General features: G+C 42.9%; 3 protein-coding genes and 2 long non-coding RNA genes across 6 annotated transcripts in view; 1 reads left to right on the forward strand and 4 right to left on the reverse strand.

Annotated features, from left to right (window-relative positions):
- Nucleotides 1-1,160, forward strand: part of LOC115160201 (claudin-23-like) — a 1,217-nt gene extending 57 nt beyond the window's left edge. Inside the window, exon 1 of the mRNA XM_029710598.1 lies at nt 1-1,160. This exon is cut by the window's left edge and continues 57 nt beyond it. Coding sequence (XP_029566458.1) covers nt 58-858 — 801 coding nt within the window. The 5' untranslated portion in view covers nt 1-57 and the 3' untranslated portion in view covers nt 859-1,160.
- A 4,109-nt stretch (nt 1,161-5,269) lies between these two features.
- On the reverse strand, nt 5,270-12,775 carry LOC115160202 (uncharacterized). Of its 2 annotated transcripts, none has more exons than XR_003869029.1 (6): nt 12,565-12,775; nt 9,799-9,902; nt 8,319-8,639; nt 8,163-8,223; nt 7,887-7,941; nt 5,270-5,521 (listed from the first exon to the last, which is right to left on the reverse strand). It is a non-coding gene; the product is annotated as an uncharacterized LOC115160202 (long non-coding RNA). The 2 variants fall into 2 exon arrangements; XR_003869028.1 differs by having other exon boundaries at nt 9,799-9,905.
- Nucleotides 12,776-23,028: 10,253 nt separating this feature from the next.
- On the reverse strand, nt 23,029-98,696 carry si:dkey-88l16.3 (low-density lipoprotein receptor-related protein 2). The gene is made up of 33 exons (XM_029709892.1): nt 98,616-98,696; nt 91,477-91,683; nt 91,113-91,379; nt 90,774-90,989; nt 90,509-90,685; nt 90,162-90,413; nt 83,018-83,224; nt 82,654-82,920; nt 82,315-82,530; nt 82,050-82,226; nt 81,703-81,954; nt 74,558-74,764; nt 74,194-74,460; nt 73,855-74,070; nt 73,590-73,766; nt 71,862-72,128; nt 71,485-71,700; nt 71,088-71,317; nt 70,723-70,852; nt 70,429-70,622; nt 64,906-65,092; nt 52,886-53,095; nt 52,592-52,775; nt 41,350-41,551; nt 41,046-41,210; nt 32,759-32,992; nt 32,063-32,612; nt 31,738-31,860; nt 29,539-29,646; nt 29,118-29,360; nt 26,093-26,432; nt 23,277-23,394; nt 23,029-23,119 (listed from the first exon to the last, which is right to left on the reverse strand). The coding sequence occupies exons 2-33, from the start codon at nt 91,586-91,588 to the stop codon at nt 23,078-23,080; spliced, it is 6,753 nt and encodes a 2,250-aa protein (XP_029565752.1). The 5' UTR covers nt 91,589-91,683; nt 98,616-98,696; the 3' UTR covers nt 23,029-23,077.
- A 68-nt stretch (nt 98,697-98,764) lies between these two features.
- Nucleotides 98,765-101,815, reverse strand: LOC115160203 (uncharacterized). The gene is made up of 3 exons (XR_003869030.1): nt 101,693-101,815; nt 98,961-99,110; nt 98,765-98,867 (listed from the first exon to the last, which is right to left on the reverse strand). It is a non-coding gene; the product is annotated as an uncharacterized LOC115160203 (long non-coding RNA).
- A 3,776-nt stretch (nt 101,816-105,591) lies between these two features.
- On the reverse strand, nt 105,592-121,452 carry LOC115159840 (low-density lipoprotein receptor-related protein 4-like). The gene is made up of 11 exons (XM_029709893.1): nt 121,386-121,452; nt 121,149-121,268; nt 120,738-120,968; nt 119,879-119,992; nt 118,793-118,912; nt 118,468-118,593; nt 118,186-118,389; nt 111,009-111,177; nt 110,754-110,922; nt 110,433-110,655; nt 105,592-105,605 (listed from the first exon to the last, which is right to left on the reverse strand). The coding sequence occupies exons 1-11, from the start codon at nt 121,441-121,443 to the stop codon at nt 105,592-105,594; spliced, it is 1,548 nt and encodes a 515-aa protein (XP_029565753.1). The 5' UTR covers nt 121,444-121,452.
- Nucleotides 121,453-125,405: the final 3,953 nt, after the last annotated feature.

Raw genomic sequence — 125,405 nt, forward strand, 5'->3', positions numbered from 1 at the left:
ACACTGACTAGTGCTGCTGTATCACCTTAACAAGTTAGTAACAGCAGTCCAGAAGCCATGCCGAGCCAAGCGGAGCAGTGGATCCGCACTTCGATGCGCACCCCTGGCATTTTTATCTTCGGAATGGTCCTTGCCCCTTGCGGCTGGATCCTAAACCTCACAGCGACAGTGGCTCCCAACTGGAGAACCATCAACACTATCGCCTCAATGCCGGTTGATACGTTCCTACAACAAGGCATCTGGGACATATGCAAGGTGTCCGACTCATCCCGAGTAAACCTATGTAACCAAAAGGACGACGCCTACTTCAACAACCAGATTATAGATGTCGCCCAGGGCTTGATGGTAGCGTCTCTGATATTGACTCTGATCGGGCTGGCCACGGCAACACCGGGGGTAAGGTGCTGGAAAGACCGCCCGAACTGGACAGTAGCCGGGCTGGGGGGAATGCTCATCTTTCTGTCTGGAGTCTTGACGATCATTCCTATTGCATGGTACACTTACATCCTCAAGGACATGGCCGCATCCAGCACCGACATTCGCGTCGGATACTGTATTATTTTGGGATACATCGGGGGCATCTTCGAGCTACTGGGCGGCTTGGTCATGTTCATTGGGATATGTCGTTGCTGTGGCGGTAAGAACCGCGGAGAGACGCGAGTCTCGGAGACCACAGCACGCTTCAGAAACACCAACCCCCCACCGCGCCGCATCGAGGTGCCGAGCATAGCCCGAACCCGGAGTAGCGCTAGCAGCGTCCCCTACTCTAAAGACTCCATGGAAGACGACGCGGACTTTCCCCGGGCAAAGAGCACCTCATACGGAGGAAGACGACCTGCTTATGACGTTGATCTGTGAGGACATTATGGTGAAGAGGGTCAGTTGCCATTGATACGTGTGACATGTATTCTATAGCACAACACAGCAACGTTACATATCTACCAATGAAGGACATTTACCTCTACATGTAGGCATATCGTTTTAACCATAAAACTAGACCTAATCTTGTTGTTTGGGTGAATATGATCATTTATATTTCACACTTTCGGGAATATGCTTATGATGTGGCCTATGGCATGTTTGTATTTGAAGATGTAACAGTATTTACAAATGACAATGCCAGCTCCATAGAACATGGAATACAGTGCCTTTGGACAGTATTCAGACCCCTTGACTTTTTCTACATTTTGTTTGGTAACAACCTTATTATAAAATTGATTAAATAGTTTTTTTCATCAATCTACACACACTACCCCGTAATGACAATGCAAAAACAGGCTTTTAGAAATGTTTGGTAATTTATAAAAAATAAATATCACATTTACATAAGTATTCAGACCCTTGACTCAGTTCTTTGTTGAAGCACCTTTGGCAACAATTACAGCATCGAGTCTTGGGTATCAAATCAAATGTATTTATATAGCCCTTCTTACATCAGCTGATATCTCAAAGTGCTGTACAGAAACCCAGCCTAAAACCCCAAACAGCAAGCAATGCAGGTGTAGAAGCACGGTGGCTAGGAAAAACTCCCTAGAAAGGCCAAAACCTAGGAAGAAACCTAGAGAGGAACCAGGCTATGAGGGGTGGCCAGTCCTCTTCTGGCTGTGCGGGGTGGAGATTATAACAGCACATGGCCAAGATGTTCAAATGTTCACAAATGACCAGCATGGTCAAATAATAATAATCATAGTAGTTGTCGAGGTACAACACTACAAGCTTGGTACACCTATATTTGGGGAGTTTATCCCATTTTTCTCTTCAGATCATCTCAAGTTCTGTCAGGTTGGATGGGGAGCGTTGCTGCACAGCTATCTTCAGGTCTCTCCAGAGATGTTCCATCGGGTTCAAGTCCGAGCTCTGGCTGGGCCACTCAAGGACATTCAGAGACTTGTCCCGAAGCCACTCCTGCGTTGTCTTGGCTGTGTGTTTAGCGTCGTTGTCCTGTTGGAAGGTGAACCTTCGCCCCAGGTGGAGCAGGTTTTCAACAAGGATCTCTGTACTTTGCTCCGTTCATTTTTCCCTCAATCCTGACTAGTCTCCCAGTCCCTGCTGCTGAAAAACATCCCCACAGCATGATGCTACCACCACCATGCTTCACCGTAGGGATGGATGGTGCCAGGTTTCCTCCCAACGTGACGCTTGGCATTCAGGCCAAAGATTTGAATCTTGGTTTCATCAGACCAGAGAATTTTGTTTCTCATGGTCTGAGAGTCCTTTAGGTGCCTTTTGGCAAACTCCAAGTGGGCTGTCATGTGCCTTTTACTAAGGAGTGGCTTCCATCCGGCCCCTCAACCATAAAGGCCTGATTTGTGGAGTGCTGCAGAGATGGTTGTCCTTCTGGAAGGTTCTCCTGTCTCCAGAGGAACTCCAGAGCTCTGTCAGAGTGACCATCAGGTTCTGGTCATCTCCCTGACCAAGGCCCTTCTCCCCCAATTGCTCAGTATGGCTGGGCAGCCAGCTCTAGGAAGAGTGTTGGTGGTTCCAAACTTATTTTTTATATCTTTATTTAACTAGGCAAGTCAGATAAGAACAAATTCTTATTTACAATGACAGCCTAGGAACAGTGGGTTAACTGCCTTGTTCAGGGGCAGAACAACAGATTTGTACCCTGTCAGCTCAGGGATTCAAACTTGCAACCTTATGGTTACTAGCCCAACGCTCTAACCACTAGGCTACCCTACTAGAAAAATTCTAAGAACCTGTTTTTGCTTTGTCATTATGGTGTATTGTGTGGGGATTTCTGAGGAATTGCCTTTATTTAATCAATTTAATAATAAGACTAATGTAACAGAATGTGTTAAGTCAAGGGGTCTGAATACCATATACACACCCTTAAATATTGGATGGGTCAGGATCTGTGTGCTCAAATCATTGTCGACTTGTCTAAATGCACTTTACACTCTATTCCACGAGGATAGGCTGCTCAGACTACATGTTACTTCCTACTGGAAATAATTTCATTAAGGGCTGTTTGGCCTACAAGTTATCCTACTGCTAGGCCTAGATGTTATGATCCTACTGCAAGTGATTTTATTTAGGGCTGTTAGGCCTACATGTTATCTTACTGTAGGATACAACGGGTTTTATTAAATGAACTTTTTATAGTGTTTTTGTTTAATATGTTCTATTTATTCCTACTGAGGGTTGACATGTTGAATTAACAGTTTAACGACAGTAGTTTGACTCTACAGACTGAGGTGAAGCTACAAGACAGAATAGTGAAACAGAAGTCACAGGTGTCCCATTGAATTAGAGTTGCCAGACATCCGCTAGGGTGAACACATCTAAGAGGCTGATTTTGCAGGACAGTGTACCCACACATTCATATTTTGGGGTGCTTATCACCACCAGCACCACATCCTTATCTTGTTATAAGTGCAACGTGACAGGTTGGAATGTCTCAAATTATATTAGGGCTAATATGTGACAAATGTACCTTTTTTTGTAAATTAGTGATGTTTTAATTTGTTAATAAAATGTGGGAAATTATTGTTTGGTTGCGGGACAAAGGGACAAAATGTGGGACATGATTGATTTGTCACCCTAACATCTGCTACCGCTGTTCTTGATTAAATGTTGACAGATGACATGTTTAGTGCTTTTGTAAATAGAACATTTGATACTTTCTACCAGGGGTTGTAACCGGTTCAGGGAACAGAACCGAAAACCGTAAAATACTTTTTCAAGAAACGGAACCGGGAAAGAAAGTGATCCATACTGTTCTGGAACAGAACCGTTATTTTATAAGCAAGAGAACCAGTTAACGTTATTTTACATTCCAGGCATTTGTTTCTAATCCCACAAAAAGAAAAACAAAGCTCCTATGCAAAGCCCTCACTCTGTCACTCAAACGTATTCCAGTGTCTGCCTGAAAATCTTTGTGTGAGCATGTTTAGGCTACCTGCCCCTAACCCTTCTGAAGCAGAGGCTACTGTACTGACAGTACATGCTTTTTAAAATTTATTTCACCTTTATTTAACCAGGTAGGCCAGTTGAGAACAAGTTCTCATTTACAACTGTGACCTGGCCAAGATAAAGCAAAGCAGTACGACACAAACGACAGAGTTACACATGGGATTAACAAATGTAGTCAATAACACAATAGAAAAATCGATATACAGTGTGTGCAAATGTAGTAAGACTAGGGAGGTAAGGCAATAAATAGGCCATAGTGGCAAAATAATTACAATTTAGCAATTAAACACTGGAGTGAGAGATGTGCAGAAGATTAATGTGCAAGTAGAGATACTGGGGTGCAAAAGAGCAAGAGGGTAAGTAATAATATGGGGATGAGGTAGTTGGGTGTGCTATTTAGCAGAAAGGCGGCAAAAGGAGGAGTTGGCTTTGGGGATGACCAGTGAAATATACCTGCTGGAGCACGTGCTACAGGTGGGTGTTGCTATGGTGACCAGTGAGATATACCTGCTCGGGTGGGTGTTATCATGACCAGTGAGCTGAGATAAGGCGGCGCTTTACCTAGCCTAGACTTCTAGATGACCTGGAGCCAGTGGGTCTGGCGACGAATATGTAGCGAGGGCCAGCCGACTAGAGCATACAGGTCGCAGTGGTGGGTGGTATAAGGCACTTTGGTAACAAAACGGGTGGCACTGATATAAAATATACCTGCTGGAGCACGTGCTATGGGTGGGTGCTGCTATGGTGACCAGTGAGCTGAGATAAGGCGGGGCTTTACCTTTTACAGTACAAGCTTGATTCAGAAGATATGGAGATACATATTTATTCAGCTAGAAGAGAATGGACTCACTAAGTGCTAGTTAAGGATACTATAGGCCTAGTTATCACATTTCATGTTGGATTTATTAACTACAAAAAGGTAATACTTGTTTTAATGCTGGTGCCCTTCTGGTACACTTGTCTGTCCATCACACATATAAACTAGCTTAACTGCTCTATCCGCACTGATTGAACTTATTAAATGACTAAACCAATGTTAAAAAAAAGTTGATTTGACAGGTTATAAAAAGGAACAATATACACTGATACATTTTTTGTTGTTGCTTCAAACCAATTCAGAACTTTATTTTGCTGGTCAGAAGAGTGGGACGAAACGATTGTAAAATAATTTTGGTTCCAAACCCTGCTTTCTACTCTAGTAATGCCAACAAGTTTCTTTGTTGGCCCAGTGCATGGATGTCATAAACAGGTCAAAACTAGGCCTAGTGATCTACAGGTTAGTTCTACAAAGTGTGATGGGTTCAGCAAATGTGATAAACAATCCGTTTAAAAGGATACCACTAGGAGACATTGATCACACAGAGAAGTAAACAGTGTTTTAATGTGAATTTGCCCAGGTTTAAGCATATCCAAAATTCAGATACAAGAACAAAGCTTAAAAAATACAATGGATAAAATATTTTGTTTGCAATGCGTCTACAATATTTATTCAAGAAAATAAAAGCATTTTATGGAATTAACAAGGCGGTTGTGTGATCCGAAGATCCATGACTGGACAGGCTTCCATTATGTTCTCACCAACCTCCTGAGGGAGAGACTGGAACAGCTTGAAATTAAGACATAAAAACTCACTTTAGAGTTTACAGTTACAAGAGACAATTATATCAGCGAGGGGATCAGACTTGTATACAGTGTATACTTTCAAACCTTTGAGGCCAATGAAAAGCTCCATTGGAATTCTTGTTATGTTTTGGAGAAACTGAATGTTGCCATTGCTTAGGTGTGCCTATTAGTCACTCATGAGTCAGAGATAACACTAAGTCAGGCAACACAAAATCAGTCAAACAAACCACAAGCAACACAACCACAACAAACCAATCAGGCAACACAACCCAGTCAGGCAACGGAATGCATCACCACACTAATCAGTTATAACAGCATGTATCACCATATAAACCAGACAGGCCAGGATCAGTGTGAGAAAAGCTGCTGCTCGTCGAGGCTTTGGTTTCCAAGAATAAAAAGTATAAAGTTAGTCAGTATAAAGACGTAACCAAAAAAAACAATCCTTTATACGTGTAGTCCCACCATATATGGATTTATATTAGTACCACAGCATAGTTGTTTATATAAGTAGTCCTATTGAATAGTAGTTAACACTAGTAGTACTAGCGCATGTAGTTTATATGAATAGTACTACAGTATATAGTTGGTAATATATATAGTACTACAGTATATAGTTGGTAATATATAGTACTACAGTATATAGTTGGTAATATATATATATAGTACTACAGTATATAGTTGGTAATATAAATAGCACTAAAGTATTTAGTTGCTCGTATTAATAGTACTACAGTATATAGTTGTTTATATGAATAGTACTTCAGAATACAGTAGTCGTGTATATAAGGTAATCATACATTTAGTTGTTTATATGAATAGTACTACAATATATAGTTTACATGAAGAGTACTTAAGTATATAGTTGTTTACATGAGTACTACAGTATGTAGTTGTTTATATGAAGAGTACTACAGTATATAGTTATTTATACATGTACCAGGGATGGAGCCAATGAAAAGGCCAAGCTCTGATGTTGGACAGTAAACTTCACTTTGATCTAAGGCACTCAGCAGCACAATAGGGATAGTCATGCAATCATAAATCATAAATATGCAAGACGAAACCTGTTTTGAAGAACACTACAGCCTGTATAGAACAGTGTTTATTGTCAAACCTCAATCCCCAGCGGATGCTTTCTGTTGCCAATGAAAAACACTGTTGGACTGACTGGTTTACCAGCGTTGAAATTCCTGTCATGTTTTGGAGAAAATGTGTTAAATGTCTCCACTCCTTAAGTGTGCCTTTCAATCACTTGTCCTGAGTCAGATAACACTACCAGTCAGGCCAGGCTCTAAAGGAGGTAAGCCAGTCAGGCCAGGCTCTAAAGGAGGTAAGCCAGTCAGGCCAGGCTCTAAAGGAAAAAAGCCAGTCAGGCCAGGCTCTAAAGGAGGTAAGCCAGTCAGGCCAGGCTCAAACGGAAGGAAAGGATCCTACAAAAAATTACATGTTGAGAAATGTAATTTTGATGTAACCTTTAATTTTTGGGTTTAACTAGGCAAGTCAGTTGAGAACAAATTATTATTTACAATGACGGCCTACCCCGGCCAAACTCTAACCCGGACAACGCTGGGCCAATTGTGCGCCGCCCTATGGTACTCCTAATCACAGTCGGTTGTGATACAGCCTGGAATCGAACCAGGGTCTGTAGTGACACCTTTAGCACTGAGATGCAGTGCCTTAGACCGCTGCGCCACTCTGGAGTAACGACTTTTCAAATAAGTCACGTTACACGTTATGTTCGCTGGCAGTTTGTTAGCAATGCTAGCCTTACGAACTGCATAGCATATTATTACAGCAGTTGCTTGTAGGTTACCGTATGTTAGCAAGCTACTAATACATCAAACTTAAATATTAACTATATGCTATCTAACTATCCAACATTTATTGACTTGATTATTCTTTGCTTAGCTAAGTGGTATAGTCTTTGTGGGTTCTCAATGAAGTCGTAAAATGTCTAGCTAGTAATTTGTTAGCTATGCTAACAAGAAGTTGCATAGCAACAGCATCAACTACCGAAAGACAGGCGAAGCGCTAGTACAATCAACTGAAAGGATACCGGTCATTTACAGATATACTAAAATCAACAAACAGTATATAGTATGTAATATACACTTAAGTATGTAGTATACAGTTTGTTAGTATTCGAACACAGCTATAGCCAAAAAACAGTCCTTACTTTATACGAGTAGTACTACCATATATGGTTTTCTATTAGTACCACAGCATAGTTGTTTATATTAGAAGTCATATGGTATAGTAAACACTAGCTTATGTAGTTCATATGAAGAGTACTACAGTATATAGTTGTTAATATAAATAGTACTACAGTATATAATTGTTTATACCGGGGATAAAGCCTGATGAAGGGGATGTGCTCTGATGTTGGACCGTCAACCAAACCTACAAGAAGAGTGTGACAACGTCATTAAAATCACAGAACAGATTTTCAATTCACTAGGCATGTCAAACACTTAATAAACTTAAACATTTATACAAATTGTTTTAACTAGTGTAAATAACATCGAACCAGTTTTTTTCTTAACATGAAATTCATGTTTGTGGCATGAGTTATGGTTCAGTTATTGCTAATTATTGTGTGAGAATGTGGTTGAATGTCCTACCTTGAGTATGTGCTACAGAACATCTCTCTCTAAACCACTAGAATCCTTGGCTGCAGCTTTCCTATAACGACACAAACATTAGCACAAGTGTTCCAAGTATGTTCAGTTGGCTGTATTTATATTTAATTATGATGACAATAATTCTATAGTTACCACCTTTTGACCTTGACCCTCTGCCTGACGAAAGCAATGAGGAAGGAGAGGATGAGGATGCCAACGATAAAGGCCAATACCCCCAGGGTGAGCGGAACACTGATTGCCTCATTGACACTCTCATGGCAGAACTCTCCTCTGTACCCCAGGATACACTCACAGGTGGTGGCCTGTCCCTGTGCCACACAGTGACCATGTCCTTTACACAGCTGGGCAGCACAGGACTGGAGGTCCAGACCACGCACCACACCATCGTCCAGGTGGAGGGTTACGGTGGGAGAGATAGCCATGACGTCGGCTGAGCCTCAGGTCACAACAGGGTAGCTGAGGATGGAGCAAAGATCTAAAGCCTTAACATACCTCTAATATGTGTTCTAATGTAATACATACAGTACCATCTATTTATTTTTTATTTTAGCTTTATTTAACTAGGAAAGTCAGTTAAGAACAAATTCTTATTTTCGATGACGGCCTTGGAACAGCGGGTTAACTGTCATAGTTCAGGGGCAGAACGACAGATTTGTACCTTGTCAGCTCGGGGATTTGAACTAGTCCAACGCTCTAACCACTAGGCTACGCTGCCGCCCCTATACCATGTGTTCTAATGTAATAGATACAGTATGTATAGTAACATCTATACCATCTATACCATGTGTTCTAATGTAATACATACAGTATGTATAGTAACATCTATACCATGTGTTCTGTAATACATACAGTATGTATAGTAACATCTATATCATGTGTCCTAATGTAATACATACAGTATGTATAGTAACATCTATACCATGTGTTCTAATGTAATACATACAGTATGTATAGTATCATCTATAGCATGTGTTCTAATGTAATACATACAGTATGTATACTAACATCTATAGCATCTATACCATGTGTTCTGTAATACATACAGTATGTATAGTAACATCTATACCATGTGTTCTAATGTAATACATACAGTATGTATAGTAACATCTAAACCATGTGTTATAAAATGTCTAAAAACCCGTTTTCGCTTTGTCATTTGAGTATTGTGTGTAGATAGATTTATTTTTTAAATTCAATTTTAGAATAAGGCTGTAACTTAAAATGTGGAAAAAGGGTCTGAATACTTTTCGAACACACTGTATCCTCATTATTGCTGAGCAGACAGCTAGACTAGAAGACGTTAATGTAGTTACGGCTGAGCAGACAGCTAGACTAGAACACATGTGTGCTTATGGCTGAGCAGAAAGCTAGATATGAATACAGATATATGTAGCAGGGCAGACAGCAAGACTATAAGACAGATGTAGCTATGGCTGATCAGACATCTAGATTCAAAGACCGATGTAGCCTAGTTATGCTTGAGCAGCATCCAGTCAATCAGGTTCAACAGGATCACAGACCTTAAACAATGCCTCCAGGTGAGAAACTGAAAACACCCAAGGCAGGAATGGTGGAGAACATTACATACCAACACATCTCTAAAAGGTGTACTTACTAGTATCAGAGTGTAGAGAAGACTAACCAATCAGGGCGTAGAGAATGCTTCTTTAAAAGAGGATTCCTTGGTTTAATCTGGGATATGCATCTGAATGTAAACTGCTGCTATAGAGGTGTTCAGAGAGACAGAAAAACTTTCTTTAACAAAATAAATCAGGAACAGGAAGGAGACGAGCCCTAACCCAAGCTCTGTGAATACCTGAAAACAGGAACTATCCGCTCAGCTAGAGCTAACTACCCCTCCCTGCTGGGAGCCAGTCACACAGTCACAGAAACACTCACTGAACTGCTGCAGAGAAAACAGGCTGCCTGTGTAAAGACAGTCTAATTCTGATCTTTATTTCACTAATTGGTCTTTTGACCAATCAGATAAGCTCTGAAAAAGATCTGATGTGATTGGTCAAAAGAACAATTAGTGGAGAAAAAAAGAATCAGACTGCCTGTGTAAAGGCAGCCACAGGAACAAACTCATACAAATTTATGCTGAAAAAAAATTGAAATTAGGTGCAAATGTGCAGTTGAGAGCTAGAACATTCAATCGTCAATCAGTTTCTGGGCAGTTCCTTCTACTGGTACTCGATACTGCTCTGGTTCGGCCACTGTGTAGAGTGAGACTTGCGCGTGTTTCATGACCTAATATTGCTGTCTAAGGGTCTTATGTTGTCTGATTAATCAGGCTGTAATACACAATTCAGCAGTGGTGTAAAGGCACCCCGTTGTCATACTGGAGTAAAGATACCTTCTTAATAGTAAATGACTCAAGTAAAAGTCACCCAGAAAAATACTACTTGAGTAAAAGTCTAAAAGTATTTGGTTTTAAATATACTGAAGTATCAAAAGTAAATGTAATTGCAAAAATATACTTAAGTATCAAAAGTATAAATTATTTCAAATTCCTTATAACAAGCAAACAGCACCATCTTTCATATATATATATATATATATAGCCATAAGTACACTCTGAAAATGTAACGAGTACTTTTGGGCGACAGCGAAAATGTATGGAGTAAAAAGTACATTATTTTCTTTAGGAATGTAGTTTAGTAAAAGTTGTCAAAAATAGAAATAGTAAAGTACAGACACCCAAAAAAACTACTTAGGTAGTAGTTTAAAGTACTTTACACCAGTGCAATTCATTGGTTTCATACATCCTGAACCATCGGAGTGCAAAATCCTGTAAATGTTCCTTTCAAGCCAGAATGTTGAATACATTTCATTTAAAACGTACTCCACCGGTTGTTTGTGTGGTTGTTTGTGTGGTTGGTCCTTCAGCTGCTTGAAATTAGAATAGTATTGTTAACCAGACTTTTAGAGAGATGGTATGTTTGGCATTGCCAGCTGAATGTGAGGAAACCGCTAATTCAAAATATTCAGTATGTGGTTCGGTTACTTTCGGCTATTGTTTACATATTACGCAAGTGTTTTTGTCATGTGCGTCAGAATGAAAACACACACCGGAAATATATGCTGACCAAAACATATACTTAAAGGCTCTAAAAAAAAATTGGGTGAACAATACTTTCTTGTGAATCCTCAAATTTCGAGCAGCTGAAGGACAAACCGCACAGACAACAGGTAGAGTAAATTGATATGAAATTGTATTCAACATTCACACAATTTTGCACTTCAAGGTTTCAGACTGTGTACAGTATACCAATTCATTGTGCATTACAGCCTGATTAGTCATTTTGCACTCCAATGGTCTCATGAAGTTATCAGGAACGCGGTACTAGGCCTTAACTGGTCTGTAACCTGATTTAAAATGTGCATCTTTCGCTAGGTTTCCATCCAAAAAGGTGACAGATTTGTATTAAAATATTATAAAACCCACAAAGAAATATGCACATTTTCTTAACAGTGGTGGTTCCAAACTGACTTGATAAAAATCTGTGCATTATGTAGTGCACACAAAGTAATTTTTCATTTAAGTTTATCTACCGAATAAAAAAAATAAATGGAATGTGTTTGCATCACATTTTCAACTCTACCGATAGATTTGTCCCAACTGTTGCGTTAAATAACCAATGTGCCTACACTGGTCTTGACAACTGAGCTACTTCCCTGTAGCTCAGTTGGTAGAGCATGGTGTTTGCAACGCCAGGGTTGTGGGTTCGATTCCCACGGGGGGCCAGTACAGAAAAAAAACATGTATGAAATGAAAAGAAATGTATGCATTCACTACTGTAAGTCGCTCTGGATAAGAGCGTCTGCTAAATGACTAAAATGTAAAAATGTAAAATGCAGTTTAGCCAACAGGTAGCTGATACAGTATGGGTAGGCGGTGCGGGTTGGCTAGTCTACATGTTATGGAGAAGAGCGAGAATATTTGTATTTGTCAAACGGCAGTCACACATCGATCATCATGTCAGCAGAAGACCCTCGATATTCATTGTAAAGGAGCATCAAGATGCACTTTCACCACCCTGTTAAATTCATAACAATTGATTCCATCTGTTGCCTAATAAACTGCATGGTTTCCTGAGTTGTAGTGGGAGGACCACACACCATATCAGGTTACTCCAAGTTTACTTCGATATGAAAGCATTTCCACCGCCATTTCTCGCATAATTCATTTTACCAACACAAAAAGATCACAATGTCGAACAAGAAAATTCTGTCGGCATTTTATAAATTGTACCGAAACTTCCTGTTTCCATCACAGCGTTTTTTTAATACTGTATGACTACTCGTATAACAACTGTGGTTGACGTGAGAAATCAGGACCGTGTATTATATACATGTGCTCAGGAGATCGCAAACTTACCGAGTTCAGGGCCAGCTCTTGACCACTTGGTCGTTGACAAAATAAATATGCACAATAAAAAAATATTTTTAAAAAGCTACTAGATCAGAAGACAGCCATAACTAGGCTAAATCTAACCCTAATTAAAGACGTTAACGAATACAAACAAACAAGCAATGGCTAGTTGAAAGGCGTCTGGCCACTTCTCTCTTCCAGACTGCCAACCAATCCTGAGTGCTCACACCTGAGTAATTATCAAGACTTCCTGGAAGAGCACATCACCTAAACTGGTTTCTGCTGCCCCCTGGGGATTTTTATTTACTTGACTTAACCTTTATTTAATGAGGCATGGTAGTGTAGGGTGTTGTCTGTACAAGTTAGAGACAAACTAATGTTAGGTTTAATTGATATACTTATTTCATCTCTGCTATAGGCTCATTTTACTATGTGACTATGCTTATACATGAGTCATTCAATATGGCAGCCTTAGCCTCTAGGTTAGAAAAACAGGCCAGCAACTGGAGGTTTGCCTGTTCTGAATCCCAGTGCTGACAGAGGAAAAAAATATGTCAGGAAGTGAGCCTGCAACCGTAGGGTTGTTGGCATCAATATCTCAGGTGCCACCTAATGCCCATGTTCCATTTAGCAAGGAACTTAAAAAACTGCTAATTGTGTGCTGCAATGTGGCTGCCCTCTGCTCCAGCAATTAATGCAAACACCTTTATGGTAAATATGATGTTCGTATATACGGGGTCGCTGTGTCACCACGCAGGGCAGACAGAGAACTGAGTTTCACATCCTTTGCTTTTCATTAAATACTCTGACAGAGATAGTTCCCACTCAATGCTGGCCTGTCAGAGGGAGGATGAGTGTGGTTTAAACTTACTCATCCTATCGTTGGTGTGCAGGTTGGTCCCAACCTCGAGACGCCTCCTGTTGCCGGGCGTAGTTATCTTTGGCAGTCGATTTATCTTGTGACTGCACAATGCACAGTTCTCTAAAACCCTGACACCCCTCCGCATATACATTTCACCCATATCCTGCCCTTATCTTTTAACAAGCTCTTCCATATCCCTGATTTACAGCATCTGCATTCTTTCCATATGACTCAACATCCCATGAGCCCCTTCCTCTCACACAGCAGTATACTCTTATCATATAGAGTATAAACTTAATATTATAGCATAGCTTCTTTGTTATATTATATAGGTTATGCAAACAAATAGTTGGTCAAACCCTAACAGATGGCAGGCCTAAGTCATCATGTCTAGCCCTCTACCAATATCCCTGCTTGTTTAAATCTTAGAATGCTACCACTAACTATTAGCCTTACTTGCCACTCACTATGGCGTTTATACTATATAGCAATCCAAAGCCCTTTGCATGCTAGGATTCATTATATATACCCTGTATACCTGTGTAGCTCAGTTGGTAGAGCATGGCACTTGCAATGCCAGAGTTGTGGGTTTGATTCCCAAGGGGAACCAGTATGAAAATGTATGGACTTCACATTAACCTCTTTCTCCCCAATTGGTAGTTAGTCTTGTCCCATCGCTGCAACTCCCCTACGGAATCTGGGGAGGGGAAGGTCGAGAGCCATGTGTCCTCTGAAACACGACCCTGCCAAGACGCACTGCTCGCTTAACCCAGAAGCCAGCCGCACCAATGTGTTGGAGGAAACACCGTCCAACTAGCGACCGAAGTCAGTTTGTAGGCGACTGGCCCGCTAGAGTGCGATGAAACAAGGAAATCCTGGCCAGCCAAACCCTCACCTAACCCGGACAACGCTGGGCCAACTGTGCGCTGCCTCATGTGTCTCCCGGTCACGGCCGGCTGCAAGACAGCCTGGGATCGAACCCGGGTCTGTAGTGACACATCAAGCACTGCGATAGTGCTTTAGACCACTGCGCCACTCCGGAGGCCTTGGCTATCCCTTCTAATGTATTGACTTGTCTGGAAGTACGATGGCGCCGGAGGGGAGGGCTGCCGTCTTATCGGCTCTTAACCAACCATGCTATTTTGTTAGTTTTTTCGCGTTGTTCGTAACTTCTTTTGTACATAATGTTGCTGCTACCGTCTCTTATGACCGAAAAGAGCTTCTGGACATCAGAACTGCAATTGCTCACCTAAAACTGGACGAAGAGTTCTTCTTCAATAAGGCGGACGGGAGGGATATACTACTAGACACCCATCCAGGCCCAGATCCATGTAATTCGCTGGAGAAGGAAACAGATTTTGTGGAAAAAGATCAGGATGCCTTGCGAGGATCAGGCAACGAGTGGCTAATCTGGCCTTGCCTTCCGTCCTGCTAGCTAATGTTAAATCGCTGGAAAATAAATGGGACGAGCTGAAAGCACGTATAACCTACCAACAGGACATTAAAAGCTGTAATATCTTATGTTTCACCGAGCCGTGGCTGAACGACGACATTAATAACATACAGCTGGTGGGTTATACACTATCGGCAGGATAGAACAGCAGCCTCTGGTAAGACACGGGGCAGGTGCCTATGCATATATGTCAACTAAAGCTGGTGCACGATATCTAAGGAAGTCTCGAGGTTTTGCTCGATTGGTAGAGTATCTCATGATAAGCTGTAGACCACACTATCTGTATTTTTCGTAGCTGTCTACATACCACCACAGACCGATGCTGGCACTAACACCGAGTTCAAAGAGCTATATACCGCAATAAGCAAACAGGAAAATGCTCATCAAGGCGGCGCTCCTAGTGGCCGGGGACTTTAATGCAGGGAAACTTAAATCAGTTTTACCTCATTTCTATCAGCATGTTAAATGTGCAACCAGAGGAAAAATAATTCTAGACCACCTTTACTCCACACACAGAGACACGTACAAAGCTCTCCCTCGCCCTCCATTTGGCAAGTCTGGCCAGAATTCTATCCTCCCGAACCCTGCTTACAAGCAAAAATTAAAGCAGGAAGCACCAGTGACTCGGTCTATAAAAGAAGTGGTCAGATAAAGCAGATGCTAAACTAGAGGACTGTTTTTCTAGCACAGACTGGAATATGTTCAGGGATTTTTCCGTTGGCATTGAGGAGTACACCACATCAGTCACTGGCTTCATCAATAAGTGCATTGAGGACATCGTCCCCACAGTGACTGTACGTACTGTACATATCCCAACCAGAAGCCATGGATTACAGGCAACATTCTCACTGAGCTAAAGGGTAGAGCTGCCGCTTTCAAGGAGCGGGACTCTAACCCAGAAGCTTATAAAAAATCCTGCTATGCCCAACGACAAACCATCAAAACAGGCAAAGCGTCAATACAGGGCTATGATTGGATCGTACTACACCGGCTCAGACGCACGTCTGATGTGACAGGGCTGGCAAACTATTACAGACTACAAAGGGAAGCACAGCTGCGAGCTGCCCAGTGACACAAGCCTACCAGACAAGCTAAATCACTTCTATGCTCGCTTTGAGGCAAGTAACAGTGAAACATGCATAAGAGCATCATCTGTTCCGGATGACTGATCACGCTCTCCGCAGCCGATGTATAACAGGTCAACATTCACAAGGCCGCAGGGCCAGACGGATTACCAGGTCGTGTACTCCGAGCGTGCGCTGAGCAACTGTCTTCACTGACATTCAACCTCTCCCTGTCTGAGTCTGTAATAGCACCATGTTTCAAGCAGACCACCATAGTCCCTGTGCCCAAGAACACTAAGGTAACCTGCCTAAATGACTACCGACCCATACCACTCACGTCTTTAGCCATGAAGTGCTTTGAAAGGCTGGTCATGGCTCACATCAACACCATTATCCCAGAAACCCTAGACCCACTCCAATTTCCATAATGCCCCAACAGATCCACAGATGATGCAAACTCTATTGCACTCCACACTGCCCTTTTCCACCTGGACAAAAGGAACACCTACGTAAGAATGCTATTCATTGACTACAACTCAGCATTCAAAGCTCATCACTAAGCTAAGGACCCTGGGACTAAACACCTTCCTCTGCAACTGGATCCTGGACTTCCTGATGGGCCGTCCCCAGGTGGTAAGTGTAGGTAACAACGTCTGCCACACTGATAAGCCATAAGACTCCTGAAGAGCTAATCAAATGGCTAACCAGACTATTGGCATGGTCTCCCCCATCCCCTCGTCTCATCCCTTCTTTTACACTACTGCTACTCTGTTTATTTACCTATTTTTACTCAACTTATTTTTTTTAAACTGCATTGTTGGTTAAGTAAGCATTTCACTAAGGTCTACACCGGTTGTATTCGGCGCATGTGACAAATACAATTTGATTACCAGACACACCACCTCTTCTATTACCAGACATTATCGTTTTGTATTTCGATTTTTTATTTGACTTATTGATAATTGAACTGAAATATTGAGGGAGCTAACAGAGTGTGTGACAGATACAATTATCTTTTAACACAGTGTTTAAACAGTCAGAACACAACGTTTAAATAACAATGTCATGACGTTGGACTGATGGGGGAGGTTTTTGACCCCCATAAATACCTTTCCCCTTTTTCCTCTCTCTACTCTACCGATGTGACTCTAGTAAAGCCTTTGTTAACATTGAGAGTCTGGTGACATCGAAAGATGGGGAAACAACCATATTTCGGTAATCCAAGCAGTTGAAAATATGCGTTGGGACTTAATGAATATGATGTCAGTTCAGTTGGCGTCTGAGACATGATTACTGATGATAGGACGACAAACTATCTTGGAAAGTCTACACATTCTAGTTATCAGATTCACATGGAATTGTTGTGAAATTTAAATGTTGAAATGTGAAACTATTTGTGAGACGATTACATGTAATTTTAGCTCCTAAATGAGAGAATTGGTTTTCATGAGTGAACTATGCTCAACTCAGAGGCCCCGCCCATGAGAACAGACACTGGTTGTAAAATATTAAACACGGCCCTCTCTCCCAATCCTATATAAGCCCCTTAACGAAAATGTAACTTTCTGTTCCAAGGATGTGAGTGCTTACCATCCCCGCGTTGAAAGGACAAAGACCACCTACAGAACTAAGCCAACCTCAGCAAGAACCTAGCGAAATTAGCATCGAATTTCAATGGGAAGGCGACAACCTACACGCCGGAAGGATGAATTTCAACTATACCAGCCAGAATATAGCATGAGCTTAAAGTATGGCAACTTGGTATGAACTTTGAACTCTTATTCACAAAAAAAGTGATACCTCCTAGCCGTTGCGTTAGCGCAGCAACTGTAGATGTGGGCTAAGAGAGGACGGACAGAGTATTTGTCCTACCACACGACGACGGTAATACCAAGTATCCATTCTACCACCGGACATTCTTCAAAGAACAACCCGGCCTCCCATCTACGACCAACCGATCGAAGCGCAGCTCAGAGTAAATATTTATTGCATTTTCCTTTTCCAAATGGGACGTTATTTAGAATGCATAAGATTCTGTATTTACCATAGAGTAGCTGCCTACATAGCTTCTCCCTTTGTTCCTCAGTCTTCCCGCTCTTGCATTCAAAACCCAACCCCCCTTTCTTTGTGTACCCAGCCGTCATATCTGTTCCGTCCACTAAGGACGTTTTCCTTTATGACATAATTTGTAATCAATGTATGATACATTCTGTGTATATGTAATTCTGTGCGATTTAGGTATTTATTAAATAAATAATTAAACCAAATGTATTGCTGATTCAACTTGTTAGCCAGGGTTCGTGAAGATAACCAAGAATTTACAACTTTCAGATGAGACTAAATAAGTTGACGATTAAATATTGACTGCTATTGATGTAAAAGATTACCAGGTCTTTAAGAGTTTATTCGGAAGATAACAGCTCTATAAACATTCTTTACTGGTAACTTTTGGAACTCCTATGTCTGCATTCTGAATGGATGGATTACTGAACTCAATGACGCCTACTAAATGGACTATTTGGGATATAGAGATGGACTTTATCGAACAAAACGACCATTTATTGTGTTCCTGGGACTCTTGTGATTGCGATCAAAGGAAGATCTTCAAAGGTAAGCGACTTATTTTGTCGCTATTTGGCATTTTGTGACGCCTGTGCTTGTTTGGAAAATATGTTGTGGGGCGCTGACCTCAGATAATCGAATGCTGTGCTTTCACCGTAAAGCCTTTTTGAAATCCAACGATGCAGTTAGATTGCCAAGATTCTAAGCAAAATAATCATGAATGACACTTGAATTATCATGAAGGTTAAATATTATGTTTTCTGTATTTTGAATTTGGCGCTCTGCTTTTTCACCGGATGTTGTCGAGGTGGGTCACTAGCGGGCCCCCTGCGCCATTAAGGAATATTGGAATATTATTGCAATTTTACGTTAAAAATACCATAAAGATTGATTTTAAACAGCGTTTGACATGCTTCTAAGTACGGTAATGGAACATTGACTTCTCATCTAGTTCCGCACTCGCGTGTTATGCCTTTGTATAAGTGATCTGTATGCACGGACAAAACGGAGGTATTTGGACATAAATATGGATTTTTTGCAACAAAAACAAAATTTCTTGTGGAAGTAGCAGTCCTGGGAGTGCATTCTGATGAAGATCAGCAAAGGTAAGAGAATATTTCTAATACTAATTCTGAGTTTAGGTTGCCCCGAACTTGGCGGGTGTCTGTATAGCTCACCGTGATGGCTGAGCTATGTACTCAGAATATTGAAAAATATGCTTTCTCCGTAAAGCTATTTTAAAATCTGACAGCGGTTGCATCCAGGGGTAGTCTATCTATAATTCTTTAAATAATTGTTAGATATTTTGTCAACGTTTATGATGAGAATTTTTGTAAATTGATGTGCACATTCACCGGTCTGTTTTGATGGGAATACATTTTCTGAACGTCACGCTCCAATGTAAAATGCCGTTTTTGGATATAAATATTAACTTTATCGAACAAAACATACATGTATTGTGTAACAATGTCCTAAGAGTGTCATCTGATGAAGATCGTCAAAGGTTATTGCTTCATTTAGCTGTGTTTTGGGTTTTATTGACACATGTCCTTGCTTGGAAAATGGCTGTGTGATTATTTTTGTCTATGTACTCTCCTAACAATCTAATGTTTTGCTTTCGCTGTAAAGCCTTTTTGCCCCGACCACCTAGTTAATTACAGTTACACGATTAATCAGTTTAATCGCGTAATAATAATTAGAGAGTTATTTGATGAACATGTCTTCCGTTTTAATGATGCCAAAGACACGACAACGCACAGAATGAGCTGTATGGCATTCTCATGCTGGAGGGTCACGTCAGGATTAGCCTGCAGGAAGGGTATCACGAGGGAGGAGGATGTCTTCCCTGTAACGCACAGCGTTGAGATTGCCTGCAATGACAACAAGCTCAGTCCGATGATGCTGTGACACACCGCCCCAGACCATGACTGACCCTCCACCTCCAAATCGATCCCGCTCCAGAGTAGAGGCCTCGGTGTAACGCTCATTCCACTATGTACGAATCCGACCATCACCCCTGGTAAGACAAAACCGCAACTCGTCAGTGAAGAGCACTTTTTGCCAGTCCTGTCTTGTCCAGCGACGGTGGGTTTGTGCCCATAGGCGACGTTGTTGCTGGTGATGTCTGGTGAGGACCTGCCTTACAACAGGTCTACAAGCCCTCAGTCCAGCCTCTCTCAGCCTATTGCGGACAGTCTGAGCACTGATGGAGGGATCCTGGTGTAATTTGGTCAATTGTTGCCATCCTGTACCTGTCCCGAAGGTGTGATGTTCGGATGTACCGATCCTGTGCAGGTGTTACACGTGGTCTGCCACTGCGAGGATGATCAGCTGTCCGTCCTGTCTCCCTGTAGCGCCGTCTTAAGCGTCTCACAGTACGGACATGCCAATTTATTGCCCTGGCCACATCTGCAGTCCTCATGCCTCCTTGCAGCATGCCTAAGGCATGTTCATGCAGATGAGCAGGGACCCTGGGCATCTTTCTTTTGGTGTTTTCAGAGTCAGTAGAAAGGCCTCTTTAGTGTCCTAAATTTTCATAACTGTGACCTTAAAAGCTGTTAGTGTCTTAACGACCGTTCCACAGGTGCATGTTCATTAGACCCACTCCAATTTGCTTACCACCCCAATAGGTTCACAGACAACGCAATCACACTGCCCTAACCCATCTGGACAAGAGGAATACCTATGTAAGAATGCTGTTCGACTACAGCTCAGCATTTAACACCATAGAACCCTCCAAACTCATCATTAAGCTTGAGACCCTGGGTCTCGACCCCGCCCTGTGCAACTGGGTCCTGGACTTCCTGACGGCCACCCCCAGGTGGTGAGGGTATGTAACATCCCCACCTCGCTGATCCTCAACACTGGGGCCCCACATGGGTGCGTTCTCAGCCCTCTCCTGTACTCCTTGTTCACCCATGACTGTGTGGCCATGCACGCCTCCAACTCAATCATCAAGTTCGCAGACGACACTACAGTGGTAGGCTTGATTACCAACAACGATGAGATGGTCTACTTGGAGGAGGTGAGGGCCCTCGGAGTGTGGTTTCAGGAAAATAACCTCACACTCATCAACAAAACAAAGAGGATGATCATGGACTTTAGGAAACAGCAGACGGAGGAGCCCCCTATCCACGGGACAGTAGTGGAGAAGGTGGGAAGTTAAGTTCCTCGGCGTACACAACACGGACAAACTGAAATGGTCCACCCACACAGACAGCGTGGTGAAGGTGCAGCAGCGCCTCTTCAACATTAGGAGGCTGAAGAAATTCGGCTTGTCACCACAAACACACTTTTACAGATGCACAATCGAGAGCATCCCCGCCTGGTACGGCAACTGCTCCGCCCATAACCGGAAGACTCTCCAGAGGGTAGTGAGCTCTGCACAACGCATCACTGGGGCAAAATACCTGCCCTCCAGGACACCTACACCACCCGATGTCACAGGAAGGCCAAAAAGATCATCAAGGACCCGAGCCACTTCTTGTTCACCCACCTATCATCCAGAGGGCGAGGTCAGTACAGGTGCATCAAAGCAGGGACTGAGAGACAGCTTCTATCTCAAGGCCATCAGACTGTTAAACAGCCATCACTAACATTGAGTGGCTGCTGCCAACATACTGACTCATCTCTAGCCACTTTAATAATGAAAAATTGTTGTAATAATTGTATCACTAGCCACATTAAACAATGGCACTTTATATGTTTACATACCCTACATTTCTCATATGTATATACTGTACTCTATACCATCTACTGCATCTTGCCTGTGCCGTTCGGCCATCGCTCATTCATATATTTTTAACATTCTTATTCATGCCTTACATTTACGTCATTTAGCAGACGCTCATATCCAGAGCGACTTACAAATTGGTGCATTCACCATTCCTTTACACTTGTGTGTGTATATAAGGTAGTTGTGAAATTGTTAGGTTAGATTACTTGTTAGATATTACTGCATGGTCGGAACTAGAAGCACAAGCATTTCGCTACACTCGCATTAACATCTGCTAACCATGTGTTCGTGACAAATAACATTTGATTTTAAAACGGACAACCCACAGCTACGCCATCTTGGAATTCAATTCCCAAAGATTACTTGATTTCCATTGGGCTGTCGATTATTGTTTTTATGTCCGTTGGTGGGTGTGAGTACCTATGCTGTTTGTTTTGGCTTTCGTACCATTGTGGATTGCACAAGTTGAGGCAGCTTGGGGTAAAGTTGAGGCAGCTTGCACTGGAAAGGAAGTAGAGGGGGCATCGATGGGATAGCCAATGAGGACAAAGAATTCAACCGGCTCTTCAACAGCCCACCACACCTGCTTCTCTAAATGGTCAGTCACTCCATTGGCGCAGCTTCTTTAAATGGTCAGTCACTCCATTGGAGCCGCTTCTCTAAATGGTCAGTCACTCCATTGGAGCCGCTTCTCTAAATGGTCAGTCACTCCATTGGAGCCGCTTCTCTAAATGGTCAGTCACTCCATTGGAGCCAGCTCTGGCACTGGTCCTCCTTTGTCATGCTGCTATAAAGCTTACAAAAACCCACCACATCTTGGCAGTGGTTAGGAGAATTCCCTGAACAGTCCATGATGTTCCTCTGGACACAGCATGGTCCTTGGTGTAATACTTCAGTCATTATCATGACTAAGCTTAGCTACATGCTGTATTGCTATTAGCCTTCACTGAGAACAGAAACGGGAATATTACAGACATTACTTCCTGTTTCAATGCCGTGTGTGTGTGCCTGTCTGTGGTAATGAACTTGAACGGTGCATCTGTCTCCTGCTGGTCATTCAACGTCCACTAAATCGGGGTGCCCGGACAGTAGTACCTATATTTAAACCGTCCCCGCTTTCGAGACCACCACCAGTTGGTGGCGCTGTTTCATTGTCCATCCATGTGCCTCACACTTAACCCCCATAACAGGTTTATGACCACAAATTTTCATAATGCGGCCAGGAAACGGGTCTACAGGGCTGTGATGTTCAGCTACATGTGATGTCTGAGAAAATAAAACACCATGAGGTTTAACATCAGACTACTATTCTTTATTTCAGAGCACAAGAGGAAAGGCAACATTTACAGATGTTGAGATGTCCCATCAGCAGACGAGATCAATTCCTGAAAAAAAAGAAATACGTTTTAATTGAAAATATTCTATCATATTCATGGTGGGGAACAAAGCATGGCAATGCTGTGGCAGACCAAAACGCTCTGGTTTTAAAGCTCTTAGCTAAACCCTAACCTATAAAATACCTTTACACTAACTCTAAAGTACCTGGTCAGGATCATACAGATCGTTGTTGAAAGACACAGCGTAGACTGTCTGTTCATCCATATTGGTCATCAGAGTCTCCTTCTCTGTGGACTGCCCCCGAGCTGCAGCTCTTGCTCTGCTAAACACAGTAGGGTATATAGGTTTATGGTAGTATGATATACAGGGAAATAATAGGGTATACAATGTAGGTATAGAGCAGCAGGGTATACAGTAGTAGGGTATATAGCCATAGAGTATATAGTAGTAGGGTTAGGAGCAGGGTACAGTAGGGTTAGTGTCAGTAGTAGGGAATGTAGTAGAGTTAGGGTTACCAGTAGGGTACAGTACTAAGGTTAGGGTCAGTAGAAGGATATACATAAATAATTTATACAGCAGTCATGTTTATAGTAGTAATAAAGTAGTAGGGTTTAGAGCAGTAGGTTATATAGTAGTAGGGCTATACAGCAGTAGGGTATATAAGGAATACAGTAGGGTATATCGTATACAGCAGTAGGGTATACAGGTATATAGTAGTGGGGTATATAGATACAGTAATATGGTATATAGCAGTAGGGAATACAGTAGAGTGTATAGTATACAGCAGTAGGATAAATAGTATGGTATACAGTAGTTAGGTAAGGGATAGTCATTGGGTTAGGGACAGCAGAAAGGTATATAGTGGTAAGGAATACTAATAGGGTATACAGCAGTACGGTATAGAGTGGGAGGGTATATAGGTACAGTACCAGTCAAAAGTTTGGACATTTACTCATTCTAGGTATCTATATTTTTCCTATTTTCTACATTTTAGAATAATAGTGAAGACATCAACGTTATGAAATAAGACATAGAATCATGTAGTAACCAAGTGTTAAATCAACATATTTTATATTTGAGATTCTTCAAAGTAGCCACCCTTTGCCTTGACAGCTTTGCACACTCCTGGCATTCTCTCAACCAGCTTCATGAGGTAGTCACCTGGAATGCATTTCAATTAACAGGTGTGCCTTCTTAAAAATGTATTTGTGGAATTTCTTCTTCTTAAATAGTGTTTGAGCCAATCAGTTGTGTTGTGACAAGGTAGGAGCTCTCATGAGTACCGCCACAGGAATGGAAGACCCAGAGTTACCTCTGCTGCAGAGGATAAGTTCATTAGAGTTGCCAGCCTCAGAAATTGCAGCCCAAATAAATGCTGAACAGAGTTCAATAGCACCCCCTCACCATAACACCACCTCCATGCTTTATGGTGGGAAAACACATGGAGATCATCCGTTCACCCACACCGCGTCTCACAATACACAGCGGTTGGAACCAAAAACCTCCAATTTTGACTCCATACCAAAGGACAAATTCCCACCAGTCTAATATCCATTGCTCGTGTTTTTTGGCCCAAGCAAGTCTCTTCTTATTGGTGTCCTTTAGTAGTGGTTTCTTTACAGCAATTCAACCATGAAGGCCTGATTCACAGTCTCCTCTGAACAGTGGATGTTGAGATTGTTACTTGAACTGAAGCATTTATTTAGGCTGCAATTTCTGAGGCTGGAAACTCTAATGAACGTATCCTCTGCAGCAGAGGTAACTCTGGGTCTTCCACTCCTGTGGTGGTCCTCATGAGAGCCAGTTTCATCATAGCACTTGATGGTTTTTGCGACTGCACTTGAGGAAACTTTCAAAGTTCGACAGTTTCCATATTGACTGACCATGTCTTAAAGTAAATGGACTGTGGTTTCTTTACTTATTTGAGCTGTTGGGTTCTGAGAATGAAATGTTATTTATTCATGTCACTGAAGGAGTGCTAATGTTGAGGGTCTACAACAGAAGTTAAGGGTTATAGGAGGAAGGTATCTAGTGGGTGCAACTAAGCTTGGAATGTGTTGAGTGCAGGGAAGCAATTACATGTGGCAGGCATTGATAAGGGGAGACGGTTGGAGATCTTAGAAACTAACAACTTCACTGAGGGAGAGAGGGTGATGTATAATGTTTACATTATGTCAGGATATGTTATTGTTAGCCATCAGGGATCCTCTGGGAGAAGAGAGTCTGGTATCAATAACCATGACAGCCTTGAGTTGGGGAGGAGTGAGCACTTTGGGGTTAGAGGTCAGGTCAGATGAAGTGAGGAAGAACAGATATCACTAAGGTTCTGCCTAGCAACAGGGATGCATTGGCTATTCGGTTGTGGAGGAGGAGACTCAGCCTTGGAGAAAAGGGTTATATCAGTGCTTGTGTGAAATGTTGTTTTTTTTGTCTGAATTACAGCTGTAACGACCCTTTGGGAAGAATTAAACTTGGTTAAGCTTCTCTAGTGTCCGTGAGTTATTTACTCTGAGAAATACAACCCTAACAGAGCCGTTCTTGCCATAATATGGACTTGGTCCTTTACCAAAAAGGGCTATCTTGATCACGGAAATACTTGGGAACAGATTTCTTGAATTAGAATCACTTGGAGATGATTTCTTTGTTTTTACAGTATAACGAAATACAAAAAGCGAATCTAATTATCTATATATTATTTTTTCTAGAAGACTTGGGGGGCCAAATAAAACCACCCGCAGGCCAAATCCGGCCGTGGGTCGCCAGTTGGGGAACCCTGTTCTACAGGTTATATGAATGGTATGCAGTTGGCCTACAGGTTTAAGAGGTGGACTGTAGAAGACTTTAGGTTTGCTCATTCAAGTCCTAGGTAGAGGTTAACCAGAAGACTGCTAATACGTCTACTGACATTGGGGCCTTGAGAAAGACACTTCATGCCACTAGTGTGTGTGTGTGTGTGTGTGTGTGTGTGTGTCTCTCAGGGGTTGGAAAATACTGAACACATTGATTTTATTTGAAACTACCTCTTCCTGATGATGACAGCAGCGATGAGGACTCCACCAATGAGGCTGAGGATGCCCAAAGTGAGGGGGGCATTACTGACCCCTGGACCCTCACCCTCCTCACAGAACACACCCTGGTATCCCAGAACACACTGGCAGGTGGTTCCTCCACCCCTTGTCACACATTTCCCATGTCCATTACACTGCTGGACATCACATGACTCAGAGTCCAGCTTCTGCACCTCTACCCCCCCGGGGGTGGTCCTCCCAGACCAGTCCTGGCCAGGAGGGACGGTGTTCCCAGCATGCCCCAGGGAAGGTTTACTATGGCTGACATCGTGGGGCTTCACTCCAGACCCACCTGGAGGTTACAGAGAAATCCTTGGTTATAATAAGAGAACGGGGTGTTAGAGAACCAGTGTTACACTTACTGTTTTCACATTGGATTTACGGTAATTTCCTAGTAATTTCCTATTTCCTCATTCCTTGGGAAATGATTATACAACTCTTACAAACTAGTTAAGTCAGTCTTGTTTCACTAGGTAAGGGTTAGGGTTTTTCATTTACAATGACAGCCTAGGAACAGTGGGTTAACTGCCTTGTTCAGGAGCAGATGGACTGATTTTTACCTAGTCAGCTTGGGGATTCGATCTCGCAAACTTTCGGTTACTGGCCCAACGCTCTAACCACTAGGCAAGACTAACTACCAATTGGAAACCACGAAACTGGGTGGGGGGGTATAAGTAAAACAAAATTAGCTGGTTTTAGGTCACTGTAATAAAAACTGATTATGTGTGCTTGTGTTGGCCACAGGCTACAGAAACATTAATGTCCACGTTATTCTCACATTTTAGAACGCAATAATTAAAAAATCAAGGTTAAAAAAAGTGCATTATTCTTAGTGGTAGCCTAATTTTTCATACACTTTTTAAATACTTTGGGTGGATGGGGGTTCTATATTAGGATCTATATGTACAACTACTGTATATAAATACTATTTTATAACATTGAGGTCCTTAAACTGCATTTGAGTGCCTGAATGTCCTTGAATTTGACATGCCAATGTCTGTATGAAGTTCAGTTATGGGCTAATTTGCATACATTTCACTTTTATTCCTCCACGTACACATGTGGAACTGCATACATCTTTATTTTTGTTACAATGTCACATTAGACCCATTTACAGAGCCTTCAGAAAGTTCACACCCCTTGACATTTCAATTTGTTCTGTTTTCAGCCTGAATAAAAGTATTCAACCCATTTGTTACGGCAAGCCTAAATAAGTAAAAAATGTTCCTAAACAAGTCACACAACTTGCATTGATTCACTGTGTGCAGTAAGTGTATTCAGAATGAAATACATTTAATGGTGCTAAGCACAGGTAAAATCCTAGAGGAAAACCTGGTCTGTTTTCCACCAAACAGACGAATTCAGCTTTAGTAGGACAATAACCTAAAACACAACACTAGTGGCTTACCAAGAAAACACTGAATGTTCCTGAGTGGCCAAGTTAGTTTTGACTTCACTCTACTTGAAAATCTATGACAATACCTGAAAATGTTTGTCTGGCAACAACTAACAACCTATTTTACAGAGCTTGAAGAAATGTGAAAATGATAAAATGGGCAAATATTGTACAATCCAGGTGTGCAATGCTCTTTGAGACTTAGCCAGAAAGACTGTTTTAATCATAATAATAATAATAATAATAATAATAATAATAATAATAATAATAATAATAATAATAATAATAATAATAATAACAACAACTGCCAAGGTGTGTCTACAAAGTTGAGACTCAGGGGTGTAAATAGTTATGCAAATTACATTTGTGTTTCATTTCCAATACATTTGCAGACATTTCTAAAAACATGTTTACACTATCATTATGGAGTATTGTGAAAGACTTGAGAATTTCTTTGATCAATTTTGAATTCAGGCTGTAACAAAATGTGGAATAGGTCAAGGGGTATGACTACTTTCTGAAGGCACTGTACATGCAGAAAAAAAGCTTAAATTGATTTTGAAAGTAAGAAAAAGTGTTGAATTGTGCATGTAATTACAAAGCAGCAAACCAGAGCTGTAATTCTAACCAAACAAGTTGTCATGTAGTGGTGTAGTGTCTCATTCCTGTTGTTACTGAACCTGCTGATACTGAACAACGGAGCTCTCTCACTGTTAACCTGCTGATACTGAACAATAGAGCTCTCACACTGTTAACCTGCTGATACTGAACACAACAGAGCTCTCACACTGTTAACCTGCTGATACTGAACAACAGAGCTCTCACACTGTTAACCTGCTGATACTGAACACACCGGAGCTCACACACTGTTAACCTGCTAATACTGAACACACCGGAGCTCTCACACTGTTAACCTGCTGATACTGAACACAACAGAGCTCTCACACTGTTAACCTGCTAATACTCAACACACCGGAGCTCACACGATATGGGTGATTAATAGAACAGCTCCATTGTTATGAAGGCATAATGAGATCTCTTAAATACATCGTTACGATTGTTAGTTAGCCATCTATCATTTTTTTTCTCCATATTAGCATAGATCGGACATCAGTGAAAACACCAGAAAATAAGATGCAATGAGCAGCTTCTTGTCATTGGTACTAGCTATCTGAACCCATAACGCACACCTTCCGGCCACATCGAATTGAGAATCATTTTTGTGACTTTGTCAGCCAACCTGTCCAGTCTATTCACTGTATTTCTATGGGTGAGTCAGGGGTATAATCTGTTCACTTTATTTCTATGAGTGAGTCAGGGGTATAGTCTATTCACTGTATTTCTATGGGTGAGTCAGGGGTATAGTCTATTCACTGTATTTCTATGGGTGAGTCAGGGGTATAGTCTATTCACTATTTCTATGGGTGAGTCAGGGGTAGTCTATTCACAGTATTTCTTTGGGTGAGTCAGGGGTATAGTCTATTCACTGTATTTCTATGGGTGAGTCAGGGGTATAGTCTGTTGACTATTTCTATGGGTGAGTCAGGGGTATAGTGAGGCAGGGCAGATGGGGTTACTCACATTTGATCTCGTCTGAATGGTCGAGGCAGTCTGTTTGGTGGTTACAGAACTTTGTGAGGGGGAGGCACCTGCTGCCGTCGCTACAGGCCCTGCTGCCCTCTGGACACTGGAGGGAGGGGAAGGGTCTACACATTTTGGTGTCGATAGGCTGGTAACCACGTCCACATCGGCAGCTACGCCCCCCTGGGTAGGCCAGGCACAGCTGACTGCAGCCTCCGTTCCGCTCTGAGCAGCTGTTAGTTCCTGGGACAGAGAGGACAGAGTAGAGTTGGTTAGACCATTGGCAGAGCTAGATGTGACACTTTACTTACCTCCGAAAACACTACACGCAGAGAAAGTTTGCTGGTTTAGTGTCTCTGCACAGTGACACCGTCACCTAACTGCACAGTGACACATTCACTGGGCCGTGGTGGACACTCACCTTTCTGACTGGTCTTGCTGTAAACCCTCAGTGCCACTACATTGGTATTGACCTCAAACCACAGCTGCTTGGGCTGAAATCCATCACTGAACCAGAGTCTAGTCACATCTACAACAGAGAGGCAGAGCCAGAGGGTGTTAATGGAAGCCTCTAATATAATCCAGATAGAATCAGGCATTCCCCAGTGTAACTGTCTAGGCCCTTTACTTTTTTCAATCTTTACTATTGACATGCAGCCAGTGTACCATGTATGCAGATGACTCAATAGTTTACACTTCAGCTACTACAGCGACTGAAATGACTGCAACATTTAACAAAGAGCTTCAGTTAGTTTCAGAATGGGTGGCAAGCATTAAATTAGTCCTAAATATTTAACCTGTTTGGGATAGGGGGCAGTATTTTCACATCCAGATGAAAAGCGTGCCCAAAGTTAACTGCCTGCTACTCAGGCCCAGAAGCTAGGATATGCATATAATTGGTAGATTTGGATAGAAAACACTAAAGCTTCTAAAACTGTTAAAACAATGTCTGAGTATAACAGAACTTATTTGGCAGGCGAAACCCCGAGGATAAACCATCCAGGATTTTTTTTTTTTTTTAGTTCACCGAATTTCCAATTGTTTTTTAACCTGTCTGGGCTAGGGGGCAGTATTTTCACGGCCGGATTAAAAAACGTACCCGATTTAAACTGGTTACTACTCTTGCCCAGAAGCGAGAATACACATATTATGATGTCTGAGTCTAACAGAACTCATATGGCAGGCAAAAACCTGAGAAAAATATAACCAGGGAGTGGGAATTCTGGTGCTTGTAGTCCTTTCAAGTCATTGCCTATCGAACTCTGACTTCAGGTTCATTTTGCACTTCCTAAGGCTTCCACTAGATGTCAACAGTCTTTAGAAAGTTGTTTGAGGTGTCTGATGAACAGAGCTAACAAAGGAAGTTGGAAGTTGTTGACTCAGGAAAGTACTGGCGTTCATTGGCGCACATTCACTTGAGGGTTAGCTGTGTTCCAAAACGTTTTTCAAGACATTGCAATCGTCCGGTTGGAATATTATTGAAGTACTAAGTGAAAAAGGCCCAAAAGATTGATGCGATACAACGTTTGACATGTTTGAACTAACGTAAATAACTTTTTTAAACTTTTCGTCGAGACATTTTCCACGCGCTTCCTACATTTGGAGTAGCTTACTGAACACGGAAACAACAAGGAGGTATTTGGACCTAAATTATGGACTTTATCAAACAAAACATTTGTGGACCTGGGATTCCTGGAAGTGCCTTCTGATGAAGATCAAAGGTAAGTGAATATTTCTAATGCTATTTAGGGCGGGTATCTGTATTGCCTAGTGTATTTTTCTGAGCCAGTACTCAGATTATTGCAAAGTGTGCTTTCCCGTGAAGCTTTTTTTAAATCTGTCACAGCGTTTGCATAAAGGAGATGTTCATCTATAATTCTTTGAATAAGTTTAATATTTTATCAACGTTTATGATGAGTATTTTTGTAAATTGTTGTGCTGATTCACCGGCCGTATTGGAGGCAAAATATTTTCTGAACATAACGCGGCAATATAAAATGGGGTTTATGGATATAAATATGAACTTTATCGAACAAAAAATGCATGTATTGTGTAACATGATGTCCTAGGAGTGTCATCTGATGAAGATCGTCAAAGGTTAGTGCATAATTTTAGCTGGTTTTCGTGACGCCTGTCCTTGCTAGGAAAATGGCTGTGTGCTTTTTCTTGTGTTGGAACTGTCCTAACATAATCTAACTTTATGCTTTTGCCATAAAGCCATGAAGCCTTTTTGAAATCGGACAAATGTGGTTACATTAAGAAGAAGTGTACTTTTAAAATGGTGCAAAATAGTCGTACGTTTGAGAACTTTGAATTATGACATTTTGTGTTTTTTGAATTTGGCGCTCTGATTTTTCACTGGCTGTTGAATCGTGTCCCCGGATAACCTCTCTCGGGCAGGTGGGACGCTAAGGGTGTCCGGTGTGGATTAGTGGTGTGTACAGTCCCGTGTGGCTCGCTTGGTAGAGCATGGCACTTGCAATGCCAGGGTTGTGGGTCCGATTCCCATGGGGGACCAGTATGAAAAAATGTATGCACTCACTACTTACTGTAAGTCGCTCTGGATAAGAGCGTCTACTAAATGACTAAAATGTAAAACAATGTGTGAGGTGTACCATACCTTTGTCCAGGCTGCTCCACAGGAGGATGTTCTCAACCAGTGTGAAGGACATGAGGCCGGGATCTGCTTTAAACTGTTTATATCCAGAACCATCCAGAAGAATGGAGCCGATCACTCCAGCACCTGCAACAAGGGACATGTTTCACTGAGGACAGCAGGCCTGGGGAAAGCAATTCATCCCAATGAGGTATTCCACATTGCTGGTAAAGTGCCACAATAATCTAGGTTGGCCCGGTCAGTACAGGTTATAACCTTTCACCTAGGTCAGCCCATTACAGGTTATAATCTTAGACATAAATCAGCCCAGTACAGGTTACAGTCTCACCTATGTCAGCCCAATACAGCTGAGTGCCCTTGTTGGAGAACAGAAGGGAGGTTGGCATCACAGCTTTCTTCCAGAGCAGCTTCTGACTACGTCCATCCATGAAGGCACAGTCCACCTGCGGCAGGCTCCTCACATTCACCTGGCCCAAGGCCGTGAAGCACAGGCATCCTGAGGGGGGGTGCAGGGCGATGGAGGTGGTTCCCTGAAGGCCTAGTTGGAGTAGAGGTGCAGTGTGCTGCCCCCTGGTGGTGGTGACATGTAGGTCAGGCTGCTTCCTGCTGCTCCAGTACATGTTGAGTGTGACCCAGTCCACAGCCAGAGCCGTCACTGTATCACCCTGGAGATTCAGGACTCTGCTGCCTGGTGTCAGGCCTGAGTTACTCAGTTTCAGGAGATCCACTGAGCCCTGGGCAGCATCAGCCACGTATAATTTCCTCTCCTGTACAGCCAAATCCAGCCCTGAGGCCTGGTGCACCCCCGGCAGAGACCATATATGGTGCTCAGGCAACTGCTTCAACCCCACACCATTATGGATGGTGCTAAGGTATATCTGAACAGAAAGACAAGAGTAGAAACATTAATCTAGAGTCATCTATAGGTGGAGGCTGTCTGACCAACAGTCATCTATAGGTTTAGTTAAAATCACTGATCACTACTGTCCTACATGACTGACTGCAGTTGGAGAAAGTCACATACCTGTGTAACTGCAGTAGGAGAGAGAAGCAAGAGGAAGGTGGTGTCTACAAGGGTGGAGCAGGTGAAGCCGTCCCCAGCCAGGAGTAGCCCTGCTGCGCATCTACACACAGCTTTGGGTCCAATAGACCCAGCCCTGGGGCCTGTAGAAAGCCCTGGAGCCAAGAGACAGATGTGTGAACACTGGAGCTTCTCACAGGGACTGGACACGTTGGTCTGCTGGAGGGGGTGCATCATCTACACAGAGACCGCACAAGAGAGAGACACTTTTTACTGACCATTATAAACACGGGAACATAAGCAACTTCATTATTATTTGTACACCTTTATTTAACCATGTAGGCCAGTTGAGAACAAGTTCTCATTTACAACTGCGACCTGGCCAAGATAAGCAAAGCAGTGCGACAAAATCAAAGTTACAAACATACAGTCAATAACACAATAGAAAAATGTTCAGTGTGCACAAATGTAGAAGAGTAGGGAGGTAGGCAATAATTAGGCCATCGAGGCGAAATAAATACAATTTAGCATTAACACTGGAGTGATGGATGTGCAGATGATGTGCAAGTGGAGATACTGGGGTGCAAACACACAAGAGGGTAAGATAGTTGGGTTTGCCATTTACAGATGGGCTATGACAGGTACAGTGATCGGTAAACCGCTCTGACAGCTGATGCTTAAAGTTAGAGGGAGATATGACTCCAGCTTCAGTGATTTTTGCAATTCATTCCAGTCATTGGCAGCAGAGAACTGGAAAGAAAAGAAAGTGTTGGCTTTGGGGATGACCAGTGAAATATACCTGCTGGAGCATGTGCTATGGGTGGGTGTTGCTATGGTGACCAGTGAGCTGAGATAAGGCGGGGCTTTACCTAGCAAAGACTTAGATGACCTGGAGCCAGTGGGTTTGTAGTGAGGGCCAGCCAACGAAAGCGTACAGGCCGCAGTGGTGGGTAGTATATGGGGCTTTGTTGACAAAACAGATGGCACTGTGATAGACTACATTCAGTTTGCTGAGAAGAGTGCTGGAGGCTATTTTGTAAATGACATTGAAGTCAAGGATCGGTAGGATAGTCAGTTTTACAAGGGTATGTTTGGCAGCACGAGTGAAGGAGGCTTTGCAAAATAGAAAGCAGATTCTAGATTTAATTTTGGATTGGAGATGCTTAATGTGAGTCTGGAGGAGAGTTTAGTCTTACCAGACACCTAGGTTTTTGTAGTTGTCCACATATTCTAGGTCAGAACCGTCCAGAGTAGTGATGCTAGTCAGGCGGGAGGGTGAAGGCAGCAATCAGTTGAAGAGCATGCACTGAGTTTTACTTGCATTTCAAAGCAGTTGGAGGCCTCGGAAGGACTGCTGTATGGCATTGAAGCGCGTTTGGAGGTTTGTTAGCAGTGTCCAAAGGGCCAGATGTATACAGAATGGTGTCATCTGCGTAGAGGTGGATTAGAGAATAACCAGCAGCAAGAGCGACATTGATATTTACAGAGAAAAAAGTCGGCCCGAGAATTGAACCCTGTGGCACCCCCATAGAGACTGCCAGAGGTCCAGACAACAGGCCCTCCGATTTGACACACTGAACTATCTGAGAAGTAGTTGGTGGCGAGGCAGTCATTTGAGAAACCAAGACTGTTGAGTGCGGTGATTGACAGTCTCGAAAGCCTTGGCCAGGTCAATGAAGACGGCTGCACAGTACTGTCTTTTATCCATGGCGGTTATGACATCGTTTAGGACCTTGAGCGTGGCTGAGGTGCACGCATGACCAGCTCGGAAACCAGATTGCATAGCAGAGAAGGTAGTGGGATTTGAAATGGTCGGTGATCTGTTAACATGACTTTTGAAGATTTTAGAAAGGCAGGGCAGGATTAATATAGGTCTATAACAGTTTGTCTAGAGTGTCTCCTGCTTTGAAGAGGGGGATGACTGCAGCAGCTTTCCAATCGTCGGGAATCTCAGACGATACGAAAGAGATTGAACAGGCTAGTAATAGGGGTTGCAACAATTTTGGCTGATCATTTTAGAAAGAGAGGGTCCAGATTGTCTAGCCCAGCTGATTTGTACAGGTCATGGTTTTGCAGCTCTTTCAGAACATCTGCGATCTGGATTTGGGTGAAGGAGAAGCTGGGGAGGCTTGGGCAAGTAGCTGCAGGGGGTGCGGAGCTCTTGGCCGGGGTAGCCGGGAGGAAAGCATGGCCTGCCAGAGAGAAATGCTTATTGAAATTCTCGATTATTGTGGGTTTATCGGTGGTGACAGTGTTACCTAGCCTCAGTGCAGTGGGCAGCTGGGAGGTACTCTTGTTCTCCATGGACTTGTGTCCCAAAACCTTTTGGAGTTAGCGCTACAGGATGCAAATTTCTGCTTGAAAAGCTAGCCTTTGCTTTCCTGACTGATTGCATGTATTGGTTTCTGACTTCCCTGAACAGTTGCATATCGCGGGGACTATTTGATGCTATTGCAGTCTGCCACAGGATGCGCTGGTCGAATGTGCTGGTCGAGGGCAGTCAGGTCTGGAGTGAACCAAGGGCTATAACTATTTTCAGTTAGGTGTATTTGGAGGGCAAGTTGGTCAGGATAATATCTTTGAGGGTGCCCATGTTTACAGATTTAGGGTTGTAACTGGTGGGTTCCTTGATAAATTGTGTGAGATTGAGGGCATCTAGTTTAGATTGTAGGATTGCCGGGGTGATGAGCATATCCCAGTTTAGGTCACCTAACAGAACGAACTCTGAAGATAGATGAGGGGGCAATCAATTCACATATGGTGTCCAGGGCACAGCTGGGAGCTGAGGAGGGTCTATAGCAGGAGGCAACAGTGAGAGACTTATTTCTAGAGATATTCATTTTTAAAATTAGAAGCGCGAACTGTTTGGGCATAGACCTGGAAAGTATGACAGAACTTTGCAAGCCATCTCTGCAGTAGATTGCAACTCCCCCCCCTTTGGCAGTTCTATCTTGAAGGAAAATGTAGTTGGGTATGGAAATCTCAGAATTTTGGGTGGCCTTCCTAAGCCAGGATTCAGGCATGGCAAGGACATCAGGGTTGGCAGAGTGTGCTAAAGCAGTGAGTAAAACAAACTTAGGAGGCTTCTGAATTTGACATGCATGAAACCAAGGCTTTTTCGATTACAGAAGACAACAAATGAGTGCCTGGGGACATGCAGGACCTTGGTTAGCCTCCACATCACCCGAGGAACAGAGGAGTAGGATGAGGGTATGGCTGAAGGCTAGCAAAACTGGTCGTCTAGTGCGTTGGGGACAGAGAATAAAAGGAACAGATTGCTGGGCGTGGTAGAATAGATTCAGGGCATAATGTGCAGACAAGGGTATGGTGGGGTGCGGGTATATTGGAGGAAAATCCAGGCATTTTGTGATAAGAGGGGTTGCATCTCTGGACGTACTAGTTATGCTGGGTGAGGTCACCGCATGTGTGGGAGATGGGACAAAGGAGGTATCTGAGGCATGTTGAGTGGGACTAGGGGCTCCGCAGTAAACTAAAACAATTATAACTATCCTAAATAACAATATACAAGGCCTATTGACATTTGAGAGAGAAAGCAAGGCATAAAGCAATCACAGGTGTTAATTGGGAGAGCTAGCTAAGACAACAGCTAATCAGCTAAGACAACAGGTAAAATGGCGATGAATGGGCAGAGAGGGTCAGTTAACTACACACAGGGCCTGATCCGGGGCTGGGGCCGACAGAAACCAAAAAAAAAAAAATGGAGTACCGTGATTAATGAACAGTCCAGCAGGCATCAGCTATATAGCCAAGTGATCATAGGTTCCGGTGAACAGCAATAGATGAAACCTTAGAAGCCGCTGGGTAGTTGTTACTACCTAGCAAGCGGGAGACATGTGTTTAAAGTTAGCAGGCCAGGGCTTGTAGAAGCACCTGCTCCGACATCTTGCAAAGGCCGGTTGGGGGCACAGCGGATGGAGTTACGTCAGCAGACCAGTTGTGGTGGAATGGCAGCGCTTCGTGTCGACAAAAGGGTTCAGGCCAGTTGGTGAAAGAGGCATTGCTGTTGTAGTAATTTTGTTTGCTAGCCTAGAGATGCGCCTGGCACACAGCTAACTGGTGCTAGCTTTGGGACAGGGGCACTAGCCACTAGGTATCAGCTAGCTAGCAGCAATAATCCAATGCCAAGGTCCAGAGCTTACAGCAAGGACCCGGTGGAGCAGTGGAATTCTAGCCATGTTGGGGAAGAGTCCGGGAGGCATCGTCTGTGTAGCCGATGTGATCACTGAGCGGGCCGGAAGGTGGGCCTGGCTCATAGCTAGCGTCGGGGCCGGGCCACTCGGTGGCAGCTAGCTAGCTGTCATGATCAGGAGTAATGGTCCAGTGCTTACGGCAGGAATCCGGCGTTGTAGTGGAGAAAACAGTCCGATACTGGCAGGCTGGCAAGTGTTATCCAGGCTAAGAGCGGCTGGTGTCTGAGGAAGTTGAAGGCCGCTAGTAGTGACTGACAATGACTAAATAGCTAGTAGCTGGTTAGCTTCTGATGGAGGTTCTGGCTAAAAGGTCTAAAAATAGCAGATCCATATCAAATTGGGTGAGACGGGTAACTGGAAATCATTTTTTTTTAAATGGAAAAGATTGAAAATAAATTGAAATATATACAAAAGACAAAATGTACAGGAGAGAACAACATACGTCTGCACTGCTACGCCATCTTGGATCTTTATGAGACACAGCCTTAACCATCTCATCCTATAATATCCAAGGCCTGAGGTCATCCGCCTTTGGCCTAAAGAGCAGGAACCTGGACTTTACCAAAATAATCCGAAATAGACATTGCCATCCTACAAGAAACATGGTATAGAGGAGATGGACCCACTGGTTGCCCTCTAGGTTAGAGAGCTCGTAGTCCCATCCACCAAACTTCCAGCTGTGAAACAGGGAAGGGACTCAGGGGGTATGCTAATTTGGTAGAGCGCAGACCTAACTCAATCTATTAAATTAATCAAAACAGGAACATTTTACATTTGGCTAGAAGTAAAAGAAAATGATTTCAACAGAGGAAAATGTCCTCTGTGTGCTACCTACATCCCCCCACTAGAATCCCCATAATTTAATGAAGACAGCTTCTCCATCCTGGAGGAGGAAATCAATAATTTACAGGCCCAGGGACATGTACTAGTCTGTGGCGACCTAAATGCCAGAACTGGACAAGAACCTGACAGCCTCAGCAAACAGAGGGACAAACACCTACCTGGTGACAGCAATCCCTCCCCCATATGCCCCCGTAGGCACAACTACGAAAACATAAATGGGTCACAACTCCTGCAGCTCTTTATGTACAAAGTCAATGGTAGGCTTCGAGTGGACTCCTATGTTAGGTACACCTATAGCTCCTCTTGGCAGTAGTACTGTAGACTACATTATAACTGACCTCAACCCAGAGTCTCAGAGCATTCAGTCAGTCCACTGACACCCATATCAGATCACAGCAAAATTGCACTACTTTGCTCAATCATGAGGCATCAAAGTCAAAGTAGCTGAATAATATTAAGAAATGCTATAGATGGGAGTGTACTATGGAAATCTACCCAAAAACAATTAGGCAACAAATTCAATCCCTTCCAGACAATTTCCTGGACATAAAGTCTCACTAATAATGAAGGTGTAAACTAACAGTAGAAAAATTCAACAAATTAGGATCTAGATCTAAATTTAACAATCTAGGATTTAAAAATACTTGAATCAGTTGTAGAACCCATTGCCTTTTATAGGTTGAGATCTGGGGGTCCGCTCACCAACCAAGAAATCACAAAAATGGGACAAACAACAAATTGAGAAACTGCATGCAGAATTCTGCAAAAATATCCTCCATGTACAGCAGAAAACACCAAATAATGCAGGCAGAGCAGAATTAGGCAGATAAAGCTAATTATCAAAATCCAGAAAAGAACCTTTAAATTCCACAACCACCAAAAAGGAAGCAATTCCCAAACCTTCCATAAAGTCATCACCTACAGAGAGATGAACCTGGAGAAGAGTCACCTAAGAAAGCTGGTCCTGGAGCTCAGTTCACAAACACAGACAGACCCCACAGAGCCCTAAGACAAAACATTAGACCCAACCAAATGATGAAACAAGAATAATTCTTGACATACTGGAAAGAAATTTTAAAAAACAGAGCAAACTAGAATGCTATTTGGCCTTAAAACAGAGAGTACACAGTGGCAGACTACCTGACCACTGTGACTGACCCAAAATTAAGGAAATCTTGTACAGACTTAGTGAGCATAGCTTTACGATTGAGAAAGGCCACCGAAGGCAGACCTGGCTCTCAAGAGAAGACGGGCTATGTGCACACCCTAACCCAAAATGAGGTGTAAACAGAGCTGCACTTCCTAACCTGCTGCCAAATGTATGACCAGGTTAGTGTCACATATTTCCCTCAGACTACACAGATCCGCAAAGAATTCGAAAACGAATCCAATTTTGATAAACTCCCATCTCTCAATCTCTATATGTGAAATACCGGTGTCCAATCACAGCAGCCACAAGGGCAACCAGTGAAGAACAAAGACCATTGTAAATACAACTTATATTTCTGTTTGTTTATTTTTCCCTTTGTACTTTAACTATTTGCACATGACACTTAAAAGGTCACGTTTCTTGGAGCTTTTGTGAGTAATGTTTACTGTAAATTAGTATTGTTTGTTTCAATATTGTTTATTATCTACATACGTTTCATATGCCAATAAAGCCCTTAACTTCTTTGGGATAGGGGGCAGTATTTTCACGGCCGGATAAAAAAAAAAACGTACCCGATTTAATCTGGTTACTACTCCTGCCCAGAAACTTGAATATGCATATAATTAGTAGATTTGGATAGAAAACAATCTGAAGTTTCTAAAACTGTTTGAATGGTGTCTGAGTATAACAGAACTCATATGGCAGGCCCAAACCTGAGAAGATTCCATACAGAAAGTGCCCTGTGACAATTTGTTGTCCTTCTGTTGCATCTCTATCGAAAATAGAGCATCTGTGCTGTAACGTGACATTTTCTAAGGCTTCCATTGGCGCTCTAAAGCTGCCAGAAAGTGGAACGGGGTGTCTGCTGTCTCTGGGCAAAGAACAGCAGCAGAATTTGTAAGTGGTCAGCCTGGGGACAGTGAGCAGGGAGATGCGTGTGCACGAGACTACTCCATTTTTTTCTTTCAGCCTTTGAATGAATACAACGTTGCCCGGTTGGAATATTATCGCTATTTTACGAGAAAAATAGCATAGAAATTGATTTTAAGCATGTCAAACGCTGTTTCTAAGTACGGTAATGGAATATTTTGACATTTTTTGTCACGAAATGCACTCGCGCGTTACCCTTCGGATAGTGACCTGAACGCACGAACAGAACGGAGGTATTTGGATATAACTATGGATTATTTGGAACCAAAACATTTGTTGAAGTAGAAGTCCTGGGAGTGCATTCTGACAAAGAACAGCAAAGGTAATCCAATTTTTCTAATAGTAATTCTGAGTTTAGTGAGCCCCAAACTTGGTGGGTGTCAAATTAGCTAGCCTGTGATGGCCGAGCTATGTACTCAGAATATTGCAAAATGTGCTTTCGCCGAAAAGCTTTTTTTAAATCTGACATAGCGTTTGCATAAAGGAGTTCTGTATCTATAATTCTTAAAATAATGTATTTTGTGAACGTTTATCATGAGTAATTTAGTAAATTCACTGGAAGTTTGCGATGGGTATGCTAGTTCTGAACATCACATGCTAATGTAAAAAGCTGGTTTTTGATATAAATATGAACTTGATTGAACAAAACATGCATGTATTGTATAACATAATGTCCTAGGAGTGTCATCTGATGAAGATCAAAGGTTAGTGCTGCATTTAGCTGTGGTTTGGGTTTATGTGACATATGCTTGTTTGGAAAATGCCTGTGTGATTATTTGTGTCTATGTACTCTAACATAATCTAATGTTTTGCTTTCGCTGTAAAGCCTTTTTGAAATCGGACAATGTGGTTAGATTAACGAGTCTTATCTTTAAAATGGTGTAAAATAGTTGATTGTTTGCGAAAATTGAATTGTGGTATTTTAGTTGGTTTTGTATTTCACGCCGTGCAATGCCATTGGCTGTTGGCTAGGGGTTCCGCAGGCGGAACGTCTGCCCTCAACAGGTTAAATTGAATTGAGAGCGAGAGAGACCGCGAGACACACGTCAAGACAGAGGGAGAGCAGGGCAGTGACAAGGTCAACATCATGACCACTACCACTGATTATAAGGGTTGAAACCATGCCCTTAACCCCAAACCTCTTCTAAAGCCTTACCCTGATGCCAAAAGGCTGTCCAGGTCTTTTGAGTAAAACTTTGCGGTTCTTGCCAGTGTTCTTGTGGGATACTTGAATAGTTCTCCTCTTGGTGTCAGACCAGTAGACCATGTCATTGAAGACCATTACAGAGAAGGGACTGGGCATTTCAGTCAGCTGCAGAAGCTTTGGTGAAGACAGACAAGAGCAAAAAGAAATGTCTTACTTAACCACTCAGATTCAAAGTTTACAGTAAATTCATATCTAGACATTCCATGTTTACTGTAAAGAGTAAAACCATAATTCATGTTAGTTGCAGTGTTACCCTGACATCGTTTCCTTCCAGGGATACAGAGCCGATGCACTGCAGTTTTTCATCTGCCCAGTAGATTCGGTCAGTGAGAGTGTCCACAGAAAGACTGACTGGCCAGCTGAGACCACGAGTCAACACCACCTTCCTCTCAGAGCCATCCATCCCTGACCGCTCTATCTGGGGATCGCTACCAACCTCTGACCAGTACATCAACCTGGGAGAGAAAGAAAAACGATTAGTCTACATCAGGGGTAGGCAACTCTGGTCCTGGAGTGCCCAAGGAACTTCAAGTTTTTCATTTAACCAACCTGGAAGACCAGGTGTGGAATTTATGCAATCATTAAACTGATCAATTAGCTCAGTTGGGACAATATGCTGCAGTACCTGTGGCACTCCAGGAACAGGGTTGCCCACCGCTATCAGTCTACCAACATCTGTCCTACAGTCCACAACTTCAGACGATTTTATGCTTTATTATATTCTACTGAAGCTTTATGCCAACACCTCACCCACCCTTTGTGTGGCAGCAGCCCTTTTACATGTGATATGTTTTATGACTGCTGCAAAATGAATTGCCTCTGAGGACATTTAAGTTCGGAATACTGGCTAGAACAATTAAACATGTAAGGGGGAGGAGTGTTTTTACAACATACTCAAGTTAATAACCTGTCTTCCTTCAGGCTCAACCAAGCAGAGTGAGGTTCTAGAAGGACAGACTTTCATACTAACTTCTAAACAGGTGGACTACAGGGAGCGTCTATCATAAGACTGAATTAGACCATTTTGATTATGAAACATTGTCCCCACCATTTACAAACCAACCACATTGGGAACCTAAGTTGGAGTCAGTGTCAAACTATACAGACTCTAGGGCCTCCCGAGTGACGCAGGGGTCTAAGGCATTGCATCGCATTGATAGCTGTGCCGCTAGAGATCCGGATTCAAGTCCAGGCTCTGTCGCAGCCCGGCTACGACCGGGAGACGCACGCAACAGTGCACAATTGGCCCAGCGTCGTCTGAGTTAGGGGAGGGTTTGGCCGGCAGGGATGTCTTGTCCCATTGCGCTCTAGCGACTCCTATGGCAGGCCGGGCGCATGCACGCTGACACGGTCGCCAAGAGAACAGTGTTTCTTCCGACGCATTGGTGTGGCTTGCTTCCGTGTTAAGCGGGCATTGTGTCAAGAAGCAGTGCGGTTTGGTTTCGGAGGACGCACGGCTCTCGACCTTCGCCGCTCCCGAGTCCGTACAGGAGTTTCGGTGATGAGATAAGACTAACTAACAATTGGATACCATGAAATTGGGGAGATAAATGGTTAAAAAAAGAACTATACAGACTCTTATACATAGGGATGTGGTTTCATTTTCACAATTTGGACCCATTGTACTTGTCATGGTTTATGGGCTGAATCATTGTATGATTACTTGTGGATTTTATAGAAATTCCATATTTTAGTTTTAATTGGATTGAATTATAGTTGTCTATAAGCATTTTTTGAAGCTCAGTTATATTCAAATCATCCTACCATCATATCTAAGCCAATGACCCCATTAGATGAAAATTCGCAAATCAACTTGGGAGGTACACAACACTCCCCGCCTCATGAGTCGTCCGTTATCGAGAACCACATACCCGATTTTTTAACAGGGTTGTTAGGAATTTAGTTGAGTATTTATTGCGGCTTCCTAGCTCAAATTCTAGATGGATTAAAACGTGACTACAGCATCCATAAAGTGATTTAGTAAATGCCAGCATTACTAAATTTGTAGCTGCAACAGTGATTAAATGTATAATTAAATTGCTCTCACATGCCAATTTCTGTCCAATAACAAAGAAGCTAGCGAACTTCCTTGCCTGCTATAGCCAGTAACTTGTCCCAAGCCACATTTTAACTGAATGGGAACTTGCCTGCCAGCCCATTTGATAGAAGCCAAACACATTTGATTGACATCTAAGAGATCTGCTAACTGTGGACAGCCGTTCAAGCTCACCCACTCCAATGACATCCTCCCAGCAGCTAGCTAACGTCAGGCTCCGTGTTTTTAGCACCTTTTATTTTGACAAAGACATTGGAGACTTAAGTCTCTTTTCCAAATGCACCCTGTATAATAGTGTAAAAACATGCATTATACACTACACAAAAATACAAAAAACAGTCATGGGAAGCACAAATAAAAGTTAAATTCCACCACAAATAAGTCCAATGAATACTTTAAATTGCCTGTACAGCACCAGAACATCAAGATTACATGTATTTAGAATTTTGTTCCAGCAATACGGTGCATTAAAACTAAAAGCACATTACCCAGCTCAGTGGAGACCCTAGGAACCTCAAGAGTTAACCAATCCTGAGAACAGGTTAGGCAACTCAGGGGTCTATACTTCAACAGCAAAGTTAGATAAGACAGACATTTATGAAGTGGCATTGTAATCAAAAAGGAGTAATGGAGACCTACCGGTCTTTTGAAGTCCAGACAACTTATTTTTCAGAAGTGAGTATCAACATTTTTGCCTGTAACTAAACAAAGGGCACTATGGAAGACGGCAAATGTTTAAGAGCAGTAGCACATTGACGAACAGATAAGGATGACAATATCTGCTTCCTTCTGCTTAGAGAAAGGCACAATTTGTTTCTATAGAAAAATAACTCAATCTTAGCTTTTTAACTAGATCTATATGTTTAAATGTGAAATCCATATCAAGCCAAATGCCTAAGTATGAGGGGAAACTTTCAATTGGAGAACATCTGAGCAAACATGTAATCTGAAACATTCTAAATAGTATAACATGAATTTAATTTTGTAAGTTTTAAAGCAACAAGGGATTCCTGCATAGCTATAAAATCTGACTGAAGTTTTGATACAGCCATAGCAACCGTCGGGTCAATAACTTACCTCATTTACACTCACTGTATATAGACTTTTCTTTTGTTCTACTGGATTATTAATTATGTTTTGTTTATTCCATGTGTATCTGTTGTGTCGAATTGCTATGCTTTATCTTGGCCAAGTCACAGCTGCAAATGAGAACTTGTTCTCAACTAGCCTACCTGGTTATAAAGGTGACAAAAATAATTTAAAAAAAAAACTAATGAGTGGAGGCTCCTCAGGAGGAAGGGGATGACCATCAGTTAATTTCATAAAAACACAATTTAAAACATTTAAGTTATATTTTTGGGATACAACTACACTAAATATATTCACTTCACAATATCATGTAATAAACAGTTTCGCCTCATGGTGTAGCCAGAGGACAGCTAGTTTCAGTCCTCTGGCTACATTGACTTCCAATACAAAACCTAGGAGGCTCATGGTTCACCCCCTTCCATAGATGTACACAGTAATGACAACTTCCCGAGGACGCCCTCCAACTTAAAGCTCTTGCAGCATGAACTGAAGTTGCCCGCCCAATCAAAGGATCAGAGAATAAATCTAGTACTGAAAGCATAAGCTACAGCTAGCTAGCACTGCCTGTATTCCCTGTGTTCCTGGCCTTGGCCCAAGCATCATCTCTTTTATGAATGACTTTTGATAATTGCGGAGTGTACCCAGGCATTCAAGCTACCTTTAACCCTTATTTTTTTGAAGGGAGCATGATTTTCCACAATAGTATTGAAGACATCTGCAAAAAGGCTCAATACAAAATCAGATTCCAGATAGGTGAAATACAATCAAGGTCACTAAAATAAATAGAAGGTAAAAAAAAAAGACATGAATTTCTTAAAATTCCTTTGTGATGACTTGAGACTTAGATGTCTATTCTCACAACACAAACAACTGGGTAATGTCACCGTCTTGGGCGAAGACCCCAGTAGAAAAGAATTCTGGTGTATTCATTAAAATGAGATCAATCATTTGACTTAAGGTCCTTTAGGGATGGGCCATGTATGCTTAGTCACCAGCTGGGTTAGGTTTAGACCATTACAATATCTCTATTAGATTGTCTGAAGCCTGCATTTCCCAATCAATTTAGGTCACCCATGATATTCACTTATGATTTACTAAGTGACAAAAGTTAACTTTGAGTGCACAAAGGTAAGCAGAGGAAGGACTGTATACCCCTATAACAGTTATGGATAAATGTTTTCCCAGACAAAGACTTAAGAGTAGCTCAAATGTTTTGGAAAGGGAAATATATTTCAGTAGAGAGCTGATTTTTAAAAATATAAAAGTGGCCACTCCACCACCATGTCTGTCAGCTCTGAACACATATCCCTCAATATCAGATGTCCCAAGAGATCAGTGTTTCAGTCAATACCAGAATGACTAGATTTGTTTGTATAGCCCAGATCGTGATGTAATCCAGTTCAGGAAGTGAGCTCCTAATGTTCAGATGCATCAACCAAAGTCCTTTATGATGTTTAAAGTCACATGCAGTCTCCAACTCAAGCAAGCTGCATTCAATAGGCGGTTGCAGTCCTTGTCTGATGGTTGATATTTTTGATAAGGCTATAAGATTATATAGAACTGTACCATTTGGTCTATCTCTGTTCATAGAGGAAGGAGACAATTTGAATTACTTTTCCAAGGTTAGCACCACAGGCCCCTGAAGCCACAGCCAATGAGGGACTCCGAGAAACCGATGGAACGTTATAAACTGACTTACACGGGCAACAGCCCAAACACTCTACATGATTTGAAAATCAAGGGGGTATTTAAGTTCATGGGATTCACATTTTAACTAAAAGCACTGGGGAAGCAGACCACAGTGGGCTCTTTCGAGCCAACCATCGCAGATCTAACAGTGGAGTTCAAACGAATGGGTACAAGATTGCAACTGACAACACCCCTGGCAGTACAACGACCACACTTAGAAAGGGTGGGAGGTATTACTTGAGTGGGGCTTGGTCTGTCACTGAGTCAATAGCTTAACACGGCCTTAAAATGTGAAGAGGGGGTCCAGGCTCCTAGATCGTTTTGGTGGAGACCATCATCCCTGCAGAGAATGTGTTCCCAAAAAGTGTAGAAATTGTCAAAGTTGTGGCAGTAGTTTTTAAGCCAGATATGAAGTGCTAAGAGCCTGCTGAACCTTTTCATAGCCGCGACCCAGCAACGGTATGGGACCAGAGATAATCTAGCTACATAAATAGATATGCTAACCCAGGGGTGTCAATTTCAAATCAGTGCACTGGCCATATTGAAAAATCAACAAATTTGAAGGCCGGACATAGCGTATTTGTTTTGCCAAAACTGCAACCCAAACTGGCCATATTTTTATTACAAAAAATATGGCCCTTTATAATGTCAAGTTATGTACATAGGATTTTAACATTAAAACAAAATAGATATTTGTCCAGCCTTTGTTGCTATGCTTGTAATTGTGCATAATATGCTGTGACCCTAATCAAAAGTATTTAATAACAAAATAATGTTATAAACCTATAGTGAAGTTAACTTAACACATGTTTCTCTTTTTTGCACTGCATGGATCACAGGTACAGTTGAATGCAGCATTGCCGTTTGGTGCATTCAAAATGTATTTAAGCTGAGTAACCAACCTAAGCTACTGCTCAAATGTCACAGCAATAGGCCTACGTGGGGTTGCCACAATAGGCCTACGTAGTTCTCCTTTGCATGGTGATTTGTTGTTTTGTTATTCATTGTCAAGCTTTAAAACCGAAGCCAGACTGCAACATTTTCGTAGCCTAAATAGGACTGTGGCATGAATCTGTACGCCCTCCCTCTGCTGCGTGCTGTAAAAGGACACACAAAAGCAGTGCAATTGAAGTTGAATTCACCGATGCAAGTGCATCAGGCTGTAATTTCATAAAGTAAATTACTTAACTGTTGACTCACTCTGGCCCCCTCCCAGTTAGGGGGAGTGATGAGCACTACAGCAGCCTCAACTCAATCGCTGGTTAAAAACTTTTCTGCCCCTCCCAAAAGATAGAATTTGTAGATAATTGGCCCTCTTCCTGAGACTCACCCACAAACAGGACCAAGCCTGGCCTATTGAGGAGTGACAGACTCCATCCTTGCTGGATGGGTGCTCTCATCTTATCTATGAACATAGACAGGGCTCTAACTCCCCTAGCTCCACAATGAGATAGGGTGCAGGCCAGGCAGCAGGCTGTTCGCCAGCCTGCCAGCTTAGTGGAGTCTGCCACTAGCACAGTCAGTGTAGTCAGCTCAGCTATCCCCATTGAGACCGTGTCTGTGCCTCAACCTAGGTTGGGCAAAACTAAACATGGCAGTGTTCGCCTTAGCAATCTCACTGGAATAAAGACCTCCTCCATTCCTGTCATTATTGAAAGAGATCGTGATACCTCACATCTCAAAATAGGGCAACTTAATGTTAGATCCCTCACTTCCAAGGCAGTTATAGTCAATGAACTAATAACTGATCATAATCTTGATGTGATTGGCCTGACTGAAACATGGCTTAAGCCTGATGAATTTACTGTGTTAAATGAGGCCTCACCTCCTGGTTACACTAGTGACCATATCCCCCACGCATCCCGCAAAGGCAGAGGTGTAGCTAACATTTATGAAAGCAAATTTCAATTTAAATAAAGGAAAAAGAAACATTTTTTGTCTTTTGAGCTTCTAGTCATGAAATCTATGCAGCCTACTCAATCACTTTTTATAGCTACTGTTTACAGGCCTACTGGGCCATATACAGTGTTCCTCACCGAGTTCCTAATTGGACCATGTAGTCATGGCAGATAATATTAATTTTGGTGACTAATATTCACATTCCCCAGACCCACTCCAAAAGGCTTTCGGAGCCATCGTCGATTCAGTGAGTTTAGTCCAACATGTGTCCGGACCTACTCACTGCCACAGTCATACTCTGGACCTAGTTTTGTCCCATGGAATAAATGTTGTGGATCTTAATATTTTTCCTCCATCCTGGACTAATCGTACCACCATTTTATTACGTTTGCGTCGCAACAGATAATCTGCTCAGACCCCAACCAACGATGATCAAAAGTCATTCTATAAATTCTCAGACAACCTAAAGATTCTTTGATGCCCTTCCAGACTCCCTCCGCCTACCCAAGGACATCAGAGTACAAAATCAGTTAACCACCTGAGGAACTCAATTTAACCTTGCGCAATACCCTAGATGCAGTCGCACCCCTAAAAACCAAAAGCATTTGTCATAAGAAACTAGCTCCCTGGTATACAGAAAATACCCAAGCTCTGAAGCAAGCTTCCAGAAAATTGGAACGGAAATGGTGCCACACCAAACAAAGTAATCCGACTAGCTTGGAAAGACAGTACCATGCAGTATCGAAGAGCCCTCACTGCTGCTCGATCGTCCTATTTTTCCAATTTAATTGAGGAAAATAAGAACAATCCAAAATTAATTTTCGATACTGTCGCAAAGCTAAATAAAAAGCAAGCAAGCATTTCTAAATCGACCTGGCCCGGGTATCCTGGAAGGATATTGACCTCATCCCGTCAGTAGAGGATGCCTGGTTATTTTTAGAAAATGCCTTCCTCGCCACCTTAAATAACATGCCCCATTTAAGAAATTTAGAACCAGGAACAGATATAGCCCTTGGTTCGCTCCAGACCTGACTGCCCTTAACCAACACAAAACATCCTGTGGCGTTCTGCATTACCATCAAACAGCCCCCATGATATGCAACTTTTCAGGGAAGTTAAAAACCAATATACACAGGCAGTTAGAAAAGCCAAGGCTAGCTTTTTCAAGCAGAAATGTGCTTCCTGCAACAAACTCAAAAAAGTTCTGGGACACTAAAGTCCATGGAGAATAAGAATACCTCCTCCCAGCTGCCCACTGCACTGAGGATAGGAAACTGTCACCACCGATAAACCCACTATAATTGAGAATTTCAATAAGCATTTTTCTACAGCTGGCCATGCTTTCCACCTGGCTACCTCTACCGCAGTCAGCAGCACTGCACCCCCCACAGCTACTCGCCCAAGCCTTCCCCATTTCTCCTTCTCCCAAATCCATTCAGCTGATGCTCTGAAAGAGCTGCAAAATCTGGACCCCTACAAATCAGCTGGGCTAGACAATCTGGACCCTTTCTAAAATTATCTGCCGAAATTGTTGTAACCCATATTACTAGCCTGTTCAACCTCTCGTGTCATCTGAGATTCCCAAAGATTGGAAAGCAGCTGTGGTCATCCCCCTCTTCAAGGGAGGGGACACTCTTGACCCAAACTGCTATAGACCTATATCTATCCTACCTTTCTAAAGTAATCGAAAGCCAAGTCAACAAACAGATTACCGACCATTTCGAATCCCACCGCACCTTCTCCGCTATGCAATCTGGTTTCAGAGCTGGTCATGGGTGCACCTCAGCCACGCTCAAGGTCCTAAACGATATCGTAACCGCCATCGATAAGAAACAATACTGTGCTGCCGTATTCATTGACCTGGCCAAAGCTTTCGACTGTCAATCACCACATCCTCATCGGCAGACTCAATAGCCTTGGTTTCTCAAATGATTGCCTCGCCTGGTTCACCAACTACTTCTCTGATAGAGTTCAGTGTGTCAAATCGGAGGGCCTGTTGTCCGGGCCTCTGGTAGTCTATGGGGGTGCCACAGGGTTCAAATCTTGGGCCAACTCTTTTCTTTGTATACATCAATGATGGCGCTCTTGCGTCTGATCCACCTCTACGCAGATGACACCATTCTGTATACTTCTGGCCCTTCTTTGGACATTGTGTTAACAACCCTCCAGATGAGCCTCAATGTCATACAACTCTCCTTCCGTGGCCTCCAACTGCTCTTAAATCCAAGTAAAATTAAATGCATGCTCTTCAACCGATCGCTGCCTGCACCTGCCCGCCTGTCCAGCATCACTACTCTGGATGGCTGACTTAGAATATGTGGACAACTACAAATACCTAGGTGTCTGGTTAGACTGTAAACTCTCCTTCCAGACTCACATCAAACATCTCCAATCCAAAGTTAAATCTAGAATTGGCTTCCTATTTCGATGAAACACATTGATGAAACATGGTGAAGCCAAAAAAATTGCCCTCGCTGGAAGCCTGTGTTTCAGACATAAGGAAGAGGATAGATGCAAACTTTCTACTTTTAAACTCACAAAACAGAGATGCTTGTTCTAGGTCCCAAGAAACAAAGAGATCTTCTGTTGAATCTGACAATTAATCTTGATGGTTGTACAGTCGTCTCAAATAAAACTGACGGAACTCGGCGTTACTCTGGACCCTGATCTCTTTTGAAGAACATATCAAGACTGTTTCAAGGACAGCTTTTTTCCATCAATGTAACATTGCAAAATCTGAAACTTTGTCCAAAAATGCATCCATTCTTTTGTCACTTCCAGGTTAGACTACTGCATTGCTCTACTTTCCAGCTACCCGGATAAAGCACTAAATACATTTCAGTTAGTGCTAAACACAGCTGCTAGAATCTTACTAGAACCAAAACATTTGATCATATTACTCCAGTTCTAACCTCCCTACACTGGATTCCTGTCAAGGCAAGGGCTGATTAAGGTTTTACTGCTAACCTACAAAGCATTACATGGGCTTGCTCCTACCCATCTTTACGATTTGGTCCTGCCGTACATACCTACACGTACGCTACGGTCACAAGACGCAGGCCTCCTAACTGTCCCTAGAATTCCTAAGCAAATTGCCAGAGGCAGGGCTTACTCCTATAGAGCTCAATTTTTTTGGAATGGTCCATCTATCCATGTGAGAGACGCAGACTTGGTCCAAATTTTAAGTCTATTGAAGACTCATCTCTTCAGTAGGTCCTATGATTGAGTAGTCTGGCCCAAGAGAGTGAAGGTGAACGGAAAGGCACTGGAGCGCCTTGCTGTCCCCAGTCCACCTGGCCGTGCTGCTGCTCCAGTTTCAACTGTTCTGCCTGTAGCTATGGAATCCTGACCTGTTCACCGGACGTGCTACCTGTCCCAGACCTGCTGTTTTCAACTCTCTAGAGAGAACAGGAGCAGTAGAGATGCTCTGAATGATCAGCTATGAAAAGCCAACTGGCATTTACTCCTGAGGTGCTGACCTGTTGCACGCTCGACAACCACTGTGATTATTATTACTATTATGATTATTATTACTGACCCTGCTGGTCATCTATGAACATCTTGGATATGTTCTGTTACAATCTCCACCCAGCACAGCCAGAAAAGGACTGGCCACCCCTCATAGCCTGGTTCCTCTAGTTTTCTTCCTAGGTTCTGGCCTTTCTATGGAGTTTTTCCTAGCCACTGTGCTTCTCCACCTGCATTGCTTGCTGGTTTTAGGCTGGGTTTCTGTACAGCACTTTGAGATATCAGCTGATGTTAGGGCTTTATAAATACATTTGATTTCAATTTGATTTCAGATTTGTAAATGTCTATACTGTTTAAGGAGTTTTGTACTTGTCTAATGACCATTTTAGCTTTTTCTCAGCAACTAATGACAAACTGCTGTGTTTGTATCAGGAGTTATCAAAACTGCTGTTAAAGATCCTATTGCAGGCTTTTGTGTTGAGCCCATTTGGGTTCATAGAAACCATGAATAGTAGAATCAGCTGTGGTAGAACTGGGCTTGAACAAAAGAAAGACACCATGAACCTGTATTGTGGCCATTGAATTGCATTTACCAAAGTTGACTATCTGATGAACGTACATTTGGTTCTAAATGTTATATTTGGTGATAACTCGCTTTTGTTTACAGGTAATGCAGTACTAGGCCTTCCTTCAGTAAACTATAAGGTACGTTTACATATAAATATTTAATGGGTACATGATTGTGTATTTTCCAGAAGCTTGCTCGATCGTCTTGAGAGCGCAGGGAAAACAAATTGTTCAGTTCACTCCATATTGGCTTAAATGGGTTTCTGGTTATTCACCTCCCTCTAGAAAATCAGCTGTTAATATTCAATAAATTCGAACTACATCATTTGTTACCATTTGTCATTGATTACTTTTACCTAACTTGTATTGCTGTATAATATGTTGAATAATCACTTTCCGGTGTAAACAGCATGGAAATTGAAAACAAAAAACTAAGTAAGAAGGCATGGTCCTGAAGTCCCCCCCCCCCCCCCCAAAAAAAAGGAAATTCACATGAGCACCACAATGCCTATTCCACCCATGCTCTATCAAGGTTTTCCAGCACACAGCTATGATGGTCTATTGTACTTCAAACAATTTGTACACAGGTTGCTTAGGTCTCAAACAGCCTAATTCATACTCTTCAGAGGGATAATGGACTTCTCAGGGTTGTGCTATACAAATTGAGAGCGATAGGTATATTAATTTGTAAACTCTTTGGGCGGCAGCAGCCCTCACCCTAACCCACCCTTTGTGTGGCAGCAGCAGTAGCGAGCGAGGCTGCTCCAGATCCTCATCCAGAACCACTATGTAGTTCTGAGACTTTACTGTAGATGTGCCCAGCCTCACAGCCAGAATCTGACTGGCCAGCCCATCCAGCCAGTACAGGTTCCTGCCAACCCAGTCCACAGCTATAGACTCAGACTTCACACCTACAGAAAGAAAGCATTCTGTTAAACATCTAGTAGACAGTAGGGCTGAGACTGTACTTGGTACCAACCCTGTCCTTGGTACTAACCCTGTCCTTGGTTAGGGTACTAACCTTTGACCAGAGTGCCTGTGTCCTTGGTGTTGATGGAAGTCCACTTGATGCTCTCCTCCTCCAGACTGACCCAGTATACCCTCTGGTCTCGCCAGTCATAATCCACACAGAACACAGGTGTCTGACTAGTTGAGAGCACTGAAAGGCTGGAGCTATGCAGCCCCAATACCAGCAGCTCAAACTGAACAGATGCCAGCAGGTGAGCCTCATCTACACAGACAAAATACACCATCAATATACCATGACAAAACACACCATTCTGAATACAATGACAAAACTATATTAAACAAATCTACATGTGTCTATTAGGTTGAGCCAGCAATGCATGTTAGAGTTTGTTTCCCCCCTTCATTTCTCCATCAACACTCCATGTTAAATAATTAAATTTGGCACACTGGTTTGGAACTCAATTTCCTAAATGCTCAGATGGCACTACAATCCGCTGGCTCGTTTTCTTGCTGGAAGGATGTATAATAAACTAGCACTCTCCCATAGGGATTCTCTAGATGCTATTTGTGACTCAATCTTTTTTCAGTCTTATGTTCCAAATTTTAAGGTGTTTTTACATTGGTTAAAAGTACACAGAGCTTCAAAATGGCATATCATACACCATAGTTGGAGGAAACAGGAAGTAATGCTGCTTTAAAAAGTTGATATACTTAGAATCCCATTTATGAGAAAAAAAGCATTCAAACATTTGAGACCGACTGGCTCGATTCGGTCTTATGAAGCAACATTGTTTTTTTTTACATTGGATGAGTAGACGCAGAGCTAGAATATGGTATATCATACAACACAGTTGAAGAACAATGGGAAAGTAATTCTGCTTTGAAAGTTGATAAAGTTGTAACCTCACATTTGAGAAAATGGCCCTTGAATGTTTGGTACCTACTGAGAGCTCGTCTACACACATTCAGCATCGTTCACACCCTTTAAGCTTAAGCCACACCCATCTCTAAGGATTCACATGTGAGGCCATGTACTAAACAACCAAAGATGAAGACTAAAAGCTGGTTTATACTATGAGTGTGCTTGTGAATGTAATCTGGAGTGCCAGAGTGTGCTCTTGGCGTTGGTAAACTCAGAGCGATGTCAGATTGTCCGTTAGTAAATTGAGCGTTTCGCTCTCGGAGCGTTGAGAGCACACATTGAACGCTCTGGCCGAGGAGTAAGGTTGAGCCGAGCGTTCTGACCTAACAGCAGTCAAACACCCAAGCCAAATGGCCAACGTTGACTAGCTACTTTCAGACTCAAATGAGAGTACAGCTCACTGACCAGTTCACTCGCCCTAGCAGAGCTGGTTCGGCTGGCAAAAATGTTTTATTGCCAACGTTTACTGACGCCGGCCATGTTCAATGGGTGTTGAGTGATGGTAAATTCATCAGTTATGTGCTCTCACACATTATCAAAGGCCATCATGGCTAGTGGGAAGGTTGCTGCTTTTTCCATAGCTAAACCAACTAGGCTCTTAACCTCTCTGGGCCAGTTGAATCCCGTGGCGCGTTATTCAAATACCTTAGAAATGCTATTACTTCAATTTCTCAAACATATGACTATTTTACACCATTTTAAAGACAAGACTCTCGTTAATCTAACCACACTGTCCGATTTCAAAAAGGCTTTACAACGAAAGCAAAACAGATTATGTCAGCAGAGTACCCAGCCAGAAATAATCAGACCCCCATTTTTCAAGCTAGCATATAATGTCACATAAACCCAAACCACAGCTAAATGCAGCACTAACCTTTGATGATCTTCATCAGATGACAATCTTAGGACATTATGTTATACAATACATGCATGTCTGTTCAATCAAGTTCATATTTATATCAAAAACCAGCTTTTTACATTAGCAGGTGACTAGCATGTGACTAGCATTCCCATCGAACACTTCCGGTGAATTTACTAAATTACTCACGATAAACGTTGACAAAAAAAACAAATTATTTTAAGAATTATAGATACAGAACTCCTCTATGCACTCGATATGTCCGATTTTAAAATAGCTTTTCGGTGAAAGCACATTTTGCAATATTCTCAGTCGATAGCCCGGCGTCACAGGGCTAGCTATTTAGCCACCCAGCAAGTTTAGCCTTCACCAAACTCCGATTTACTATTAGAAAAGTTTGATTACCTTTGGTGTTCTTCGTCAGAATGCACTCCCAGGACTTCTACTTCAATAACAAATGTTGGTTTGGTCCCAAATAATCCATTGTTATATCCAAACAGCGGCGTTTTGTTCGTGCGTTCAAGACACTATCCGAATGGTAAAGAAGGGTTACGAGCACGACGCATTTCGTGACAAAAAAATTCTAAATATTCCATTACCGTACTTCGAAGCATGTCAACCGCTGTTTAAATTAAATGTTTATGCTAATTTTCTCGTAAAAAAACGATAATATTCCGACCGGGAGTCGTTGTATCCGTTCAAAGACGATAGAATAAAAACATGGTCGTCTCGTGCACGAGCATGAGTCCCATTGTCCGCTGATAGACCACTTAGCAAATGTGCTAAAGCTTTTCAGCCAGGGCTTGGAATTACGTCATTCAGCTTTTTGCCGCCTTCTGAGAGCCCATGGGAGCCGTAGGAAGTGTCACGTAACAGCAGAGATCCCCTGTATTGGATAGAGATATTCAAGGAGGGCAAAAAATGGTCAGAGGGCGCTTCCTGTTTGGAATCTTCACAGGTTTTGGCCTGCCAAATGAGTTCTGTTATACACAGACACCATTCAGTTTTAGAAACTTTGGAGTGTTTTCTATCCAAAGCTAATAATTATATGCATATTCTAGTTTCTGGGCAGGAGTAATAATCAGATTAAATCGGGTACGTTTTTTTATCCGGCCGTGAAAATACTGCCCCCTATCCATAACAGGATATGCATATTCTAGTTTCTGGGCAGGAGTAGTAACCAGATTAAATCGGGTACGTTTTTTATCCGGCCGTGAAAATACTGCCCCCTATCCATAACAGGATATGCATATTCTAGTTTCTGGGCAGGAGTAGTAACCAGATTAAATCGGGTACGTTTTTTATCCAGCCGTGCAAATACTGCCCCCTATCCCCAACAGGTTAATTTAACAATTGTATTCGTATTTACAGATAACATACAAAGTTTGGAATTACAGCATATGAAAGTTCACAAGTTAAAATGAAAGTTAATTATGGCAAGGCGACCGGCAACATAACCGAATACAAACAGTAACTATTCCCTCCGCAAGGCAATCAAACAAGCTAAGTGTCAGTATAGAGACAAAGTAGTCGTAATTCAACGGCTCAGACACGAAGTATGTGGCAGGGTCTACAGTCAATCACGGACATACAAAAAGAAAACCAGCCCCGTCACAGACACCGATGTCTTGTTCCCAGATCAACTAAACAACTCCTTTGCTCGCTTTTAGGACAACAGTGCCACTGACACGGCCCACTACCAAAACCAGCGGGCTCTCCTTCACCGCAGCCAGCGTGAGTAAAACATTTAAACTTGTTAACCCTCGCAAGGCTGCCGGCCCAGACGGTATCCCTAGCCACGTCCTCAGACCAGCTGGCTGGTGTTTACGGACATATTCAATCAATCCCTATCTGCTGTTCCCACATGCTTCAAGAGGGCCACCATTGTTCCTGTTCCCAAGAACGCTAAGGTAACTGAGCTAAACAACTATCGCACTAACTTCCATCATCATGAAGTGCTTTGAGAGACAAGTCAAGGACCATATCACCTCCACCCTACCTGACACCCTAGACCCACTCCAATTCGCTTACCGCCCCAATAGGTCCACAGACGAAGCAATCGCAATCACACTGCCCTAACCCATCTGGACAAGAGGAATACTTTTGTAAGAATGCTGTTCATCAATTACAGCTCAGCATTCAACACCATAGTACCCTCCAAACTCGTCATTAAGCTAGAGAACCTGGGTCTGGATCCCACCCTGTGCAACTGGGTCCTGGACTGATGGGCCAGGTGGTGAGGGTAGGAAACATCTACAACCCGCTGATCCTCAACACTGGGGCCCCACAAGGGTGCGATCTCAGCCCTCTCCTGTACTCCCTGTTCACCCATGACTGCGTGGCCATGCACGCCTCCAACTCATTCATCAAGTCTACAGACGACACTCCAGTGGTAAGCTTGATTACCAACAACGATGAGACGGCCTACAGGGAGGAGGTGAGGGCCCTCGGAGTGTGGCATCAGGAAAATAACCTCACACTCAACGTCAACAAAAAAGGAGATGATTGGGGACTTCAGGAAACAGCAGAGGGAGCAACAGTACCTCTTCCACCTCAGGAGTAACTGATTTTGTTGCACTGCTTTGCTTCATCTTGGCCAGGTCACAGTTGTAAATGAGAACTTGTTCTAAACTGGCATTCCTGGTTAAATAAAAGTGAAATTTAAAAAAAAGACTGAAGAAATTTGGCTTGTCACCAAAAACAAACTTAGATGCACAATCGAGAGCATTGTGTCGGGCTGTATCACCGTCTGGTACAGCAGCTGCTCCACCCACAACCGTAAGGCTCTCCAGAGGGTAGTGAGGTCTGCACAATGCATAACCGGGGGCAAACTACCTGCCCTCCAGGACACCTACACCACCTGATGTCACAAGAAGGCCAAAAAGATCATCAAGGACAACCACGAGCCACTTCCTTTTCACCCAGCTATCATCCAGAGGGTGAGGTCAGTACAGGTGCATCAAAGTGGGGACAGAGACTGAAAAACAGCTTCCATCTCAAGGCCATCAGACTGTTAAACAGCCATCACTAACATTGAGTGGCTGCTGCCAACATACTGACTCACTAACCACTTTAATGAAAAATTGGATGTAATAAATGTGTCAGTCACTAAACAGTGCCACTTTATATGTTTACAAACCCTACATTACTCATCTCATATGTATTTACTGTACTCTATACCATCTACTGCATCTTGTCTATGCCGCACGGCCATCACTCATCCATATAGTTATGTACATATTCTTATTCATTCCTTTACACTCGTGTGTATAAGGTAGTTGTGAAATTGTTAGATATTACTGCACGGTCGGAACTAGAATCACAAGCATTTCACTATACTTGCATCAACATCTGCTAACCATGTGTATGTGACCAATAAAATGTGATTTGTCATGCAGTAAGACAATGGTAGAAAACAGTCAAATCTATATGAAAATGGCTAAAAAGCTACAAATTAGAAATTTTGGAATTTGCCTAGCCAAAGTCCAGACCTAATCCCAATTGTGACCCGTTTCAGAAAACTAGGCATATGTCGCAAGTCACGACTTCACAGGACCATTTTAATGTGTTATAGACCAGTGAAATACTTACAATACCTTAACCAACAATACAAATATTATTTGCTTCTCAGAGCCATTTGCTTGACTAGTTATAGCTTAATGTTAGCTAGCTAATATTGAACCTGGCTGGTTAGCTACCTGCAGATTCAAGCAGGGTAGTAAGGTCATGAGTTGGGATTATGGTTCATTGTTTACCTAGCTAGCTATCTACAGTTGAAGTCGGAAGTCTACATACACTTAGGTTGGAGTCATTAAAACTCATTTTTCAACCACTCCACAAATTTCTTGTTAACAAACTATAGTTTTGGCAAGTCGGTTAGGACATCTACTACTAAGTAATATTCCAGCAATTTTTTAGACAGATTATTTCACTTATAATTCACTGTATCACAATTCCAGTGGGTCAGAAGTTCACGTTGACTGTGCCTTTAAACAGCTTGGAAAATTCCAGCAAATGTCATGGCTTTAGAAGCTTCTGATTGGCTAATTGACATCATTTGAATCAATTGGAGGTGTACCTGTGGATGTATTTCAAGGCCTACCTTCAAACTCAGTGCCTCTTTGCTTGACATGGGGAAATCAAAAGAAATCAGCCAAGACCTCAGAAAAACAATTGTGGACCTCCACAAGTCTGGTTGAACCCTGAAAGCAATTTCCAAATGCCTGAAGGTACCATGTTCATCTGTACAAACAATAGTACGCAAGTATAAACACCATGGGACCACGCAGCCATCATAACGCTCAGGAAGGAGATGCATCTGTCTCCTAGAGATAAACGTACTTTGGTGCGAAGTGTAAATCAATCCCAGAACAAAAGCAAAGGACCTTGTGAAGATGCTGGAGGAAACAGGTACAAAATTATCTATATCCACAGTAAAACAAGTCCTATATCAACATAACCTGAAAGGCCGCTCATCAAGGAAGAAGCCACTGCTCCAAATCCTCCATAAAAAAAGCCAGACTGTTTGCAATTGCACCTGGGGATGAAGATCACCTGGAGAAATGTCCTCTGGTCTGATGAAACAAAAATAGAACTGTTGGCCATAATGACCATCGTTATGTTTGGAGGAAAAAGGGGGAGGCTTGCAAGCCGAAGAACACCATCCCAACCGTGAAGCACGGGGGTGGCAGCATCATGTTGTGGGGGTGCTTTGCTGCAGGAGGGACTGGTGCACTTCACAAAATAGACAGAATCATGAAGATGGAAAATTATGTGGATATATTGAAGCAACATCTCAAGACATCAGTCAGGAAGTTAAAGCTTGGTCTCAAATGGGTCTTCCAAATGGACATTGGATGTATGTTTGGGGGACAAAGTTGTGGCAAAATGGCTTAGGGACAACAAAGTCAAGGTATTAGAGTTGCCATCACAAAGACCTGACCTCAATCCTGTAGAATATTTGTGGGCAGAACTGAAAGTGTGCGAGCAAGGAGGCCTACAAACCTGACTCAGTCACACCAGCTCTGTCAGGAGGAATGGGCCAAAATTCACCCAACTTATTGTGTGAAGGTTGTGGAAGGCTTCCTGAAACATTTGACCCAAGTTAAACAATATAAAGGCAATGCTACCAAATACTAATTTAGTGTATGTAGATTTGATTATGTTAACTTCTGACCCACTAGGAATGTGATGAAAGAAATAGAAGCTGAAATAATCACTTATTCTGAAATTTCACATTCTTAAAACAAAGTGGGGATCCTAACTGACCTAAGACAGGGAATTTTTACTAGGTTTAAATGTCAGGAATTGTGAAAAACTGAGTTTAATTCATTTGGCTAAGGTGTATGTAAACTTCCGACTTCAACTGTACATGTCTTAAAGACTCGTCCGAGTGTGCCAGAGTGCAGAATAACTGAATTTACGAATGCTCAAAACGCTTTCAATATGGCCGGTGTCAGTAAACCTTCGCAAAAAAAAGCATAATTCTGTTGCAAGCAGCAAGCTCTGGATAACATGAAAACAGCCTAACCAGCTCTGCTAGGGTGAATAAAATGATCAGTGGGATGTTCTCATTTGTCTGGAAGTGGATAGCAAGCTAGCCAATGTTAGACAGGGTGCTTGACTGCCATTGTTCGGATTTTTCGTTATTTAGCCCTCCGAAAAGACTCACCAGGAAGCACAATGTCATGACTCATGTTTTGTCCTTCATTTTATTTTAAATCAAATGACCACAGGTCATAAACCTGAAATACAACAAACAAATGACTATATTATTCAAGTAATCTAATCATAATGTAAATAATGAAAATCAAATAAGCCTGCAACACCATCAAAGGTGAGGCGAATCTGGCTTAAAACAGCACCGACTACATCACCCAGAATGCCCAGCGCCAGAGGAGCATGCGCACAGTGACTGCCGTCACAGGTTGTTATGGACGCTGTCACAGGACACAGAACCCATGCCACGTCCAAAGGATTTACACAAACGCAACATAATGCGGCACTCCACCATGGGGATCACCGAACCAAACCACCGCTATCACCACCGCCACCAGAACCCAGCAGAGTGCTCCGAACAATCAGCACAATGCAAATGGCTGATAATAATAGCCTAATGCTATATAGCATCTGGGTCGCTGAGCTACAAGTTACTCCCGGCCAACTAACATCGACAGTGAGGTAAACGTTCAGTGCACAAACATAAGTGACTTAAAACATTAATGCTAGACTGAGTAGTTTGCAGTTACATACCAACGGGCTGTGTGCTCCTGATGATTGTCTGCGGTAAGTTTTTTTTTCTTTCTACTGCATCATTGATTGTATGTTGTTTTACCCCATGTGTAACTCTGTTTTTGTATGTTGTCGAACCGCTTTGCTTTATCTTGGCCAGGTCGCAATTGTAAATGAGAACTTGTTCTCAACCATCCTACCTGGTTAAATAAAGGTGAAATAAAAAATAAATAAAATAGTGACTACCAGGTGCTGTAATTTAAGTCTAGTGAAGCTGCGCATGCGCACATAACGTAACATATCTGAGCGTCTAAGAAACTTAAAATCACTCGTTCCCCATTTAATTGAAAACAGACCCATTTGCTTCTTTTATCTATTATCATATATATATTTTTTCCCCCTGAGTGAGCTAGAAGTCTCAACAGCCATTGTGAAGTCAGAGCTTTCGGATCAACCCTACTCCTCGGCCAGAGCGTCCAGTGTTTGCTCTGAACACTCCGAGAGCGAAACGCTCTGAATTTACCAACAGATAATCTGACAGCACAGTTGCAGTCACCAACATGCTGGGAAACAGCCTAACCAGCTCTGCTAGGGAGAGTAATGTTCAGGGAGCTGTTCTCTCATTTGTGTCTGGAAGTAGCTAGCAAGTTAGCTTGGGCGCTTCCCTGGATTATTATTATCATCATCAAAACATATACTAAAACAGGAATATATATAAACAAGAGTACATAAACCTAACAGACAGGGGTATTACATAGATAAAATTTCAATTTGCATTGCTTCGTTTTTACACTTACTGATCATTTCAAAATAATATTTAAATTTTCTTAAAACAATGTGAAGAGGGGTTTGTTCTCCACACACTATTTATGGATAAAGAATTTGCCATGAAAAATATGCAAATTAAAGTTAAAAATCAGGTTCCATATAATTTGGATGAAATTAATTATCAGCGTCTTCCAAATTGATGTTAGTTTATTTTAAAATAAAATCGAATTCACTGCAAAATCTGACATGAGAACAGTCAAAATAAAATGGCCAAGTGTCTGGGTCACAACCACAAAATACACATGTTATCCATAGCCATTTTGAATCCATGTATAAAGGTCTTTACGAGGGTGCTTGACTGCAGTTAGTACAGAACACTCAAATCAACCCTTAAAGAGCTGGGTGGGTTTAAAGCTTAAGAGGGTGTGAACGATGCTGAATGGGTGAAGACAAAGGGCTCTCCAGCAATATTACCAAAACATTCAAACGCCATTTTCTCTATAGTGAGTTTACAACTGTCAAAGCAGAAATACTTTCCCCATTGTTCCTCAACTGCTGTATATGATATAGCATTTTGTAACTCAGTCTACTTTCATTCAACGTAAAAAATACTATTTAAAATTCTGCAACATAAGACTGATGAGCCGGTCGGTCACATTTCTCCTTTGCCAAGATAATCCATCCACCTGACAGGTGTGGCATATGAAGCTGATTTAAAAACCTTGATTATTACACAGGGGAACCTTGTGCTGGGGACAATAAAAGGCCACTAAAATGCTTAGTTGTCACATTAAGTTGAGGCTTACAATTGGTATGCTGAATGCAGAAATGTCCACCAGAACTGTTGCCAGAGAATTGAACGTTACTCTACCATAAGCCACCTACATTGTTTTAGAGACCTGCATACTCAGATATTTCACCCATTGAGCATGTTTGGGATGCTCTGGATCGACATGTACGAAAGCGTGTTCCAGGTCCTGCCAATATCAAGCAACTTCGCACAGCCATTGAAGAGTGAGAACATTCCACAGGCCACAATCAATTGCCTGATCAACCATATGCAAAGGAGATGTGTAGCGCTGCATGAGGCAAATGGCATTCACACGAGATACTGACTGGTTTTCTGATCCACGCCCCTACCTTAAGGTATCTGTGACCAGATGCATATTTGTATTCCAGGTCATGTGAAATCCATAGACTAGGGCCTAATGAATTTCCTCATGAACTGTAACCCAGTAAAATCTTTACAATTGTTTCATTTATAATTTTTGTTCAGTGTACAAAAGTTAGCCTTCAATAGTGAACATACAAGCAATATTCTGGCTACTGTCGGTAGGCTGATATCTTTTGGCATGACATACTATAGAAACATAAAATGTATGCTATTAATGCAGTGCAATTCTTAGAGTAATGACTTTTGTTAAATTCTATTAAACAGCTTCATAATAACTAAAGGTGGCAGCGATGAGAGCATTGGGTCAGTAACCTGAAAGGTTACTTGTTTGAATCCACGAGCCGAAACATTTGTTGACGTGCCCTTGAGCAACACACTAACCCTAATTGCTCCAGGTTTGCCGTTAACGACAGACCCTGGCTGTGACCGAGGGTGTCTCATGAAGAGTTGGGATATGCGAAAAACACATTTTCAATTCACACATGCATGTTAATACACACGTACGCAATAGGACAAATATAAACACCCAACTAATTATTAATGTATTTTAAAAAGAACCTATGAAATGAATAGCAACAGAGAAAGCATGCCAACCTATAGGCCCTGCATGACCAACAGTCTTAATATCTGAATTTATTTTATTTTTACTTTTATTTAACCAGGTAGGCTAGTTGAGAACAAGTTCTCATTTACAACTGTGACCTGGCCAAGATGAAGCAAAGCAGTGCGACAGAAACAACAGAGTTACACATGGAATAAACAAGTTTACAGTCAGTAACACAATAGGAAAAAAAGAGTATATACACTGTGTGCAAATGGCATGAGGTGGTAAGGCAATAAATAGGCCATAGTAGCAAAGTAATTACAATTTAGCAGATTAACACTGGAGTGATAGATGAGCAGATGATGATGGTGTGTGTGTGAGTAGTGATACTGGTTTGCAAAAGAGCAGCAAAGTAAATAAAAACAATGGGGATGAGGTAGGTAGATTGGGTGGGCTATTTACAGATGGACTATGTACAGCTGCAGCGAATATAGAGAGGAAGCATGGTGACCCATAGGCCCTGTAGAGAGGAAGCATGGTGACCCATAGGCCCTGTAGAGAGGAAGCATGGTGACCCATAGGCCCTGTAGAGATGGTGACCCATAGGCCCTGTAGAGAGGAAGCATGGTGACCCATAGGCCCTGCATGACCAAAGATTTTAAAAACTACACCATGTCCAGATAATTCTGTTTGGGTCACTCGATTTTTTGCCAACTGACCCGGTCATGTCAGTGAGAAACAAAGTTAGCGTTGGACTCTGTCTCAGCCTACGAATAGGACCCAGAGTTTTACCCAACCAGGTCATGTGATCAGGAAAAACTCCAGGCCCCAGAAAAGACAGGTATGAATTTTGCCACACCACATTTAGGCTCTGTGGTGCCACCTCCGCTTTAAATACTATAATTTATAAATGTCTAAAGAGCATTACGTAACAGTCTTAAGACAAAATATAAGACGCCATTACTCCATAGTTTATAACTTGTTTTACTTACCTAATTAAATAAAAATAACAGGAATATTAACCAAAATATGTTAAAACGCTGTCAACTACCTTGTCCATTTCCCATCTGAGTTGGTTTATGTATTAGGCTAGGTTAAATGTAGGGTTAGGGAGTGGTTTCGCAGACAGATTTCACCTAGTCCCAGACTAGAAATTATTTTGGCTGGATATTTTCCATTGATCTTGCTTTTTAGTCCAAGACTAGGCTTAATCTGTGTCTGGGAAAACCTCCATAATGTTTGAGTGGAATGATGTCTTACATGAAAAAATATGTTTACATTACCAGGTACATTAACAGGGTAAACCTAATCTAAGAGTATGTATTAGGCTGTTTGAAGGTTTGAATCCTAATCAACCCATCCAATGTGAGGACATCTGTTGTGGAGGTACAGTAAATTACTGAAGCTTCAGTACTCTAGCAGTAGTTACGCCACTTATGCTGAAAAGCCTAGTTTCTGCATAGGTCGAAATAGCTTTTGCATTTCCTGTCTTTTCTGGTTTCAGACAAAAGCAAATATTTCACTGAAACTATTTTTGTATTAATTAGGTTCAAGCAAAGACACGTTTAGAGTACCTTGGGTCTTGCAGCTGCGACCATTTGGTTCCAGCAGATATCCATGGTGACAGCGACACAGGAAGGAGCTGTGGGTGTTAAGGCAGGTGTGGCTGCAGACGGGTGGTAGGACCTCGTTACACTCGTCAACATCCACACAGGACAGACCATTAGCCTGGAGCTGGAAGCCTGCAGCACAGATGCACCTCTGTAGGAGACAGAAGGACCACATGTCACAGCCACACTTCTGTAGGCCAACACGTTGGGGTTTGTTTTAACTCACCGGTCCATGGGGGCTTAGGGCATTGTCTAGGGCATGTGGCATTGTCTAGGGCATGTAGCTAGGGTTAAGGTGTGTTTTGTTGCATGGCCTAGGGCATGTAGCTAGGGCGTGGCGGGGGTCATCGTTGGGCTGCGGGTGTGAAAGATTCAGCAGGCTACAGGCATTACACACCTGGCTAAAATATTCCTGTAGCTCTGTTGGAATAACTTTAATAGATCACTGACACCTTCTGGAAACTGAAGATGCTCTACATTGACTTAAGCCCAACTCATAAATAGCCCACATTAACATATGTAGCCTAAGAAACAAGGTTCATGAAATTGCTAACTTGCTAGTAACAGATGATTCATATTCTGACCATCTGAAATGCACTTAGATAATACCGTTGATGATACAGTAGCAATACATGGTTATAACATCTACTGAAAAGAAATGCCAACGGGGGTGGTGTTGCTGTCTATATTCAGAACCACATTCCTATCAAGTTGAGGATCTCATGTTAAACTGTTGAAGTAATAAGGCTACTGGTTTACCTGCAGCACCTAAAGACCATTCTGGTGGGAAGCTGCTATAGATTAAGTGTTATCAGCCAGTATCTGGATAACATGTGAAATGCTTGATATGTTATCACAGGTGTGATTTTGGATTGGAGATGTTTGATATGAGTCTGGAAGGGGAGTTTACAGTCTAACCAGACATTTAGGTATTTGTAGTTGTCCATGTATTCTAGGTCAGAACTGTCCAGAGTAGTGATGCTAGTCGGGCGGGAGGGTGCGGGCAGCGAACGGTTGAAAAGCATGCATTTGGTTTTGCAAGCGTTTAAGAGCAGTTGGAGGCCACAGGAGAGTTGTATGGCATTGAAGCTCGTTTGGAGGTTAGTTAAGTGTCCAAAGAAGGTCCAGATGTATTTAGAATGGTGTCATCTGCATAGAGGTGGATCAGGGAATCACCCGCAGCAAGAGCGACATTGTTGATATATACAGAGAAGAGTCGGCCCGAGAATTGAACCCTGTGGTACCCCCAGAGACTGGCAGATGTCTAGACAGGCCCTCCGATTTTACACACTGAACTCTGCAAAGTAGTTGGTGAACCAGGCGAGGCAGTCATTTGAGAAACCAAGGCAATTGAGTATGCCGATAAGAATAGTGATTGACAGAGTCGAAAGCCTTGGCCAGGTCGATGAAGACGGCTGCACAGTGCTGTCTTATCGATGGCGGTTATGATATCGTTTAGGACCTTGAGCATGGCTGAGGTGCACCCGTGACCAACCAGCTCGGAAACCGGATTGCACAACGGAGAAGGTACGGAGGGATTCGAAATGGTCAGTGATCTGTTTATTAACTTGGCTTTCAAAGACTTCAGAAAGGCAGGGCAGGATGGATATAGGTCTGTGACAATTTGGGTCTAGTGTCAACCCCTTTGAAGAGGGGGATGACCGCGGCAGCTTTCCAATCTTTAGGGATCTCGGACAAAACTAAAGAGTGGTTGAACAGACTGGTAATAGGGGTTGCAACAATGGCGGTGGATAATTTTAGAAAGAGAGGGTCCAGATTGTCTAGCCCATCTGATCTGTTGGCCGGGGTTGGGGTAGCCAGGAGGAAAGCATTGCCAGCCGTAGAGAAATGCTTATTGACATTTTTGATTATCATGGATTTATCGGTGGTGACCGTGTCGCATAGCCTCAGTGCAGCGGGCAGATGGAAGGAGATGCTCTTATTCTCCATGGACTTTAGTGTCAAAACATTGGAGTTGAGCTATAGGATGCACATTTGTTTGAAAATCTAGCCTTTGCTCTCCTGACTGACTATTGGTTCCTGACTTCCCTGAACAGTTGCATATTGCGGGGACTATTCGATGCTATTGCAGTCCGCCACAGGATGTTTTTGTGCTGGTCAAGGGCAGTCAGGTCTGGAGTGAACCAGGGACAATATCTGTTCTTAGTTCTACATTTTTTGAAAGGGACATGCTTATTTAAGATGGTGAGGAAATTACTTTTAAAGAACGACCAGGCATCCTCGACTGACGGGATGAGGTCAATATCCTTCCAGGATACCTGGGCCAGGTTGATTAGAAAGGCCTGCAGAAGTGTTTTAGGGAGCGTTTGACAGTGATGAGGGGTGGTCATTTGACCGCGGACCCATAGCGGATGCAGGCAATGAGGCAGTGATCGCTGAGATCCTGATTGAAAACAGCAGAGGTGTATTTGGAGGACAAGTTGGTCAGGATAATATCTATGAGGATGCCCATGTTTACGGATTAGGGTTGTACCTGGTGGTTTCCTTGATAATTTGTGTGAGATTGAGGGCATCTAGCTTAGATTGTAGGACTCCTGGAGTGTTAAGCATATCCCAGTTAAGGTCACCTAACAGAACGAACTCTGAAGATAGATGAGGGGGCAATCAATTCACAAATGGTGTCCATGGCACAGCTGGGAGCTGAGGAGGGTCTATAACAGGCAGCAACAGTGAGAGACTTATTTCTAAAATTAGAAGCTCGAACTGTTTGGTCATAGACCTGAAAAGTATGACAGAACTTTGCAAGCCATCTCTGCAGTAGATTGCAACTCCTCCCCCTTTGGCAGTTCTATCTTGAAGGAAAATGTTGTAGTTGGGTATGGAAATCTCAGAATTTTGGGTGACCTTCCTAAGCCAGGATTCAGGCATGGCAAGGATATCAGGGTTGGCAGAGTGTGCTAAAGCAGTGAGTAAAACAAACTTCTGAATTTGACATGCATGAAACCAAGGCTTTTTCGATTACAGAAGTCAACAAATGAGTGCCTGGGGACATGCAGGACCTTGGTTAGCCTCCACATCACCCGAGGAACAGAGGAGTAAAATGAAGGTACGCCTGAAGGCTAGCAAAACTGGTTGTCTAGTGCGTTGGGGACAGAATAAAAGGAGCCGATTTCTGGGCGTGGTAGAATAGATTCAGGGCATAATGTGCAGACAGGGGTATGGTGGGGTGCGGGTACAGTGGAGTTAAGCCCAGGTACTGAGTGATGAGAGGTTGCATCTCTGGACATGCTGGGTGAGGTCACCGCATGTGGGAGGTGGGACAAAGGAGGTATCTAAGGCATGTACAGTGGGACTAGGGGCGCCGCAGTAAACTACAACAAATGATAATTATCCTAAACAGTATACAAGGCATATTGACATTTTAGAGAGACAAAGCGAGGCATAAAGCAATCACAGGTGTTGATTGGGAGAGCTAGCTAAGTCAACAGCGGGTAAGACAACAGGTAAAATGGTGATGACTGGGCATCACCAGGGTTGGTTAACTAAACACAGGGCCTGAGTTCGGGGCTAGGGCCGACAGATAACCAAAAGGAAACAAAGTGGAGTACCGTGATAAATGAGCAGTCCAGCAGGCATCAGCTATAGAACCAAGTGATCATAGGGTCCAGTGTACAGCAATAGATGGAACAGGGAAGCCGCTAGGTAGTCGTTACTACGCTAGCACTCGGGAGACATGGCGTTTAAAGTTAGCAGTCAGGGGGAAGTAGAAGCATCTGCTCCGTTGTCCGGCGAAGGCCGGTTGAAGGCACAGCTGATGGAATTACGTCTGCGGACCAGTCGTGGTGGTATGGCGGGGCACCGTGTCGACGAAGGGACCGGGCCCGATGGCGAAAGAGGTATTGTAGTTGTGGTAATTTCGTTTGCTAGCCGGGAGAAGCGCCTGGCTCAGGGCTAGCGTCGGGGCTGGGTCACTCAGTGGCAGCTAGCTAACTGATGATCAATGGTCCAGGGTTTACGGCAGGAATCTGGCGTTGTAGTGGAGAAAGAAAGTCGAGGCTGGCAGGTATTATCCAGGCAAAAAAAACGACTGGTGCCTGAGCAGAGGGTAAAGGCTGCTTGCAGTGGCTAACAATGACTAAATATCCAGTAACTTAGCTGGCTACCTTCTGATAAGTTTTTGCTATAGGGTCTAAAAAAACAGCAGATCCGTGTCACATTGAGTGAGGCAGGTTACCGGAAGGTATATTTAATTTAAAAATGGAAAAGAGATTGAAAAATAAAATTAGAATATATACAAAAAAGAAATAAAAAAGTAAACGAGACGACAACAAACCACGTCTGCACTGCTACGCCATCTTGGATTGCCTCCTGGATGGTAGCGGGGTGAACAGACAGTGGCTCAGGTGGTTTGTTGTCCTTGATATTTTTGTGCAGAGGGTGGTGCAGACCGCACCACCCTCTGGAGAGCCTTGCTGTTGTGGGCGGTGCAGTTACCGTATCAGGTGGTGATACAGCCCGACAGGATGCTCTCAATTGTGCATCTGTAAAAGTTTGTGAGGGTTTTAGGTGGCATGCCACATTTCTTCAGCCTTTGCGTAAAGCCTGTGTGTATGCGGAGGACTCCACACCATACACGTCAGCTACTACAGTGAGTGAAATCTCTGCAACACTTAAAGAGCTGCAGTTAGTTTCAGAATGGGTGGCAAGAAATAAGTTAGTCCTAAATATTTAACTAAAAGCAAGTTAAGGAGACTAAACTACTTGGAGTAAAACTATTGTAAACTGCCATGGTCAAAACATATTGATACAACAGTAGCTAAGATGGGGAGAAGTCTGTCCATATAAAGCACTGCTCTGGCTTAACTATCAACAAGTCAGGTACTACAGGCCCTAGTTTTGTCTCACCTGGACTACTGCCCAGTCGTGTGGTAAGCTGTCAAAAATGACAATCGGCTCAGAACATGGCAGTACGGCTGGCCCCTTAAATGTACACAGAGCTAATAATAATAGCCAGTGTCAATTGCTCATGGCTCAAAGTAGAGAGCTTGACTTCATCACTACTTGTTTTTGTAAGAAGTGTTGACATGCTAAATGCACCGAGGTGTCTGTTTAAAATACTAGCACACAGCTCAGACAGCCATGCATACTCCACAAGGCATGCCACCAGAGGTCTATTCACAATCCCCAAGTCCAGAACAGACTATGGGAGGCGCACAGTACTACATAGAGCCATGACTACTTGGAACACTATTCCACATCAGTTAACTGATGCAAGCAGTAGAATCAGATTTAAAAAACAGATACAAATAAACCTTATGGAACAGCAGGGACTTTGAAGGGTCACAAGCACACGCATACTAACACGTACTCTACCCACACGTAACATGGATTTTGTTTTGTAGATGTGGTAGTAGAGTAGTGTCCTTAGGGTACACAATGTGTTGTGAAAAGTGTTATTAAATGTAATGTTATGCAGGACCGGGTTTTGAAAACCCTGGGTTGGGGTATGTGGATTGGGGTACTAACCGGTCCGTAAGGGGTGCTAACACAGTGCTGGTCACATTGGGGGGTCCCAGGGCTGGAGCAGTTATTGGTGGAACAGCCGTGACCCTCGTCAGATCCATCAGGACAGTTGTTGATGTGGTCACAAAGTAGAGAATGGTCCACACACTCTCCACTACCACACTGGTAAAGCTGGTTGGAGCACTTCACCTGGCCACCTACAGTAAAACAACAGACTGGTCCACACTCTACACAGCTGGTTGGAGCACTTCACCTGGCCAACTACAAATGTAACCATAACCCTTTGTGTAAGCTCACATCCAGCCTCGTCACTGTGGTCCTCACAATCCTTCTGTCCATCACACCTCCAGGTCGCAGGGATACACTGGCTCCTAGAGACACAGCTCCACTGGAACTCCCCACACGTCACTGGAGACACCTTACAGTTCTGAAGTTTACCCAGAATTTAGAGATAGAGTTGAGGTAAAAAGGATTGTGCAAGATTATGGCAATTAACCTAGCATGCTAGTTTGTATTGGTTTGCAAAACTACCTTTGACTTCCTTAATACTGGTCATGGAGCCATAAAAGTGGTATCCATGAGTTCATCTGGCTGTGGGTAAGTATATAAATGTTTTACACAATCCTTTTAAAGGGAAGGTTAATATTAGACGGGTTCCTCACCCTCTCGTCTGAACCGTCCTGGCAGTCCTGCTCCCCATCACACAGCCATTCCTCCACAAGACATTCATGGCTGTTTGGGCAGCGGCGCTCCGGGGGACAGTGGGGGGGTTTGGCACAGCCCACCTCGTCAGAATGGTCTCCGCAGTCAGCATGGCCGTCACAACGGAAAGCCTCAGACACACACTGACCATTACTACACTGATACAGCTGCCGGCCACACGGCTTTGCCACTGGGAGAGAGATGGCAGAAGCAGAGGAGAGCAATAATTGCAAAAAACTAAGTAAAAACGGGTTCTGAACAAGGGGGTTATGAAACAACGTGGAACCACGTCACAGTGGAAATGGGTTCTAAAGACCCATTACAATGGAAATGGGTTTTTAGAGATGAGGCTCATACCACAGTCTTCCTCATCAGAGCCATCCACACAGTCCCTCTCTCCATCACAGATGAAGGTTTCTGGGATACAGCGGCTATTGTTGTCACAGCGATGACTGCAGCTCTTGGTGGCCTTAAAGCAGTCGATTTCATCAGAGCGATCCTGGCACTGTGCCTTCCCATCACACACCTGCTGCTGGTCGATACACTTCTTCCCATGAGCACACTGGAACTGACCTGAGGTAGGAACCAATGAGCACACTGGAACTGAGCTGAGCAAATAAACCAATGAGCACACTAAATTACCTAAGGACATTGATATGAATGGATAAATATGTACTGAAACTGGCCACTTGTGATTAAACACATTACACCAGATCAAGAGGTGAGCTTCTGACCTGCTTTGCAGAGGAGCTCACAGTCCTGTTCATCTGATCCATCCTTACAGTCCACCTCTCCATCACAAACATGGCTGTGCAGGACACACTCTTTCCCATCCTTGCACAGTCTAGAACCCATACGACACTTCAGGGGCAATGTCTGGGATGTTGGAGCAGCTATCGTCTGACAGCCAACCTCATCTGAGCCGTCTTGGCAATGAGAGCGTCCATCACAAACCAGACTCCTCTCAATACATTTCCTCCTGTCCTTACACCGGAACTCACCTGGGAGACACACAAGAGGGACCATGAAGATATCTTAAGAGGGTTTACGGGGTTTCTGGGTGGCAAAGCAGTATCAAATATCAAGGTAGGGGGCAGTATTTTCACGGCCGGATGAAAAACGTCCCCAAATTAAACGGTCTACTTCTCGGACCCAGGAACTAGAATATGCATATTAGTAGATTTGGATAGAAAACACAAGTTTCTAAAACTGTTTGAATGGTGTCTGAGTGTAACAGAACTCATATGGCAGGCAAAACCCTGAGAAAAATCTAACCAGGAAGTGGGAAGTCTGGTGCTTGTAGTCCTTTCAAGTCATTGCCTATCGAACTGACTTCAGGTTCATTTTGCACTTCCTAAGGCTTCCACTAGATGGTAACAGTCATTAGAAAGTTGTTTGAGGCATCTATGATGAACAGAGAGCGAACAGAGGAAGTTGTTGACTCAGGAAAGCAAATTAATTCATTGGCGCATTCACATGAGTTAGCTGTGTTCCAAAACGTTTTTCAAGACACTGGAATCGTCTGGTAGAAATATTATTGAAGTTCTAAGTTAAAAAGGCCCTAAAAATTGATGCTATACAACGTTTGAAAAAACATAAATGTAACTTTTTCTAACTTTGTCGAGACATTTTCGGATCGCTTCCTACACTTGGAGTAGCTTACTGAATGCAGAAACAAGGAGTTATTTGGACATAAATTATGGACTTTATCAAACAAAACATTTACTGTGGACCTGGGAACCGTGGAAGTGCCTTCTGATGAAGATCAAAGGTAAGTGAATATTTCTATTGCCATTTATGATTTTAGATGACTCCAAAATGGCGGGTATCTGTATTGCCTAGTGTACTTTTGAGCGCAGTACTCAGATTATTGCAAAGTGTGCTTTCCCCGTGATGCTTTTTTGAAATCTGTCACAGTGGTTGCATAAAGATGTTCATCTATAATTCTTTGAATAACAGTTTAATATTTTATCATTGTTTATGATGAGTATTTTTGTAAATTGTTGTGCTGATTCACAGGCAGTTTTGGAGGCAAAATATTTTCTGAACATAACGCGTTAATGTAAAAGGCTGTTTTTGGATATAAATATAAACTTGATCGAACAAAAAATGCATGTATTGTGTAACATGTCCTAGAAGTGTCATCTGATGAAGATCGTCAAAGGTTAGTGCATAATTTAAGCTGAATTTGTTATGTGACACCTGTCCTTGCTAGGAAAATGGCTGTGTGTTTTTTCTTGTGTTGGAACTGTCCTAACATATCTAACTTTATGCTTTCGCCGTAAAGCCTTTTTGAAATTGGACAACGTGGTTACATTAAGGAGACATGCATCTTTAAAATAGTCATAGGTTTGAGAACTTTGAATTATGACATTTTGAATTTGGCACTCTGATTTTTCACTGGCTGTTGAATAGTGTGAACCGTGGGTGGGACGCTGCCCAAGAGAAGTTAATATATCTACCTCCGTTTGGACATTTAGTAATGCAGGACTCCTCATCAAAACCATCAGGGCAGTCTCTCAATTTGTCACACAGCTGAGTTTGGGAGATGCACAAATTTGAGCCCCGACACATCACTGATGGACTGGTACAGGTCTGAACCAGAGTTGGCAGGACAGGAGGAAGGGCCTTGTTAGAATCTAGGGAGAGAGGTTACATTAGATTCATTTAAAGAGATTCTCCTCATCCTTCTGTACCAACTGTCCAAGTGAGTCAGCAGGGTCTCACCACAGCCTTCCTCATCAGAGCCGTCCGCACAGTCTCTCTCTCCATCACAGAGGAAGGTTTCTGGGATACAGCGGCTATTGTTGTCACAGCGATGTCTGCAGCTCTTGGTGGGCTTGAAGCAGTCCATTTCATCAGAGCGATCCTGACACTGTGCCTTCCCATCACACACCTGCTGCTGGTCGATACACTTCTTCCCATGAGCACACTGGAACTGACCTGAGAGGTAGGAACCAATGAGCACACGAACTGACCTAAGGACATTGATATGAATGGATTTGTACTGAAACTGGCCACTTGTGATTAAACACATTACACCAGATCAAGAGGTGAGCTTCTGACCTGCTTTGCAGAGGAGCTCACAGTCCTGTTCATCTGATCCATCCTTACAGTCCACCTCTCCATCACAAACATGGCTGTGAAGGACACACTCTTTCCCATCCTTGCACAGTCTAGAACCCATACGACACTTCAGGGGCAATGTCTGGGATGTTGGAGCAGCTATCGTCTGACAGCCAACCTCATCTGAGCCGTCTTGGCAATGAGAGCGTCCATCACAAACCAGACTCCTCTCAATACATTTCCTCCTGTCCTTACACCGGAACTCACCTGGGCGACACACATAAGAGGGACCGTGAAGATGGCTTAAGAGGGTTTACGGGGTGGCAAAGAGGCATCAAATATCAGAAAGAGTTAATATATCTACCTCTGTTTGGACATTTAGTAATACAGGACTCCTCATCAAAACCATCAGGGCAGTCTCGCAATGTGTCACACAGCTGAGTTTGGGAGATGCACAAAGTTGAGCCCCGACACATCACTGATGGACTGGTACAGACTGGCTGAGCAGGAAGAATATCTGGAATGGTTGCAGTTGGAGCCAAATAAGCGGTAGTAAGTGGAATTGGAGATCCTGTAGGTAGAGAGTATTACCAAGATAATGGACAAGCCTTTTACACTCTACCCAGAACAAGTCTAATGAACCGTTAGTTTCCACAAAACAATTCAGCACAAAGGGTTAGACTGTAGGTAACATGTCTCACCTGCTAATATAGATTTTCCGAAAGGAGGGCAGGGGAGGACTTTGTATGCGTCGTGGAAGTTAGAATAACAATGATCCAGGGTTTTGCCAGCCCGCGCATTCGATATGTCAATGTACAGTTAAAAATATAAAACGCAACAATCGCAAAGATTTTACTGGGCTCCTCGACACTCCATCCCCCCGACAACCTCACTGCTCAGCTAAGAAAAGCCAACTGACATTTACTCCTGAGGTACTGACATGTTGCACCCTCTGCAACCACTGATTATTATTTTGACCCTACTAGTCATCTATCAACTTTTGAACAATCTGGCCTTGTACCCTTATATTCTCCACACGGCACAGCCAGAAGAGGACTGGCCACCCCTCAGAGCCTGGTTCCTCTAGGTTTCTTCCTAGGTTCCTGCCGTTCTAGGGAGTTCATTGCCACCGTGCTTCTACGTCTGCATTGCTTGCTGTTTGGGGTTTTAGGCTCGTTTTCTGTATAGCACTGACATCTGCTGATGTAAAAAAAAAAAAAAAGCCTTTATAAATCGATTTGATAAGGAAATCAGTCAATTTAAATACAATCATTAGGCCTTAACCTATGGATTTCACAACTGGGAATACAGATTTGCATCAGCTGGTCACAGGTACCTTAAAGGTAGAGGTGTGGATCAGAAAACCAGTCAGTATCTGGTGTGACCGCCATTTGCCATCTTCATGTAGAGTTGATCAGGCTGTTGATGGCAGCCTGTGGAATATTGTCCCACTTTTCTTCAATGGCTGTGAGAAGTTACTGGAAATTGTCAGGAACTGGAAAATGCTGTCGTACACAGAGTATTCCAAACATGCTCAACAGGTCACATGTCTGGTGAGTACGCAGGCCATGGAAGAACTGGAATATTTTCAGCTTCCAGGAATTGTGTACAGATCCTTGTGACATGGCGCCATGCATTATCATGCTGAAACATGAGGTGATGGCAGCAGATAAATGGGACTGCAATGGGCCTCAGGATCTCATGGCATCTCAGTGCATTCAAATTGCCATCGATAAAATGCAATTGTGTTCATTGGCCGTAGCTTATGCTTGCCCATACCATAAGCCCACCATGGGGCACTCTTCACAACATTGACATCAAACCTCTCGTCCACACGATGCCTTATGCTGTCTAACATCTGCTCGGTACAGTTGAAACCAGGATTAATCCATGAAGCACACTTCTCCAGAGTGCCAGTGGCCATCGAAGGTGAGCATTTGCCCACTGAAGTCGGTTACGATGTCGAACTACAGTCAGGTCAAGACCATAGTGAGGATGACAAGTGCGCAGAAGAGCTTCCCTGAGACAGTTTGAGCAGACTTTCTTCAGTTTTGTAAACCCATAGTTTCATCAGCTGTCCGAGAAGCTGGTCTCAGATGATCCCACAGGTGAAACTGGATGTTGAGGTCCTGGGCTGGAGTGGTTATATGTGGTCTAGAAATATGTGATTATTGAAACAAATGAGTTTATATCATTTACTATCATCCTAAATTAAAATGTTTTATCCATTTCTAATAAATGTATATTATGCTACTTTCCAATAAGTTCGCAGTATGCGTTACTACATTACACAAGGGAACGTTTTAACCACATCGAATTGGGGGGAATTACATACGTTTGACCTCAGTTTGGTGATGTTAGTATAAAAGTTGTCAACATGACGACAAGACCAATTGCTTAAAACAGAGCAATATATTTGATTTTGTCATAGGAGTGGGGGGTGGTCACAGAACTTAGAATGCAGTTTGAATTTTCCTCAAATGATGCAGATAATTCTGGGCGGTCTCCAAGTCACTGGCCACACATCAATACAATGATTTGAAAGTCAAATTATCAACGATTTGAAAGTTTAAAAAAAGCCTCCTTCACTCCCGCCGCCAAACTTACCCTGGTAAAACTGTCTGTCCTACCAATCCTCAACGATGTCATCTACAAAATAGCTTCCAATACTCTACTCAGCAAATTGGTTGTAGTCTATCACAGTGCCATCCGTTTTGTTACCAAAGCGCCTTATACCACCCACCACTGTGACCTGTATGCTCTAGTCGGCTGGCCCTCGCTACATATTCGTCGCCAGACCCACTGGCTCCAGGTCATCTATAAGTCTAGGCTAGGTAAAGCGCCGCCTTATCTCAGCTCACTGGTTACGATAACACCCACCCGAGCAGGTATATCTCACTGGTCATCCCCAAAGCCAAACACCTCGTTTGGCCGCCTTTCCTTCCAGTTCTCTGCTGCCAGTGATTGGAACGAATTGCAATTTTTTTTAATTAAAATTAAAATCGCTGAAGCTGGAGACTTATATTTCCCTCACAAACTTTAAACATTAGCTATCTGAGCAGCTAACCGATCGCTGCAGCTGTACATAATCCATCTGTAAATAGCCCACCCAATCTACCTACCTCATCCCCATATTGTTTTGATTTACTTTGCTGCTCTTTTGCACACCAGTATCACTACTCACACACACACCATCATCATCATCTGCTCATCTATCACTCCAGTGTTAATCTGCTAAATTGTAATTACTTTTCTACTATGGCCTATTTATTGCCTTACCACCTCATGCCATTTGCACACTGTATATAGACTCTTTTTTTCCTATTGTGTTATTGACTGTACGGTTGTTTATTCCATGTGTAACTCTGTTTGTCGCACTGCTTTGCTTCATCTTGGCCAGGTCGCAGTTGTAAACGAGAACTTGTTCTCAACTAGCTTACCTGGTTAAATAAAGGTGAAATAAATACAATTATCACTCACTGCGGATATTCTACGGCAGGTCGTGATTCATTGACCTTGGTGGTTTATTCCTTTTTCCTTGATGCAGTCCACCAAAATCAAAATCTGCCATTCCAAAATATAAATAGAAGCCTTCTATAAATGCTCATCTAACTAACCATGTATAGGTTCATCCAAGTTTCCATGTGGCTTAAAAAAAAATATATTTTTTTTTAAAGTGTTCCTCTTCCTGTTTTTGTGATCTCCTATCAAAACGCAACATCACAAAATAGTGGACATTTCCAAAGGTTGTCCTCTAATAAGTGATGTATATATAAACCCTACCGGTCAAAAGTGTTAGAACACCTACTCAAGCAAACGGTTCTTTATTTTTCCTATTTTGTATGTTGTAGAATAATAGTGAAGACATCAAAACTATGAAACGTATGGAATCATGTAGTAACCAAAAAAGTGTTCAAATCTAAATATATGTTATATATTTCAAATAGCCACCCTTTGCCTTGACAGCTTTGCACACTCTTGGCATTCGCTCAACCAGCTTCACCTGGAATGCTTTTCCAAGTCTTGAAGGAGTTCCCACATATGCTGAGCACTTGTTGGCTGCTTTTCCTTCACTCTGCAGTCCAACTCATCCCAAACCATCTCAATTTGGTTGAGGTCGGGGGATTGTGGAAGCCAGGTCATCTGATGCAGCACTCAATCCCTCTCCGTATTGGTAAAATAGCCCTTACAGCCTGGAGTTGTTTGGTCATTGTCCTGTTGAAAAACTAAATGACAGTCCCACTAAGCCCAAACCAGATGGGATGGCGTATCGCTGCAGAACGCTGTGGTAGCCATGCTGGTTAAGTGTGCCTTGAATTCTAAATGAATCAGACAGTGTCACCAGCCCCACACAATAACACCTCATTGCTTTATGGTGGGAAAACGCATGCGGAGATCATCCGTTCTCGCAAAGACAAAGGTTGGAAGCAAAAATCTCCAATTTGGACTCAGACCAAAAGGACAAACTTCCACCGGTCTAATGTCAATTGCTCATGTTTCTTGGTCCAAGCAAGTCTTTCTTATTGGTGTCCTTCAGTAGTGGTTTCTTTGCAGCAATTCAACCATGAAGGCCAGATTCACTGTCTCCTCTGACCAGTTGATGTTGAGATGCGTCTTACTTGAACTATGTGAAGCATTTATTTGGGCTGCAATTTCTGAGGCTGGCAAATCTAATGCTCATATCCTTTGCAGCAGGGGTAACTCTGGGTCTTCCATTCCTGTGGCGGTCCTCATTAGAGCTAGTTACATTATGGCACTTGGTTTTTGCGACTGCACTTGAACTTTAAAAGTTATTGAAATTTTCCAAATTGACTGACCTTCATGTCTTAAAGTAATGGACTGTCATTTCTCATTGCTATTTGAGCTGTTCTTGACATCTGGACTTGGTCAATTACCAAATAGGGCTCTATTCTGTATACCCCTCCTTACATTGTCACAAAAGATTGGCTCAAACGCATTAAGGAAAGACATTTCAAATACTTTAAGGCAGCACACCTGTTAATTGAAACACATTCCAGGTGACTACCTCATGACGCTGGTTGAGAGAATGCCAAGAGTGTGCAAAGCTGTCAAGGCAAAGGGTGGCTATTTGAAGAATCTCAAATTTAAAATATACTGCTCAAAAAAATAAAGGGAACACTTAAACACATCCTAGATCTGAATGAAATAAATAATCTTATTAAATACTTTTTTCTTTACACAGTTGAATGTGCTGACAACAATCACAAAAATAATCAATGGAAATCCAATTTATCAACCCATGGAGGTCTGGATTTGGAGTCACACTCAAAATTAAAGTGGAAAACCACACTACAGGCTGATCCAACTTTGATGTAATGTCCTTAAAACAAGTCAAAATGAGGCTCAGTAGTGTGTGTGGCCTCCACGTGCCTGTATGACCTCCCTACAATGCCTGGGCATGCTCCTGATGAGGTGGCGGATGGTTTCCTGAGGGATCTCCTCCCAGACCTGGACTAAAGCATCCGCCAACTCCTGGACAGTCTGTGGTGCAACGTGGCATTGGTGGATGGAGCGAGACATGATGTCCCAGATGTGCTCAATTGGATTCAGGTCTGGGGAACGGGCGGGCCAGTCCATAGCATCAATGCCTTCCTCTTGCAGGAACTGCTGACACACTCCAGCCCCATGAGGTCTAGCATTGTCTTGCATTAGGAGGAACCCAGGGCCAACCGCACCAGCATATGGTCTCACAAGGGGTCTGAGGATCTCATCTCGGTACCTAATGGCAGTCAGGCTACCTCTGGCGAGCACATGGAGGGCTGTGCGGCCCCCCAAAGAAATGCCACCCCACACCATGACTGACCCACCGCCAAACCGGTCATGCTGGAGTTGCAGGCAGCAGAACGTTCTCCACAGCGTCTCCAGACTCTGTCACGTCTGTCATGTGCTCAGTGTGAACCTGCTTTCATCTGTGAAGAGCACAGGGCGCCAGTGGCGAATTTGCCAATCTTAGTGTTCTCTGGCAAATGCCAAACGTCCTGCACGGTGTTGGGCTGTACGCACAACCCCCACCTGTGGACGTCGGGCCCTCATACCACCCTCATGGAGTCTGTTTCTGACCGTTTGAGCAGACACATGCACATTTGTGGCCTGCTGGAGGTCATTTTGCAGGGCTCTGGCAGTGCTTCTCCTGCTCCTCCTTGCACAAAGGCGGAGGTAGCGGTCCTGCTGCTGGGTTGTTGCCCTCCTACGGCCTCCTCCACGTCTCCTGATGTACTGGCATGTCTCCTGGTAGCGCCTCCATGCTCTGGACACTACGCTGACAGACACAGCAAACCTTCTTGCCACAGCTCGCATTGATGTGCCATCCTGGATGAGCTGCACTACCTGAGCCACTTGTGTGGGTTGTAGACTCCGTCTCATGCTACCACTAGAGTGAAAGCACCGCCAGCATTCAAAAGTGCCCAAAACATCAGCCACGAAGCATAGGAACTGAGAAGTGGTCTGTGGTCCCCACCTGCAGAACCACTCCTTTATTGGGGGTGTCTTGCTAATTGCCTATAATTTCCACCTGTTGTCTATTCCATTTGCACAACAGCATGTGAAATGTGTCAATCAGTGTTGCTTCCTAAGTGGACAGTTTGATTTCACAGAAGTGTGATTGACTTGGAGTTACATTGTGTTGTTTAAGTGTTCCCTTTATTTTTTTGAGCAGTGTATATTTTGATTAACACTTTTTTGGTTACTAGATGATTCCATATGTGCCATTTCATAGTTTTGATGTCTTCACTATTATTGGTGCGTGTGCAGTTTATAAGGTACTCATTTAAAAATATATATGATTACTATTGTTGCAGATGTACAGTTTGTGTAGATTGTAACATGTACTACTAAGAACCTTTTCTGCATATTAGTTGTCGATTTTGACAGGATATTTATCTATATGTCTAGTCAACAGGAAGCAGCGACAGCATCATTTTTACTTACGTTTTACGAATATAATTTCAACATTCATTTTGAATGGTATTCTTAAATCAGGTAAAAACTGCTGAATGAGTCCAAAAGCGTGCTGTGCCTTAATTATTTTGATATACCCCCCTGCCTATTCAGTGAGCCGTCATTTAAGATTTTCATACAAAAAACAATACAAGAATATTGATGTCTTGACTTTGTCTAAGGTAACGGTTAGCAAAATTAGGTAAATTGACAAAGCACACTTTAACTGCAATGTTAATATGCATTACATGGCATTGTAAATTTGAGATGTCCTTTGACCTAATGTTCAACGCTTTCAGACAATGCACGTAATCGCGATAAAAAAAATGCCCACTAAAATTTCATAAAGATTAACTGATTAACTCTGACAGCCCTACAAAAACAACATTGGAAAACCTGTCACATTGTTGACCGTGTACTGTAAGTGGCAGTTCTGTCCGACTCCCCATTTTTAGTACGTCATGCCATTTTATGAACACCGTCAGACACTTAGTCGATTTAGAAAACATCCCGACTGACCAAAGTGGAACCACAGTCAGAAATCAGACTCACCACCACAGTCCTGTTCATCTGATCCATCCTTACAGTCCACCTCTCCATCACAAACATGGCTTTGCAGGACACACTCTCTCCCATCCTTGCACAGTCTAGAACCCATACGACACTTCAGGGGCAATGTCTGGGATGTTGGAGCAGCTATCGTTGGACAGCCAACCTCATCTGAGCCGTCTTGGCAATGAGAGCGTCCATCACAAACCAGACTCCTCTCAATACATTTCCTCCTGTCCTTACACCGGAACTCACCTGGGAGACACACATAAGAGGGACCGTGAAGATGGCTTAAGAGGGTTTACGGGGTGGCAAAGAGGCATCAAATATCAGAAAGAGTTAATATCTACCTCTGTTTGGACATTTAGTAATGCAGGACTCCTCATCAAAACCATCAGGGCAGTCTCTCAATTTGTCACACAGCTGAGTTTGGGAGATGCACAAATTTGAGCCCCGACACATCACTGATGGACTGGTACAGGTCTGAACCAGAGTTGGCAGGACAGGAGGAAGGGCCTTGTTAGAATCTAGGGAGAGAGGTTACATTAGATTCATTTAAAGAGATTCTCCTCATCCTTCTGTACCAACTGTCCAAGTGAGTCAGCAGGGTCTCACCACAGCCTTCCTCATCAGAGCCGTCCGCACAGTCTCTCTCTCCATCACAGAGGAAGGTTTCTGGGATACAGCGGCTATTGTTGTCACAGCGATGTCTGCAGCTCTTGGTGGGCTTGAAGCAGTCCATTTCATCAGAGCGATCCTGACACTGTGCCTTCCCATCACACACCTGCTGCTGGTCGATACACTTCTTCCCATGAGCACACTGGAACTGACCTGAGAGGTAGGAACCAATGAGCACACGAACTGACCTAAGGACATTGATATGAATGGATTTGTACTGAAACTGGCCACTTGTGATTAAACACATTACACCAGATCAAGAGGTGAGCTTCTGACCTGCTTTGCAGAGGAGCTCACAGTCCTGTTCATCTGATCCATCCTTACAGTCCACCTCTCCATCACAAACATGGCTGTGAAGGACACACTCTTTCCCATCCTTGCACAGTCTAGAACCCATACGACACTTCAGGGGCAATGTCTGGGATGTTGGAGCAGCTATCGTCTGACAGCCAACCTCATCTGAGCCGTCTTGGCAATGAGAGCGTCCATCACAAACCAGACTCCTCTCAATACATTTCCTCCTGTCCTTACACCGGAACTCACCTGGGCGACACACATAAGAGGGACCGTGAAGATGGCTTAAGAGGGTTTACGGGGTGGCAAAGAGGCATCAAATATCAGAAAGAGTTAATATATCTACCTCTGTTTGGACATTTAGTAATACAGGACTCCTCATCAAAACCATCAGGGCAGTCTCGCAATGTGTCACACAGCTGAGTTTGGGAGATGCACAAAGTTGAGCCCCGACACATCACTGATGGACTGGTACAGACTGGCTGAGCAGGAAGAATATCTGGAATGGTTGCAGTTGGAGCCAAATAAGCGGTAGTAAGTGGAATTGGAGATCCTGTAGGTAGAGAGTATTACCAAGATAATGGACAAGCCTTTTACACTCTACCCAGAACAAGTCTAATGAACCGTTAGTTTCCACAAAACAATTCAGCACAAAGGGTTAGACTGTAGGTAACATGTCTCACCTGCTAATATAGATTTTCCGAAAGGAGGGCAGGGGAGGACTTTGTATGCGTCGTGGAAGTTAGAATAACAATGATCCAGGGTTTTGCCAGCCCGCGCATTCGATATGTCAATGTACAGTTAAAAATATAAAACGCAACAATCGCAAAGATTTTACTGGGCTCCTCGACACTCCATCCCCCCGACAACCTCACTGCTCAGCTAAGAAAAGCCAACTGACATTTATTCCTGAGGTACTGACATGTTGCACCCTCTGCAACCACTGATTATTATTTTGACCCTACTAGTCATCTATCAACTTTTGAACAATCTGGCCTTGTACCCTTATATTCTCCACACGGCACAGCCAGAAGAGGACTGGCCACCCCTCAGAGCCTGGTTCCTCTAGGTTTCTTCCTAGGTTCCTGCCGTTCTAGGGAGTTCATTGCCACCGTGCTTCTACGTCTGCATTGCTTGCTGTTTGGGGTTTTAGGCTCGTTTTCTGTATAGCACTGACATCTGCTGATGTAAAAAAAAAAAAAAGCCTTTATAAATCGATTTGATAAGGAAATCAGTCAATTTAAATACAATCATTAGGCCTTAACCTATGGATTTCACAACTGGGAATACAGATTTGCATCAGCTGGTCACAGGTACCTTAAAGGTAGAGGTGTGGATCAGAAAACCAGTCAGTATCTGGTGTGACCGCCATTTGCCATCTTCATGTAGAGTTGATCAGGCTGTTGATGGCAGCCTGTGGAATATTGTCCCACTTTTCTTCAATGGCTGTGAGAAGTTACTGGAAATTGTCAGGAACTGGAAAATGCTGTCGTACACAGAGTATTCCAAACATGCTCAACAGGTCACATGTCTGGTGAGTACGCAGGCCATGGAAGAACTGGAATATTTTCAGCTTCCAGGAATTGTGTACAGATCCTTGTGACATGGCGCCATGCATTATCATGCTGAAACATGAGGTGATGGCAGCAGATAAATGGGACTGCAATGGGCCTCAGGATCTCATGGCATCTCAGTGCATTCAAATTGCCATCGATAAAATGCAATTGTGTTCATTGGCCGTAGCTTATGCTTGCCCATACCATAAGCCCACCATGGGGCACTCTTCACAACATTGACATCAAACCTCTCGTCCACACGATGCCTTATGCTGTCTAACATCTGCTCGGTACAGTTGAAACCAGGATTAATCCATGAAGCACACTTCTCCAGAGTGCCAGTGGCCATCGAAGGTGAGCATTTGCCCACTGAAGTCGGTTACGATGTCGAACTACAGTCAGGTCAAGACCATAGTGAGGATGACAAGTGCGCAGAAGAGCTTCCCTGAGACAGTTTGAGCAGACTTTCTTCAGTTTTGTAAACCCATAGTTTCATCAGCTGTCCGAGAAGCTGGTCTCAGATGATCCCACAGGTGAAACTGGATGTTGAGGTCCTGGGCTGGAGTGGTTATATGTGGTCTAGAAATATGTGATTATTGAAACAAATGAGTTTATATCATTTACTATCATCCTAAATTAAAATGTTTTATCCATTTCTAATAAATGTATATTATGCTACTTTCCAATAAGTTCGCAGTATGCGTTACTACATTACACAAGGGAACGTTTTAACCACATCGAATTGGGGGGAATTACATACGTTTGACCTCAGTTTGGTGATGTTAGTATAAAAGTTGTCAACATGACGACAAGACCAATTGCTTAAAACAGAGCAATATATTTGATTTTGTCATAGGAGTGGGGGGTGGTCACAGAACTTAGAATGCAGTTTGAATTTTCCTCAAATGATGCAGATAATTCTGGGCGGTCTCCAAGTCACTGGCCACACATCAATACAATGATTTGAAAGTCAAATTATCAACGATTTGAAAGTTTAAAAAAAGCCTCCTTCACTCCCGCCGCCAAACTTACCCTGGTAAAACTGTCTGTCCTACCAATCCTCAACGATGTCATCTACAAAATAGCTTCCAATACTCTACTCAGCAAATTGGTTGTAGTCTATCACAGTGCCATCCGTTTTGTTACCAAAGCGCCTTATACCACCCACCACTGTGACCTGTATGCTCTAGTCGGCTGGCCCTCGCTACATATTCGTCGCCAGACCCACTGGCTCCAGGTCATCTATAAGTCTAGGCTAGGTAAAGCGCCGCCTTATCTCAGCTCACTGGTTACGATAACACCCACCCGAGCAGGTATATCTCACTGGTCATCCCCAAAGCCAAACACCTCGTTTGGCCGCCTTTCCTTCCAGTTCTCTGCTGCCAGTGATTGGAACGAATTGCAATTTTTTTTAATTAAAATTAAAATCGCTGAAGCTGGAGACTTATATTTCCCTCACAAACTTTAAACATTAGCTATCTGAGCAGCTAACCGATCGCTGCAGCTGTACATAATCCATCTGTAAATAGCCCACCCAATCTACCTACCTCATCCCCATATTGTTTTGATTTACTTTGCTGCTCTTTTGCACACCAGTATCACTACTCACACACACACCATCATCATCATCTGCTCATCTATCACTCCAGTGTTAATCTGCTAAATTGTAATTACTTTTCTACTATGGCCTATTTATTGCCTTACCACCTCATGCCATTTGCACACTGTATATAGACTCTTTTTTTCCTATTGTGTTATTGACTGTACGGTTGTTTATTCCATGTGTAACTCTGTTTGTCGCACTGCTTTGCTTCATCTTGGCCAGGTCGCAGTTGTAAACGAGAACTTGTTCTCAACTAGCTTACCTGGTTAAATAAAGGTGAAATAAATACAATTATCACTCACTGCGGATATTCTACGGCAGGTCGTGATTCATTGACCTTGGTGGTTTATTCCTTTTTCCTTGATGCAGTCCACCAAAATCAAAATCTGCCATTCCAAAATATAAATAGAAGCCTTCTATAAATGCTCATCTAACTAACCATGTATAGGTTCATCCAAGTTTCCATGTGGCTTAAAAAAAATATATATTTTTTTTTTTAAAGTGTTCCTTCCTGTTTTTGTGATCTCCTATCAAAACGCAACATCACAAAATAGTGGACATTTCCAAAGGTTGTCCTCTAATAAGTGATGTATATATAAACCCTACCGGTCAAAAGTGTTAGAACACCTACTCAAGCAAACGGTTCTTTATTTTTCCTATTTTGTATGTTGTAGAATAATAGTGAAGACATCAAAACTATGAAACGTATGGAATCATGTAGTAACCAAAAAAGTGTTCAAATCTAAATATATGTTATATATTTCAAATAGCCACCCTTTGCCTTGACAGCTTTGCACACTCTTGGCATTCGCTCAACCAGCTTCACCTGGAATGCTTTTCCAAGTCTTGAAGGAGTTCCCACATATGCTGAGCACTTGTTGGCTGCTTTTCCTTCACTCTGCAGTCCAACTCATCCCAAACCATCTCAATTTGGTTGAGGTCGGGGGATTGTGGAAGCCAGGTCATCTGATGCAGCACTCAATCCCTCTCCGTATTGGTAAAATAGCCCTTACAGCCTGGAGTTGTTTGGTCATTGTCCTGTTGAAAAACTAAATGACAGTCCCACTAAGCCCAAACCAGATGGGATGGCGTATCGCTGCAGAACGCTGTGGTAGCCATGCTGGTTAAGTGTGCCTTGAATTCTAAATGAATCAGACAGTGTCACCAGCCCCACACAATAACACCTCATTGCTTTATGGTGGGAAAACGCATGCGGAGATCATCCGTTCTCGCAAAGACAAAGGTTGGAAGCAAAAATCTCCAATTTGGACTCAGACCAAAAGGACAAACTTCCACCGGTCTAATGTCAATTGCTCATGTTTCTTGGTCCAAGCAAGTCTTTCTTATTGGTGTCCTTCAGTAGTGGTTTCTTTGCAGCAATTCAACCATGAAGGCCAGATTCACTGTCTCCTCTGACCAGTTGATGTTGAGATGCGTCTTACTTGAACTATGTGAAGCATTTATTTGGGCTGCAATTTCTGAGGCTGGCAAATCTAATGCTCATATCCTTTGCAGCAGGGGTAACTCTGGGTCTTCCATTCCTGTGGCGGTCCTCATTAGAGCTAGTTACATTATGGCACTTGGTTTTTGCGACTGCACTTGAACTTTAAAAGTTATTGAAATTTTCCAAATTGACTGACCTTCATGTCTTAAAGTAATGGACTGTCATTTCTCATTGCTATTTGAGCTGTTCTTGACATCTGGACTTGGTCAATTACCAAATAGGGCTCTATTCTGTATACCCCTCCTTACATTGTCACAAAAGATTGGCTCAAACGCATTAAGGAAAGACATTTCAAATACTTTAAGGCAGCACACCTGTTAATTGAAACACATTCCAGGTGACTACCTCATGACGCTGGTTGAGAGAATGCCAAGAGTGTGCAAAGCTGTCAAGGCAAAGGGTGGCTATTTGAAGAATCTCAAATTTAAAATATACTGCTCAAAAAAATAAAGGGAACACTTAAACACATCCTAGATCTGAATGAAATAAATAATCTTAAATACTTTTTTCTTTACACAGTTGAATGTGCTGACAACAAAATCACAAAAATAATCAATGGAAATCCAATTTATCAACCCATGGAGGTCTGGATTTGGAGTCACACTCAAAATTAAAGTGGAAAACCACACTACAGGCTGATCCAACTTTGATGTAATGTCCTTAAAACAAGTCAAAATGAGGCTCAGTAGTGTGTGTGGCCTCCACGTGCCTGTATGACCTCCCTACAATGCCTGGGCATGCTCCTGATGAGGTGGCGGATGGTTTCCTGAGGGATCTCCTCCCAGACCTGGACTAAAGCATCCGCCAACTCCTGGACAGTCTGTGGTGCAACGTGGCATTGGTGGATGGAGCGAGACATGATGTCCCAGATGTGCTCAATTGGATTCAGGTCTGGGGAACGGGCGGGCCAGTCCATAGCATCAATGCCTTCCTCTTGCAGGAACTGCTGACACACTCCAGCCCCATGAGGTCTAGCATTGTCTTGCATTAGGAGGAACCCAGGGCCAACCGCACCAGCATATGGTCTCACAAGGGGTCTGAGGATCTCATCTCGGTACCTAATGGCAGTCAGGCTACCTCTGGCGAGCACATGGAGGGCTGTGCGGCCCCCCAAAGAAATGCCACCCCACACCATGACTGACCCACCGCCAAACCGGTCATGCTGGAGTTGCAGGCAGCAGAACGTTCTCCACAGCGTCTCCAGACTCTGTCACGTCTGTCATGTGCTCAGTGTGAACCTGCTTTCATCTGTGAAGAGCACAGGGCGCCAGTGGCGAATTTGCCAATCTTAGTGTTCTCTGGCAAATGCCAAACGTCCTGCACGGTGTTGGGCTGTACGCACAACCCCCACCTGTGGACGTCGGGCCCTCATACCACCCTCATGGAGTCTGTTTCTGACCGTTTGAGCAGACACATGCACATTTGTGGCCTGCTGGAGGTCATTTTGCAGGGCTCTGGCAGTGCTTCTCCTGCTCCTCCTTGCACAAAGGCGGAGGTAGCGGTCCTGCTGCTGGGTTGTTGCCCTCCTACGGCCTCCTCCACGTCTCCTGATGTACTGGCATGTCTCCTGGTAGCGCCTCCATGCTCTGGACACTACGCTGACAGACACAGCAAACCTTCTTGCCACAGCTCGCATTGATGTGCCATCCTGGATGAGCTGCACTACCTGAGCCACTTGTGTGGGTTGTAGACTCCGTCTCATGCTACCACTAGAGTGAAAGCACCGCCAGCATTCAAAAGTGCCCAAAACATCAGCCACGAAGCATAGGAACTGAGAAGTGGTCTGTGGTCCCCACCTGCAGAACCACTCCTTTATTGGGGGTGTCTTGCTAATTGCCTATAATTTCCACCTGTTGTCTATTCCATTTGCACAACAGCATGTGAAATGTGTCAATCAGTGTTGCTTCCTAAGTGGACAGTTTGATTTCACAGAAGTGTGATTGACTTGGAGTTACATTGTGTTGTTTAAGTGTTCCCTTTATTTTTTTGAGCAGTGTATATTTTGATTAACACTTTTTTGGTTACTAGATGATTCCATATGTGCCATTTCATAGTTTTGATGTCTTCACTATTATTGGTGCGTGTGCAGTTTATAAGGTACTCATTTAAAAATATATATGATTACTATTGTTGCAGATGTACAGTTTGTGTAGATTGTAACATGTACTACTAAGAACCTTTTCTGCATATTAGTTGTCGATTTTGACAGGATATTTATCTATATGTCTAGTCAACAGGAAGCAGCGACAGCATCATTTTTACTTACGTTTTACGAATATAATTTCAACATTCATTTTGAATGGTATTCTTAAATCAGGTAAAAACTGCTGAATGAGTCCAAAAGCGTGCTGTGCCTTAATTATTTTGATATACCCCCCTGCCTATTCAGTGAGCCGTCATTTAAGATTTTCATACAAAAAACAATACAAGAATATTGATGTCTTGACTTTGTCTAAGGTAACGGTTAGCAAAATTAGGTAAATTGACAAAGCACACTTTAACTGCAATGTTAATATGCATTACATGGCATTGTAAATTTGAGATGTCCTTTGACCTAATGTTCAACGCTTTCAGACAATGCACGTAATCGCGATAAAAAAAATGCCCACTAAAATTTCATAAAGATTAACTGATTAACTCTGACAGCCCTACAAAAACAACATTGGAAAACCTGTCACATTGTTGACCGTGTACTGTAAGTGGCAGTTCTGTCCGACTCCCCATTTTTAGTACGTCATGCCATTTTATGAACACCGTCAGACACTTAGTCGATTTAGAAAACATCCCGACTGACCAAAGTGGAACCACAGTCAGAAATCAGACTCACCACCACAGTCCTGTTCATCTGATCCATCCTTACAGTCCACCTCTCCATCACAAACATGGCTTTGCAGGACACACTCTCTCCCATCCTTGCACAGTCTAGAACCCATACGACACTTCAGGGGCAATGTCTGGGATGTTGGAGCAGCTATCGTTGGACAGCCAACCTCATCTGAGCCGTCTTGGCAATGAGAGCGTCCATCACAAACCAGACTCCTCTCAATACATTTCCTCCTGTCCTTACACCGGAACTCACCTGGGAGACACACATAAGAGGGACCGTGAAGATGGCTTAAGAGGGTTTACGGGGTGGCAAAGAGGCATCAAATATCAGAAAGAGTTAATATCTACCTCTGTTTGGACATTTAGTAATGCAGGACTCCTCATCAAAACCATCAGGGCAGTCTCTCAATTTGTCACACAGCTGAGTTTGGGAGATGCACAAATTTGAGCCCCGACACATCACTGATGGACTGGTACAGGTCTGAACCAGAGTTGGCAGGACAGGAGGAAGGGCCTTGTTAGAATCTAGGGAGAGAGGTTACATTAGATTCATTTAAAGAGATTCTCCTCATCCTTCTGTACCAACTGTCCAAGTGAGTCAGCAGGGTCTCACCACAGCCTTCCTCATCAGAGCCGTCCGCACAGTCTCTCTCTCCATCACAGAGGAAGGTTTCTGGGATACAGCGGCTATTGTTGTCACAGCGATGTCTGCAGCTCTTGGTGGGCTTGAAGCAGTCCATTTCATCAGAGCGATCCTGACACTGTGCCTTCCCATCACACACCTGCTGCTGGTCGATACACTTCTTCCCATGAGCACACTGGAACTGACCTGAGAGGTAGGAACCAATGAGCACACGAACTGACCTAAGGACATTGATATGAATGGATTTGTACTGAAACTGGCCACTTGTGATTAAACACATTACACCAGATCAAGAGGTGAGCTTCTGACCTGCTTTGCAGAGGAGCTCACAGTCCTGTTCATCTGATCCATCCTTACAGTCCACCTCTCCATCACAAACATGGCTGTGAAGGACACACTCTTTCCCATCCTTGCACAGTCTAGAACCCATACGACACTTCAGGGGCAATGTCTGGGATGTTGGAGCAGCTATCGTCTGACAGCCAACCTCATCTGAGCCGTCTTGGCAATGAGAGCGTCCATCACAAACCAGACTCCTCTCAATACATTTCCTCCTGTCCTTACACCGGAACTCACCTGGGCGACACACATAAGAGGGACCGTGAAGATGGCTTAAGAGGGTTTACGGGGTGGCAAAGAGGCATCAAATATCAGAAAGAGTTAATATATCTACCTCTGTTTGGACATTTAGTAATACAGGACTCCTCATCAAAACCATCAGGGCAGTCTCGCAATGTGTCACACAGCTGAGTTTGGGAGATGCACAAAGTTGAGCCCCGACACATCACTGATGGACTGGTACAGACTGGCTGAGCAGGAAGAATATCTGGAATGGTTGCAGTTGGAGCCAAATAAGCGGTAGTAAGTGGAATTGGAGATCCTGTAGGTAGAGAGTATTACCAAGATAATGGACAAGCCTTTTACACTCTACCCAGAACAAGTCTAATGAACCGTTAGTTTCCACAAAACAATTCAGCACAAAGGGTTAGACTGTAGGTAACATGTCTCACCTGCTAATATAGATTTTCCGAAAGGAGGGCAGGGGAGGACTTTGTATGCGTCGTGGAAGTTAGAATAACAATGATCCAGGGTTTTGCCAGCCCGCGCATTCGATATGTCAATGTACAGTTAAAAATATAAAACGCAACAATCGCAAAGATTTTACTGGGCTCCTCGACACTCCATCCCCCCGACAACCTCACTGCTCAGCTAAGAAAAGCCAACTGACATTTACTCCTGAGGTACTGACATGTTGCACCCTCTGCAACCACTGATTATTATTTTGACCCTACTAGTCATCTATCAACTTTTGAACAATCTGGCCTTGTACCCTTATATTCTCCACACGGCACAGCCAGAAGAGGACTGGCCACCCCTCAGAGCCTGGTTCCTCTAGGTTTCTTCCTAGGTTCCTGCCGTTCTAGGGAGTTCATTGCCACCGTGCTTCTACGTCTGCATTGCTTGCTGTTTGGGGTTTTAGGCTCGTTTTCTGTATAGCACTGACATCTGCTGATGTAAAAAAAAAAAAAAGCCTTTATAAATCGATTTGATAAGGAAATCAGTCAATTTAAATACAATCATTAGGCCTTAACCTATGGATTTCACAACTGGGAATACAGATTTGCATCAGCTGGTCACAGGTACCTTAAAGGTAGAGGTGTGGATCAGAAAACCAGTCAGTATCTGGTGTGACCGCCATTTGCCATCTTCATGTAGAGTTGATCAGGCTGTTGATGGCAGCCTGTGGAATATTGTCCCACTTCTTCAATGGCTGTGAGAAGTTACTGGAAATTGTCAGGAACTGGAAAATGCTGTCGTACACAGAGTATTCCAAACATGCTCAACAGGTCACATGTCTGGTGAGTACGCAGGCCATGGAAGAACTGGAATATTTTCAGCTTCCAGGAATTGTGTACAGATCCTTGTGACATGGCGCCATGCATTATCATGCTGAAACATGAGGTGATGGCAGCAGATAAATGGGACTGCAATGGGCCTCAGGATCTCATGGCATCTCAGTGCATTCAAATTGCCATCGATAAAATGCAATTGTGTTCATTGGCCGTAGCTTATGCTTGCCCATACCATAAGCCCACCATGGGGCACTCTTCACAACATTGACATCAAACCTCTCGTCCACACGATGCCTTATGCTGTCTAACATCTGCTCGGTACAGTTGAAACCAGGATTAATCCATGAAGCACACTTCTCCAGAGTGCCAGTGGCCATCGAAGGTGAGCATTTGCCCACTGAAGTCGGTTACGATGTCGAACTACAGTCAGGTCAAGACCATAGTGAGGATGACAAGTGCGCAGAAGAGCTTCCCTGAGACAGTTTGAGCAGACTTTCTTCAGTTTTGTAAACCCATAGTTTCATCAGCTGTCCGAGAAGCTGGTCTCAGATGATCCCACAGGTGAAACTGGATGTTGAGGTCCTGGGCTGGAGTGGTTATATGTGGTCTAGAAATATGTGATTATTGAAACAAATGAGTTTATATCATTTACTATCATCCTAAATTAAAATGTTTTATCCATTTCTAATAAATGTATATTATGCTACTTTCCAATAAGTTCGCAGTATGCGTTACTACATTACACAAGGGAACGTTTTAACCACATCGAATTGGGGGGAATTACATACGTTTGACCTCAGTTTGGTGATGTTCGTATAAAAGTTGTCAACATGACGACAAGACCAATTGCTTAAAACAGAGCAATATATTTGATTTTGTCATAGGAGTGGGGGGTGGTCACAGAACTTAGAATGCAGTTTGAATTTTCCTCAAATGATGCAGATAATTCTGGGCGGTCTCCAAGTCACTGGCCACACATCAATACAATGATTTGAAAGTCAAATTATCAACGATTTGAAAGTTTAAAAAAAGCCTCCTTCACTCCCGCCGCCAAACTTACCCTGGTAAAACTGTCTGTCCTACCAATCCTCAACGATGTCATCTACAAAATAGCTTCCAATACTCTACTCAGCAAATTGGTTGTAGTCTATCACAGTGCCATCCGTTTTGTTACCAAAGCGCCTTATACCACCCACCACTGTGACCTGTATGCTCTAGTCGGCTGGCCCTCGCTACATATTCGTCGCCAGACCCACTGGCTCCAGGTCATCTATAAGTCTAGGCTAGGTAAAGCGCCGCCTTATCTCAGCTCACTGGTTACGATAACACCCACCCGAGCAGGTATATCTCACTGGTCATCCCCAAAGCCAAACACCTCGTTTGGCCGCCTTTCCTTCCAGTTCTCTGCTGCCAGTGATTGGAACGAATTGCAATTTTTTTTAATTAAAAATCGCTGAAGCTGGAGACTTATATTTCCCTCACAAACTTTAAACATTAGCTATCTGAGCAGCTAACCGATCGCTGCAGCTGTACATAATCCATCTGTAAATAGCCCACCCAATCTACCTACCTCATCCCCATATTGTTTTGATTTACTTTGCTGCTCTTTTGCACACCAGTATCACTACTCACACACACACCATCATCATCATCTGCTCATCTATCACTCCAGTGTTAATCTGCTAAATTGTAATTACTTTTCTACTATGGCCTATTTATTGCCTTACCACCTCATGCCATTTGCACACTGTATATAGACTCTTTTTTTCCTATTGTGTTATTGACTGTACGGTTGTTTATTCCATGTGTAACTCTGTTTGTCGCACTGCTTTGCTTCATCTTGGCCAGGTCGCAGTTGTAAACGAGAACTTGTTCTCAACTAGCTTACCTGGTTAAATAAAGGTGAAATAAATACAATTATCACTCACTGCGGATATTCTACGGCAGGTCGTGATTCATTGACCTTGGTGGTTTATTCCTTTTTCCTTGATGCAGTCCACCAAAATCAAAATCTGCCATTCCAAAATATAAATAGAAGCCTTCTATAAATGCTCATCTAACTAACCATGTATAGGTTCATCCAAGTTTCCATGTGGCTTAAAAAAAATATATATATTTTTTTTTAAAGTGTTCCTCTTCCTGTTTTTGTGATCTCCTATCAAAACGCAACATCACAAAATAGTGGACATTTCCAAAGGTTGTCCTCTAATAAGTGATGTATATATAAACCCTACCGGTCAAAAGTGTTAGAACACCTACTCAAGCAAACGGTTCTTTATTTTTCCTATTTTGTATGTTGTAGAATAATAGTGAAGACATCAAAACTATGAAACGTATGGAATCATGTAGTAACCAAAAAAGTGTTCAAATCTAAATATATGTTATATATTTCAAATAGCCACCCTTTGCCTTGACAGCTTTGCACACTCTTGGCATTCGCTCAACCAGCTTCACCTGGAATGCTTTTCCAAGTCTTGAAGGAGTTCCCACATATGCTGAGCACTTGTTGGCTGCTTTTCCTTCACTCTGCAGTCCAACTCATCCCAAACCATCTCAATTTGGTTGAGGTCGGGGGATTGTGGAAGCCAGGTCATCTGATGCAGCACTCAATCCCTCTCCGTATTGGTAAAATAGCCCTTACAGCCTGGAGTTGTTTGGTCATTGTCCTGTTGAAAAACTAAATGACAGTCCCACTAAGCCCAAACCAGATGGGATGGCGTATCGCTGCAGAACGCTGTGGTAGCCATGCTGGTTAAGTGTGCCTTGAATTCTAAATGAATCAGACAGTGTCACCAGCCCCACACAATAACACCTCATTGCTTTATGGTGGGAAAACGCATGCGGAGATCATCCGTTCTCGCAAAGACAAAGGTTGGAAGCAAAAATCTCCAATTTGGACTCAGACCAAAAGGACAAACTTCCACCGGTCTAATGTCAATTGCTCATGTTTCTTGGTCCAAGCAAGTCTTTCTTATTGGTGTCCTTCAGTAGTGGTTTCTTTGCAGCAATTCAACCATGAAGGCCAGATTCACTGTCTCCTCTGACCAGTTGATGTTGAGATGCGTCTTACTTGAACTATGTGAAGCATTTATTTGGGCTGCAATTTCTGAGGCTGGCAAATCTAATGCTCATATCCTTTGCAGCAGGGGTAACTCTGGGTCTTCCATTCCTGTGGCGGTCCTCATTAGAGCTAGTTACATTATGGCACTTGGTTTTTGCGACTGCACTTGAACTTTAAAAGTTATTGAAATTTTCCAAATTGACTGACCTTCATGTCTTAAAGTAATGGACTGTCATTTCTCATTGCTATTTGAGCTGTTCTTGACATCTGGACTTGGTCAATTACCAAATAGGGCTCTATTCTGTATACCCCTCCTTACATTGTCACAAAAGATTGGCTCAAACGCATTAAGGAAAGACATTTCAAATACTTTAAGGCAGCACACCTGTTAATTGAAACACATTCCAGGTGACTACCTCATGACGCTGGTTGAGAGAATGCCAAGAGTGTGCAAAGCTGTCAAGGCAAAGGGTGGCTATTTGAAGAATCTCAAATTTAAAATATACTGCTCAAAAAAATAAAGGGAACACTTAAACACATCCTAGATCTGAATGAAATAAATAATCTTAAATACTTTTTTCTTTACACAGTTGAATGTGCTGACAACAAAATCACAAAAATAATCAATGGAAATCCAATTTATCAACCCATGGAGGTCTGGATTTGGAGTCACACTCAAAATTAAAGTGGAAAACCACACTACAGGCTGATCCAACTTTGATGTAATGTCCTTAAAACAAGTCAAAATGAGGCTCAGTAGTGTGTGTGGCCTCCACGTGCCTGTATGACCTCCCTACAATGCCTGGGCATGCTCCTGATGAGGTGGCGGATGGTTTCCTGAGGGATCTCCTCCCAGACCTGGACTAAAGCATCCGCCAACTCCTGGACAGTCTGTGGTGCAACGTGGCATTGGTGGATGGAGCGAGACATGATGTCCCAGATGTGCTCAATTGGATTCAGGTCTGGGGAACGGGCGGGCCAGTCCATAGCATCAATGCCTTCCTCTTGCAGGAACTGCTGACACACTCCAGCCCCATGAGGTCTAGCATTGTCTTGCATTAGGAGGAACCCAGGGCCAACCGCACCAGCATATGGTCTCACAAGGGGTCTGAGGATCTCATCTCGGTACCTAATGGCAGTCAGGCTACCTCTGGCGAGCACATGGAGGGCTGTGCGGCCCCCCAAAGAAATGCCACCCCACACCATGACTGACCCACCGCCAAACCGGTCATGCTGGAGTTGCAGGCAGCAGAACGTTCTCCACAGCGTCTCCAGACTCTGTCACGTCTGTCATGTGCTCAGTGTGAACCTGCTTTCATCTGTGAAGAGCACAGGGCGCCAGTGGCGAATTTGCCAATCTTAGTGTTCTCTGGCAAATGCCAAACGTCCTGCACGGTGTTGGGCTGTACGCACAACCCCCACCTGTGGACGTCGGGCCCTCATACCACCCTCATGGAGTCTGTTTCTGACCGTTTGAGCAGACACATGCACATTTGTGGCCTGCTGGAGGTCATTTTGCAGGGCTCTGGCAGTGCTTCTCCTGCTCCTCCTTGCACAAAGGCGGAGGTAGCGGTCCTGCTGCTGGGTTGTTGCCCTCCTACGGCCTCCTCCACGTCTCCTGATGTACTGGCATGTCTCCTGGTAGCGCCTCCATGCTCTGGACACTACGCTGACAGACACAGCAAACCTTCTTGCCACAGCTCGCATTGATGTGCCATCCTGGATGAGCTGCACTACCTGAGCCACTTGTGTGGGTTGTAGACTCCGTCTCATGCTACCACTAGAGTGAAAGCACCGCCAGCATTCAAAAGTGCCCAAAACATCAGCCACGAAGCATAGGAACTGAGAAGTGGTCTGTGGTCCCCACCTGCAGAACCACTCCTTTATTGGGGGTGTCTTGCTAATTGCCTATAATTTCCACCTGTTGTCTATTCCATTTGCACAACAGCATGTGAAATGTGTCAATCAGTGTTGCTTCCTAAGTGGACAGTTTGATTTCACAGAAGTGTGATTGACTTGGAGTTACATTGTGTTGTTTAAGTGTTCCCTTTATTTTTTTGAGCAGTGTATATTTTGATTAACACTTTTTTGGTTACTAGATGATTCCATATGTGCCATTTCATAGTTTTGATGTCTTCACTATTATTGGTGCGTGTGCAGTTTATAAGGTACTCATTTAAAAATATATATGATTACTATTGTTGCAGATGTACAGTTTGTGTAGATTGTAACATGTACTACTAAGAACCTTTTCTGCATATTAGTTGTCGATTTTGACAGGATATTTATCTATATGTCTAGTCAACAGGAAGCAGCGACAGCATCATTTTTACTTACGTTTTACGAATATAATTTCAACATTCATTTTGAATGGTATTCTTAAATCAGGTAAAAACTGCTGAATGAGTCCAAAAGCGTGCTGTGCCTTAATTATTTTGATATACCCCCCTGCCTATTCAGTGAGCCGTCATTTAAGATTTTCATACAAAAAACAATACAAGAATATTGATGTCTTGACTTTGTCTAAGGTAACGGTTAGCAAAATTAGGTAAATTGACAAAGCACACTTTAACTGCAATGTTAATATGCATTACATGGCATTGTAAATTTGAGATGTCCTTTGACCTAATGTTCAACGCTTTCAGACAATGCACGTAATCGCGATAAAAAAAATGCCCACTAAAATGTCATAAAGATTAACTGATTAACTCTGACAGCCCTACAAAAACAACATTGGAAAACCTGTCACATTGTTGACCGTGTACTGTAAGTGGCAGTTCTGTCCGACTCCCCATTTTTAGTACGTCATGCCATTTTATGAACACCGTCAGACACTTAGTCGATTTAGAAAACATCCCGACTGACCAAAGTGGAACCACAGTCAGAAATCAGACTCACCACCACAGTCCTGTTCATCTGATCCATCCTTACAGTCCACCTCTCCATCACAAACATGGCTTTGCAGGACACACTCTCTCCCATCCTTGCACAGTCTAGAACCCATACGACACTTCAGGGGCAATGTCTGGGATGTTGGAGCAGCTATCGTTGGACAGCCAACCTCATCTGAGCCGTCTTGGCAATGAGAGCGTCCATCACAAACCAGACTCCTCTCAATACATTTCCTCCTGTCCTTACACCGGAACTCACCTGGGAGACACATAAGAGGGACCGTGAAGATGGCTTAAGAGGGTTTACGGGGTGGCAAAGAGGCATCAAATATCAGAAAGAGTTAATATCTACCTCTGTTTGGACATTTAGTAATGCAGGACTCCTCATCAAAACCATCAGGGCAGTCTCTCAATGTGTCACACAGCTGAGTTTGGGAGATGCACAAATTTGAGCCCCGACACATCACTGATGGACTGGTACAGACTGGCTGAGCAGGAGGCACTGAGTTGGAAACATGCACATCCATTTAAATTAATTTTCGGATGAAGAGCTTTGAAAGGATGGTCATACAGAATTAACGACATTACTGATCCTACTGACCTTCCTTTACACAACGTTTGCCCCCCTGAGACTTAAATTAATTACACTGAACAAAAAATATAAATACAACATGTAAAGTGTTGGTCCCTAGTTATGATGAAAAGAACATCCCAGTGATGTTACACACAAAACGCTTTTCAAATTCTGTTTACATCCTTGTGTAAGCACTTTCCTTTGCCAAGATAATCCAGCCACCTGACAGGTGCTGCATATCAAGAAGCTGATTAAACAACGTGATCATTGGGTACAATAAAAGGCATCTAACCTTTCATGGGTGAGTTCAATATATCTAATGGTTCCCCCAGCGTGAGTTTTTCTATGTGCGGGATGTTAGAATACACTCAATGTGATTGTTGCGAAACAGGAGTGTTAATCCGCTCTGCCCTCAAACCAAGGCACGTTGCCTGCTTATCTATAGGATCATTATTTTCCAACAAGTTTATTTTCTAACAGTTTGAATTCTTTCACGTAAAAAGTAGCCCATTTCACTATTGCGGAATGTATATGTTTGAGGCTTCACTGAGCCAGACAAACTTTTTGACAAGAGCCCAACCACTTCACTGTTTCCACAGATCAAGTATGCAGACATTTGCTCATATCTGGTCAGAACAGGCCTTGCAAACGTTTTCTAATGTGCCTGCATTTCCATCATTGTCATTTTCCTAACAAATATCTTTTGAACATGTGCGTTCCTATCAAAAAGCCTTAGTTTCTGTATATTGTGTTGTGCTACAGTAGAAATGGCTACGCATGTATGGAGCGTAATGAATTCACTGTTTTATTCACATATTTTCATGTGCTGGTGACAAATCATGCATTCCGGTTCTTTCATATAGTAATAACGTGTTTAAAACACTTGAAGGTTGTACTGATTATGATTATATTATGATGAGCTAATGCTAAGCTATTTGCCAGCTATGAGTTGCAGCATGTTTGTTGACATACCATGCATCCTGGTCACATAAGCGTCTGTCAGACCAAAGTTATAACTAAACGAAGTTTAGGGATGGTTCACGCCACTGACTTATGGTGCTTTCAAGACAACTGGGAACTCTGAAAAATACGAGGTCAAATCATGACGTCCGTGATATTCAGGTCAGAAAGTCAGTGCTCTAGAAAGACGCCCATATTCCCGAGTTGGATGACCGTTCAAAACAAAATTCCCCAGTCGGGGGCAAATTTTTTAGTTGCCAGCTCAGAAACCCCTTTTCCATGGGTTTTATTTAGCTTGTAAACTTGTTTAATTGATAAATCCCCCTCAATATTTCCTGCATCACACCCCCCCACAATACCATTCCCCCATTTTTACCCCCCATGGACTTGAAACCACTCCCCCTCCAAAATGAAATGATGCCCACCACAAACACCCAAAAAAAATGTTACCAATATCTGGCAACCCTGTTTAGCTTTCACGCTACAGTTAGGTTTGTATTTAGGGTGAAATGTGAGGTGATTTGCTTTGTCATACTAAATGACTTATCCTATATAAACTAACAAGTACATTGAAGATTTGTAAAATGCTGAAAAGTGGCCAAGCTAAGTTGATATTTCAGGCAATGGGCGCACGGGCGGCAGGTAGCCTAGTGGTTAGAGCGTCGGGCCAGTAACCAAAAGGTTGCTGGACCAAATCCCTGAGCTGACAAGGTAAAAATCTGTCATTCTGTCCCTGAACAAGGAAGTTAACCCACTGTTCCCCGGTAGGTCGTCATTGTAAATAAGATTTCTCTTAACTGACTTAAAATGTAAATCCATCTTTTACTTGGTTTATTTTCATATAGTGAATGGCATTAGGGAGTTTGCTTCTCAAATACAAACAAACATGGCTGCCATCAAAGAACTTAGCTAAAAGGCATATTTTCTTAACATTGCATTAGTCTCATGCTCACCAGAGATGTGGTACATTGTAAACAAGTCTAGCAGTTAGGTGGCCAATTTATTGTTTTTAGTCAGCGCAACATGTGACTGGTTTATGGAATGAGTTTGGCTGTGTTCCATGTGATGATGAAGTTCACATTCATCTTTTACAAGGAAAGGTGAAATTAGGACTAAAAGTGGGAAGTGCTTTAGTTCCCATCAAAGCAAGGTTGAGATGCTTTTATTTCAGTCTAATAAAGCCCTGCTGGGGAAAAACCTATTGATTGGCTGGGCCTGGCTGCCCTCCCCAGTGGGTGGGCCTGGCTGCCAAGTAAGGTGGGCCTGGCTGCCAAGTAAGGTGGGCCTGGCTGCCAAGTGGGTGGGCCTGGCTGCCAAGTGGGTGGGCTTGTGCCCTCACCCAGTCATGTTAAATCCAAAGATGAGCACATAATACATTTATTTCAATTGACTGATTTATTTAAATGAACCAACTCAGTAAAATCTTTTAAATTGTTGCATTTATATTTTTGTTCACTACACATTAATGATGCTATTGTACTAATGGTCCTTTAAGTCCATCTCTACCCCTGACTCTGAATTAAAGACATTAATGATCCTATTGTACTAACCTTCCTTTACATCCAGAGCCACGATCACCCTGACAACTCCTGGTCCGACAGGGACATCGTGGGCACGCCTCCTGTCCCGCCGGTCCCACACAGTGATGACATCATTAAACAGTGACACTAGGAGCGGAGCGTGAGCGGCCATGATGGAACCAGGGACATTCCACTCTCTGCCTGCCAGGTGAGTCTGGGACTTCAACAGACTCATGATCTTCAGATCTACACAGGGTCAAGGAGCACAAAGAGCTTGTTTGAGTGGTAAGGCGAAAGCAACCGACTGTTAATGAAAGTCCAGGAGCAAAGCCTTCCAACAGCAAAGCTCAGATCAACCTGGTTCTTATGGTTTAGAAAAGTTTGTCAAAATAAACATTTCTCCAACCCCCATATCACACAAACTGAAAATACGTAGGTGTACAATCAATTGGTGAGATGCTCAAATGTTACATTAATTTGTACATGGTTGCGTTCGCCCCAGCCCCGCCCGCCCCAGCGGAGCACAACACCAAGGAGCACAACACCAAGGAGCACAACACCAAGGAGCACAACACCAAGGAGCACAACACCAAGGAGCACAACACCAAGGAGCACAACACCAAGGAGCACAACACCAAGGAGCACAACACCAAGGAGCACAACACCAAGGAGCACAACACCAAGGAGCACAACACCAAGGAGCACAACACCAAGGAGCACAACACCAAGGAGCACAACACCAAGGAGCACAACACCAAGGAGCACAACACCAAGGAGCACAACACCAAGGAGCACAACACCAAGGAGCACAACACCAAGGAGCACAACACCAAGGAGCACAAGGAAAAGCATTATAGGAGACAGAATCACTGTTAAAGATAATATTGCAGTAAGTGATACTGACCGCCCCCCTCTGTGTTCCAGAGCAGTGTGTTGGATTTCAGGTCCAAAACAATGCGCCCAGCGACGTGTCCCTCCACTCTCAGGACTTTCCTAGGGTTTCCTCCTGGCAGTCTCATGGATAGGATCCAGCCAGCCTCCAGCAAGTACAGCCTCCCCCGCTGCCAGTCCAGATAAACATCTCTTACCTCACTGCCAGACTGGTACAGTCTCCGTGGGTAACCCTGATCCATGTTAGTGACGCCAACACAGACTTCATCACATGACAGCCAGTACAGATTTCTCATCTTCTGGTCTACTGACACCACGCAGGCTAGAAGGTAAGGACAGCACAACATGAATATACAGGACCAGAACAGGCTAGGAGAGGGAATGGACCAACATAACTCAATATTCGGAAGGCATTCCTAATGTTTGATATAGATATGATTGGCAGAGAAACAAAAAAATACAACATGCAACAATTTAAGATTTACCGTGTTAGTTCATATATTGAAATCAGTCAATTGAAAAATGAATTATTCCCTAATCTATGGATTTCATATGGCTTTGCAGGGATGCAGCCATTGGTGGGCCTGGGAGGGCATAGGCCCACCCACTGGGAGCCAGGCCCAGCCAATCAATGAGTTTATCCCTACAAAAGACATACTTTTTAGCTTTTGTAACGACAAATACTCCTCAGTACCCCACCACTCAAGCCCCCCACCCACTACAAGTCAGAATATCTGGCAGGTGATGAAGCCGGATGTGGAGGTCCTGGGACTTCATGGTTACACGTGGTCTGAGGTTGGACATACTGCCAAATTCTCTAAAACATGAAGCAGCTTATGGTAGAGAAATTAACATTCAATTATCTGGCAACAACTCTGGTGGACATTGCTGCTTTCAGCATGCCAATTTGCATGCTCCTTCAAAACTTGAGACATCTGTGTCATTGTGTTGACAAAACTGCACCAGTGGCTTTTTACTGTCCCCAGCACAAGGTGCACTTGTGTAATGATCATGTTGGTTAATCAGCTTCTTGATATGCCACACCTGTCAGGTGTATGAATTAGCTTGGAAAAGGTAAACACTCAGTACCAGGGATAAACAAAATTGTACACTTTAGAGAAATAAGCTTTTGTGCATTTGGAAACTGTCTTAATTTTTTTTTTTTTTTTCAGCTCATGAAACATATGTCATGACGTTGGCCTGTGGTTTATGACCCCCTCATAAATACCTTTCTCCCTTTCATCTCTTGACTCTACAGAAGGACTCTTGAAAAGCCTTTGTTAAGCAGAGAGTCTGGGAACATCAAAACGTAGGGGCAATGGAACCATACTTCAGTAATCCAACTAGTTGAAAATATGTGTTGGACTTAATGAATATGATGTCAGTTCAGTTGGCGTTTGAGACATGATTACTGATGATAGGACGACAAACTATTGGAAAGACTACACATTCAGATTCACATGGAATTGTTGTGCAATTTAAATGTTTAAATAAACTATTTGAAAAGATTAAATGTAATTTTAGCTTCCAAATGAGAGAATTGGGTTTTCATGAGTGAACTATGCTCAATTCAGTGACCCTGCCCATGTGAAGAGAGACTGGTTATAAAGTATGAAACATGCCCTTCTCTCCCCTCCTATATAAAGCCCTTGACGAAAATGTAACTTTGTTCCGAGGACTTTAGGGTGACAGTTCCATGTTAAAAGGGCTCAGATAATACGCTGTTCCAAGGATGTGTGGACTTGAGGTCCCCACGTTGAAAGGACAAAGACCACCTACAGAACTAAGCAAACCTTAGAGAACCTAACGAAATTAGCATCAAATTTCAATGTGAAGGTCACGACCTACACCCCGGAAGGATGAATATTGACTACCAGACAGAATATAGCATGAGCTTAAAAGTATGGCAACTTGGTATGAACTTTGAACTCTTACTCACACCAGAAGTGATACCTCCTAGCCGTTGAGTTGCAGCAGTCGCTAAACGTGGGCTAGGAGAGGACGGACAGAATATCCATTCTACCACACTCCAGTTCACCACAAGACGTTCTTCAAAAGACCAGAGATCCATAAAGCACAAACCGGCCTTCCATCGACAACCAATCTACCGAAGCGCAGCTCAGAGTAAATATTTATTGCATTCTTTTTTTTCAAATGGGCGGTTATTTAGAATGCATAAGATTCTGTATTTACGATGGTAATATAGCTTCTCCCTTTGTTACTCAGACTTCCCGCTCCTTCACTCAAACCCAACCCTCTAACCAGCCGTCGTATCTGTTCCGTCCACCAGGGACGTTTTCTTTATGACATAATTTGTAATCAATGTATGATCCATTCTGTGTGATTATCTAGGTATTTAGTAAATAAATAAAAATGTTGTATTGCCGATTCAACTTGTTAGCCAGGGTTTGTGAAGATAACCAAGAATGTATAACTTTCAGATGAGACCAAATAAGGTGACGATTAAATATTGTATAACTTTCAGATGAGACTAAATAAGGTGACGATTAAATATTGTCTGCTATTGATGTAAAAGATTACCAGGTCTTTACGAGTTTATTCGGAAGATAACAGCTCTATAAACATTATTTCGTGGTGGCCTGACTTTTGTTAATCATCTACCTGATTAGCTTAATCAGGTAATAGAGAAATGATTTTATAGAATAGCATGTCATATCACTTAATCCGGCATAGCCGAAGACACGACACGTTTGTTCAGTGTACATGCATATATGCTCACAAACACCAAACCGGCACAATATGGCTCCATTATATGTACCTGGTCTCAGCGTGGGGACAGTCTCTGTTTGGCCGGTATTGAGGCTCCAGCGCATCACATGACCAGTGCTGTTTGCCCAGTAGACCCAGTCCCCCCTCCAGTCGATGTCAAAAGACTCAATGACATCATCCGTAGTCAGCAGTAATGTTTTGATCAGCTCTTTCCCTTTCAACTCAAACAGGTTCAGTGTTGTGGATGTTGCATAAGCAAACCTGGGATCTGTGTGATAAAATAACAAGTACATTGCTCAACCAATGCTCTAAAGTGCCAGAACTAGCAGAGAAAGAAACAGGGTTAGAGTTCTGTAATACATGGTAATCATACATTCACATGAGCCATCTGCCATGAGCAGTTTGTCATCAGGACAGGTACAGGTGAACCCAGCAGGCAGGTCCAGAGTCGGCATGCAGAGCTGGCAACCAGACTTTGCACAGGCTGATGGAGCTTTAAAAAAATAACATGGCGTTATCCTACAACAAAGGAGATGTTAGCCTTCGCATGATATGACCCATACCTCCAAAGTAAGCGTGATATGCCCCATTGGGGTGGTAAGTAGCCTAGTGGTTAGGGCGTTGGGCCAGTAACCGAAAGGTTGCTAGATCAAATCCCGAGCTGACAAGGTCAAATCTGTCATTCTGCCCCTGAACAAGGCAGTTAACCCACTGTTCCTAGGCCATCATTGTACATAACAATTTGTTCTCAACGGACTTGCCTAGTTAAATAAAAGGTTAAATAAAATATACCTCCACAGTAAGCGCGATATGCCCCATACCTCCAGAGTAAGTGTGATATGGTAGAAAGACTGTCACTGTTATGTATAGCGACCGTTTGGCTCGGTTTCCAACAGTGAGGATTTGTACATTTCTTCGAGACAATTATCAGCTTCCATTCAGTCAGTACATAAAACTGCTTTTCCAGGCCACACATACACTCCTTTCTTGAAACATTAATATCTTAGCAGCCTTTCTATTTATTATAGACATGTTCGAGCAGTGGCGAACCCAGGCCTTCAGGGGCGAACCTATTGGACCTAGGCCTTCAGAGTGCGACAGGTTCGTGATGCTGAAAGGGCAGCAATGGTAATAATAAAGTTTGGTCTGAAGTCTTGATTAGTAAGCCATTTGCGACGTGCAATTCAGTCATGAGCCACTTGCGTCAGGGGGCCAGGCCACACCCACCCAATCAGATTGAGCAAAAGCGTAAAAACAAAAAAAAGTGCCATTCACCAGATGATCATTTGAAACAACCCTTTCCTGCAATCAATGAGCAAAAGCGCCCTCTTTGGCCTCATTAGTGGAACATTAATATACATCATTTCATACTTGATTATTTCAATAAACAAAAATCCTGTGTTACTGTTAAAGTTTGTTAGATTTGTCTTCTGATGCATATAAAGCGTAATATTGGGATGCAAACTAAACATTGAATACATTTCAACTCTAACGTGGTTCAGGTGTCATTTAAGCTCATAACTATGTGTGACGTGTATACATTTGTTTCAAAGTATATTTGTTTAAAACAACCAAGAATCACTGTGACCCTGATTCAGCCCACTGTAGTAAAAGGTTAACTTAATGTTAAGTTAATCTTGAAAAGATGCTAACAAATTAGCAACATCTTTGATGACACCTGCTGCAGCCACTGAAAACTAGCCTACAACAGATGGTCAGCTAGAAAACTACTTGCACAGTGACTTGTTGGGCTTTGAAAAGGCAGATGTTTCCAGACATTTTTTGTAAAAATGGTCCCAAATGTATTAGGGCCAAATTTTGCAGTGACTGGAATCAACCAATCACATTTTGAGTTGTAGTGGGTCCCACCCATTACAAATCAATATGTAATTGGTTGATTCCAGTTACTCCAAAATGTTGCCCTAATACAGTACTTGTCCCCAAGACAACCACATAAAATAATGATTGGATCATTTTCTCTTCAGTGTTAACCTTTTCCTATACAACAAAAACTGAAGAGAATGAAGGAGAACTATTGAAAATAATATTATTATTATAAATCCTAATCCCTTCTGACGGCGTATCCCTCATTGTTCCCCACTGTGTTTGGGTTAGTAATAATTTGTAGTGGCTCTGTTTACCCTCAGCATGCATTCTCACCATTCTGAATGTCTAAAGAAACCATATCTTCTAATATATGAACAGAAATACAGAAAATGTTTCTCTTATTATGGTGGCGATTTAACAAAATTATAATCCTGATCTTAAATTGGAAATTTTTCTGGTCTCAGTCTTGACTGGTTTGGACCCATTGTCCCCCTCTCGGTCTTTGTCTCGACTGACTCGATTTACTCTGGTCTTGAATTGATCTCACTTTAGGCAGTCTCAAACAACACCGACTTCTGGACATCAAAGCAGCGATAACTAATCTCGATTTGGATGAAGAATTCTACTTCAATAACTAGGCCATGCAGGACAAACTGTTCACCCGGGACCAGGCCCTAATTCAAGACACTCGGAAAAGGAAAAGACAAAGATAGCGGCAGACGTGGCCAACGTACAATCACTGGAGAACTAGACAAGCTCCGGTCAAGACCATCCTATAAACAGGAAATTGAAACTAATATCCTATGCTTCACAGAGTGGTGGTTGAATGAGGACGATGTCTAATATAAATGCATCGGTAGGACAGAACAGCAGCGTCTGGTAAACTCAAGCGCAGGGGTTAACAGCTGGTGTATGATCTCTAATATTAAGGAAGTCTCAAGGTTCTACTCACCTGAGTTAAAATGCCTCATTACAGAGAAAGGGTTTTATAGAATAGCATGTCATATCACTTAATCCGGCATAGCCAAAGACAACATCATTGACTATAGCTCAGCGTTCACCTTAGTTCCCTCAAAACTCATCACTAATCTAAGGACCCTGTGACTAAACACCTCCCCCTGTAACTGGATCCTGGACTTCCTGACGGGCCGCCCACAGGTGGTAAGTGTAGGTAACACCACATCTGCCACGCTGATCCTCAACACTGGTGCCCCTCAGGGGTGCATGCTCAGTCCCCTCCTGTACTCCCTGTTCAACCACAACTGCATGACAAAGCACAACTCCAACACCATCATTAACTTCTTTAGGAACGGGGGCCAGTATTGAGTAGCTTGGATGAATAAGGTGCCCAGAGTAAACTGCCTGCTACTCAGGCCCAGAAGCTAAAACATGCATATTAGTAGATTTGGATAGAAAACCCTGTAGTTTTTAAAACTTTGTTTGAATGATGTCTGTGTATAACACATGGCAGGCGAAAACTAGAAGCACAAGCATTTCGCTACACACGCATTAACATCTGCTAACCTCTACGGGCCACGGGGGCAGTATTGAGAATTTTGAAAAAAATATGTGGCAATTTTTAACTGCCTCCTACACCAACTCAGAAGCTAGGATATGCATATTATTAACACATTCGGATAGAAAACACTCTGAATTTTCTAAAACAGTTTGAATGGTGTCTGTAAGTATAACAAAACTCATATTGCAGGCAAAAACCTGTGAAAAATAGATTAAAAAAAATGAGAATTTTGTGACTGTACTATTTAGTGTCATTGTTTTAAAGATACCACAGTGAGAAAGGATTCAGTTCGCAACTCCTACGGCTTCCACTAGATGTCAACGATCTTTAGAAAGTTGTTGGAAGCATCTGTGATGAATACAGACCGAATAAGAAAGCTTACAAGTTGACACGTCATCACTTCATTTTTTGCGCCTGCTCATGAATCTGAGAAGAGTGCCTTTGTCATTATCGTTTATTCTAGACACTTGATAGGTTGTGTGAAAATATTACTGATGTTTACTGATGTTTCACGTTAAAAATGGACCAAAAGATTAATGATGAACAACGTTTGACATGTTTAAACAAACGTAAATAGATTATTTACTAGGTTTTCTTTAGCTTTTCGACGTGACTTTACACTGCCCACCTCATTTTGTGGGAGCCTACTGAACGCTAACTATTTGGACATAAATTATGAACTTTGTCAAAAGAAACCACATTTGTTCTGGACCTGGGATCTCTGGCAGCGCCTTCTGATGGAGATAATCAAAGGTAAGGGGATATTTAGAATGTTATTATCGATATTAGATGATGCTAATGCTAACGGTATAGCTTAGCTTAGCATATAGCTTATTGTTGTTAGCATAGTACCCAGTTTATGCAAAATGTGATTTCCCAGTAAAGTTATTTTGAGATCTGGCCATTCGGTAGCAATTACGAGATGATAATATATTATTCTTTGAATGACAATATTATAATTTACCAATGTTTTCGAATAGTAATTCCGTGATTTGTAATGCTGGATTCACTGGGTGCATTCGAGCCGAAAAAAATTCTGAATTTCACCGCGACTGTAAATGCTGTTTTTGGATATAAATATGAACTTGATGGAACTAAAAATGCATGTATTGTATAACATAATGTCCTATGAGTGTCATCTGATGCAGATTGTCAAAGGTAAGTGCATAATTCTAGCTAGTTTTCTGTCTGTTGATGCCCTTCTTTGAATTGGCTAAACATTACACGCAGCTATTGTCAATGTACTCTCCTCACATAACCTAACTTTATGCATTCTCCGTAATGCCTCTGAAAATCGGACAGCGTGGTTAGATTTAGGAGATATATCTTTCAAATGGAGGAAAATAGTTGATTATTTGATTTTTTGAAATGATTACTCTTGCAGTTTTGAATTCCCCGCCATGGTCACATGACAATGAATCCCAATACCGGGATAAGATCGGGATAAGATCCTCAACAGGCTAACCATGTGTATGTAACAAATAACATTTGATTTGATCCCTCCATCAGTGCTTAGACTGTCCACAATAGGCTGAGAGAGGATGGATTGAGGGCTTGTAATTTTTTATATTTTAAAATGTTTTTTAACTAGGCAAGTCAGTTAAGAACAAATTCTTATTTACAATGACGGCCTAGGAACAGTAGGTTAACTGCCTTGTTCAGGGGCAGAATGACATTTTTACCTTGTCAGCTCGGGGATTCGATCTAGCAACCTTTCGGTTACTGGCCCAACACTACCTGCCACCCCAAACATGTTAATTGATATGCCCCATACCTTTAGAGTTAGCATGATATACCCCATACCTTTTGGCTGCTGTCGTTCATGGTATGCCTCAAGGACAGGGAGTGTTGTCCTCTGAATAAAGGTCTTCTGATTAGGTTGGTCCTGAGGGGAGCGCCACAGACCCTTCTGATCTGTCCAGTAGAACCACCTCTCAAACACCGCCAGGCTCTGAGCTGGTCTCCTCTTGAAGAACTCCCGAAAGCTGTAGCGACCACTCCCATCCACTCGCACAGTCTCTATGGACTGAAAAAGAAGAAAAACAATTGATTCTACCTTGGCAATATGTTCATTGCTGCGGGCAGACAAGCGGTACTATTGGTTGTAGCTGGACTATCATGAACCTTTTTAAAATCACTCATCCAGTACAGCCTCTGAACTGTAACGTCCAGGGTCAGACTCCGTGGTGCCTGTGCAGTGAGGACCACCAGAGATTCCTGCTTTAACCCATCCATCCCAGATCTCTCCAGAGTAATTTTATCACCTGGACCTTTGTTGATCCAAAACAACAAGCTGCAAAGTAAAGGAGAAAATAAATTGTTATCGATAAATGCCCCAACCACTGATGAAAGGTACCACAAATATGAACATGAGCCAACCTTTCAATGGGAAGAAGGACCAGCTCCAATGGGTCTATGTTCTTGGCCAAGACCGTTGCAAATCCACTCCCATCAGCTGCCCCAACATGAATAGACCGGGTCTTCTGGTTGGTCCAGTACAGCTGGCCTGTCAGCCAATCACAGACTAGACTTCTAACCCCATATTGTCCTGAGAGCAGAGGGGGAACCACATCACAACTCTACATACCTAGTGTCCAGGGCAGGCTCCAGGCAAAAACAAACTCAGTCAGGGTCTCAACTTAATGTTGAAAGTTTGAATAGTAGAATACGCAAGGTACAATTTAGAAATGGACCAGGCCCAAATCCGACAATTGGAGGAAGAGGCAACTTTGTAGGCCGGTGTGCAGGATACCTGACGAGACTACATCAGCGAGTGGATAAACCGCCTCGAACCTCCGTTATAACATTGAATCACTGAAGAATAAACTGGATGAGCTGCACTCTAGACTATCAATGTAATATATTTTTCTCCAACTAGTGGCTGAACAAGAACATGGAAAATATAAATCCAGCTGTTTTTTCTACTCTATACTGCGTTGGGTAAGCTCGGGGTGGGGGGTGCTTCTGCTCGCTTGAGTTAAAATCTCATAAGCTGTGGACCAGAGGTGTCAAACTCTTTCCATGGAGGGCCTAGTGTCAGCTGGTTTTTCCCCATTCAATTAAGACCTAGACAACCAGGTGAGGCGTGTTCCTTACTAATTAGTGGCCTTAACTCATCACTCAAGTAGAGGGGAGGGCACGAAAACTTTCCATGGAATGAGTGACATGCTGTAAACAATACTATTTACCAAGAGTTTAGTCTACTTACAACCACAAACCGATTCTGGCACTAAGACCACAATCGAGCTGTATAGGGCCATAAGCAAAAAACAACTGCTTGCCGTGCGGTAGAGAGACCAGTCCATGACTTGGCTGGCTGGAGTAAGACAATTTTTAGGGCCATCCTCTGACAGTGCCTAGTATATAGGTCTTGGATGGCAGGAAGCTTGGCCCGTGATGTACTGGGCCATACGCACTACCCTCTGCACCAGGCGGTGATGGAACCAGTCAGGATGCTCTCAATGATGCAGCTGTAGAACCTTGAGGATCTGAGGACCCATGCCAAATATTTTCAGTCTCCTGAGGGAGAATATGTTTTGTTGTGCCCTCACAACTGTCTTGGTGTGCTTGGACCATGTTAGTTTGTTAGTGATGAACTTGAAGCTCTAAACCTGCTCCAGCACAGCCCCATCAATGATAATGGGGAGTGCTCAGTCCTGCTTTTCCTGTAGTCCACAATCTCCTTTGTCTTGATCACATTGAGGGAGAGGTTGTTGTCCTGGCACTATGGCCAGGCCTCTGACCACCTCCCTATAGGTGGTCTCATCATTGTCGGTGATCAGGCCTACCACTTGTGTCATCAGCAAACTTAGTGTTGGAGTCGTACCTGGTCATGCAGTCATGAGTGAACAGGGAGTAGAGGGGACTGAGCACACACCCGAGGGGCCCGTGTTGAGGATTAGAGTGGCGGATGTGTTGCCTATCCTTACCACCTAGGGGCGGCCTGTCAGGATGTCCAGGATCCAGTTGCAGAGGGAGGTGTTTAGTCCCATGGTCCTTAGCGATGAGTTTGAGGACACTATGGTGGTGAACGTTGAGCTGTAGTCAATGAACAGCATTCTCAAATAGGTGTTCATTTTTGTCCAGGTGTGAAAGGGCAGTATGGAGTGCAATCGAGATTCCATCTCTGGATCTGTTTGTGCGGTATGCAAGTTGGAGTGGGTCTAGGGTTTCTGGGATGATGGTGTTGATGTGAGCCATGACCAGCCTTTCAAAGCACTTCATGGCTACAGACGTGAGTGCTTCAGGTCGGTAGTCATTTAGGCAGGTTAACTTATGGTTGAAACATGTTAGTATTAGACTGACAGGGAGAGGTTGAAAATGTCAGTGAAGACACTTGCCAGTTGGTCAGCGCATGCCTTGTGAATGTTGACCTGTTTAAAAGGTCTTACTCACACCGGCTACAGAGAGCGTGATCACTGCCATCTGGAACAGCTGATGCTCTCATACATGTTTCAGTGTTACTTGCCTCGAAGCGAGCGTATAAGTATTTTAGCTCATCTGGTATGCTCGTGTCACTGGGCAGCTCACGGCTGTGCTTCCCTTCGTAGCCTAATAGTTTGCAAGACCTGCCACAAGACGAGCGTCAGCACCTGTGTAGTACGATTCAATCTTAGCCCTGTATTGGCGCTTTGCCTGTTTGATGGTTTGTCAAGCATAGTGGGATTCGTTAAACTTCCGGGTTAAAGCCCCGCTCCTTGAAAGCTGCAGCTCTACCCTTTAGCTCATTGTGGATGTTGCCTGTAATCGATGGCTTCTGGTTGGGATATGTACGAACAGTCACTGTGGGGATGACGTCATCGATGCACTTATTGATGAAGCCAGTGACTGATGTGGTGTACTCAATTACATCGAAAGAATCCCAGAACAAATTCCAGTCTGTGCTAGAAAAACAGTCCTGTAGCTTAGTATCTGCTTCGTCTGACCACTATTGACCGAGTCACTGGTGCTTCCTGCTTTAGTTTATGGTTGTAAGCAGGACGATATAATTATGGTCAGATTTGCCAAATTTAGGGCGAAGGAGAGCTTTCTGTGTGGAGTAAAGGCGGTCAGTTTTTTTTCTCTGGTTGCACATTAACATGCAGATAGAAATGAGTTCAAATGGATTTAAGTTCCCCTGCATTAAAGTCCATGGCCACTAGGAGCGCCACCTTTACCTGTTTGCTAATTGCTGTATACAGCTCATTGAGTGCCGTCTTAGTACTAGCATCGGTTTGTGGTGGTATGTAGACAGCTATGAAGAATATAGATAAACTCTAGGTACGTAGATAGGCTTGTTCGGGTGTCTGGAGTAAATCCCTCTCGTCCGACTTGTTCAAGAAAAATGTGTTTTCTAGTTCAAGGTGAGTAATCGCTGTTCTGATGTCCAGTAGCTCTTTTCGGTCATAAGAGACAGTAGCAGCAACATTATGTACAAAGTTACAAATGTGAAAAAAGATGTCACCCTTATTGCCCTGTATACCTCAACCTATGAAACAGAGTTATACTGTTAGCACAGGAAGTCTACTTCTGATAAGCTTCCCAGTAAAGCATTAACCATCAAGCAACCCAGAAGTGTTAAAAATGTCCCATATTAACATATGCAGCCTGAGAAAAAAAGGTCCATGAAGTCAATGACTTGCGTGTAACAGATTACATTCATTTTCTGACCATCTCTGAAGCTCCCTTAGATCATACAGTGGTAGCAATACAAGGTTATAACATCGACCCGAAAAGACAAATGCCAAAGGGGACGGTGTTGGTCTATATTCAGAACCACATTCCTGTAAAGCTTAGACGCTCTCATGTTGAATACTGTTGAAGTAATACGGCTACAGGTTCATTTGCCTCACCTTAAGCCCATGCTAACACTACACATCCAAGTATATCATCTGACCAAATTATGAAAGACAAGATTTGTACTTTTGAATTCCATAAAGTCAGTGTGGAAGAGGAAATAATTATTGTTGTCTATTAACAATGACAAGCCACCTGGGTCTGACAATACGGATGGAAAATGACTGAGGCTAATAATGGACGATATTGCCACATCTTCAATTTAAGCCTACTAGAAAGTGTGCCCTCAGGCCTGGAGGGAAGCTCAAGTCATTCCGCTACTCAAGAATAGTAAAAACCCCTTGACTGGCTCAAATAGCCTGTTATCAGCCTGTTACCAACCCTTAGTAAACTTGTGTAAAAAAAGGTGTTTGACCAGATACAATGCTATTTCATGGTAAACAAATTGACAAGACTTTCAGTACGCTTATAGGGAAGGACACAAGCACAGCACTTACACAAATGACTGATGATTGGCTGACAGAAATTGATTGTGGGGCTGTCTTGTTAGACTTCAATGCAGCTTTTGACGTTATCGATCATAGTCTGCTGCTGGAAAAACGTATGTGTTATGGCTTTACACCCCCTGCTATAATGTGGATAAAGAGTTACTTGTCTAACAGAACACAGAGGGTGTTCTTTAATGGAAGCCTCTCCAACATAATCCAAGTAGAATCAGGAATTCCCCAGGATAGCTGTTTAGGCCCCTTTTTTCAGTCTTCACTAATGACATGCCACTAGCTTTGTGTAAAGCTCAACACTATACATGTCAGCTGCTACAGCAACTGAAATGACTGCAACACTATAAAGAGCTGCAGTTAGTTTCAGGAATGGTAGCAATGAATTAGTCAAATATTTCAAAAACTTAAAGCATTGTATTTGGGACAAATTATTCACTAATCCCCTAAAGCTCAACTACATCTCATAATGAATGTGAATTTTGAGCAAGTTGTGGTGACTAAACTGCTTGCAGTAACCCTGGATTGTAAACTGTCATGGTCAAAACATTGATACAACAGTAGCTAAGATGGGGAGAAGTCAGTCCACAATAAAGCGCTGATCTGCCTTCGTAACACTCAACAAGGCAAGTTCTACAGGCCCTAGTGTTGTCACCCAGACTACTGTTCAGTAGTGTGGTCAGGTGCCACAGAGGGACTTAGACAAATTGCAGTTGGCTCAGAACAGGGCAGCACGGTGGGCCCTTAAAAGTACACGGAGCGCTAACATTAATGACATGCATTTCAATCTCTCATGGCTCGAAGTGGAAGAGAGATTGACTTCATCACTAGTTTTTTTAAGAGGTGTTGACAAGCTGAATGTACCAAGCTGTTAAAATTAAATACATTAAAATACTTGCACACAGCTCAGACACCCATGCATACCCCACAAGACATGCCACCAGAGGTCTCTTCACTGTATTACCTCAACTACCTCATACCACCGCACACTGACTCAGTTCTGGTAATCCTTGTATGTCGTCTCGTTATTGTTATTAGATTGAGATAATTACAGTTTTTGCACATTTTTCTTACTTTTTAACTCTGCATTGTTGGGAAAGGGCTCATAAGTAAGCATTTCACAGTGAAGTCTATACCTGTTGTATTTGGCGCATGTGACAAAACTAAATATCTTTTTTCAGGAAACTAAGCATACGTCACTCGTCACTACTTCACAGGAGCGCCATTTGAACCTAGTCTTTATTTTATCAAAATGCGTTTTTGGCAGAAATGCCTTCTGGAACGTGAGAACTTTTGGGCCTTAAACTTGCATGCCATCTGTAAATATGAATACAATTGTCAAATTAAGAGCCTAGTTGGTTTAGCTATGGAAAAAGAGGCAACCTTCCCGCTAGCCATGATTGGCTGAGATAATGAGTGGGCTGGACATGCCGAGAGAGGAGTTCGGATTAGTCTGCCATGTAGTACCCTTCTTTCCATAATATGAGCTATGTAGGTAATCCTTTCTAACGCCGCTTTTTTGAAAGATATCATGTAGTAACACTGCTTAAGTGTTCCTCTCCACTTTCTGGAGGACCGAGTTTTGAAATCAGTGGAATTAGAGTATGATAGCTAAGGAGATGGATAAAAGTCTGCCGTTTGATTGCAAATATGCATACTGAGTCAAAAGAGAACACAGAAGGCTGTTGTATAAAATCTGTCTCTGGATTACATCTTCAAACTAAGGGCAACCATGGCATCCGTGACAGAGGGAGAAGCATCCATCCACATATATGTGTGTAAGAGTCTAGTTAGCTGGGGGCTCCAGAGTGGTGCATAGGTCTTTTAACTTTTGGTAGGCTGTCATTGTAATAACAATGTTCTTAACTGACTTGCCTAGTTAAAGGTTAAATAAATAAATTAAAACTAAAAATCTGCTACATCAAAACAAACCAACCATCAGAGGATTCTGCTACATCAAAACAAACCAACCATCAGAGCCGATCAGAACGAACCAACCATCACAGGATCCAGATAGGTTGTCATCCAATATGATTACGTAGTACCTGTTAACTATCAAACCAGGAGAAACTAGTTAAGCTAGCTAGCTTGGCTAATTGAGGCTGCATGTACTCTGTACTACACAGTTAAAAAGAACTTCAATCAGAATGTTAAGTAGCAGCCTACCTGTTGGCTTTTGGCCATTGTAGCTTATCCTTCTCCTTAATGTTTTATCCATAATTAGAATTTCATAGATGCAGTATCGCGTAACTTTTGCCACAGAGGCTTTGACTGTAGTCTTTTGCTGCTTTGACTGATTGACCAATAACTAGTTACATGTGCCACTCGTGAATACCAAGAGAAGCAGCATAAATTACAATTTCTCTACTGCAGCAGTCGCCATCAGATATGCATGGGTCCTCCCGGACAAGTCAATTAAAATTACATATAGGCTGACCACGTCTCTCGCGTCGCAAAATACATTTAGGACTTTGTTATTCAATTATTGCACCCACACTGCTTGCGCACGTCAACGAGCGTCGGCGTTGCCAAGGGCTAAAATAGCAGTCGTTCCTATATCTGACGCAGATCACGCTGCAAGTTGTGCCTCTCCCATCTCCTCATTGGGTTATAGAAGCAGGTACCCACATGCCATCTCCTCATTGGTTATACCCACGTGGGTGATTGAAAGACAGTGTTGCTGGTTGTCGTGGTAATAGGAAATTTTAGATGCCAATCACCATATAAGTTAATGATGAAAAGCCTGGAAGGAGGAGAGATGACTAGAAATGATTCAGTTGACCGTTTGTGTGGATTAATTGGAGTAGAGGACCTTGTGCATTTCAGGTAAAATAACAACCTAATGTTAATATCCCCAGGACAAATTAGCTAGCAACAGCAAGCTAGCAAATAGGACAAATTAGCTAGATAAATAGGACTAATTAGCTAGCTAGTGCAAGCTAATTAGCTAAATTGCCATAAATGTTTAATGCTTTTCGACCTGTCCCCAAATTAATGTCATTGGTTCAGAGTTTGTTTTGATATTTGATGTGTCGTGATCGTGTTTGGTGTAGGGGACAAAATACATTTATGCTCGATGGCGCACGCGTGCAGCCGGTTTGGGTTCCGTGTGAGACCCATGATATTCTTATCAGATCCGAACCAGACCTGTGAGAGTTAGAGTTCTGGATCTGGACCTGCTCGGGTCCCTGATCGGGTATTCAGGTACAGGTGGAGCCATGAAGACCTCTAGATCCTGCTACATCAGGAGAAATCAATATGATAGAGCATCAGAACACACCAACCATGATAAAGGATCCTGCTCCGCTGCTCCTTAGCCTTGCAGATGTTCCCCTGGTCATCAGCCCAGTAGAATGAGCTCCTGGAGAGGTCAAAGGCCAGGGCCAGAGGATCATAGCCAATACTTTGAATAGACTCGAATCGCAGAGTCTTCAGATTCAGAAATCCGATAGTTCCCTTCTTTGCAGTAAGAAACTTTGTATAATTTCCTGAAAAGCATCAGATATTGAACAGGTTTAGATAACCAGTCAGAGGTTAATCAAACTAATGTTACTATGAAAAGTCACCTTTAGCATAGCAGTAAGTGGTTCCTTGAAGCTGGAAGCCGTCTCGGCAGTGGCAGTGGAAGGACCCGGGTGTGTTGACACAGAAGTGCATGCATGGACCGTAAGGCAGAGAGCATTCATCCACATCTACAGAGGGGAGAGCAGACAGGTTCAGTATTTTAGAGTTAACCCTCACCAACAGCTACAGAGGACCCTAACCCAACTAAGGCAGAGAGCTTTCATTCCCATCTACAGAGAGGGGTTCAGTGTATTAAGGCTTACAGTAAAGGAATAGATAATGAAACCAGTCATGACAATAACTCAACAGGATCACAGACATCCTCACCCAGACAGGAGGCTCCATGAGCAGACAGCCTATGGCCTTTAGGACAGGAGCAGAGAGCTCCCCAGGGCTGATCCACACAGGAGTGACTGCAGCCACCGTTCTCTTCTGAACAGGTCCTCCCTAGAAGGTAGAGATGAGTCAGATCAGCCTGTCGTTTGACACATTTCAGATGCCATAACAGTCAGTTATGACTGAAGAGGTTCATATAGGTAGTGGTGCGGTGTTAGATGTTAGAGCAGGCGTGTCAAGCTAATTGACCCGTGGTCTGCATGTGGTCTTCACCGAGGTCTGGTGGGCCGCACATAAATTGTATTATGTAGGGGCCTCCCAAGTGGGGCAGTGGTCACAGTGCTAGCTATGCCACTAGAGACTCTGGGTTCGAGTCCAGGCTCTGTCACAGCCGGCCGTGACCGAGAGACCCATGGGGCGGCGCACAATTGGCCCAGCGTCGTCTGGGTTAGGGGAGGGTTTGGCCGGCAGGGATGTCCTTGTCCCATCGTGCTCTAGCGACTCCTGTGGAGGGCCGGACACAGTGCACGCTGACACGGTTGCCAGGTGTACGGTGTTTCCTCTGACATTAGTGCGGCTGGCTTCCAGGTTAAGTGGGCATTGTGTCAAGAAATGGTGTGGCTTGGTTGGGTTTCAGAGGACGCACGGCTCTCGACCTTCGCCTATCCCGAGTCCGTAAGGAAGTTGCAGCGATGAGACAAGACTAACTACCAATTGGATATCACAAAATTGTGGCGAAAAAGGAGGTAAATGTTTTGCATTTCATTGCGGTCAAAATTTGCAAAGAATTGTCTTCTAGCTTTCGTTTGGATGATTATGAGCAAGCGGGACAGAGTGAAAAGTCTATAAATGTAGGTTCACAATTTGGTTTGTGATCTGTGTACATTAAGATTGTTTTCCCCTGAAAAGTTTCCTTAAATCCACATGATTGAATGGGCCCGGGGATTGAATGGGCCCGGGTACCGGTTCTGGCCAGTGAGCCATATGTTTGAAACCTATGGGTTAGAGGTTTCTACCACAGGTAAAGGGTTATAGACTGAAGGTTAGGGTTAGCGGTCGAAGGTTAGAATATCCTACCACAGGTAGAGGGTTCATCGCTGCCATCAGAGCAGTGCAATTTTCCATCACACCTCTCTTCTTCAGTCAGACACGCCCCTCCAGGACAACGCACAGCCGTTGGCCCACAACGGCCTGGAAGAGTAATAGCTTTAAAAACACATCAAAACTACACCACACTACATGCCTTCCCAAAAGAGGAACACACACACACACCCAGACCTATAGGTTACATACTACTTTGCCTGATTATTTTTGATCAGTCTAATTTATTGATATATTGTCTGAAACAAAGAACTGCAAAAACGTGGAAGCCAGAATGTTGAATGAAATAACATGTAAACTAACTCCCAGTGATCTGTCCTGTTGGCCCCTGAGCTGCTCAAAATGTTTGACAAAATAGCCGTAGGTATGCATTGTTTAACACCGGTTATGAAGATTTCTATCACCTGGCACATAAGCAAAACCATGTCAACACCTGCAAGACTTCATTTAGTATGTATGGTTCACGTGCATGTACTTTACTTCCTGTGCCCATGCTTTCGGTCATGAGCAAACATTTTTATTGCCATGTCTGTTTAATAATACTTTCCTGTGGATATTTTGTCAAATGTTGATCAGCTGAAGGTCCAACACCACAGAATTGGCAAAGTTAGTCCAAATGTAATTTGGAACATTGTTTTTTTTTCTCAATGTTTAAATGTGCACGGCATTGCCTACACAATTGAAGGTCTTATGTTTTGTGACTACATACTACTGTACACAGGCCAAAATACTTGCTCTTCTCGTTTCCATAATAGCTCCTATTACACGGTAACTGAATAGTTCCTAAATTCCATAGTATCACATACTTGCTCTCGTTGTTTCCATAATATCTCACCACAGGTCTCATCAGAGTTGTCCACACAGTCGTTAGCACCATTGCAGTATTGGTCCTTGGTGATGCAGATCTTATTCCTACACCTCCAGTCCCCCTGCAGACAGCCCTGGTTCTCTGGGCAGTTAAGCTCATCAGACCCATCAGAACACTGGCGCTGCCCATCACATACTGCAGAGGTACTTACACAACCAGGAGCCCCGGAAATGCAGGCAACCTGGCCCCTAGGACAGGCTGGGGAACAAGGACAAACAGACCTATTGTGAACAGACTACAGTAAATACATTTAACAGACCTAAATGGAATAGGTCTACAGTAAATACAGGGTTAACATTATATTTAGAATTTCACCACATCAACAAATATGGAATCTCCTGGAAGAGAGCAGAAACAGTGAAACATAGCATAACTTACGGCAGGCCATTTCATCAGAGCCGTCCATACAGTCTCCATTTCCATCGCAGTGCCAAGAAAGAGGCAGACAACCTCCATCATCACACTGCCACTGGTTACCCCCACACTGCTGGCCAAAACCTGCAAGACCACACAGGTTAGGGCCCCACACAGGTTACTGTAAGGCTACATGATATCAATGTTTACAAGACAAAAATTAATCAACTTAATACTGCAGCTTTTTCAGAACCATTTTACCTGTCAAAAATCTCAAGCTGAGAAGTAAAAGCAGACATGTGAACTGCAGCAGTTCCATGACCGACCATGAAGCTTGTTAGGACTAAACAGTACCAGCCTTGCAGGGAAAGTCTTTATTGAGTAACAATCAACTACACATTGTTCTGATTGGTCTAATTAACTACACTCTGTTCTCATTGGATGGTCACTGGGATCACCAGCTGCAGGTTGATTGGAGGGGGAAGGGAAGATAGAGCCATAGGATAAAGACATGGGCCCATTTCCCTAAAGCATCTTTATGCCGGCCGTACACTACACAACTTTCAAAATCCTAACATCGCTGAGCCTCTCACATTATATTACAATCTTTTCTGTCGTTTTTTTTGTCTTGCCAATGTAGTGGTGTTAAGAGATTCTTTACTTGCATTCTCAATACCACAATGTCTCGCTTAAAACAATAATGTGATTAGATTGTTAACGTAGCTAGAACCAGCAGTGGCTCAAAGTAGCCTCAAATGTTTTCATTTAGATATTCAAGCATGCCATGCAGAGTTGAATTGAATACTAACATTACTTGAGAGTTGAGCTGTCCCTTCAGAGCTCACCCGAATTGACGCTTTAGTTAAAGGCAAGTATAAATGCATGCTAGTAGTAGTCATTGCTCCTGCTCCAGAGTCTACACATTCATACTAGTAGTAGTCATGGCTCCAGAGTCTACACATCCATACTAGTAGTAGTCATGGCTCCTGCTCCAGAGTCTACACATCCATACTAGTAGTAGTCATGGCTCCAGAGTCTACACATCCATACTAGTAGTAGTCATGGCTCCAGAGTCTACACATCCATACTAGTAGTAGTCATGGCTCCTGCTCCAGAGTCTACACATCCATACTAGTAGTAGTCATGGCTCCAGAGTCTACACATCCATACTAGTAGTAGTCATGGCTCCTGCTCCAGAGTCTACACATCCATACTAGTAGTAGTCATGGCTCCAGAGTCTACACATCCATACAAGTAGTAGTCATGGCTCCTGCTCCAGAGTCTACACATCCATACAAGTAGTAGTCATGGCTCCTGCTCCAGAGTCTACACATCCATACTAGTAGTAGTCATGGCTCCAGAGTCTACACATCCATACTAGTAGTAGTCATGGCTCCTGCTCCAGAGTCTACACATCCATACTAGTAGTAGTCATGGCTCCAGAGTCTACACATCCATACTAGTAGTAGTCATGGCTCCAGAGTCTACACATCCATACTAGTAGTAGTCATGGCTCCAGAGTCTACACATCCATACTAGTAGTAGTCATGGCTCCAGAGTCTACACATCCATACTAGTAGTAGTCATGGCTCCAGAGTCTATACATCCATACTAGTAGTATTCATGGCTCCAGACTCTATACATCCATATTAGTAGTAGTCATGGCTCCTGCTCCAGAGTCTACACATCCATACTAGTAGTAGTCATGGCTCCTGCTCCAGAGTCTACACATCCATACTAGTAGTAGTCAGTGCTCCAGAGTCTACACATCCATACTAGTAGTAGTCATGGATCCTGCTCCAGAGTCTATACATCCATACTAGTAGTAGTCAGTGCTCCAGAGTCTATACATCCATACTAGTAGTATTCATGGCTCCAGAGTCTATACATCCATATTAGTAGTAGTCATGGCTCCTGCTCCAGAGTCTACACATCCATACTAGTAGTAGTCATGGCTCCTGCTCCAGAGTCTACACATCCATACTAGTAGTAGTCAGTGCTCCAGAGTCTACACATCCATACTAGTAGTAGTCATGGATCCTGCTCCAGAGTCTATACATCCATACTAGTAGTAGTCAGTGCTCCAGAGTCTACACATCCATACTAGTAGTAGTCATGGCTCCTGCTCCAGAGTCTACACATCATGGGTGATGGGATACAATGTCATCATCCTTGGCTTCTTCTCTGGCCAATGCACTTGTAGTGTGAGATTGCAACAACAAGTTTTGAGAATGATGATCAGCAATAGCCAATGAGAGCTGGCCAGAGAAGAAGCCAAAGATGATGACATTGTATCCCATCACCCAGGATGTGTAGACTCTGGAGCAGGAGCCATGACTACATTGGGATTTTGTCTCCGATCTCAAAAATGTGTCTGGGACAGCTAAATCGAATGCAAAGCCTAAAGGTTTTTTTTATGTTATGCCGTCCAAAGCAAGTGTATTGGTGTCAATTACAAGCGATATGGTCGACTGTTTTAAATGTATTTTTATTATGTTTGTCTTTGTGCTGCATTGTATAATCCGTATTTGGCTCTGCTTGGGGTTTTACATGCTATTTTTAGTATGTTAATTCAGAATTTATTCAGTTTCTGTCAACCGTGATCAATAAAATCTAAGTCTGTTGTCATTGATATAAAAAAAAGTGCATAATGAACAAAAATATAAACGGAACATGTAAAGTGTTGGTCCCATGTTTCATGAGCTGAAAAAGAAGATCCCAGAATTTTCCATACGCACAAAAATATTATTTCTCTCAAATGTTGTGCACAAATTGATTTACATGCCTTTTTAGTGAGCATTTCTCCTTTGCCAAGGTAATCCAAATCCATCCACCTGACAGGGGTGGCATATCTTGAAGCAGATTAAACAGCATGATCATTACACAGGTGCACCTTGTGCTGGTGACAACGGCCACTTTAAAAGGTACAATACCACAGATGTCTCAGGTTTTGAGGTAGCATGCAATTGCCATGGCGACTGCAGGAATGTCCACCAGAGCTGTTGCCAGAGAATTGAATGCCAATTTCTCTACCATAAGCCGCATCCAACGTCGTTTTAGAGAATTTGGCAGTATGTCCAAATGGCCTCACAACCGCAGGTCACATGTAACCATGCCAGCCCAGGACCTCCACACAGACAGCTGATGAAACTGAGTATTTCTGTCTGTAATAAAGCCCTTTTGTGGGGAAAAACAAATGTTGATTGGCTGGGCCTGGCTCCCAAGTGGGTGGGCCTATGCCCACCCAGGCCCACCCATGTCTGCGCTCCTGCCCAGTAATGTGAAATCCATAGATTAGGGCCTAATGAATTTATTTAAATTGACTGATTTCCTTGTATGAACTGTAACTCTGTAAAATCGTTGAAATTGTAGCATGTTGCATTTATGTTTTTGTTCAGTATAGTTGAGGGTCAAAGATGGTTAGCAGACTGACTGACAGACTGACTGACTGAATGACTAACTGAATGACTGACTGGGCACAGACGTCAATGCAACGTCTATTACACATTGTTTCAAAGTAATTTAATTGAAATGATGTGGAACAATGTTGATTCAACCAGTGTGTGCCCTGTGGGTAATGGCCCAACACAGACTCCTTGCAATGACAAACAATGCAATTGTAGAGCTGTCTGGATATCAACAATTATGCCTCTGAAGTATCAAGCTATATGTCCATGTGAAAACAAATCCCCTCCATCGTTTAGTAATTATTTTAAAGAAACAATGGGCTTGTTCAAATGAAATCAAATTGTATTGGTTACATACACGTGATTAGCAGATGTTATTGCAGACGTAGCAAAATGCTTGTGCTTCTAGCTCCGACAGTGCAGTAATATCTAACAAGTAATATCTAACAAATTACACAACATATACCCAATACACACAAATCTAAGTAGGAATGAAGACTACATACATACAATGCCTTGAAAAAGTATTCATCCCCCTTGGTGTTTTTACTATTTTGTTGCATTACAACCTGCAATTTAAATGGAATTTTTTGGGATTTTCATGTAATGGACATGATGAAGTGAAATTTAAAAAATAACTTGTTTCGTAAAATTTGGAGAAAAAAATTGAATGGAAAAGTGGTGCGTGCATATGTATTCACCCCCTTTGCCATGAAGCCCCTAAATAAGATCTGGTGCAACCAATTACCTTCAGAAGTCACATAATTAGTTAAATAAAGTCCACCTGTGTGCAATCTAAGTGTCACATGATCTGTCACATGATCTCAGTATATATACACCTGTTCTGAAAGACCCCAGAGTCTGCAACACCATC

This window comes from Salmo trutta, chromosome 23 (genome assembly GCF_901001165.1).
Source record: "Salmo trutta chromosome 23, fSalTru1.1, whole genome shotgun sequence".
In the NCBI taxonomy this organism is placed as follows: domain Eukaryota; kingdom Metazoa; phylum Chordata; class Actinopteri; order Salmoniformes; family Salmonidae; genus Salmo; species Salmo trutta.

Coding starts and splice junctions, on each gene's coding strand:
- si:dkey-88l16.3 (XM_029709892.1), bottom strand. CDS start 91,588: ATGTGTCGGGGCTCAACTTTGTGCATCTCCCAAACTCAGCTGTGTGAC. Junction 90,990..91,112: donor TGAGCTCCTCTGCAAAGCAG/GTCAGAAGCTCA, acceptor CCTACCTCTCAG/GTCAGTTCCAGTGTGCTCAT. Junction 90,414..90,508: donor TACTAAATGTCCAAACAGAG/GTAGATATTAAC, acceptor TGTGTCTCCCAG/GTGAGTTCCGGTGTAAGGAC.
- LOC115159840 (XM_029709893.1), bottom strand. CDS start 121,443: ATGGAACTGCTGCAGTTCACATGTCTGCTTTTACTTCTCAGCTTGAGA. Junction 120,969..121,148: donor CTCTGATGAAATGGCCTGCC/GTAAGTTATGCT, acceptor CTTGTTCCCCAG/CCTGTCCTAGGGGCCAGGTT. Junction 118,594..118,792: donor TCATGGAGCCTCCTGTCTGG/GTGAGGATGTCT, acceptor TCCCCTCTGTAG/ATGTGGATGAATGCTCTCTG.